This window comes from Apodemus sylvaticus, chromosome 13 (genome assembly GCF_947179515.1).
Source record: "Apodemus sylvaticus chromosome 13, mApoSyl1.1, whole genome shotgun sequence".
In the NCBI taxonomy this organism is placed as follows: Eukaryota; Metazoa; Chordata; class Mammalia; order Rodentia; family Muridae; genus Apodemus; species Apodemus sylvaticus.
Window position 1 is genome coordinate 4,836,525 of NC_067484.1, and position 144,179 is coordinate 4,980,703.

The 144,179-nt window shown below is 38.4% G+C and overlaps 1 long non-coding RNA gene and 3 pseudogenes across 2 annotated transcripts; 2 read left to right on the forward strand and 2 right to left on the reverse strand.

The window, feature by feature from the left end:
* Positions 1–15,784: 15,784 nt before the first annotated feature.
* Positions 15,785–17,178, reverse strand: LOC127664141 (vomeronasal type-1 receptor 4-like; annotated as a pseudogene).
* Positions 17,179–26,550: 9,372 nt separating this feature from the next.
* LOC127664142 (UDP-GalNAc:beta-1,3-N-acetylgalactosaminyltransferase 2-like) lies at positions 26,551–31,721 on the forward strand (annotated as a pseudogene).
* A 1,232-nt stretch (positions 31,722–32,953) lies between these two features.
* LOC127664143 (ubiquitin-conjugating enzyme E2 G1-like) lies at positions 32,954–72,405 on the forward strand (annotated as a pseudogene).
* Positions 72,406–78,251: 5,846 nt separating this feature from the next.
* On the reverse strand, positions 78,252–93,152 carry LOC127663601 (uncharacterized). 2 transcript variants are annotated; one of them, XR_007972997.1, is made up of 5 exons: positions 93,074–93,152; positions 91,453–91,567; positions 79,694–79,817; positions 79,341–79,470; positions 78,252–78,732 (listed from the first exon to the last, which is right to left on the reverse strand). It is a non-coding gene; the product is annotated as an uncharacterized LOC127663601 (long non-coding RNA). The 2 variants fall into 2 exon arrangements; XR_007972998.1 differs by lacking the exon at positions 79,341–79,470.
* Positions 93,153–144,179: the final 51,027 nt, after the last annotated feature.

Consider the following 144,179-nt stretch of genomic DNA (forward strand, 5'->3'; position numbering starts at 1 on the left):
CTATGAAATTTCTACTAGGTTGTCAATAACCTGAGTTGAAATCTGTTAGCTTTCAACTCTGAAGTTTTCAAACTTTATACATGATTTTGTTTCTAGGTGCTTTCATTTTAATGACAGGATCAGACACTGCCAGGCAGGCCACAGTGGGATTGTGTACGAACCCAAGATCTACACCCCATGTGCCTAGACACCAACCAAAATGCTTGGCATTAGAGTGTGAGTGTGCAGGAGATGTGATGCTGTGCTGTCAGCAGGCTGAGGCTAAATCATACCTTTGTTGCAAACACCATATTTGATTTTGTTTCTAGGTGCTTTAATTTTCAAAAGGAACCACACTTTTCCAGGCTGTAGTAGGATCCTTTGCAAAAGCCTAGAGTCCAGAAAGAGTGGAGCAAACATTGGACAGAACTCCTGGTGCCTATGTGCCAGTATATGAGAAATGAGATCCAGACCCAATTTCATTTTGTTTTCAGGTCCTCCCTGCTCACCATTGTTTCTAAGGGGTATGTTGAATCTCTACACTCTCAGTACAGTTGTCGTCCACATTGATTCAGCTCAGGGGTTTTTTAAAGTTCTCAAGGTTACTCCCTGTTTTCTGGTTATCTTATGGCCCAGCACACATGAGAACCAGGTATCTTAAGAAAGCCTGAATACTTATTTAAAAAAACACCATTTATAGCTGTGACCTAGGCTCAAAAAACAAAACAAGAAAACAAAACAAAAGACTGAAAATTCTCAAAGTAAAATCCTCTGACTCTGGATGCAGTTGTCTAGTGTTAAACATAATAGGAAACTGATTAGACAGGCAAAGGAAAATGGATAATGTGCCAACAAATCTATTTGGGGTGCCTGGTTGAGAGATCAGTGTATACTGATCTGTATCCACACCACAGTTCATTTTTTCCCTAGGTCCGTATAAAGAAGAACACAAATTTCCAGCATTTCAACACTTTTATTAAAATAACAAACATGAAATAGCTGGCTGCAAAGACATAGTTGCCTTGTGAGGGCCTTTGCTGTAATACAGGAGCTGACAGACGATCCCCTGATTGCAAGTCTTAGCAGGCATCAGGGTTCCTGGGCCCCAAACAGAATTCTGAGTTAATTTTTTTCACTTCTTCTTCTTCTGGTCGAAAGCCCTTTGAAGCCATGCCCAGTAGCCTAGATTCCTGGAAATGTCAGAAGCAGGATCCTGGTCAGTGCAGACTCCACCATCACAGGTCTCAAGTTCCAGGCATTTCTCCCTGAGCAAACTTGTCGAGGGTTGGTCTGGCTCTGCTATACCTTTGTTTTTCTTGTTGTCCACATCTCTTGAGAACACGGGTGGCTCCCTTTGACTCTCACTCTTGAAGACCTCTGTGCCCTTCATGGCACAATTCAATCTGCTGCTCTATATCAGGTTGTCCAAACTCTCAAATACATAGTAAAAGGGGTATAGATCCCAATCAACAGTCCAGCCATCATCAAAGCTGTGGTTTGTCTCTCCACAGAAAGAAAGATGCTGAGATGTGGAAGACCCTGTACTCATGGCTGGCAAGTCATGACCACTTAGCAGTCCATGCACTTTGTAATCTGCTGTATTTTTGACAAAACTGAGACAGTACTCCCTCAGATCCTTCAGATTATCCATGGAATGCTGAGGGTAAGTCCTTGACCTTCTCATATAAAGAAGTCTCCAGTTAGTTAATTATACCCTCCCAAGCATTGCACTCTGGTAAATTGGGTGTTAAATCCACAATACTAACATTTATTTGCATTGCCTAAGGAGGCAAGATTCTGCCCAGTCTGGTGGTGCAAGAATTTCATCTCAGCATCTATAGGAATGAAGCAGATTGGGGTTAGAAGCAGAGGCAGGTGGATCTATAATCTCAAGGCCAGCCTGGTAGTCAGACCTATTTCAAGATAGCTCGGGCTATACAGGATACCTAGGCTCAAAGAACAAAACATGCAAACACAAAAGGAGTGAAGCTTCTCAACATAAGATGCTATTACTCTCGATGCTGTAATGGTATTTAATTTAAAAATGAGCCAATACATTCCTCACCTACAATAACTGCAGGTGAAACAGCCAGTCTGCTCAGTGAGGTCCTTGGCAGAGGCAGCAATCTAACTTTTTGGTAGGGTCAAGCCTGGCTATCAAGAATCTGGTCCCTGCCTCAGACTCTCTAGAGCAGTCTGGGCCAATTTGAGCATTTCTCTTTCCTCACAAGACACTTACCATGTCTCCACAAGGTCTCCTTCAGAGATGCTCTCACTATTGCCTTTGAGGCAATCTCTTCCAACTAGTTTTCTTAGCACCTCTGCTGAGTTCTCTCTCTGCAATATGCAGGGGATCCATATTTCACACATGTCACACTACCCGTGGGACACCAGCTTTGCTGTTCCACAATCAAGGTGCCTCAAATTACCCAGAAGAACAGACTCGCAACACTTAATTAATTTGCCAATTAGATTTAAATATATTTTTAAAAACTTCAAGATGTCAATAAGGTAATAACAAAGACATCTCTTATAGTAAAAGTTCTATCCCAATAGTCTAACATTTAGATATATTTACCTCTGATTCCATTTTAGTATGCTATGTCTCCCACTCATGGCTCCTGCATGCATCTCCCTGTGTCTCTCTCCCTAGCTCCTCCTCCTCACTCCCTTCTAATCACTAGCTTCTCACCACCTCAATGTAAATGGATAGGAAATATCTTTCAAGATCACACAATTGTCTAGAGTTAAACATTATAGGCAACTGATTAGACCGGCAATGGGGAAAGTTCTCGTAGGCCAGGGAGTCTATTTGGGGGTACCTGTTTTTGAGAGCAAAAGATCACATAAAACGATCTTTCACTCACTCTCTCTTTTCTGATAGGGGGATATATTAAATTGACTTACAGGATGCAGTCTGTCTTATTCCATAAGAGCTGGATAGGATGCTAAGTCCAAGCCAGAAGATCTCACTACCCGAAGCTGGATGTCTCAGCTGGTCTTCAGTAGAAGATGGAATCACAGACAAGCAAGCTCTAATTCCAGCTAAGTAATATGACTTAGTAACTAGGAGAGAGCAAGCATGCATTGTGAAAACTTGCTTCCTCTGTGTTCTTATATAGGCCTCAAGATGAAGGTGTGGCAGAAATTAAAGGTGTGTGTTCCATAATCAATCTCTGGATTAAAGGTGAGTGTCTTCCCCTGGGTGTGGTGCATCATGCCTTTAATCCAAGCACAATGGGAATGTATCATGAAGCTGAATCTCTGTGAGTTGCCTGGTCTACAAAGTGTATTACTATACAGCCAGTGGTATTGCAGACAAACTCTGGCTCATAGAAACAATACCAATAACAATAACACAGTTATGTGGCTTTCTTGATCAATATCCAGATTAAAGACCTGTGTCTTTCAAGCTCAAAGAGATATGCACTGAATTGGAGTGTTCCTACTTCAAAGAACCTGATTGCCTTGTACAAATTAAACAGCAAATCCCTTGAAGTTGGGTCCTTAAATTTTGGATTTTGCATAATTCGTGATGTATTCAAGTAAAAGCGATTTTCAGAACAGCCATGGTTACACAGAGCAATACACTCTGTGGTCTCTATTCTTCTAGCCAGGAAATGAGTCTGGCCCAAAGGTTAAATGTTTCTTGGCTGTGAGCTGCAAGCCACTAACTACTTCAACTTGAGATTCGCAGCCTAGTTAAATTCCATTAGGCTGCCAACAACTACAAGCTGAAATTCCATAATGATTTCAAACCTCACAGGTGATTTTGTATCTAGGTGCTATCGTTTTGCCAATGAGATTAGATCCTGCCAGGAAGGCTGCAGTGGGATTCTGTGCAAACCCAAGATCTGGACCCCATGCACCAACACACTGACCAAAATGCTTGGTATCCGAGTGTGAGTGTACAGGAGATGTGATGCTGTGCTGTCAGCAGGCTGAGGCTAAATCAGACCTTGATTGCAAACAACATATTTGATTATGTTTCTACGTGCTTTACTCTTCAAATGGAACAAGACTTAGCTAGGGAGGCTGTAGTGAGATCCTTTGTAAACCCATTTCCAGAAGTTGTGGAGGAAATCCTGAATGAAACCCCTGGTGTCGATGTGCCAGTATAAAAGAAATGTGATCCAGACACAATTTCATTTTTTTTTCAGGTCCTCTCTGTTTGCTATCATTTCTAAGTATCTCTGGGGTGTGTTGAATCTCTACACTCTCAGAACAGCTGCCATCCATGTTGACACAGCAGAGGGTTTCTCAAAGTTCTCAAGGTTTCTTCCTGTGTGGTGGTTATCTTATGGCCCAGGACACATGAGAACCAGATTTCCTAAGACTGCCTGAAAACTTCTTTAAAAAAAAAAAAACACACCATTTAGTCCTCTGACCTAGGCCCAAAAGACAAAAGAAGCAGCAATAAAACAGAGTGAAGCTTCTTAAACTAAGATCCTATCACTCTGGATGCAATTGTCAAGACTTAACCATTATAGGTAATTGATGAGACAGGCAAAGGATAAAGTGCTCATGGGTCAGCAACTCTCCTTGGGGATCCTAGGAGTAAAAGATCTTTTAAAGAGTATAAGATCACATAGAATGATCTCTCAATCACTCTATCATTCCTGAAAGGGGATATATTAGAATGACTTACAGGATGCAGTCTGCCTTATTCCACAACAGCCATATAGGAAGCAAAGTCCAAGAATACAGAAGTTCTCAGTTCCTGTGGCTGGAAGTCTCTGCTGCTCTTCAGTAGAAGATGGAATAACAGACAAGCAAGCTCTAAGCCAGTGAAGTAATAAGATTTACTATCTAGGAGAGAGCAAATGGACAATGTGAAAGCTTTCTTACTCTGTGTTCTAATATAGGCCCCAGGATGAAGGTGTGGCCCAAATTAAAGGTGTGTGTTCCAGAATCAATCTCTGGATTAAAGCTGAGTGTCTTCTGCTGGGTGTGGTGACACATGCCTTTAATCCAAGCACTATCAGAGTGAATCATGCAGGTGGAAATCTATGAGTAGCCTGGTTCCATAGACATATTGGGTTCCAAGACAGCCATTAGTCTTACAGAGAAACCCTATTTCATGATAACAACATCACAAAGTCCTGTGGCTTTCTTCCACCATATCCAGATTAAAGGCCTGTGTCTTTCAAGCTCAAAAAATTCTGCATTAAAGTCCAGTCTTCCAACTTCAAAGACACTGAATACTTTCTACGAACTAAACAAAAATCCCCTGAAGGTGTGTCCTTAAGTTTTGGATTTTTGGTTAATTGGAGATTTAATCAAGTTGACAACAAAGAATAGCGACCACAGAGAGGGTTTCATGGAAAAATATAATATGAGCAGGGCCTTGCAGACCCAAGAATGACACCATGAGATTTGAAACAAGGAACAGCTGTAGTCCTATTTATCAGTCCATTTATCAGTGATAAATACCAGGCAATCTTGGAGCTCATTTCTCTCGCTGGATATCAGGTGAGTGGTCAGATTCTCCAATTTATTTTCTTACTTCTTGATAACAATTGTTTGGGGGAGGATATTTGTGTCATACCCCAGCCTCTGCAGCTAGAGGAGCACAAGTAAACTCGCAAAGTGGGAAGGCATAGAGAATACACAGACCAGGCTGAGGACCAAAGAGAAAGAGAGCACACCTGGAATCCAGTGAGACAGAAAAGACTTTGGCACAGGCTTGAAATGCCTGCTCTGTGGATCTCAGCTCTCCCATCATTCTGTAGAGATTTGGATATCTAAACAGACAGGCATTTTGGCTGCCTCCCAACGCATGTTTATGATGACCTCAAAGATGGCCTCCCCATGGTTTTTAGTAACTGCACAGGGTGCTACTTGGCTTCAGAGCCCCCAGATGGAAAGCTACAGAATCCAGAAAACATGGCAGAGTCCCCAAGCACCCATATGCAGTGTTCATAATCAGATGCGCTATCGTGGATTCTAGGCCCATGACTGTGGATTAAATAGTTGCATATGGCAAAACATTATCAAAAGACTGAACAATTCATCCAACAGAAAGACTAAAGCAATCTAGAGCTGGAAAAATATCTGGTTTCTGATTCTGAGAGTTGTGTGGCTGCATTAGAGATGTGTCTGACACCCAATCTGCTGATTCAGTAAGGTCAGGGGATCATTCTCAGGGCTAAGTTTGTCAGAGGAGGTCTGAGAATGTAAGGTCTCATAAGAATATTTTGCTCTGAGTTACTATAATCTCATATCTCCTGTTCCTATAAAAGCAAACTGGATGTAAAATGTTGAACTGATAGAAACTGGGAAATATTTCCTCCCTGACTCTTTATGGACTCCTCTTGAGCCCAGGTTACACCCCCGTCCATGGTCAGTAAGTGGAAAATATAAAAACTCACAATATAATAGCTTTGAAATAGCCAGTTTGTGTCTTTGGGGTGGACAAACTAATGTACTAGAATCCTCACCTTTCAGGAATTATAGTCAGAAAAGTTCATTAAATTCACTGTGTCAGCATTTCCTGTTACAAACTACTGGGAAGCCAGGCTCAAGTGTGCCTGCTTCAGGATTTTTCACATCACTGTTCCATGAGTCACTGTGCCTTTCCCATAACCACATCTTCCTTGCTGGTTTACAGTGAGATGGAAAGTGATCTTCCTTTGGCCTCTCTCTCATTTCTCTAAGCTCCCCATTCTCACTCTCAAGTACACTCCTCCTCCATCTTGGACACATAAATATGGGTGAACTCTCTAGGGACTAATTGAAAGCCCTGAGAGCAGTGGGTGTTGTGGCATCACTGGAGACATCACAGGGGATGCCTAGAGCTCTCCAGGATACACTAGACTGTTCAGACAAGGGATTGTTTATGTCATGGGGAACAGGATTTTTCTTCCTGTTAATGCTCTCCCTTTACTGAACAGAAGCTGAGGCGCCCATCCCGGGAGACTCTCCTGGGACACAAATGTTGATCACCTCCATTTCAAAAGTCACAGGTCTCAGCCACTGAGATTTGTCAATGTCAGAACAATGGGAAAGTGCTGTTCTTTATTTCCAAATGTGTTAGCTGTGGAGACCTGGGTCAGGATGGAGAGAAGAGCCAGCCCATCACGTTGGCAGCAGAAGACTTGAGATGTACACTTTCTTCCTAGGCTTTGGCTGCATGAACTTGTTAGAAGGCAGTTCCAGGGTCACCTTCAGCATGTGGAGATTCAGGACAGGAGGGACGTTCTCAGGATTATCTTGCTTGGAGATGATGGCTGTGGACAGGGATCAGGAAAACAAGATGACTCAGATCTGACACTGACTGAGAGATGAAAACAAAGGGTATAGTATAATCTCTGTGTTACATCCTCTGTCAGTCAGGCTGTGAGATACAGATGTCCCTAGACACTCCCCACCAGATGTGCGTCCACATCTGTCAATGAACGTCAAATTCTACATGTCCCAAACAGCCCCGGTCTGTCTCTTAGCCTTAGAAATATGTACAAAAATGTTTAAAATTGAATATTTTCATGGAAAATAATATATAAAATGGTACACATATTAAACATTTCTAAACTAACTGAAGCGTTAAGTAGAAATATTTTCTCATAAAATTGTAGATTTTCATTGAAAATATTTCTGAATAAAATTGAAGAAATATATTGAAAAAAAATCCAACAAAGAAGGAGAACTACAGGCCAATATCCCTTATGATGCAAAATACTCAATAAAATTTATGCCAATCAAATCCAAGATGATCATTCACTATGAGCAAGTAGGCTTCATCCCAGGGATGCAGAAATGGTTCAATATACCGGAAATCCATCTATTCAATCCACTATTTAAAAACTCAAAAAAAAATCCACATGGTTATTACATTAGATACTGAAAAAGCATTTGACAAAAGTCAGCAACCTTTCATTCTAAAAGTCTTGGAAAAAGCAGGAAATCAATGCTCATACCTAAACATAATAAAAGCAATATACAACAAACCGGTAGCCAACATCAAACTAAATGTAGAGAAACTTGAAGCAATCCCACTAAAATCAGGGACTAGACAAGGCTGCCCCCTCTCTCCATATCTTTTCAATATAGTTCTTGAGGTACTAGCTAGAGCAATTAGACAACATAAGGAGATCAAAGGGATACAAATTGGCAAGGAAGAAGTCAAACTATCACTATTTGCAGATGGTATGATAGTATACTTAACTAACCCAAAAAAACTCCACCAGAGAAATCCTACAGCTGATAAACAACTGAAGCAAAGTGGCAGGTTATACAGTCAACTCAAGCAAATCAGTAGCCTTCCTATACCCAAAGTATAAGCAGGCTGAGAAAGACATTAGGGAAATGACACCCTTCATAATAGCCGAAAGAACAATATAAATATCTTGGTGTGACTCTAAGCAAAGAAGTGAAAGAACGTGTAACAAGAACGTCAGGTCTCTGAAGAAGGATATTGAAGAAGACCTCAGAAAATGGAAAAACCTTCCATGCCTGTGGATGGGCAGGATTAATATAGTTAAAATAGCCATCTTGCCAAAAGCAATATACAGATTCAACACAATCCCCATCAAAATCCCAAATCAGTTCTTCAAAGAAATATAAAGAGTAATTCTAAAATTCATCCGGAATAATAAAAAAACCAGGATAGCTAAAATTATTCTCAACAGTAAAGTACTTCTGGGTTAATCAGTATCCTGGACCTTGATCAATACTACAGAGCAATAGTGTTAAAAAAAAATGCATGGTATTGGTACAGTGACAGGCAGGTAGATCAATGGAATAGGATTGAAGACCCAGAAATGAACCCACACACCTATGGTCACTTGATCTTTGACAAAGGATCTGAAAACATCCAGTGGAGAAAAGATCGCCTTTTCAACAAATGGTGCTGGTTTAATTGGAGGTCAGCATGCAGAAGAATGTGAATTGATCTATCCTTATCTCCTTGTACTAAGCTCACCTCCAAGTGGATCAAAAACCTCCACATAAAACCAGACACTCTGAAACTAATAGAAAAGAAACTGGGGAAGACCCTTGAAACAGGCACAGGGGAAAAGTTCCTGAACAGAACACCAATAGCTTATGCTCTAAGATCATAAATTGACAAATGGGGCCTCATAAAATTACAAAGTTTCTGTAAGGAAAAGAACACCATCAAAAGGAAAAAACAGCAACCAACAAAATTACAAAGTTTCTGTAAGGCAAAGGACACTGTCAAAAGGACAAATCAGCAACCAACAAATTGGGAAAGGATATTCACCCACCCTACATCTGATAGAGGGCTAATATCCAATATATTCAAAGAACTCAAGAAGTTAGACCCCAGGGAACCAAATAACCCTATTTAAAAATGGGGTACAGATCTAAACAAAGAATTTTCACCTGAAGACATTCAGATGGCCGAGGGGCACCTTAAGAAGTGCTCAACATCATTAGTCATTAGGGAAATGCAGATCAAAACAACCCTGAGATTTCACCTTACACCAGTCAGAATGGCTAAGGTCAAAAATTCAAGAGACAGCAGGTGTTGGTGAGGATGCAAAGAAAGAGGAACACTCCTCCACTGCTGGTGGGGCTGTAAGATGGCACAACCACTGCGGAAATCAGTCTGGAGGTTCCTCAGAAAACTGGACATGACACTTCCAGAGGACCCTGATATACCTCTCCTGGGCATATACCCAAAGGATTCCCCGGCATGCAATAAAGACACATGCTCCATTATGTTCATAGTAGCCTTATTTATAATAGCGAGAAGCTGGAAAGAACCCAGATTCCCCTCAAAGGAGGAATGGATACAGAAAATGTGGTATATTTACACAAAGGAATACTACTCAGCAATTAGAAACAATGAATTCACAAAATTTTTAGGCAAATGGTTTGATCTGGAAAATATCATCCTTAGTGAGGTAACCCAGTCACAAAAGAATACACATGGAATGCAATCTCTGATAAGTGGATATTAATTAGTTCAGAAGCCCTGAATACCTAAGGCACAAATCACATAACAAATGACTCCCATGAAGAAGTATGGAGAAGGTCCTGATCCTGAAAAGGATTGATCTAGCATTGGAGGGGAATATAAGGACAGAGAAGAAAAGGAGCGAGGTAATAGGAGAATGGATGGAGAGAAGACGGTTTATGGGACTTATGGGGAGGGGGGATCCGGGAAAGGGGAAATCATTTGGAATGTAAACAAAGAATATAGAAAATAAAAATATTAATAAAATGGCCATCTTGCCAAAAGCAATCTACAGATTCAATGCAATCCCCATCAAAATACCAACTCAGTTCTTCATAGAGCTAGAAAGAGCAATTCTCAAATTCATCTGGAATAACAAAAAACCCAGGATAGCTAAAACTATTCTTAACAGTAAAAGAACTTCTGGGGCAATCAAAATCCCAGACCTCAAACATTACTACAGAGCAATAGTGATAAAAACTGCATGGTATTGCTACAATGTCAGGCAAGTGGATCAATGGAATAAGATTGAAGACCCAGATATGAACCCACACACCTATGTTCACTTGACCTTCTACAATTGAGCTGAAAGCATCCAGTGGAAAAAAGATAGCCTTTTCAACAAATGGTGCTGGTTCAACTGGAGGTCAGCATGCAGAAGAATGCAAATTGATCCATTCTTGTCTCCTTGTATTAAGCTCAACTCCAAGTGGATCAAGGACCTCCACATAAAACCTGACACACTGAAACTAATAGAAAAGAAACTGGGGAAGACTCCTGAGGACATGGGCACAGGGAAAAGTTCCTGAACAGAACACCAATAGCTTATGTTCTAAGATCAAGAATTGACAAATGGGACCTCAGAAAACTACAAAGTTTCTATAAGGCAAAGGACACTGTCAAAAGGACAAAATGTCAACCAACAGATTGGGAAAGGATCTTCACCAACCCTAAATCTGACAGAGGGCTAATATCTAATATATACAAGAACTCAAGAAGGTAGAACCCAGAGAACCAAATAATCCTATTAAAAAGTGGGGTACAGAGCTGAATAAAGAATTTTCACATGAAGAACTTTGGATGGCTGAGAAGCACCTTAAGAAATGTTCAACATCATGGGAAGGGGTGGGTGGGAGGACAGGGGGAGAGAAGGGGGCTTATGGGACTCTTTGGGAGTGGGGAAATCATTTGAAATGTAAATAAAAAATATATCGAATGAAAAAAAAGATTCAAAAAAAAAAGAAATGTTCAACATCTTTAGTCATTAAGGAAATGCAAATCAAAAATTGATCCATTCTTATCTCCTTGTACTAAGCTGAAGTCCAAGTGGATCAAGGACCTCCACATACAACCAGACACACTGAAACTCATAGAAAAGAAACTGAGGGAGAACCTTGAACACATAGGCACAGGGGAAAATTCCCTGAACAAAACATCTTATGCCTTAAGATCAAGAATTGTAAAATGGGACCTCAGAAAATTACAAAGTTTCTGTAAGACAAAGGACACTGTCAATAGGACAAAACAGCAACCAACAAATTTGGAAAAGATTTTTACCAACCCTACATCCCACAGAGGGCCAATATCCAATATATACAAAGGACTCAAGAAGTTAGACTCCAGAGACCCAAATAGCCATTTTAAAAAAGTGGTGTACAGAACTAAACAAAGAATTTTCACCTGAGCAATATCAATTGGCTGAGAAGCATGTAAAGAAATGTTCAACATCCTTAGTCATCAGGGAAATGCAAATCAAAACATCCCTGAGATTTTACCTCACTCCTGTCAGAATGACTAAGATAAAAAAACTCAGGAGACAGCAGGTGCTAGAGAGGATGTGGAGAAAGAGAAACACTCCTCCACTGTTGGTGGGATTGCAAGCTGATACAACCACTCTGGAAATCAGTTTTGCAGTTCCTCAGAAAACTGGGCATAATATTATCAGACGACCCTGCTATACCTCTCCTGGGCATATACCCAGAGGATTCCCCAGCAAGTAATAAGGACACATGCTCCACTATGTTCACTGCAGCCCTATTTATAAAAGCCAGAAGATGGAAAGAACCCAGATGTCCCTCAACTGAGGAATGGATACAGAAAATGTGGTACACACACACACACACACACACACACACACACACAATGAAGTACTATTTGGCCATTAAAAAACAATTCATAAAATTCTTAGTCAAATGGATGGAAGTGGAAAATATCATCCTGAGTGAGGTAACCCAATCAGAAAAGAACACTCATGGTATGCACTCACTGATAAGTGGGTATTAGCCCAGAAGCTTGGAATACCCAAGGCACGTTTCACATATTAAATGATGCCCCAAAAGGAGGAAGAACAAAGTATGGCTAATAGGGTTCTTTGTAGCAAGGGGAAAAATACCCACAGAAGGAGATACAGAGACAAAATGTGGAGCAGAGTCTGAGGTAAAGACCACCGAGAGACTATCCCACCCACGGATCCATCCTATATACTGTTACAAAACCCAGACACTATTGTGGATGCCCACAAGTGCTGGCTTACAGGAGCTGGATATAGCTACCACCTGGGAGGCCCTCCAATGCATGACAAATACAGAGCGGAACACTCCCTGCCAGCCACTGAACTGAGCACAAGGTCTGCAATGGGGGAGCTAGAGAAAGGACTCAAGGAGCTGAAGGCATTTGCAGCACCATAGGAGGAACAATGATATGCATCACTCAGTACTTCCTGAGCTCCCAGGGACAAAACCATCAACCAAAGAGTACACACAGAGTTACCCATGGCTCCTGACACATCAGCAGCAGAGGATGGTCTTGTTAGACACCAATGGCAGGAGAGGCTTTTGGTTATGGAAAGACTTTATGCCATCATGTATAAGAATACCAAGACAGGGAAGCAGGGGAGGGTTAATTGGGAAAGAGGAGATGGCTTATGGGATTTTCAGGGGAGGGGGGAACCAGGAAAGGGGACAACATTTGAAATGTAAATAAAGAATATATCTAATTAAAAAAAAAGAACAAATTATGGTTATTGGAGTACTTTAAAATGATCCTGAATTTTTTTAATGTCACACATGGATGCAATGCACTTAGATTGTATTCACCCATTTGGCAGTCTTCCTACCTTCTATGGATCTATCTCTACATTCATAACTTCTCCAAACTTCATACATTGTGTTTTCTATTGCCCATCACAAGTTCTGGTATATGTATATTCAAAGATGTGTAAGGTTATTTGGTGCTTGGCTCATCTCCTAGGCTCAAACATTTATGAAACACTTCCTCTCTATTCCCAGAAGCCATGAGCTGTCAATGGCTCCTCAGTTAAGGCTGGAGTGTCATGAACCCCTCCCTCATAATAGAAAGTTGACTGGTCTACTGTTGTGTGTGTGTTCTATGTAAAGAACCACAAATGTTGTGAGTTTATGAGTGCAGCAGTCCTGACATATCCAGTAGATATAGTTTTTGTCTGATCCTCTCTCACATCTTGCTCCCTGAAAATTTCCACTGTATTTTCCATGATGTTACTGAGCCTTTCGGGAGAGGCATGATGTAGATTTCCCATGTATGACTGGACATTACAGAGTGACTCATTCTCTGCAAATTGGTCAGTGTGATAACCACCTTGACAGCACACTGAAATTTCTCTTATGAGTTCTGAGTGTTGCGCTAATTGAGCTATAGTTATAAAAATTTGGAGTAGTGTGAAACTATGTCCATTTATGAAAATAGCGCAATTTATGATGCTTGGGGGGGTCCCCAACCATGAATTCCTGGCTGAATTTGTAACACTAGGTGTTGTGTAGAGCAATGATTCTCAATCTTTTGGCCACAAACATTTGTGAAGCTATATTTCATATCTTAGTAACCTGCACTCATAAATTTATTTTTGTTGCCACAATTCTAATTTTTCTATGGAGCAGTGACTCAGGTCCTAAGAGCATTGGAAATAAGTGTTTTCCAACAGTTACAAGTCACTAGTTGAAAACTGTTACTATAAAACAAGCACTATATCCAAACAGAAAGTGACTGCTTGTGCCATAATACTTGTGCTACCAATGTGACAACGAGAGTATTTTATTTACTAGGACAGCCAATATTGTAGGTCACAGTATTCATAGCTGACTAATACTATTAAGGAATTCCTTCTTCCAAAATCTTGAATGCATCTCATGTGGTATGGAATAAACCCAGCAAGGTTGAAACATCTGGCCAATATGAATTTGATTTGTCATATCTCATGTTCAAAGCATGTGTTGTCTTCAGCAAGAGGATCTTACCATAAATTTCTGGTTGGTAACTAAGAGCACAGGCAATAGTCTGTATTATTTGGGGTGTCTCCAAAAACTCAAGGGAGACATCTTACACACTGCTTATTAGGTGGCAAGTTCTGGCTTCTAAGATGAACATAATATTCCGTGTAGCATAACCCAAAAGAAACACTCATGCATTCACAGGCCTATCGTATGGCATTTTCATGGACTTTTAGTGTCAGTTATCCTTCCCAACATCCCCACCCCTGGTCCATCCTTAGCCATTTCCCTGATGATATAATGAAATTCAGTTTTCTGGAATGGTTAAAATGTATCATGATCATAAATGTTTGGGGGTTTCCATAAACAGAAATATATATGAGTATGTATGTATGTATGTATGTATGTATGTATGTATGTATGCGTGTGTCTTTGTATATACATATGTATCCTTGTTGTTTCTTTATGGGAATTCTTCCACAAATTGTGGTATATATGAATTTATCTTCCTATGATTAATTATGCATTTTAAAGTTGGCATTATTGTGCCATTTTGACCTAAAAATATAGACTTTTATTAAAAGATTGATTTTATGGTTAAAAATCATATGTAGGAATGTCAAATTGACAATATGTACTTGGGATTGTTAGCCTTTATTGTCCTTATGACTATGAAGATATTCCAGTGAGGTTCAATTGACGGCAGAAGAGCCAATTTGAATCATGCCACTTCTGGTGTAGAGGATTAATAAATAACCTTACACCCATAAATGAGAAGTAACAGACAATGCCTTGGAGCTAGAGAGCTGGATCGCCTTTAAAAGCATGTGATGATCTTGCAAAAGAACTGAGTATAGTTCCCAGCAAATTCACTGTGGTTCACCACTTACTGTAGCTACATTTCCAAAGGATCCAACACACACTTCTTGCCTCTGTGTGAAGTAGGCGTGCATGTTGAGTATATACATATATCATGCACACTGACATACACAACGTTTTAAACATTTAAAGTTTTAAAATTTTATTAAAATGTTTTGGAAATGGAGAGAATTCTTGGTACTTAAGAGCACTGACTGCCCAAGTGTTATTTCCACATCAATGGTGGTGCAAATCTATTGCTTACTAATATCTTAAGTGGTACAATGCCTGGATATTAACTCTTCAGTTATTTTTCACATGTTGTAAACAAACATACATGCAAGAAAAATAACCATTTATAAAAAAATAAAAATGATATTGTACACAAGAAGACACACACACACGCACAACACACACAGAGACACACACCGCACATATCAAAACAAAACAAAGCAAGCATATATCTTTTCCTGAGCCATAAGATAATATCTAGTCTCCCCACAGTATTTAATTTTTCATGTTCACCTTACTTTGACAATTAACACATACCATTTTGTATAAAATAATAATCCTGTATATATATGTTCAAAAATTGCTCAACATTTGATAGTAAAACTTTGTGGAATGACCATGATAAAATAACTAATCTACATGATATAGACATCAGATATAGAAAGATTTATATTTTCAAAATGCTGTGCTAACATTGCACCACATACAAAATCTTATGCCAGTGTACAAAAAAAAAACAGACAATGAAGTCTCATGCTTTTCTTTGAGAAAGCTAATTATTATGAAAGCAGGGTAGAAAGAGGCTGGAACTAGCCTTTATATTGCTGATGAGAACAAAAGGGCAAAATATAGGAAAGTTTATTTCTAGAAGTGTAAATACATTTACGCCCTGTAGCATCGGATATTTAGAGTAGGTTGTAATGGCAGCCACAACGGAGGAGAATGAATAAGAAAGGACAAAAGTGAACACCAGGATGAGGGTAGTTTTCATGTTTTCAAGAGAGATTTTTAAAAAATCTTGAGCATTGTAAACATGAATGACTTGTTTCTTAGGCCTGTAGAGCATACTCACCATGGAGACACTTGAACAGATCAGGAAACCCAGACACAGTCCATCACAGAAGCACAAGAAGAGCACATACAGTGCAGTTTCAAAATTACCTGAAGCAAACCATAAAGAGTAACCATAACTCATCCTGTGAGTCGTATTTTTGTTGTAACTTGGACCTGACACTTTTGTAGGAGTCAAGATATTTAGAAATAAATGCACATTCCAGCTAAGTGAGCAGGAGGGACTGAGGTACTTGGAGCTCTGTGTTTAAGCATCATTCTTCTGGAGTTGCTGGGGCTGATCGTGATTGCTTAGAGCAACTCAATAGACACATTGTATAAAGGGACATCCCCCTGGTTATTTGGTAAATATGCATTATCAATTTACATCCAAAAAATCAGGAAATCTTTTAGTTCATAATCTAACAGTGTCTGTGGAGTGTCTTGAGATGATAAACAGGCAATTAACAAGAGTCAAGTGATCTATGATCAGGTCCTTGGGCATTAAATGTTTTCCAGTGAATTTCAAAATGACAAAATAGTATTGAGGAATTGCTAAGCGTTCTCACCATAATCTGGGAGAAGAGGAAAATTCCCAGTGCAATCTTTTCTTTTTTTTTAAATTCCCATTTATTTTTTATTTTATTTTTTTAGTTACATTTTGTTTTTATTAATTAATTTTTTACACTCCATATTTTATTCCCCCCACCCCATCCACCTGTACCTCCTCCCCATGCCCCTGACTCCACATGGATGTCTCCACCCCTCACCCCACTGGCCTCTAAACTCCCTGGGGCCCCCAGTCTCTTGAGGGTTAGGTGCATCACCTCTGAATGAATACAGACCCAGCAGTCCTCTACTGTATGTGTGTTGGGGACCTCATATCAGCACCAGCTGTATGTTGCCTGTTTGGTGGTCCAGTGTTTGAGAGATCTCAGGGGTCGTGATTAAACGAGACTGCTGGTCCTCCTAAAGGATTGCCCTTCTCCTCAGCTTGCTTCTTTCAGCCTTTCCTAATCCAACAATGAGGGGCAGCTGCTTCTGTCCATTGGTTGAGTGAACATATCTGCATCTGGATCTTTCATCTGCTTGTGGAGTCTTCTGGAGTGCTGTCATGCTTGGTTCCTATTTGTGAGTGCTCCATAGCCTCAGTAATTGTGTCTTGGGACCACCCCTTGAGGTTCCCTCTCCCTACTGTCAGTCATTTCATCTAAGGTCCCTCCTTTTGAGTCCTAAGAGTTTCTCACCTCCCTGGTCATTGGTACATTCTGGAGGGTCTCCCCAACCTCCTATCTCCCGAGATTGCCTGTTTCCACTCTTTCTGCTGTCCCTCAGGGCTTCAGTCCTTTTCCCTCACCCAATACCAGATCATGTTCCCCTCTCCCTCCACTCACTCCCCCCCACCCCCGTCTACTTTCCTTCCAGATCCTTTCCAGATCCCTCCCTCCATCCCCATTTGTGATTGGCTTATTCTCCCTCCCAAGTAGGACTGAGGCGTCCTCACCTGGGCACTTCAGCTTGAAGTGAGTACTTTATGAGTAATGTGGACTATATCTCAGGAACTCTCTACTTTTTAACGTCCACTTATTAGTGATCACATACCATGCTTGTCATTTTGGGTCTGAGTTACCTCACTCAGCATGATATTTTCTAGTTTCATCTATTTGCCTGCAAAATTCAAGATGTCCTCATTCTTAATAGCTGAGTGATATTCCATTGTGTAAATGAACCACATTTTCTGTATCTATTCTTCTGTCGTGGGACATCTGGGTTGTTTCCAGCTTCTGGCTATCACAAATAATGCCACTATGAACATAGTGGAGCATGTGCCCCTGTGGCATGGTGGGGCATCTTTTTGGTATATTCCCAAGAGTGGTATTGCTGAGTAGATCTATTTCCAATTTTCTGAGGGACCTCCACATTGATTTCCAGAGTGGTTGTACCAGTTTGCAATCTCACCAGCAGTGGCTCCTCTTTCTCTACATCCTCTCCAACATGCATTGTCACCTGTGGTTTTGATCTTAGCCATTCTGATTGGTGTAAGGTGGAATCTTAGAGTCATTCTGATTTGCATTTCTCTGATAACTAAGGACTTTGTACATTTCTTTAGGTGCTTCTAGCCATTTGAGATTCTTCAGTTGTGAAATCTTGGTTTAGCTCAATTCCCAATTTTTGATTGGGTTGTTAGGTGTTTTGGTGATTAGTTTCTTGAGTTCTTTATATATTTTGAAAATTAGCCCTCTATTGGATGTGGGGTTAGTGAAGATTTTTCCCAATCTGTAGGTCACAGATTTGTCTTATTTTCAAATGCAATTTTCATTCTAATAAAGAAGAAAATAAATTTATTATTGATATGAGATCCTAGAAATACATTAAAGATTGCATTATTGTATGATGTTAGCTAAAATAATACATTTATTACCTCATTGTATTTATATAGCTTTCCCATTGAATAATATTTAAAGCTTTACTCCTTATCAAAGTAAATATTCTCTATTTTTAAATGGAAAGTTTGGGATATATTTACTGAAGAAAAATGTTTTCACTGCCCAAGTTGTTGAATGACTTTTAACATAGCAATCAAGAGGTAGAGGCAGACAAACATATAAATTTGAGGCTAGCCTACTCTATAGCGTTATTTCCAGGACAGCAAATGAATTATAAAGCAAAACCCTGTCTCTAATAACGTGCCTCCCAAATGATTAACATTTTCATTTCTTTTGACCAAACACAATGATTTGGCATCTATTTTCAAAGAAAGAATTTTTTAAGACATGCTATTATTTCATAAATTTAGAAGAAACAGAATTCAAATTTCACCAAAATAAAACCCAACAGAAAATATTTGAAAGTTGGACTTAGAAAGATGTATTAAATCCTCAGAATTTATAAAACATATTTCATTTTAATATTTATTTTGTTTAAATTATGTGTGTGTGCTGGGGTTGGTTGTATGTGAGTGTGAGAGCTAGTAGGGCCCAGAATATTGCAGTCTACTGTATCTGGATTTGAAGATGGTTGTGAGTCATTGATTGAAAGTAAGAATTGAACTCAAATCCAAGGTAATAGCAATATGCACTCATAAACACTGGTTTATCCCTCTACCCAACAAAAATATTTGAAACTGTATTTGAAGAAAACTAAGTGATGTAACCCAATCACAAAAGAATACACATGGAATGCAGTCACTGAGAGATGGATATTAATTTGCCCAGAAGCTCTGAATACTCAAGACACAATTAACATATCAAATGATTCCCAAGAAGAAGGAAGTAGAAGACCCTGATCCTGGAAAGACTTGATCCAGCATTGTAGGGGAGTACCAGGACAGAGAAATGGGAGGGGGTGATTGGGGAATGGGAGGAGGGAAGAGGGCTTATGGGACTTATTGGGAGGGGGGAACCAGAAAAGGGGAAATTATTTGGAATGTAAACAAAGAATATAGAAAATTTAAAAAATAATAAGAAGAAAACTAAAACAAAAGATAAGAAAGATGAATTCTACACTTGGAAAATTTTCCTATAAATTTATATTTATATTTTGGAAAATTTACATTTTCCAAAATGTATGCAAAATCAGGCTCAACATCACAAATTAAGGTAACACTATGAGTGGATGTAAATCAAAGTTGTGATGAGAGATCATCACATACTGTATAAACAGATATTAATCAAAGCAAATTCAAATGAATAAAACAGGGGTTAAAGCCCAGGAGTCCTTATTTTGCGACATGCCTAGCAACTATTCAAGTTAGTATTGATTTTCTTTAAAAATAGTGGGTAAATTATAACCCAGTTCCAATTATAATGATACAAACATAAGCAGATATGAAAGAATCCAATGAAAGCCAAGAAAGGACGAGTTTTTCGTAAAATAGATACATTAGGAGTCTGAGTTTCCCTGTCATTTGCTCTGTTGAACTTCAGCAGTTCTCAGGACAATTTGAGAACACACGATCATATTTACTTGAATGTTTAGTTGGATTTGGTGGTCAGAACTTCTGATCCTGAATAACTTTTTGTAAAATGGATAATCACTTGCAGAAAACAGTATTATGTTTATATTCCCTCACATTGCACAAAAATTAATAATTTTTTTAAGAATTACATTTTTCAAAAGATGAAATACTAAAACTCTCAGAGGAAAATATTAGCAAAACAAGATACAGGTTGAGGCAACTGCACTCAGGAGAATAGGGAATGCACCAAGAATTAACTAGTAGAACTTTGTAAAATTAAAAGCTTTCTGCATTTTATGGGACAGTAAGTGTGGAATGAAAATATAACCTGCAGAGTAGGAGGAAAACATTGACTTTTGCACTTTAATCACGAGCTTAATACTTAGAATTGATAGGGGAAAATAAAGATTAAACAGTAATCAGTCAATTAATGAAATTCCAGTCATCAAAATATTTAATGAAATGGGCAGAGATTCCACTATAAAGAAACCCAGAAGTACAGTAAAAGCATTTGAGAAGTGTTCAACATAAATACCTTTCCAGGAAATGCAAATTATAAACACTTTGACAATACATAGCACACCTTAGAATGATTATCACCAAGAGAATAGATGAGAACAAATGCTGACAATGGTGTGGGGGAAAAGTAATCCTCATTCTATACTGGTGGGATGACAAAGTGCTACATTCCTTATAGAAATAAAACAAAGATTTCTCAAGAAATTAAATATAGAATTACCATATAATGCAGCCATATAATTTCTGGGCATGCACCCAAAGGACTCTATGTCCTACCACTGAGATGCTTGCACATCCATGTAAGCTGCTGCCTTATACACAATAACAAATAAGTGATGCCCCTCCTAGGTGTTCATCAGCAGATAATGGATGTATGGTATCTTTACTTTCAGGAACTAGATCACTTGCAAACAATTCAGCAAGGTAACAGACTCAGGAAAAACCAAGGTCACATGTTGTTTGTTAAATAGGGACATGGTCATATGAATGTACGTGGAGACAAAAAAGTTATGGGCTAAAGGGAGACCAAAAGATAGAGACAAAAGACATGTTGAGGAATCAAAGGGAGAGTAATAAACAGAGCATATGTGTCAATGAAGTGAATAGTATTATACAGGATACACAGAGGTGCAAAAAGGTGTTGAAGGGACTGCTGAAGAAATTTGCAAGAGGAGAGTCAAAAATAAATTTGTGTGAAAATGTCAGAATGAAACCTAATACTATGTATGCTAGTTAGAAAAACCCACACCAATAAAGGATTATAGTTTTATAGTAAATATTGCCATGGAATAATGACTGTTCTAACAGTTGGTGCAATATTACCAATTTACACTCTATACTTATATTGCCATGGTCATTCTTGTGTTGTATGGTTTCTTCTATGGAATAAATGTATATTCCTCCTTGATGTGTAGAATATATTTTAATAATTTCATTCCTATAAGAAATGAATCTTCTAAGACATTTCTTTTTTGTAATCTAAGACATTTCTTATGCTTTATTAATTTTTTGCTATTATAAATACCTTTCTGGAGATGTTCTTATAGTGTATTGTCCTATGTATATAAAATACGTTTTCATGTGGAAGAGAAAGTGCTGTTTCATCCACCAATTCCACTTCTTAGCATAATTAAAAAGTAATTGAAAAGCCAGGCAATGGTGGTGCACGCCTGTAATCCCAGCACTTTGGGAGGCAGAGGCAGGCGGACTTGAGTTTGAGGCCAGCCTGGTCTACAGAGTGAGTTCCAGGACAGCCAGGGCTACACAGAGAAACACTGTCTCAAAAAAAAAAAAAAAAACAAATTTTAAAAAAAGTAATTAAAATTAGGGTCTTGAATTGATACTTCCTTAGACACTTCCATAGCAGAACTTTCCAAAACAGCTGAAAGATTAAATCATTCCAAATGTCTAGCAACAAACAATTCCACGCAGACAGCATGATGCATACATACAGAGGTATAGCATTTATCCTTTGCAAAGAAGGTTGATGCATGCTAAATGAAGAAAGTATATAAGACAGTGAGGTGGTATCAGTAAAAAGAGAGACTCAGTAGTAGCTTACAGGAGGAACAGTGTTCACATGAGACAGTTCCCACTTCCTGAGCCATGTGTGTGTCCCTTTTGCCCACCTAATCTAGGCCTTGAACTGTTTTCCCTCCGTATATTGTTCCTTCCTTCCTTTCTTCCTTCCTTCCTTAATGTTTCCTTTCTTATTCCTTTTATCCCTCCCCTCTGTATTTCCTTTTCAGCAAAGATATTGAAATAAATTCTTCATACAGACTTTAATACAATTAAAAGAAGTATTCAGGAAGAAAATGAGATACAGCGAGCAGAAGCATGGATTCTCCGAGGACTGCTTTCTGTTATCTTTAGTTTTTACTGGTTCTGTGCTCTGGTTATTCACCTCAGCTCTGGGTGACCCCATGATGAAGACAGTCACCACCAGAAATTCGTCTCTGCTGAAACTTTGGTGAGACACTCTCCCTCACTTAAAGGGAGATCTAGTATTACCAAAAGATTGATGATTTTTAACTCAACAGTAAGTCTATGATGACAGCATCTCCACAAGGGTCTAAAGTAACTTATAGTAATCTTCCTGTCAGAAACAATACAAAACTTAGCAAAACAAGAAGTTAAAATTAAACGAGCTATCCAAGGAATCAATTAGGAATCAGGGCTGAACTTTTATGTCAGTACTTGGAGCAGAGAAGTTATGTCAGATAGACATGCAGAAGGAACTTCAGTGCTAGTAAAGTATAAGCAAGTTGCATGGCCTTGCCCCTGGAGCGCCATTCCTATCAGCCAAGCATTCCAGACTGTTTCAGCACATCAAACTCCTTTGTTCCCAAAGACACTCAGGACAAATGGCTAACTAAAATGCCTATTGATAAACCAAAGCAGATTCTGGCTGCCAGACTCTCATAGCATTGCAAGTCACTCTTACAGAGTTCTCATCCTAGTTCCCTACCCTAAACCTCTGTAGTCCATAGGCCTCATTCATTTTCCCTTGCTTCTCTTTCCTATAAAGCCAGATACGTTCACCATGTGCTCATGCTCTATTCTTCTCTTCCTCTCCTTCTCTTGGTCATTCTCTTGGCACTTTGTCTTCTTGCTTCTGTTAGTTGTCCTCTCTCCTCCTTCTTCTCTGCTTCTCTCACTCTACCTCCTCTCTCTTCTCATGGCGCATTCAGTCCACTGGCCATGCACTACCTTCTAGACCTGCTCAAGATGCTTCCTGATGTATCTGAATGTTTTACACCACATATGTACAATAATTCTTTCTCCTTGATTATCCCTTGGAATGGTTAGGTTCACATTTTCAATACAAAATGTCCAAGCACTAAGAGGTATGAGAGAAGGACGAGACATAGATCTACGTTCACCACATCTCTCAGGTCAAGATTTCAAAATGATTTGTCCAGGTGTGTGTCCTGGCAAGTGTGGGGTATTTAAATCAGATAATGCTTTTTTTTATTTGATACATGTTTTATTTACATTTCAAAAGATTTCCCCTTTTCTAAACCCCCATTCCCAAAAGTCCCATCAGCCCACTTCACTCCCCCTGTTCTCCCACCCACCCCTTCTCATTTCCCTGTTCTGGTTTTGCCCTATACTGCTTCACTGAGGCTTTCCAGAACAAGGGGCCACTCCTCCGTTCTTCTTGTACCTCATTTGATGTGTGGATTATGTTTTGGGTATTCCAGTTTTCTAGGCTAATATCCACTTATTAGTGAGTGCATACCATGATTCATCTTTTGAGTCTGGGTTACCTCACTTAGTATGATGTTCTCCAGCTCCATCCATTTGCCTAAGAGTTTCATGAATTCATTGTTTCTAATGGCTGAATAGTACTCCATTGTGTATATATACCACATTTTTTGCATCCACTCTTCTGTTGAGGGATACCTAGGTACTTTCCAGCTTCTGGCAATTATAAATAGGGCTGCTATGAACATAGTGAAACATGTATTCTTATTACATGCTGGGGAATCTTCTGGGTATATGCCCAGGAGTGGTATAGCAGGATCTTCTGGAAATGAGGTGCCCAGTTTTCAGAGGAACCACCAGACTGATTTCCAGAGTGGTGGTACCACTTTGCAACCCCACCAGCAGTGGAGGAGTTTTCCTTTTCAGAGAATGTTTTTCATCCTGTGCTATATTCTCAGGGAGAAGAAGATGAATGTGCCTAAAAACTTACTGTGCTAATCACTGAAGGAAACACTACATTAAGAACACTTTACATAGAATCTCATGAAGAATTAAAAAAGAATAAAGCCTGCACTCAGGAGCTCAGCAGCACCACAGCCAGCTGGGCACCTACCCTACCAGGAGTCATCTTCCCTGTAGGGAGGCAGTTAGGAGTTCCACATTTAGAGGTGAGGCACCTCCATTTTTGATCTTGTGACTATGTAGGGGGCAGACAGGTATGCAGGGATCAACAGAATAGAAGACCTCTTAGGACACAGCCCACCAGGGTCCCACCTATTCCCAGGAGCTGGACAGCACCACCACAGCTAGAAGATATATCTATTCTGCACTGATTCCCACAATTAGAGGTGAGGCCAACATCTTCTCTCCTATGACTGAGTGGGTTGTTGAAGCCAGGAATGCAGAGAACACCTGAGGGTAAGATCACTTGGGCCTTGGTCTGCCAGTGCCCAACCTGCACCCACAAGGCAGACAGCCCCACAGCAATCTGCACCAGGGGAAACCTGGTCACCCAGGATTGCTGAGATAGGCTTGCAGGCACACAGGAGGGATAAGCACCAGCCAGAAACAGCAGGACCAAGTAACACCAGAGATAACCAGATGTCAAAAGGCAAATGTAGGAATGTTACTAACAGAAATCAAGGCAACATGGCATGATCCGAACCCAACTCTGCAACAACCGCAAGTCTTGGATACCCCAAAACACCAGAAAAGCAAGATTTAGATTTAAAATCACAGCTCATGAGGCTGATGGAGGGCTTCAAGAAGGATATAAATAACTCCCTTAAAGAAATACAGGAGAACACAAGAAGCCCTTGAAAAACTAATGGAAAACACAACAAAACAAGTGAAGGAATTAAACAAAGTCATCCAAGATCTAAAGATGGAGGTTGAAACAATACAGAAATCACAAAGGGAAATCTAAAGATATTTTTGACTGAGAAGTATTGTCTTGTAGGCAATGTTATGACATTTAATTTATCTTGTCTAGTTCTTGTCATTTCATTTTCTCATCCGGGGAAACAGGATTCCCGAAGCATTTGCTCTTGGAACAGTGGGACTGAGCTGAGAGGAGAGTGGAAGGCCTAGCTGCCTTAGAATTTTGTTCCACTGGAATGGTGAGCTGTTTCGTCTCTACTGCAAAAACTAGCAAATTGTGTAAAAGGAATAATAGAAGTGATATAATGGAGCCTTTAAAGAGCAAAGCCTTTAACATATAGCTTTAAAATCAAACCAAACTCCAATGGGTCTCTCTGTATGTATCTGTGTGTAAAACATATAAATAAAATTGAAAATTGAATATATAAATAAAGTACACTTAGGTAACATTTTATCCATTCATTTCTGCCAAATACACAACTATATGCTCATTTTTGAAAGAAAAATAACACAATAATTTTATTTTGTTCATTTAAAAAAATAAACTAAAATAGAAGAAAGCAATTTACACATTTCTCTCTTACTGACGTAAAATTTTTTATATGTACTGTAAAATTTCCTTTACGTATGATATTTATTATTTAATTAATTATACTTTCATTATAATTATGTAAGTGTCTACCTCTGTATATAGGATTGGAGGCCGAGGGCCGGTTTATTGAACATAAGGGAGGAAGCAGGTAACAGAATAGCCTGCACCATCTTAAATGTGTGCTACAAAGGGGAGCTCTGGCTACACCAGGGATCAGGAGCAATTGTCCATATGCAGTGAGTTGCTGCCATATAGAAGCCAGCAACTTCTGTATGGAAGGAAGGAGACCTGGTGCAAGAAGAGAGGGAACTGTCTTCCCTGGCAGCATTTGGCTCTTATGCTACACAAAAGCATCCCTTTACGTTCTTACTTCAAAACCAATAAACACAGCTAACCTGTCCCAATCTATCTATTTCTTCAGTCTGTTAGTCCCAGTGTCTTGATATGAAAGGAAAGACTCTTATCTGCTGTGTCCTGTGAACACCATTGTGTTTTCTGTGGCACATGGCTTAGATCATCCTATGACTGGGGTCAGACTCTGAGTACCCAATTTATAAATTCATTATTTCATGGCCTCTTTCCAAATACATGTAACAACTCTGCCTGTCACACCATCTACTTGGTGGATTGAGAATTATTTTCAAGTCACCTTGAGTTAACATTAGATTAGAGTTAAAACAGAGACAAATTACACAAATAAATTCATGGAAACAACTAGGAATGGATAGGAAGAACTTTTTCCATAAGTTGCTGGAGTGCACAGTGCATTTCCAGAGGAAGCATAGATGATACACAGTTTGATGCTAAGCAAATGCCTTAGCTAACATTGGCGATGGCTCGGACATTCAAGGCTTTGTTACCAATTGTGATTTAGTGAGTAAATGCAAACAACAAACCCATTAACAAGATCAACAAATATATATATATATATATATATATATATATATATATATATATATATATATATATATATACACACACACACACACACACACACACATATATATATGAAATTCATGCATAGCTTGCAAAGAAAACAAAACACTGCAAACTGTTTCCAAAGGAAAACCAAATAAAACAAAACCCAATAATTGCTCATGTTTTCCAAGAATCTTTCGTAACAATCTGAAAAAGAGCAAAACACTAGGTGATAATCTAGAATTGGTAAGCTTCTGATAGCAACAAAAACTGCACATCGTATAAATACACGAGTTCTAGTTTTAAGGTTTCAGAAGGGTCATTACACAGACATAACTAAAGACATTCTACGTGGGCACCTCCTCCCTGCCTATTTACTAGAAGTTCACTAACTAGTAGAAGTGAACTGACAGTGAATCCATTCACCAGCTTGAACACATTCTCTCTATCTCTACAGAAAATATTTTTCCTTCTCTAACATTCTTTACCTGATTCAACAAATTAACTTTATTACCTTCTCACCCTCATTGTAGATTCAGTTATTGGAAAGCATTTGACATTTTGTTCTTTCTCTGTGGATAATATTGCTTTGCATAGCTTCTATCACCAGCTATTATCTCTTCTGACTTACTTGCTAGCATTTGGATTACATTTAAAAAATCTGAGATGCGTCAGAGAAATGAATCAGTGTGTGACAGCCCTTGCTTCCTGGTGTGAATATCTGAAGTGCATTTGAGGGACCCCAGAAGCTAAAGGCAGTAGGTAAGAGGAAACCTCTCTGGAACACTGTGAGCTTCTGGCTTCCTCAATCCCTACGTTAGGCTGTCAGTGCTCCCTCCTTCTGCACCTGTCACTTCACGCGCTGTGTGAGCTGGTTTTATTTCTAAGATACATAATTCTCTGTCCATCCCATTGATTAATAACCATATAGTCAAACACCCTTGAGCAAAGATACCCTTAACGTCATAGCTTAATTTAATGGTAGAGGACAGCTTTGATTATTTATTAGTGAGTTCTGAACAGAATTCAGATATGGGGAAATCCAACACCTACATTTTGTCTCCACCAATGTACACTGTTTCTGCTATTACAAACATGACTGGACATTATAGAAGCAGTCTACTTATACTTGCTGTCAGTCCTGAAACTCTTAATTTAAAATAAAAAGGAGTGCACGTATGGTATAACAGAACCCAAGAAGAGAACTTCTTTGTAGAGGAGAAATCTCAAATGAAAAGGAGGGTGTGGTAGTTAATACCTTTAATCCTAGCACTAAAGAAACACAGGGACAATAATTACGCTTAGTTCCAAGTTATGCAGGGTGACACATTGAAACTATGTCTCAAGTGACAAAATATTTATCAGAAAAATTCCAACCAAGTAAACAAATATTTAAACATAATACCTGAAACTTGAAAAGGCAATTTGAGCAATGGTATCTCTGCATGCATGTAAGTGCTGTCTGAAAAACCCTACCACCTTTTCAACGATGTTAGTGACTGAGAGCTACAAAAATCTAGATCCTGTAATAGGATCCAATGCAATCATATGTGTATTGTCTTTCCAGATTTGAAAATTTGCACTGAAGCACAAGTATTCATCAAGGTATTTCCTAAGGGGAATGTCAATGTTGTGTGTGCATGTGAGAGCCATATTCCAAGATCAGAAAACTCACTCTACCTTTGTGCCACCTCAGTTTTCTAGATTTAGTATTTCATTGACTTGCCATAGACAATTGGGAAAGTTATGTAACCACTCACATTCTAGCTTCTGCCTTCCATGTAATGGGATCACATGACAGTGTTTTGATCCATATTTATGAATATTGGCTGGGGTTTATAACTCAGTCTTTCTGACTGTAGTGTGACCTCCTTCCTGACTGAGGCATCTCTCAGACACAAGGCATCTCTTCTAAACTGTTAAAGTCTTATCTAAAGGTCAACTCCACATTCTGTCTGCTACCATGTAAATAAATAAATTAAAGTATATTCATCAAACAATTGATGGGTTTTTTTCTTCATTTTTGCTTCATTAGAGCACTAGGTCTTCTTCCAGGTAAGAACTTGGATGATGGGAATAAAATCTTGTTAATAACCAAAACTACAACATGTTGTTAGGACTTCTTTCCAAATACAAATGACTTTCTTCCCAAGTTAGCCATCTTTCACCCCAGTTACTCACCAAGACAGGAGGCTCCAAGCACTAAGTAGTCAGACAATGATCCCCAGGTTTCTGCCACTTGATTCAGATTTCTGTCAAGAAAGCATGTCCTTGTAGTGTGCTGTGATGAGAAACTGCTCCAAGACAAGCTGAAATGTCATCTGGTTCTGGGTCTCCTGTTAAGGTTCCAAACACTAAGTAAACATCTAGAGTCATTGCAGGTCCTAATTTGTCCCAGAGTCGCTGTCATTTGTGGGAAAGATGAACTGAGCACTTAGAGGAGACTTGTCCCAATGCACAGCAGAACCATTTGTTAGAATAAACTGTGTTCCCATTTAAGATCATTTGCTTGTGACTTAGGCTTAAAGGGTTCTATGAATTTTGAAGCCACCATGGTGAGAATGCTCAGGTAAACTTTGGCAATTCAGTTTCTGTCTTGTGATTGAGAATCACTTTCAATGACTGGTGATGTATAAAATGTATAAATAAAAAAGAGAAGAGACATAATTAAAGACAAGTTTCAGCTAAGAGCTCTGTCCCAGTTGGTTTTACCCTCGCCTCACAGTTGACTAACCACTGTTAGAAAATCAAACGAGGAAACAAAACTGGTGAAAGAATCCTTTCTCACTGATTGAATCACAGATGGAATCCCAACTCAGACCTAGCTCTCCATTTCTAATACAATGCTTGATGCTTCCCCCGGAAGGAGAACACATCCTAAGCAAGTCCCCGTGGAGAAGGGGAGAGGACCACACTGGAGGGAATATTAATGCTGCCTGTGTCTCTCATGACTTCTGACCCCGTGTTCTCACATAGGGCTCATCTGAAAGCTTTTCAAATTTCCTGATTTCCAGAGAGTTTTGGATCCAAGATGCTGCATGAACAGGGTCAAACCCTTTGTAGTATAATGATACAGAAAGCAAGAGGTAGCCAAGCAGTGTCCGAAGAACAACAAAGAAAAGACAGAGAGTAAACCAAGCTCATCTCTGTAGGCAAAGAATTGCTTATATTTCATTTTGCAAAAGTAGGATGTTTGATAGACATGATATAAGGATGTGGTCTTGGGAGGAATTAAAATAGTGTAGCCAAAATTTAGTAGTTTTTGTTTTCCCTTCTTTATTTTTTATTTTCATCTATATTCTTTGCTATATACTTGTTTTTCATATGGGTATCTTATAGCCTAGTCTGGTTGGATGCTCTGTAAGAATGGAGGATGAACTTGTGTGCTAATTCTGTGGATTCCACCTCCCAAGTGATGGAGTTCTAGAGCTGCCCTACAACTTCAAGTATTCTTTTTCTGTGTGTGTTTGTTTTGTTTTCTGTTATTTCTGATACAGTGCCACTTTATTAAGCCCTTACCATTCTGAGGAAACCTGTATTTTCATGCTCTCAAATTCTCAGAGATTCATCTGCCTCTGTATTCTAAATGCTGATATTAAAGGTGTGTGCTACCATGACTGACGTTTACAAGCACTATCATTTCAGTTTGAATTATGTTCTGTGAAGATTATATGCTGTGTTCTTAATCAGAAATACTGTGCTCTTATGTCAAGAATTGATTTGACCGCAACACAAAACATGAATTCCTAAATGTCATCACCCCAAAGAAAGATAGAAGCTCGGGGTTAAAAAAATCTACATTCAAGAGATCTCTTTGTCTTAGTCTCCTGGGATTAAAGGTGTGTACTACCTGGCCTGGGCTTAAGCTTTTCATAGCCACTATGCCTCAAGAACTCCTTGCCAAGATACAGGTCAGAAACTTGTGTCTCCAAGCCTCAAGATCTGGATCACAATTTTGAATAAGAAATTGAGGTGCTCAGCTGTCCGCAAGATGCCTCCTCATCTAAACTCTCTGAAGACTGTGCTGTCATAGTGAGCTTCAAAATTCTCTATCCAATCATGATTACCAGTCTTAACATGTTCTATGATGCTAGTGATGTTGGTTTTCAAAGGAACAACACAGTCAAGTTGTATCAGACAAAGCGGGAGGATGCCCTTTTCATCACCCGATTTAGTTCTCCAAGATGCAGCATACAAGTGAACAAGCTATGGTATAAGCGTGTGGAAAAATTCATCTTACCAGAGAGCTTTGAAGGTACAATCACATGGCAAAGCCAAGCTCTCCAAGGCCTGATGTCTAGAAAACTGCACAGAGTGACCATGAATGATGGAGGGGGTGTTATCAGAGTCCTCACAGCTGGAGAAGGGGCACTGCCTCATGAATTCATGGAAAGTGTGGGAGGAGTTGCAGTGGCATTATCTACACGGTTCAGGAAAACTATTACAAAGTCTTTATTCTTGACCCCAGAAACTTGCAGATCATATACAGGATCTGCAAGTGGAAGATGCCTTACTGCAGGAGGAAAGCAGTGTCCATGCTGATGTCATCTTCATGGATGTAGTGGATACTTTCTAGAATGTTCCTGCAAAATTATTGAACTTCTGTAGATGGACTGTGGAATCCACCAGCTTCAGTTTGCTATCAAGACAGATGATGACTGTTACATAGACTTAGAAGGTGTGTTTAATAGAATTTCTCAGAAGACTCTAGATGAGCCTAATTTGTGGTGGGGAAATCTCAGGTTGAATTGGACAGTGGACAGAATCAAAAAATGGCAAGAGCTGGAATACCCCAGCCCCACTTGCCCTGCCTTTGCATGTGGGACAGGGTATGTGATCTCCAAGAATATCTTTGACTGGCTGGCAGGCAACTCTGGAAGGTAAAAGACCTATCACCACGGACATTTAGATGGCAACCATAGGACCTGAAAGACACCAGGACAGCCTGTGGCTGTGTGAGAAAACCTGTGAGACAGGAATACTATCTTCTCCTCAGTACTCACCTCACCTGAAGAGCTGAGCAAACTCTGGGAACTGAAAGAACTGTGTGGGGATCCTTGTCAGTGTGAAGCAAAAGTACAATAAACCCCAAAGACCAGGGTCTGTTGTAAGTCTAAGGAAAGCCCTGGCTGGAATTGAGATGTAAGCAGTAGGGTATTACTAATGCTTGCACAGATCTTAATGAATCAACTGTTAACTGTAGCCTAAGTTTTTATTTATAAATTGAAAGATCATTTATACCAAATTCTTTTTATAAAAATATTGCTAGTTTCTGGTCACTTATGCCAATTAGTAACTCATCATTTCCATGTTTGTTTAAATGGCCAAATTCAGAAAATAACTCCCTTTGAATCTCAAGCAGGATTAAATCTCAAGCAGGATTACAAAGTAGCTCCACATCACTTAATTAGGCCAGAAAGAAACTACAAAGGTGCAGTGAGGCACAGTGGCACCACACACCAAAGCATGGGTTCTAGAAATAGCAGTTTGTGGGTCTCTGATACAGACAACCTGGCCTTGAAAAGGAAATGTTGTGAACTGGAGTTTGATATATTACTATTAAAGATGTTTATTTACATACATAGCATGTTTTCTTTTTCTGTTTAATGTAAATCCTGAATGTCTCAGCTTAGTACTGAGACACTTACTCTCACTAAACTGTTTTTGTGAGTATGAGTAAAAATAAGCACCCCAGGGTTCACGTCACAGGGACGTGTAGGGAAGGCACTCTGCCTTGCCTGATGTTTACCTACGCTTGCACAGGAGGTGGTGATATGTGCAAGACAGGCTCAGTGTAGGCATAACATAGGGGAAAATATATTACAGGTTTGAAGATGTGTTTCCTTAGCTTAAAGGATATTTTTCAGAATGACCAACCAAATCACTGTAGTAAACTTTTTAAATGTAGCCCACAGCAGATGTTAACTCTACTCAGATTTAGACTACTGTTTCTATTTCATATTTACATCTTGAATGCAGGAAGCTGTGAAAACAGAAAAGGCAGAAAAATCAATTGTAATCAAAACATTTCTTATATATTAATAGACAAGTAAATTGTCTTTTCCCAAAAAAACATAACATCATTTGTGAGGGCAAAGGTTTTGTTTCTGGTGTATACATTCCAGTTGTTAAATTCTTATGGTTGGACTGTTACCCTCGCACTAGTAGGCAATCTTCTTTCTCCACAGGGAAAAAAAAAACTGTAATGGCTGTAGGGACTTTTCTAGCTCAATTTCTCTGTCTGGCATCTAAAATTAAAATCAAGTGGGGAGAAGTAGGACAGATCTGATGGTGTATATTATCCGTGCCACCCTCCGATGGCAGGTGAGTTGTGAAGTCAAAGGCTGCCTCCATTTAGAGACTGTTATGTGTGGCTCACAGTATTGTGGGGAACTACGCTTAGCTTTGTATTTTTATTTAGCAACTTACCCTGGAGCATTCGTAGAACAACAGAAGTTCTGACACAGGAATTTTGAGAAGAATGATCACAGTCCCTTTAGCTTTTGAGTGGTCATGGGGGCCTATCACAGAAAAAAAAACTTTTAAATTATGACTCCCTATAGAAACAGCTCAGGTGAGGCTTCCATTGACTGAAGACTTGAGTCATTCTCCTGGGCGATTCTTTTAACAAAGTGGGAACTGGAGCCTGTGATTGACTCAAGTGGTCTTGACAGTGAGGCGTCATACCATGTTAGTAGCGTTTACTATTTCTTCCTCAATCTGAATAACCAGAAACAGTTATCTCACAGAAGAGGACAAAATGTATACCTTTGTGATAACTTCTTAAGTGGTTGCAGAAGATCCCTGGAGTTTGTGTCTGTCTGTGTGTGTGTGTGTGTGTGTGTGTGTGTGTGTGTGTGTCTGTGTCTGTGTGAGTGTGTTGGGGGGGGGTGAGGCACACCTCTCAGCCTTATTTTACCTCTAGAGGATGCATAGACTTAAGTGGTTGGTGAGGTCCCTCCCAGCATGAGTATCCAGTCACTATAAGGATATGCACACATATGACTACTATGTGTGGGAAAGTAGCTCTGAAGAACGAATGTTCTGGTCTAGTAAGAACACAATAGGAACTTCTTTTCAAAGACAGGTTGTGGTATACAGTGAATATTTTGATTAAGAATATTAGTTTCGCTGGGCAGTGGTGGCGCACGCCTTTAATCCTAGCACTTGGGAGGCAGAGGCAGGCGGATTTCTGAGTTCAAAGCCAGCCTGGTCTACAGCGTGAGTTCCAGGACAGCCAGGGCTACACAGAAAAACCCTGTCTCGAAAAAACCAAAAAAAAAAAAAAAAAACCAAAAAAAAAAAACAAAAAAAAAGAATATTAGTTTCTCTGAAGCTTTAGCTGAAAGTACTCCAATAGCATGGTGTTCCACAAGTATCACAATGTACTCAATTATTTTTCTATAAAATTGTTTTTATAAATGCTGTGTTTTATGCAACTTGTGAGAATCAATCTCTATTTTAGAATAAAAAATTTCGACATTCATTGTATTCCATAAGTTTGGGTATTTTGTGCCTTCATTTTCACTGAATTCTAGAAAGTCTTTAATTTCTTCTTTATTTCTTTCCTGATCAAGAGATCCTTGAGTATAGATTCATTTAGTTGCCTGGCTTGTGTAGGCTTTTTGCTGTTTCTGTTGTTTAAAGTCCAGCTTTAAACCATGGAGGTCTGGTAAAATACGAAGTATTATTTCAATTTACTTGTATCTGTTGAGGCTTGCTTTGTGACCAACTATATGCTCAGTTTTGGTGAAGGATCCATGATGTACTGAGAAGAAGGTGTATTCTTCTGTGTTTGGGTGAATATTTTATAGGTGTCTATTAGGTCTATTTGGTTCATTATGTTGGTTAGTTACTTATTTCTCTGTTTAGTTTTTATCTGGATGACCTGTCAGTTGGTGACAGTGGGGTGTTGAAATCTCCCACTGTTAATGTGTGGAGTTCAATGTGCAATTTAAGCTTTAGCAATGTTTCTTTTACAAATGTGGGTACCATTGGCTTTGGGGTATATATGCTCAGAATTGAGAAATCATCCTGCTAGACTGTCCTTCGATGAGTATGAGGTTTCAGGTGTAATTCTGCTAGGTCTACCTTTGTATGTTACCTGATCTTTCCCCAGCCATATTTAATGTTCTTTCTCTGTTTTGTAGATTTTATTGTTTTGATTTTTATGTGGCAAGTGGACATTCTTTCCCAGTGCAATATATTGGTGTTCTTAAAATTTCTTATATCTTTATAGGCATCTCTTTATTTTGATCATTAAATTTTCTCTATATTTTTGTTGAAAAATATTTCCTGGGTCTTTGCCCTAAGAATTTTCTTCTTCTAATCTATTATTCATATGTTTGCTGTTTTATTAGTCTCACAGATTTCCTAGGTGTTTTGTGTCAGGAATTTTTAACACTTAACATTTTCTTTTACTGATAAATCAGTTTATTGTGTCTTTTCGTCTACATTTGAAATTCCGTCTTCCAACTCTTGTATTTTGTTGGTGATGCTTGTGTCTCTAGTTCCTGTTCAATTACCTAGATTTTCCATCTCCAGTATTCCTTCAATTTATATTTTATTTATCACTTCTATTTCCATATCCAGGTCTTGAGCAGTTTAATTCATCTTTTACCTGGTTGATTGTACTCTCTTGGATTTCCTTAAGGGAGTATTCATTTACTGTTTAAGGGCCACTATCATCTTCATATGATTAGATTTAAGGTAATTTATTTTGCCTCAGCTGTGTTAGAATGCTCATGACTTGCTGTAGTAGGATAGCTGGGCTCTGGTGGTGCCATATGGCCCTGGTTGTTTTTGATTATGTTCTTGAGCTACTGCCCTGTTCTCTTTGTTTGGGGTTATTATGATTTCTGAGTATTGCTTTGTTAGTTGTATGGATTTTGGATGTTTTCTCCCTTGTTTTCTGTTTCCCTCTCTGGTGTTCTGGCCTGAATGGCCTGTGCTTTTGGTGACCAGCAAATCTTCAGATCAAGTAGAGTGCCTTTGTTGGGAGTTTTATGCCTGCATTATCTCTGGTGTTTGGGTGTCACTGTGGCCTCTGTGGTTCAAAGTGTCTGTGAGGCCTCTGGGTTTCTAGAACAGCATGTCCTCCCATAAAGCAGAAGTCTTCTCCCAAAGTTGTAGACTGGCATATGGAGATTATGGGAAAGGGTAGAACTGTGGGTGGTTTGGAGGGCTGTGATCCCTAGGACACCCCTGGCCCATAGAAAAACAGCTGGAATGGGGTGTAGATTAGCTATTTGGTTATTTTTAAAATGTAGAATTTTTTTTTTAATTTTATGTGGATATCATTTTATGCATACAGTGCATTTTAATCATGTTAACCCTTTTGCTTGTCCTTCTAAATCTTCTAGATCTATGTTCACATTTGCAAAATTTCCTAGTTTTATATATTCTCTTTTTATAACCTGGCAAGGCAATTTTTAATTTCCATATAATCACAGGTGTGTAAGGTTTTTCCTGGTGCCTGGTTCACTTACTAGGAACCACATTCTTCTGGAAAGCTGCTTTCTCATGCCCAGATTCCATTGGAAACACTTAAACTTTATGAGAATAAATAATGCATCGTAGAAAATTAGCTTGTATTTCCTAAACAACACGTTGTAACTTGAAAAGATTTGGTCTGGCGCATACGTCTGAACATGTAGCCTCAAAAGAGAACCCATAGGAGAATTTTCTTTCATCAAAATTTCTCAGAAAACCACGTTTTAAGGAAATCCCGCATCGAGCGAAATTATCTTGTTTTTCCTAAACAACACGTTGCAACTCGAAAAGCTTTGGTGTTGCGTGTATGTCTAAGCGTGTAGTCTCAAAAGAGAACGCACCGGAGAGTTTTCTGTTGAAAGAATATGTAAGAATACCACGTTATAAGGAAATACAGTGTTGCAGAATAAAGACAAATATGTACGTATTGGAAACACTTAAACTTTACGAGAAGAAATAACGCATCGTACAAAATTAGCTTGTATTTCCTAAACAACACGTTGTAACTCGAAAAGATTTGGTGTGGCGTGTACGTCTAAATGTGTTGCCTCAAAAGAGAACCCACAGGAGAATTTTCTTTCGTCAAATTTTCTCAGAATACCACGTTTTATGGAAATCCCGCATCGTGCGAAATTATCTTGTTTTTCCTAAACAACACGTTGCAACTTGAAAAGCTTTGGTGTTGCGTGTATGTCTAAGCGTTTAGCCTCAAAAGAGAATGCACAGGAGAGTTTTCTCTCGAAAAAATATGTAAGAATACCACGTTATAAGGAAATACAGTGTTGCAGAGTAAAAACATGTACGTACTTATTGGAAACACTTAAGCTTTACGAGAAGAAATAACGCATCGTAAAAAATTATCTTGTATTTCCTAAACAACATATTGTAACTCGAAAAGATTTGGTGTTGCATGTATGTCTAAACGTGTAGCCTCAAAGGAGAACCCACAGGAGAATTTTCTTTCGTCAAAATTTCTGAGAAAACCACGTTTTAAGGAAATCCTGCATCGTACGAAATTGTCTTGTTTTTCCTAAACAACAGGTTGTAACTGGAAAAGCTTTGGTGTTGCGTGTTTGTCTAAGCATATAGCCTCAAAAGAGAATGCACAGGAGAGTTTTCTTTCGAAAGAATATGTAAGAATAACACGTTATAAGGAAATACAGTGTTGCAGAGTAAAGACAAATACGTAAGTATTGGAAACATTTAAGCTTTACGAGAAGAAATAACCCATCCTACAAAATTAGCTTGTATTTCCTAAGCAACACGTTGTAACTCGAAAAGATTTGGTGTTGCGTGTATGTCTAAACGTGTAGCCTCAAAAGAGAACCCACAGGAGAATTTTCTTTCGAAAAAATTTGTCAGAATACTATGTTTTAAGGAAATCCCGCATCGTGCGAAATTATCTCATTTTTCCTAAACAACACATTGTTACTCGAAAAGCTTTGGTGTTGCATGTATGTCTATGCGTGAAGCCTCAAAAGAGAACGCAAAGGAGCTGTTTCTCTGGAAAGAATATGTAAGAATACCACGTTATAAGGAAATACAATGTTGCAGAGTAAAGACAAATATGTACGTATTGGAAACACTTAAGCTTTATGAAAAGAAATAACGCATCCTACACAATTATCTTGTTTTTCCTAAACAACACGTTGTAACTCGAAAAGCTTTGGTGTTGCGTGTATGTCTAAGCGTGTAGCCTCAAAAGAGAACGCACAGGAGAGTTTTCTCTGGAAAGAATATGTAAGAATACCACGTTATAAGGAAATACAGTGTTGCAGAGTAAAGACAAATACGTACATATTGGAAACACTTAAGCTTTACGAAAAGAAATAACGCATCGTACAAAATTATCTTGTATTTCCTAAACAACACGTTGTAACTCGAAAAGATTTGGTGTTGCGTGTATGTCTAAGCGTGTAGCCTCAAAAGAGAATGCACAGGAGAGTTTTCTCTCCAAAGAATATGTAAGAATACCAAGTTATAAAGAAATACAGTTTTGCAGAGTAAAGACAAGTACGTACCTATTGGAAACACTTAAGCTTTAGGAGAAGAAATAACGCATCGTATAAAATTAGCTTGTATTTCCTAAACAACACATTGTAACTCGAAAAGATTTGGTGTTGCGTATATATCTAAATGTGTAGCCTCTAAAGAGAACCCACAGGAGAATTTTCTTTTGAAAAAATTTGTCAGAATACCTCGTTTTATGGAAATCCCGCATCGTGCGAAATTATCTTGTTTTTCCTAAACAACACGTTGTAATTCGAAAAGCTTTGGTGTTGCGTGTATGTCTAAGCATGTAGCCTCAAAAGAGAATGCACAGGAGAGTTTTATCTCAAAAGAATATGTAAGATAACACGTTATAGGGAAATACGGTGTTGCCGAGTAAAGACAAATAAGTACGTATTTTAAACACTTAAGCTTTACGAAAATAAATAACGCATCGTACAAAATTATCTTGTATTTCCTAAACAACACGTTGTAACTCGAAAAGATTTGGTGTTGCATGTATGTCTAAATGTGTAGCCTCAAAAGAGAACCCACAGGAGAATTTTCTTTCGAAAAAATTTTCAGAATACCACGTTTTAAGGAAATCCCGCATCGTGTGAAATTATCTTGTTTTTCCTAAACAACACATTGCAACTCGAAAAGCTTTGGTGTTGCGTGTATGTCTAAGCATGTAGCCTCAATAGAAAATGCACAGGAGAGTTTTCTCTCGAAATTATATGTAAGAATATCACGTTATTAGGAAATACAGTGTTGCAGAGTAAAGACAAATACGTACATATTGGAAACACTTAAGCTTTACGAGAAGAAATAATGCATCTCACAAAATTATCTTGTATTTCCTAAACAACATGTTGTAACTCGAAAAGATTTGGTGTTGCGTGTTTGTCTAAACGTTTAGCCTCAAAAGAGAACCCACAGGAGAATTTTCTTTCGAAAAAATTTTCAGAATACCACGTTTTAAGGAAATCCCGCATCGTGTGAAATTATCTTGTTTTTCCTAAACAACACATTGCAACTCGAAAAGCTTTGATGTTGCGTGTATGTCTAAGCATGTAGCCTCAATAGAAAATGCTCAGGAGAGTTTTCTCTCGAAATTATATGTAAGAATATCACGTTATTAGGAAATACAGTGTTGCAGAGTAAAGACAAATACGTACAAATTAGAAACACTTAAGCTTTACGAGAAGAAATAACGCATCGCACAAAATTATCTTGTATTTCCTAAACAACATGTTGTAACTCAAAAAGATTTGGTGTTGCGTGTTTGTCTAAACTTTTAGCCTCAAAAGAGAACCCACAGGAGAATTTTCTTTCAAAAAAATTTGTCAGAATACCACGTTTTAAGGAAATCCCACATCGTGCGAAATTATCTTGTTTTTCCTAAACAACACATTGTAACTCGGAAAGCTTTGGTGTTGCGTGTATGTCTAAGCGTGTAGCCTCAAAAGAGAACGCACAGGAGAGTTTTCTCTTGAAAGAATATGTAAGAATACCATGTTATAGGGAAATACGGTGTTGCAGAGTGAAGACAAATACGTACGTATTGGAAACACTTAAACTTTAAGAGAAGAAATAACGCATCGTACAAAATTATCTTGTATTTCCTAAACAACACATTGTAACTCGAAAGATTCGATGTTGCGTGTATGTCTAAACGTGTAGTCTCAAAAGAGAACCCACAGGAGAATTTTCTTTCGAGGAAATTTGTCAAAATACCACGTTTTAAGGAAATCCCGCATCGTGCGAAATTATCTCGTTTTTCCTAAACAACACGTTGTAACGCAAAAAGCTTTGGTTTTGCGTGTATGTCTAAGCGTGTAGCCTCAAAAGAGAACGCACAGGAGAGTTTTCTCTCGAAAGAATATGTAAGAATACCACGTTATAAGGAAATACAATGTTGCAGAGTAAAGACAAATACGTACGTATTGGAAACACTTAAACTTATAGGCACACATCTTATTTTTCTGTTTTATAATACCCCTATAGGTTTTATCCTACTTCATGGATAAAAAAATGAAGCTTGGAAAAAAAATGAGATGACTAAATTTGGCAAGACTAAGGACAATTGAAATGCAGACTTAGTCTTGACATATAATACCATATAATGTATATGGTCTTCTGTTCTCAGGAATTCCTTCTGCATCAGATTTCAGCAGAGAAGTATGCTGATGATGTTGTATTTAATCACAAGCTACAACATACAAAGCGCATCAGGATATGTCTAGATAAACTCATCAGGATATGGTTAGAATATAAGAGTCATTTGAGTTTGTAGGGAGAGAGAAAGAATGAGAATTTAGATGACTTTAACAACAGAACAGCTTTATTTAACCTGAGAATGATCTATCAGAGTCTGACACACCATGGTCAGATGTAGATGGTAGAATGTACCTGTTAATTCTAAGGAAGAAAATCCTTTTGGCAGAATATTAGAAAGTCTTTATAAATATGGAATGACTGTTTTTTGCCTGTCTGCTCCATGGTCCCCCCCCTTTTTTTAACCAGTTAGGAAGTCAGCTCACTGTAGCCTATGACTCAAATGTAAAGAAAAATATTCTAATTGTAAGCAGTTTTAATGTTGATTAGAAATCTATAAAGATTATTAGATTGGATCTTTAAAAAAAACTATAGTAGAAATGTAATAAAATTTTTGCAGTTGTTTGTTGATATATCACTTTATTAGTTACTTTTCTATTACTGTGAAAAAACACCATGACCAAGGCAATTTATAAAAGAAAGTGTTTAATTGGGCTTACAGTTCCAGAGGATTAGAATTTATAATGGTTGAATAAAGGCATGGTGGCAGGAACACCTGAAAATTTGACTCTTAAACAGCAAGCAAGAGACACAGTGCTAATCTCAATGCTCACTGCTGCTGACACATCTCCTCCATTAAGGCCATACCTCCTAATCCTTCCCAAACAGTTCTACAAACTGGGAACCAGGTATATGAACATGAGCTTATGAGGGCTGTTCTCATTCAAACCACCACTGGTATTTTTCCAATATTTATTTATTAATGAAGGTTGAGGAAATGATTGTTTGTGTAGTTACAGTAATTACAAAACACACCTCTTTTCTGTTTCTCAACACTATTACAGTAGATGTGTAGCAATTCCTGTGATAGAGTGGTAACATTATTTTGGTAAATCATAATTTACTTAAGGGAATCTACAGAATATTTAGATAAAAGGTTTTATCTGTTACCTTAATGGTTTAAAGAATTTGACATGTAGGTGCACTTCTGTAATTTCAATTCTAAGTTGAGGCAGGATTATAAATTCAATGCTAGCCTGGACTACATAGTGAGACTTTGCCTCAGAAAACCAGAAACTTGCAAAGATGGAAAGATAAAAAAAAAAAAAGATTCAAAGAGGATCTGCTGTAAAGATGGGACTCTAAGTTTGGGGTCATGATTTTTGCCTTTAACCCTAGTGCTGGGGCACTAGGGAGGCAGAGCAAGCTATCTAGGGACAGACAGTGAGACTTTGTCTAAAAAAACAAAATGTTTATTTTTATTATTACTATCATCATTGTTATTTGTTTGTTTGTTTATTATTGAGACAGGGTTTTTCTGCATAGCCCTGGCTGTCCTAGAACTTGTTATATAGACTAAGCTGGCCTGGATCTCAGAAATTCGCTCACTTACCTCTGCCTCCTAAGTGCTGAGATTAAAGGCATGTGCCACCACTGCCTGGCAGATATTTCTTAATATCTGTTATCTAGTCAGATTTCATATATTCAGTTAACTCATAAACATCTCTCACCTCTTTAATGTTTAGATTCTATAGAAAATTGCTTACAATCCCAGGTCTTGTCCTTATAATTTCTCACATGTAGCTTCTGCTAGTTATATTCATAACAGGGATTCTCTTAATGTGTTTCTCTGTGTGTTTTATATTTGACTCTTTTTGTTGTTGTTGTTGTTGTTTTGTTTTTTTTTTTTTTTGGTTTTTTTGAGACATGTTTCTTCCTGGTTGTCCTGGAACTCACTACTGTAGACAAGGCTGGCCTTGAACTCAGAAATCCGCCTGCCTCTGCCTCCCAAGTGCCAGGATTACAGGTGTGCACCACCACGCCCCATTTTATATTTGACTCTTACTATGAGCTTTGAACAGGTTCAGTTTTACTACATGAGATTACCTCAAAAATAATGACTTTTATCTTTTAAAGATTTATTTGACTTATTCATTTTACATAGAAATTTTAAAAAATGTAGAAAAAGTAATAAAGTGACATTTCTGAAACTTTTCAGCTTAATGTATTTTTATTTTTTAAGCCAGAGGACAATCTTGCTTTAAAAGAAAAACAAAACAAAACAAGACCCAAAAACCCAGAGAAGGCAAACTTTAAATTTCTGCAGCTTCTTAAAGTAGGAAGATAAAAAGGAGGAAGAAGAAGCTATGTTTTTGAGTTAGGAAAAGTTAAATTTGTTTGAGTAATTCAGAAAATTGGGCATGTTCAACTTAACCATACCCAGGGGCTCCATAAACAATCGCATAACTGGAGTTTTTTAGAGAGAGATGTTATTTGATAACATAATTAATATTTCAGTATTTGATAATAGAGTGCAAGGTTCTTCTACTTTCTTTGGTTTTCAAAATAATGTATTGCTTGCACAGAGTGGGCAAAGAATTGGATGTTGAGATGGCTCTGTGGAAAAGATATTGTTACCAAGCCTGCTGACCTGAGATTGATTCTTTACATGGTTGAAGAAGTATATCCCTCCCTCCCATCCTTTTTTCTCTGTAGCTTTGGCTGTCCTGGAACACATTCTATAGACCAGGCTAGCCTTGATCTCACAGATATCTGTCTGCCTCTGCCTCCTGAGTGTTGGCATTAAACCAGCTGTGGGATAAGACCCAAATCAAAATGACAAAATGGTTTACTAGCACCTAATTATAACAGCCATGGCTGGTTGGTTTTGTGTGTGTATGTTAGTTACTCATGTATTGAAATACATTTGTCTATCCTTCACGGTTATTATTCATACTAATACTCAACTCATAACATTTTTAGCCAGTGGGGCTTCTGTTAAGTTGGCTGTTGAGTTCTTTAAACAAGGCCACAGTACCAACTGATAGCTTTTGTTTTATTGAGTATTGAGAAGAGCCTAACACATTTATTTTTTCCTTATGCCTTAGACTTAGAATCTGTCATTTCTTCACAAAGCTCTGCTTCACTGTTATCTGTAAATTTGTATTCGAAGACCATATTGTGGATACTAGGAATGTTCATCATACTGAGATGACTGTTTCTCTGAACCTTTTCTGGTATATAAGCCTAGTTTTTAATAAACACTTTATGAATTTGTATTGATCCTAATAATTCATGTTTGTTCACTTTTCATATGCTCTCATCTTTTTAGAGACAGGCCTGACAGGATCTTCTTTTCCCACCCTCCAAAAGCTGAAATCAGAGAGTATACACTATTATGCTTACTCTTAGTTTTTGTGGATTCATGCCTCTCCCCCTGCCCCAAATTAGTTGATTGTTTCTCAGAGTGAGGTCTGATTCTATAGCCTGGGCTGCAAGGGACGATCCTATTTAAAACAACAGCAGCAATAACCACAACCATTATAGTGTCATATGTCTGTAGTCTTAGCAAAGAGGCTAAAGGGTAAGGCCAGCCAGCCTACATACAAATTTCAGGCCGACTAAGACAAAATCGTGTCTTACAAAAAAAAAAAAACCTGAAAAATCAACCAAATAAAACTACTTGATTGCGTGAATTTCATTTGCTCGTGGCTATGGCTACTGTAATTTTTCTATCTACAGAAACCTTAGAGAAACAATTTCCACTTGCACTTTTCCACCTTAAACTTGTTAGTGTTGTTCTAGTTATCTTTACTGCTTATGCTGAAGACGGTTTTGGCTCTCTTTTTTTGAACCCAATGGCCTTAATTGAGATAGCGTTTCCATGCTATAGAAGAGTGAACTTATCATTGTTGGCTATGTACTCTGTTAAACATATTAGCTTCTTTGTTTTCCTGCTTTCCTCTCTGGCAAAAACCCTGATATATTCTGAGGATGTCTCTCAGTGGTAGAAGACTTGCCTAGCGTATGCAAGGTCCAAAGTACAGTCTATAACTCTGCAAAGACAGCCCCTCTCCCAACATATACAACATATATGTGCTGTAGAAATTTAACATTAAGTAAGTTTCCCCCTTTCAAACAAGTATCTCATCTTGTGTTTCCTATTTTAATACATTTGTGTCATTTTAAGAACTAAGATGAGATATACTATGGTCAAATGTAATAAACAACATATATACAAATAATAGTAGATAAACATATCTATGTTCATAGTATTATACAACCATTAATCTTTTCTAGTTTCAAAACCATTTCACCACTTCATCAAGTATCTTCAGTATTTGTGTTATTTATAAGTATGTACCAACATGCCTAGCATGGTTTTTAAAGAATGACTGCTTTCTTTTTAACTATGTATACATTTGTGTCTGTATATGGGTTTGTGCATTTGAGGCCAGAAGATGGCATCATCTCCCCTAGAGCTGGAGTTACACCTAATATGGGTATTGGGAATCAAACTCAAGCTCTCTGCAACTGCTATATCATCTTTTTTTTTTCTTTTTCTTTTTTTCTTTTCCTCTCTTTTCCTTTCTTTCTTTCTTTTTCTTTTTTTTTTAAGATTTATTTATTTATTTTATGTATATGAGTACAATGTAATTGTCTTCAGATACCAGAAGAGGGCATCGGATCCTATAATAGGTGGTTGTGAGCCACCATGTGGTTGCTGGGAATTGAACTCAGGACATCTGGAAGAGCAGTCAGTGCTCTTAAATAATGAACCATCTCTCTAGCTCCCTGGTATATCATCTTTTAAGCTCTGAGCCATCTATCCAACTTCTTTTTTTTTTTTTTTTTTTGGTTTTTTGGTTTTTTGGTTTTTTGAGACAGGGTTTCTCTGTGTAGTTCTGGCTGTCCTGGAACTCACTCTGTAGACCAGGCTGGCCTCGAACTCAGAAATCCACCTGCCTCTGCCTCCCAAGTGCTGGGATCACAGGCGTGTGCCACCACACCCGGCTATCTATCCAACTTCTAAAACTGGTTTTTGAACATTTAAATCTCCCAAGCTCACCCTACTTTTTGAAAATGTATTAAGAACAAACACATTCCAATTCTTCCAAGGGTTATCATTGCTCCATGTATGAAGTTGAAACTTAATATGGCTAACAAAAGCCTTTACTTTCCAGTTTTTGCCATTTTGTCTTGTTTCATTTGTGCCTCTTTGTTCAGTATAGGCCCAGTTCTTCATTGTAGATATCCTATAAGTCTTTCTCTTTCCCTTTCTCCCTCCAAGGCAGGGTCTCATTATTAGTCACGGTCATTTTGCAACTTAACCCACCTCTACTTTCCATGTTCTGGAATAAAATGTGTGTGTCCCTCTGTGCTGCACACCCTTCCCCCTTTTTAAACTTTTGAGACTAGACATCACAATATAGACTTGGCTGGCCTTAGAGTTGTGGTGCTCTTCATGCCTTTTTTTTTTTTTTTTTTTTTTTTTTTTTTTAGCTATTAAAGATTGTTATGTGCCCTTCTTTTGTACTTCTTTAACCCCTATTCCTTGTACTACTTTTAGGGTACCTATTTCACATTGTCCTTACTTATATATTTTTCTGGAGCAATGAACCCATGATAGTCAAATGCTAGGTAATACAATACAGGCTGCAACTATAATGAATAGGATTTTTAACAGAAGTCAAGATTATTTGATAAATTATTTTTAAAAAGGTTTCAAAGATAGGAGGGTAGTTCTTGAGCTAGACCTCAAAGGAGCCATTCCCATCAACACTAAAGTGTGTATGCGTATTCTTTTTCAGTAGCTAGCAACATAGTAGTGATTCAGTGAAAGGTATATGATTATAAACATAATAAGTTTAAAATGCAAATCATATCTTAATGCTATTTTAAAATGCAGATTTTATCTGTTTGCTTTGCTTATTAGATTTATAAAATCTGTGTTCAAAATCCAAGAAAAGAAGTTCTTTGTGTTAAAATACAATTTAATTCTTTATTTTTATCATTTTGTTGTTGTTGTCTGCATGTTGTGAGGTACATTAATTACTTTATTGTTAGTTGGACAAAATAATTGATCAAAACAGCTTTAGGAAGAATTGTTTATGGTTCATTAATTATTTAGTTCATCATGCTTGGGAAGGTATGATAGCTGCAATGTGACAGCAGTAAAATGATGGGAGTGGGTATGAGTCTTGTATTCTGTTTCACAATCCTTTTAGAATAGTTCCAACCACATTCCAAATTAAACTGTTTTAGAAGCACCTTCAGACATGCACAAGAGGTGTGTCTCCCAAGTAATTTCAAATTCCAGTAGATTGACAAATAGCCCTATATGAAGTTGTAATTGTTGAACTAAAACCACCTTTGATTGCTCAAAGTTATGGAGTTAGTGCTTCCATAGTAACCAGCACACTGTTTGGCATTTTATAGTACTCTGTGTTGTATTATATTTGCTTTCATGATTTGTTGGCTTATCTTGATGATGGGCAAGTACTGTATGAGAATCATGTACTCATTTAGATTTCTGGCAAGTCCTTTCTGAACTGCTCTTAAACATGTTTTGTCCTTACTCACTGCCCAGTTTGAACCAGTCAGTCCTCAGCTCTCTTGACAAAATAATAACTTTTCTGGTGATTGTTGTGTATACTTACTATCATGATTCTTATCCTGCCTTCAAAGATGATAGTATATTAAAGTTATCAAATTATATAGTATACCTATTATATATAGTATACCTCTAATGTCAGTTACACTTACTTAAGGCTATTTGAAAAACTCATGCGATCTGCCCATTACAAAGACATCCTTATTTTATTAAGTCCATCTCTGTAAACTCTTAAGGTTATACTCTTCCTAACCTGTTGTTTGATGATCCTTTGTTGGCCTTTGTTTTTCTACCTTACTAGTTCCTTGTCTCTATTCTTAATTTTCTGCCCTCATCATCTATTCTTCATGGCAGAACACTGTTTAGAAGAGAAGAATCTTATGATACCATCACTATTTCTGTAGGCACCAGCTATTCTTAGAAAGCTATTCCTGTTGCATAGTTGAATGTACCTCAAGGCAATCAGACAGATGTTAATGTAAGTAAGAGTTGAAAAAACTCGGCAATTCTGATGTAAAAGTGCTTTTGGTTGTTTTTTAAGGATTTGTCTTAAAGGCTATAGAAAACTTGCCATTTCTGATTTGATTTGACTTTTGATTTTCTTTCAACTAAAATCTCTTGTGAGAATCAGCCTTATTTGCATTTTGATTGCCTCTCATAAAACCTACCCAGAATGCTAAGAGCTTTGGTTGAATCCCAAGGTAGATGTAGGAAGACAGAACAATTCCATCTGGATAGGTTAATATACCCATGGCTTCCTTGTTGTATGGAAATGTTATAGTTATGAAGCAGCATTTTAATAGTTTTTATAGTTTATAGCATATTTATGGTCATTCTTTAATTTACCTGTTGGAGAAAAACTGTTTTAAAGTTTTTATTGAAATTTTCTTTTTCCACAGAACTCAACAAAAATCCAATGGAAGGCTTTTCAGCAGGTTTAATAGACGACAATGATCTCTATCGTTGGGAAGTCCTTATTATTGGTCCTCCAGACACACTTTAGTAAGTATACTGGAACTGACATCTTCACTCCTTCAACTAAAATTAAAACTTAATTTTGAAAATTGAAAAAATTCTAAAGTAGCAAGCAAAATGGTTATAGCGAGTATCATTTCAATGATCATGTGCAGAGCCCTTGTGTTATGCTTGAAGCTCTAATGTCTAAAACATGTTTTTAAAAAGATAGCTTCAGAAATTTAAGCTATCTTGCTGCTGGAATAAATATGTTATGAAAAGCTTTTTCTAGTGAGGTTATATGTAACCCCCCCCCCCCACCACACACACACACACACACAGGGTTTTTCTGTGTAGCCCTGGCTGTCCTGCAACTTTCTCTGTAGACCAGACTGACCTCAGAATCAGAGATCTGCATGGTTCTGCCCCCTGAATCCTGGGATTTAAGATGTGTGCTGTGTGCTACTATTGCCTGACTGTAAATAATTTACACACACACACACATACACACATCTTCTATAATTTAGGATATTAATTATTGTAAGCTTGGAGGAGAAGAGAAAATTTCATCTCTAATTATATATTTATGTGTGCTTCTGTGAGATTATGTTCATGTGAATGAAGGTGCACTAGGAGGCCATAGCTGTTGGATCCCCTGGAGCTGGAGTAACACCTGATTATAAACTGTTTGATATGAGTATTAAGATCAAATTCAAGTCCTTTAGAGGTTCTTAACCTCTGAGCCATTGCTCCAGCCAAAAAAGAAAAAAGTCCTATGCAATTTAGAGAAATTTCTCAGTAGTTAAGAGTACTGAGGTCCTAGGTTCAATTCTCTATGGAAATGACTTTCCTTCTCATGTTTACCATGCCTTGACCCCAAAGGAAACACCATAATTAAGGATGACAGTTTTACTATATTTTTTACACCACTTTTTAAAAATAATTTATTTTCTTTTATGTTCATTAGTATTTTGACTTCATGTAGGTCTGTGTGAGGGTGTTTGATCTCCTGGAACTGGAATTATAGACAAGTGTGAGCTGCCATGTGGGCTCTGGGAATTGAACCCAGGTCCCCTGGGAGAGCAGCCAGTGCTCTTAACTGCTTAGCTACCTCTCCAGCCCCAGTTTTACTGTTCTTAATGCCTTATTTATTAAAGAATAAGACTGCAATTTTTTTCTTTTTAAAAACAGCTCCTTTTTATGTAATTAAATCAATTAATATCTATGTGTGTGGTGTTTTGCATGCATATATATGCACTGTGTTTGTCTGGTATCTGAGGAAGTGGATGGCATGGGAACCGCTAGAACTGTAGTTATAGATGGCTGTGACCTGTCCACCAATAGGTGCTGGGAATTGAACCTAGGGCCTCTGGAAGAACAGCCAGTACTCTTAGCTGATGAGACATCTCTCTGGCCCTGAGATTTTTACATAGAATGTATTCTGTATATCTGTGTTTTAAGACTTAAGGGAACTTTCAAGGTCTATTTTAATAATTTTATAACCTGGTCTTCACAGAGTATAGTTTATAAGACTATATTTTGTTAGTGTTAGGACATAAAATAACTTATTAACTGACTACCAGTTGTTGAAAATGAGGCCAATAAGCTAGATAGTGATAACAGATCTTTACATCTGCAGTTCTTTGGGACTGCACTTCCTTCTTGTAAGTCCTTCCCCCTAGCCCTCAAGTAGCTGTTTGAATATATATATATATATATATATATATATATATATATATATATATATATATTCAAAAAGTGAATATATATAAAAAGAAGGGCTGGTGAAGATGACTCAATAAATGTTTGCTATAGAAATGTGATGACAATTCCCAGAACCCATGTAAAAAAGTTTAATGTAGTAGCCTGTGTTTGTGATCCCAACACTCCTGTTGCAAGATGAGAGATAGAAATAGGAGAATTAACCCAGTTATCTTGGAGTAGACATTTGGCAGAAATGAGAGAAGCTCCCTCAAAAATAAGGTGGAAAAAGAGGGGAAAAGTTAAAGCAATGTGGGAGTTCATGTTTTACACAGTGGGCAAAGGGTGGTTCATGCTTTGTTATAGGTTTTAGCAGTCATTGTTGCTCATATGTTTCTGTTGTTTTGTTTTTGTTTTTGTTTTTGTTTTTGGATTTGGTTTTTTGAAACAGGGTTTCTCTGTGTAGCCCTAGCTGTCCTGGAACTCACTCTGTAGACCAGGCTGGCCTTGAACTCAGAAATCCGCCTGCCTCTGCCTCCCAAGTGCTGGAATTAAAGGCTTGCACCACCACCGCCCGGCTTCATATGTTTCTTTGAAAACAACATATGTTTCTTTGAAAATTGATATATTTGCATCCATCAGTTTTGCCAGTTGATTTAGGTGAATCTGGTCATGGCATGGCATTAGGATTCTTTCATAGCTGCCAGTAGCCACCGGAAACCAGTTTAGAGATAACTCCCTCACAATCACATTGCTATTTGAGGTAAATTTTATAAATTTGGCAAATCATACTATGTAAGTAACTGGTCTATGATCCTATCACAGTTCTGGTCTGTTCTTCATGTTTATTCTTCTGTGTTTAAAATAGTGTTTGGTTTTTTTTCCCTCCAGGCACAGTACCTCTAGGGGATACAGAGGAACATTCTGATGATAGGATTCCTTTACCCTTAGTGTAGCTATAAAATAATGAGAATTATTCTCCTAAACCAAGTTCTTATGGAACATTGTTTAGGAATCCAGGCTTAAAGCTTCAACTCTTAAGGGCTCACTGAATTTTTTATCCTTACATGCATTTGTGTCAAGTATTATTAGTTGATCAACAAACACATCACACACACTTCTGGGTTTTTAAAAGGTAGCTACTCGAGCATTTGGTGCAAACTTTTAATCCCAGCACCAGGCAGCAGGGCTACATAGTGATACCCTGTCTCATATAAAGTCCATATGGTAAGACCATTTTAGTTAACAGCTCATTCTTTTTATTAACACCCCATTTTACTGCCCCCCCCCCCCCGCGCGTGTGTGAGGCCAGGTTGGCTTCAAACTCAGAAATTTGCTGGCTTTTGTCTCTTGAGTTCAGGAATTAGAGGAAGGTATAACTACTGCCCAGCTTATTTTTATTATCTATAATTATGTGCTCATGTTGTAGAAATTTTAAATCCCAGTCCCGAGTTTCTACCCTCCTTTGATCATTCAGTTCCTGGATAAAAGACACACTCAAACTTTGTATTTGTAATAAGCCTTAATCAGCATTAAGAGCTGGGGAGATATCTATCCTCTATACTATTATTTCTGTTTCCCAGCCAATAGTCCTATTATATAATTTGCCATGTTTCTTCTCAGTTGCACTTAACTCTAACTGGCCATACAACATGGCCATTATTTCAAGATTAATCTAACTGGTGGCAGCTTCTCCTCCATTCACTTCCTTCTTTCCCTTTCTCAAGGTTTTCCTCTGACCTCCAGCCCTGGAATCCTAATCCCTGCCTATGTCTGTAGGCTGTGAGCATCTTTATTTACCAATCGGAAATAATTTGGGGTCAAGGTCACATAGCATCAATTGATTCTACTTTAGGACTCTCTGGTCTTTGGAGCAATGCTAATACTGGTCTTGAGGAACCAGTATTAGCACTAGAATACAAGCAATATCAAGCCAACCCAGTACATATACAGGTCTCTGTGTAGGTATGTGTATGTGAGTGGAGTTGCTTCTCAGAGGTTGAACTTGTAAGATCTCATTGGAACTGTGCTTGTAGTGGTTGTGAGACACCTGACTCCTCAAACAGATCAATGCTGTTAACTGCTGAACCATTTGCCATCTATTCAACTCTGGTTGGGGGTTATAAAATGTATTTCTCACTGTATGTTTCTAAAAGCATTGGCTGTTGGTTTGTAATGTGAATAGCAGACATGTTTGTGGCAACTTTGAATGTACTAATGAGACACTGGCCACTTTATCCAGTGCTTTTCTGAAATCTGTAACTTTTGTTTAGGGAAGAAGAGAACATGTGCCTGGGACAGGTCCTGAGAAAATAGCTAGAAAGGTGTCAGGACAAAGGACAGGGAAAGACTTTATAAATGGAAGTTTTTAAAAATGTTACTTGTTGGGGGAGATAGGTACTAGGACAATTTTATTAGAGTTTGAAAGAAAAACCCGAGATCTGGCAAACTAAATCTTAATAGCTTCTTAGTGGAGGACAACGGAGGAGAGAAGGAGAAGACCCTGCCATTTAAACTGTCCACATAAGAGGTTAGTTTACATGGCTGTGGTGGAGGGTGGGAGGGAGCTTAGAAAAAGAGTAAGGAAACACAAAATGTTGGGGAAAGGGCCAAGTGGTAAGGCAGTGGCTCTCAACCTGTGAGGCACAACCCCTTGTGGTGGTTGAATGACCCTTTCATAGAGGTCATATCAGATACCATCCTGCATATCATATTTACATTTATGATTCATAATGAAAGCAAAATTACAGTCATGAAGTAGCAGCAAAAAATTATTTTATTGTTGGAGGTCACCACAACATGAGGATTGCAACATTAGGAAGGTTAAGAACTACTGTGTTAGGGAAGTGTGCTTACAAAAGAAAGATAAAGGGCTGGAGAGATGGCTCAGCAGTTAAGAGCACTGACTGCTCTTCCAGAGGTCCTGAGTTCAATTCCCAGCAACTACATGGTGGTTCACAACCGTTGTTAATGGGATTTAATGCTCTTTTCTGGTGTGTCTGAAGATAGCTGCAATGTACTCATATATAAAATAAATAAACCTTAAAGGAAGGGGTGGATGGGGGAGCAGGGGGAGGGAAGAGGGCTTATGGGACTTTCGGGGAGTGGGGAGCCAGAAAAGGGGAAATCATTTGAAATGGAAATAAAAAATATATCGAATAAAAAAAAAAGATAAAGAAGACAAGGAAAAGCAGACAGACTTAAATGACATTTACAAGGCTGTTAATTCTAAGTACTTTATAGTATGTTCTTAAAAAGCACTTATTGACTTAAGTGCAAGGAAGTGATCTTGTAGTTATTTCAGTAATGTGAAGAGGATAGACTGATTGAAAATAAGTTGGCATGGATTTGAGTGGTATTTAAATCTCAGTGATAGTGGTCTGAGGTGTTAACTCAGAGAAAGTGTTATGCCAAAATTCTGTAAAAATATGGTATGCTGTTTTGTGATAGTATAACTAACCTTCACTTAATTACTAAAGGACACTCCACACTATTTACAGTCTGTGTAATCAGTGCCTAGTACATTTAAGTGTTACTTTAAGACTGATAGTTGCCAGGGCTGTTACCGAGAGAAACATCTTGAAAAACAAAACAAAAAGATTGATAGTTACTGAGTATTTATGTAGTGTGATGGCTTATATGCTTGTTCCAAGCAGTGGCACTATTAGGAGGTGTGGCCTTGTTGGAATAGGTGTGTCATTGTGGGTGTGAGCTTAAGACCTTCACCCTGGCTGCCTGGAAGTCAGTCCTACTAGCTGCCTTCAGATGAAGATATATAACTCTCAGCTTCTCCTGTACCAGTATCTGGATTCCTGCTTTAATGACAATGGACTAACCTCTAAACTATAAGCCAACCCCAATTAAATATTGCCTTTTATAAGAATTGCCTTGGTCGTGATGTCTGTTCACAGTAGTAAAACCCTAAGACATGTAGTTATTTTACCCATCTTCACCTAGCATAATGTTTTTAAAATCTGTATCCAATATTGAATTTTTCTAGTGCTGCCAAGAATAGATTTTCTTAGCCAGGTTTGGTGGTGCATGGCTTTAATCCCAGCATTTGGGAGGCAGAGACAAGCTGATCTTTGAATGTGAGGCCAGCCTAGTTTATAGAGAGAATTCTAGGACAGTCAGTGCTACAGAGAGAAACCCTATCTTGACCCAAACCACTTCCTCCAAGTAACTTTTCTTATGTGTATAACGTTTGGAAAGAAAGGACCAAGCTCTTTAGGCAAGTGCTGGACCACTGACAGACTCTGAACACCAAAATAGAGTTTTTTGTTTTTGTTTTTGTTTTGAAAAGGGGGTCTTGATATGTAGTTTGGGTTACTTTAAATTCAGTAGGCCTTCTGCCTCATACTTTCCAGTGCTAGATTATAGGCATGTGCCATACCCAGTTAAGACTTTTGTGATTTAATTTACAAAAATAACAAAAGGAGGTTTTGTGCCAGAAATATGACCTTGGTTTTCAAATGTTCAGCAGTTGGTTATATAATTCCTTAACATCATATTAATTGTTCCAATACTTTCTACCAATACTTTCTACATGGAGAAATATTTTTACTTCACTGCTACTTCAATGTCTTTTTTCTTCCCCATAGTCAAATCTTTTTATGTGTGAACAATAATAAATACAGTCTGTCTGTCTACTTTGTGATTTTTACCTATGAGTTTTTTAGTTCCTCTGTCCTAACTTGACACTGAAAGTTTGTATACTCACAGATTGGCTGCCACTAAGCCAGGTGGGGTTTTTTTAAATTTTTTAATTTATTAATTATTTTATTTATTTATTTATTTGTGCAAGGTGGTTTTTTGGGGGAGTGGGTAAAGTGAGGTAGGAGAGGAACAGGAAGATGATCCTTAGGTAAAGTAGAGGATAAGTGAATCCATTTAAAAAAACATTTGAGAACTAGCATAATTATTAGAAAAACATCTGCCTTAAAAATTTTTAGGGCAACACTATTAAGTAAATTTGACAATTACTTATTTAATTACACAATTTAGAGGGGTAGTAGCTATTTTTTAGCATAAGAATTCCAGTCAGATATTGTGAAGCTTTTGAATGAATTAAATCAACCAAAATGAAGTGACCTGGGAGAAATGAGGTGCAGATATTTTGTAGAGACTTTTCTAATAAACTTTTACATATATTCTTGGCTCTTTTATGGATTTCTAGCTTTCTCAAATTCTGTCTGTCTACTTATTTTCTACTCTAATTATAAAATGTTTATTTTTAAGACTAATTACTTTCTTTTTAATCCGTGATATCTGTGCTACATTTTATGTTCATCCCTACATGGGAAAAAGACAGCTTTTAAGAAAACTAAAAAGATTGTGTTCATGTGTCTGAATGAGTAATATAAACATCACATGGGTGCAGGTGCCCCTGGAGGCCTGAAGAAGGCACTGGATCCCTGAAATTGGAGGACCAGGCAGCTGTGAGCTGCCACATGCAGATGCTGAGAACTTAGCCTTTGCAAGAGTAGTAAGTGCTCTGTGTCATTCCTCCAGCCTTACATCATTCCTTTTTCATGGTTATGCTTTTATACTAGCTTTATTTTATTTTTTTTTTCACTTCTAGCTAATTTCTGATGTCTTATTATTTGGAGGCCGGGTCTCATGTATCCAAGACTAGCCTTCAGTACCTTGCTATATATTAGAGGACCTCTGTTCCTAGTTGTCTTTCTGCTAGTCTCCTCCCATTGCCTCAGAAACTAGTTTTATTCCTTTTTTAGAGACCTTTATTTGTATTATGTACCACCCTCTTTTAATCCCACACCCTTAAAATCAAGAGAAAAGATCTTTCTCAGGCTGATATGGTCTTTATTATTTGACTAGGCTGGCCTTGAACTTATGAGAATCACCTTGAGTTGCCAAGCATGCACAACCACACAGACTCTCCATATATAAATGTTAATTTTTTTTACCAAATTATTCCCTTCATTGTGCACTTTACCATTTTTCCATTTAATCTTTTATGAACTTTTTCTTACTGTTTTCATCAAGTGTGATTTTCTATTCAGACTGTGAGCCCTCAGCTTACCTCCTTGCTATTTGGAAATATTTGATATTAATAGCACACCCTAGCTCCCCACGTCCCCTTTAATGTTTACCCTGTGCATGCAGTGCCTATGGAGTCCAGAAGAGGGCAGCTGATAGCCTTGGAATTAGAGTTCCAGATGCTTGTCTCTGTGTGTGTTGGGAATTAAAGCCTGGTTTTCTGGAATATCAGCTAGTTCCCTCAACTGCTAAATAATCTCAAACATTTTTTAAGCAGAAAAAAGTAATAAAAACCAATATTTATAATTAAAATTTCAATCTGTACTGAAATGTGCAAAGCACAAAGTTAAAAGGATCCCATGTCTTATATCCTACAGTTAATAATTGTTACATGTAACGTGTTGTTCTTATTGTTATTATTGCTGTTATCATCATCATCATCATCATCATTTGATTTTGTTTTTGAGACAGGGTTTCACTATGTATCTTTGGCTGTCCTGGAACTCACTCTGGAAACCAGGCTGGCTTCCTACTCCTTTTTTCTTTTGAGATAGGATCTCTGCCATTTTTTCTTTCCTATATTCTTTTTAAAGATTAATTTATGTTTATGAATGCACTGTAGCTATTTTCACATATATTAGAGGACATCAGATCCCATTACAGATGGTTGTGAACCACCATGTGGAATTGAACTCAGGACCTCTGGAAGAGCAATCAATGAGTGCTCGAACTGCTGAACCATCTCTCCAGCCCCTCACTTTTTTTTAGTATACATATATAGCAATGTCTCTATTCATAATCCCGCACTACAATCCTCCAAGCTCATAACCACAGTGACTAGAGACTTCCCCCAAACTTGAAGGATGGAGAACAGCATTCTGTTGAGTGTTAACATTACACATGGGCTTAAACAGACCAGCAAATAGTCAGCAGGATTGGAACCTGTGATGGATAAAGGATTTCTAGTCTATTGCCTTAACCACTTGGCTGTGACCACAGCTGTGTTTCTATTTTTATGTCAGTGTACAAACATCTGTCCCCATCTTTTAAAAATTACTTGTTAGTGTGAGTGTGCATAATGTGTATGTGAGTATGTGCTCCACAGCATAGATAAAGAGGCCAGGTGACAAATTTGTAGAGTTTGTTCTTTCCATCCATCTTTAAGTAGGTTTTGGTGATAGAGCTCAGGTGTCGGGCTTGTGTATCAAATGCCTTTATTTCCTGAACCATCTTATCAGTCTAATACACACCTTTTAGAGATTGGGTCTTGCTGCATAGCCCAGGATGACCTTGAGCTAGATATCAGGTGCTAGAATTCCATGCGAATATCACCATTTAGTCATTTTTGCTTCCTAAGGCTGACTTGATTTCTTTTAGCTGTATGGACAGTTAATTGTGAGTTCCCATTTGGGTGCTGGGAATCAAACCTATATCCTCTGCAAGAATAAGTACTCTTAACAATTGAATAATTTCTGTAGTCTCCAGTTAGCATTCACATAATTTATCTGCTCAGGGATTGATATTCACAGTAGACTGGGTCTTCCCATGTCAGTCATCAGTCATGACAATCTTTCACAGACATTATCATAGGCAAATATGACCCAGAAAATTCTTTAATGGAAGTGTTCTCCTTTCAGGTGGTTCTAGGGTCAAGTAGATAATAAAAACTAACCAAGACACAAGCCATTTTCAGAGTGTTACTGGGTAGTACATTAGATAGTACAGACAGAGTATCAATATTGCAGCATTTCCATTCTGGAAAGTTAGTAGTATAAAACCTCTCTGGGAGACGTTTTTATTTATTACTGTCCTTCTAATGAAGTTTTAATATATGATGAAATGAACAAACGAGATAAATAGAAGTATGGCAATCTGATACCAGAAAGGGAAATCACAAAATATATGCCTAAACTTTAAGATGAGAAAGAGGTCTGGGTATGACCAGAGCATAGAAGAAAGATTATTTGAAACCAATATAGAAAATTCAGCAAATTGAATCATGTAGACAAGATTAAACTTCCTGAATTTCATTTGAAGACATATACTGAAAAGACTTTTACCATATCACCAATAATCTGATCTGGACATCTGTGTTTCCAAGTGTTCCTTTTAGTTTTACTAATTACCTGAGAGTTTAGCAAAGCAGAACTTATAGTAGTTTATTAAATTGTGTATTTGTATTTAGGAAACTAGTATTTTTGTCTACCTTTTTTGTTGGCTTATCATCTGTACCCTTTTATTTGTCTTACTGAGTACTTATAAAGAATAACTTAAATTCATGAACCTGGTTTTTCTTTTATTTTTTCAGTGAAGGTGGTGTTTTTAAGGCTTATCTCATTTTCCCAAAAGATTATCCCCTCTGGCTTCCTAAAATGAAATTCATTAGAGAGATTTGGCACCCAAATGGTAAGTTTTCTAATTTTATTTTCACATTTGCAAGTTTAATGATCTGTCACTAAAGATTTCACAACTATCTCAGTAAAAGTGCTTAGTGATTTTATGGTTTTTTTGTGCATATGGTCTTGTAATTGACTCTAAATACAAAGGTCCTTAGGTTCGTTCCTTCCTTCCTTCCTTCCTTCCTTCTTTCCTTCCCTCCCTTCCTTACTTCCTACCCTTCCTTTCTTCCTTTCCTTCCTTCCCTTTTCTTTCTTTTTTCTTAGTTTTCTGCTTTGTTTGGAGATGAGGAGTAGGAGGCTTGAGTTCCAGATCAGCATGGACCTGACTATGTAGCTAAAGTTTGCCTTGAACTTTTGGTAATCTTTGTGTCTTAAGTTGCCAATTGGTCGGCTTACAGGCAAGAGCCGCTACCACATTCTGGGAGTGTTTACCTAGCATGCACAAAATCTTAGATTTGATCTTCAACATTGCATAAAATGTATGTGGTGATGATGCAAACATGTACTCTTCTAGCTACATAACAAAGAAAATTGTAAAGGTGTATCCCAAAATCTTATAGATTGCAGAATTATTTATGTTAGCTAAAAAGTTATGGCTAAAAGTTAGCCATAATACTAGTGCCTATCAGTTGAGGAAAGTAAAAGCAAAATATTGCATATACATATAATGAAACGTGATTTGATTTATAAAAGTGTTTGGTATGATTTGGTAACAAAAAAGTGAAACCAGATGCCTTTGGTATCTGTCAGTGTCTGCCTTCACATGCATGGCCATATACAGGCATATGTTCATACATGGAAAATAAATAATTTTTTCAAATTAACAAACAGATGGAAGCAATCATTTAATAATTCCACTTATGAAATTTCAAGAATATGCAACTCTGAAGAGTATATTCATGGTTGTTTAGGACTGCTGGACAGCTTGAAGGGGAGAAGGGTCAATATAGATTATAAAAGAATTTGTGGGGGTGGTAATGACGACAAAAGTTCCTAAAAATGTGTGTGCTTTGGTTGTATAACTGAGAAGTGTACTATATAGAAACAATTGGATTGTATGCTTCAACTAGATGAATAATGTGTTGGATGTTAAAGTTATTATTGGGATAGCTGGTAACATTGTTCAGTGAGTTAAAGTTCTTGCCATGGAAGCCTAGTAATCTGAGTTTCATCCCTGGAATCCATATAGAGGTAGAGATCGCATTCCACTAAGTTATGCTCTGGCCTCTGCACATGGTCTGTGGCGTATGTGTTCATAGATACACACAATAATAATAATAAAATAATTTCCAAAAACACTACATGGCAAATAGTAATTTGTGTAGCTTAGATGTATTTCAGTTTAGACCTCTCTCTCTCTTCTGTTGTTGGTTTTTACTTGTTTGTCATTTTGGTTTAGTTTTTGTTTGTTTGTTTGTTTGGTTGGTTGGTTGGTTCTTAAATTTTTGAGACAGGTTGTCACTGTAACATTGGCTGGCCTGAAATTATGTATGTAGATCAGGCTGGCATTAAACTCAGAAATTATCCTGCTTTTGCCTGTCATGTGCTGGAATTAAAGATTTGTACTGTCATGCCTAGCTTTCATACAGGGTTTTCAAGTGGATTTAGTATTAGAAATAAATCCATTTGTAAAGAGCAATGAGATGAAAGGGAAAAAATAACAGACAAAACATTGTATGGGGAATTAAGAGCATTTTGGCAAAATAAATGTAAATATTAAGTGTATAGCTAGCTATAGAGTTAATAATTAACATCTCACAGAGAACATAGTTGTCATCCAACATACTTTTGGAAACGTTGCTTAAATCAGAGATCACTAGAATTTAAACAGTGTCAGTATAGAAGAACTTTTGTCTTGAATAAGACAGCCATAAAGGCATCAGTGTTTATTCCTGATGGCTATATAAATGACATATTTATTTTAAAAGTGTGATTCGGCATGATTCTAATTTTGGTCATTCAACTTGGAATGCATTCTACCAACATTTAATGATGAATCTTGAAGACATGATAATTGAAATATGACAAATTTAAAAGAACAAAACTGATTGTGTGGTTCTGCTTCAGTGAAATATTTAATTAAAATAGAACGGGGCATTTTTAGATACTGAAGATTTAGGGAAAGTAAAGAATTTGTATAGGCAACTTGATTTGAGGAAGATGTATAGTGGTTGTAATTGTGTATCATTGTGATTTTTAATTCTTAACTGAGAAATGGCAAAAATTGTAATTTTATTCGCTATGTATAGTAAAATAAAAATAAATTTCATGTCAACAGATATTAATCTGTTAATTAATGAGATAGATGTTCTGATTTTTGAAGTGGCGTGTGAAATTAAAATATTTTAAGATTCTATAGTTTTAAATCTAAAATGATTCAAATTTAAATGACTAGTACTTGTTTTTGTTTCTTGAGACAGGGTTTCTCTGTGTAGTCCTGGCTGTTCTGGAACTCACTCTGTAAACTAGACTGGCCTCTAACTCTTAGAGATTTTCGTGCCTCTGCCTTCTGAGTACTGGGACAAAAAACATTCACCATTACTGTTCTACCAATTGATTGCTTTTTAAAAGTCATTTTCTTTTAAAATTGTTATTATTATTATTGTGGTGTTTGCTTATGTATGTATGTATGTATGTATGTATGTATGTATGTATGTATGTATCCACCCATCCTATCTATCTATCTATCTATCTATCTATCTATCTATCTATCTATCTATCTTATCTATCTATCTATCTATCTATCTTATCTATCTATCTATCTATCTTATCTGTCTATCTATCTATCATCTATCTTATCTATCTATCTATCATCTATCTATCTTATCTATCTATTACCTATCTATCATCTATCTATCCTATCTATCTATCTATCTGTCTATCTATCTTATCTATCCTATCTATCTATCATCTATCTATCTATCTATCTTATCATCTATTTATCTATCTTATCTCTCTATCTATCTTATCTATCTGTCTTATCTATATATCTTATCTATCTATCTTATCTATTCTATCTATCTTATCTATCTGATCTATCTATCTATCTTATATATCCTATCTATCTATCTATCTATCTATCTATCTATCAGGTCTTATCATCTACCCTTGGCTGGCATGGAACTCAGAAATCTGTCTGCTTCTGCCTCCTATATTATGTGATTAAAGGCATGGGCCACCACACTATATTATTATTAATTTGTTCTGTGTGTATGGGTGCTTTGCCTGCATGTAGGTGGGTCCTTGTATATGTGTACCTGGTGCCTCAAGATCACAAAAGTGGCTTTTGTATACCCTAGGACTACAATTATATAAGGTTGTGCTGCCACATAGTTGCTGGGAATCAAACTCAAGTCCTCTGGAAGAACAGCGAATACTCTTAACAATGGAGTAATCTTAACAGACCCATTAATGATTTGGGGGTTGGGGGTCGATACAAGGTCTCATGCATTCCAGGCTAGCCTTGATCTTGTAGCTAAGGATATCCTTGAACTACTAATCTTTCTATTTATGTTTACCTCATGAGTGTTGAACTTATAAATATGTGCTGTCATGACTGGTTTATAGGATGCTGGATGTGACCAAGGCTGTGCATTCTGGGCAATTCCTCTTTTCTCTGAGCTACATATACCCTTCAGTTCCTATCTTCCAAATCTTGATCTTAAGTAGATTCCTTCTGATGGAATTATATACAATTATTCAATCTCATTTTTTCAAAGAAAGTTCCTTATTTTGTAAAACGTGGGGGAAAACAAAAACAACATTTTGGGCTGAATGTTACAATGTTTAATACTGTTCCTTTTTTATTTGTTAATTCCATTTTGTTGGATTTCACAAGCCATGGGAGTGGGTTAAGAAGAGAAACCTCAGTTAAAGCAAAGTTTTTGTATAAATCAGCAAAAACATGAGTTTTTGATTACATGTGAAGAGTAATTTTGCCTTACAGTAGGGCTTCCAAAAGTACTTGTTGGATTGATTAATTTTATATCCCTTGACATACAAACACCCACTCTCCCTCCTTTCCTCCCTCCCTCCTTCTGTTTCTGTCTCTCCCTATTCCCTCAGTCTCCCTGTGTTCTTTAACCATGAGTTGGGATAGGAAGATTGCTAACAGGGACAGTTATAACTCTTTCAAAACAACAGCCAACCAAACAAGCATACATATGTTATTACTGATTGAAATCTTTTTATACTCAGAAAATTTATTTATTCCTACATGTTTTGTAAACTTCTTCAAGTAATAATAGTATTTTTGACAGAAGACATTTACTGTGAAAAGTTACTTTTATTAATTGCTGATATAATTATTTGAATATGTTTATAGATTAACACTGTAGGATTTTTTGAGAATATTTACTTTTGGATAAAATAGTGCAAAGTGAGATATAGTTGTGTCTTTATCCCCTACAAAATTGAGGATATTTCTGTATTTCTACCCCACTGACTGTTACTATGTGGAACTTGCACTTAAAATGAGTTTGTGAAGTAGATTATGAGTATCACTTATTTATTTTAAAGCTTTTGTTATTGTGTATATTTATGTTTATGAGTGTTCTGTCTGCATATATGTATGTGTACCATGTACCCATGGATGTAGGACAAAGGTGTTGGCTCCCCTGGAAGCAGAATTACAGATGATTGTGAATTGCCTTGTGGGTGCTGGGAATTAAACTTAGGTCCTCTGCAAGAGCCCCAGTGTTATTAACCACTGCAACATCTCCCTATTTTATTATTTTTAGTATGTGGATGTTCTGCTTATATATATATATATAAGTCTGTATACCACATGCATGCCTGGTATCCACAAAGTCCAGAATAGGGTGTGAGACTCTCTGGGACTGTAGGGTGTGAACTCTCATGTGAGTTCTCAGAATCAAACTCTGGTCTTCTGTGAGAGCAGCCAGTGTTTCTAAAGATATATTTATTTATTTTATATATGTGAGTACACTATAGCAGACTTAGGACACACCAGAAGAGGGCATCATATCTTATTACATTTGGTTGTGAGTCACCATGTGGTTTCTGGGAATTGAACTCAAGACCTCTGTAAGAGCAGTCAGTGCTCTTAGCCACTGAGCCATTTCTCCAGCTCATGGCCAATGCTTCTAATCACTGAGATATCTCTTCAATGTGTGTCTTTCTTTGAGTCTGTTAATTTTTATTATTATTATTACATCACCCTCCCCCTTTAAAATTTTTATTTGCTGAACCTTGAGGACCATCTTAACTAGAATTTGAGAGAAAGACAACTGTAAATGCTGAGAATAAAGAATTGGAGAAGTAGAAAAGAGACGGCATGTCCTTTGAATCAGGGACAGCAGTGGAGGTCTGCAATTACTTGTAATTTTAAAGAGTGTAAAATATAGTTAATCTGTAACATTCTTAAAAGTTAGTAGATTACATTTAGGAAATCTCCATGTAAATAATGTTTTATATACATAAGTATCACATTTGTAATAGATTATGTGTAACCAAATTTAAACAATTCTTATTCTATAATTTTACAGTTGATAAAAATGGTGATGTTTTGCATTTCTATTCTTCATGAGCCTGGGGAGGATAAATATGGTTATGAGAAGCCAGAGGAACGCTGGTTACCTATCCATACTGTGGAAACCATCATGATTAGTGTCATTTCTATGCTGGCAGATCCTAATGGAGACTCACCTGCGAATGTAGATGCTGCGGTAAGGTATTTGCCTGATAACTGCTCCTTCTATCCTTTACCCTTTTTATTCTCTCTTAATAAAACTCAACGTGAAACTTACTACGTATATGCATCTCTTTGTGTCCACATTTTCATAAAAATAAAAATTTATTATGTATAATGGATTATTTTGTATAATCTATGTATAATGGATTATTTTGAAATATGTAGGATAAATACGGTTATGAGAAGACAGATATTGCACAATATCTAGATACTGTGCCATAGCAAATTTGATCTAGTTGGCATACATTAATTCCCTCACTAATTTTTTAGTAAGAACAATTAAAATCTATTCCTTTTCATTAGTATTCAAAATAATGGATTTCATTATGATATATGTTCATAAAATTATCTTGTAGTTGTCTTGGTTTGAGGCCTTTTTTGGTTTTTTTTTTTTTTTTTTTTTTTTTTGGTTTTTGGTTTTTTCAAGACAGGGTTTCTCTGTGTAGCCCTGGCTGTCCTGGAACTCCCTCTGTAGACCAGGCTGGCCTTGAACTCAGAAATCTGACTGCCTCTGCCTCTGCCTCCCAGAGTGTTGGGATTACAGTCATGCACCACCACCGCCTGGCTGAGGCCTTTTTTTTTACTTCGAAAAAATAAAAATTAAAAATTACTATTGTCTCTGCATTCTTTGAATGGTTGTTATAGGAAAGAGAAATAACGGCTAAGTATTTTTGTGAGCATTTCCTGTTATCTACTTGTTTATTAAAAGTTGGTTTTGTTTCCGGGCGGTGGTGGTGCACGCCTGTTATCCCAGCACTCTAGTAGACAGAGGCAGGTGGATTTCTGAGTTTGAGGCCAGCCTGGTCTACAGAGTGAGTTCCAGGACAGCCAGGGCTACACAGAGAAACCCTGTCTCAAAAAACAAAAAACAAAACAAACAAACAAAATCCAACATGCCTTCATGATCAAAATTCTATCGTCAATAGTACTAGAAAAAGCATAAGTCAAACCAAAAAAAAAAAAAAAAAAAAGGCCAGGCGGTGGGCACACGCCTTTAATTCCAGCACTCTGGGAGGCAGAGACAGTCAGATTTCTGAGTTTGAGGCCAGCCTGGTCTACAGAGTGAATTCCAGGACAGCCAGGGCTATACAGAGAAACCCAGTCTTGGGGGTGGGGGTGGGGAACCAAAACCCAAAAACCAAACAAACAACAACAACAAAAAGCATATGTCTGTAAATTAAAAAGCAGAACCTTTTCTGCTTTGTTTTGTCTGGCCTCAAAATAGTGTTTCTCTTTGTGTAGCCCCTGCGGGCCTGGCCTGGAACTTGCTCTGTCAACTTGGCTAGCCTCAAACTCACAGTCAGAGAGTTTTTCACTTAAGCCACCAGAAAGAAGTCACAGCCACATGTTTTTCTCCTGCTTTTTGTCTATTTCTTTTAAGTGCCAGATGAACGAAACCTTTTAAAAGTTTTTTTTTTAATCAAAATGCATAACAATAGCTGGGCTAAAGAGTGCATTCCAGGATAGCCAGGGCTAGCTACACAAAGAAACCCTGTCTCGAAAAATCCAAAAAAAAGTAAGCAAGAAGGCAAACAAGCAAGCAAGCAAGCAAACAAACAAACAATAAAACAAACAAGGAAGGAAAGAAAGAAAGAAAGAAAGAAAGAAAGAAAGAAAGAAAGAAAGAAAGAAAGAAAGAAAGAAAGAAACAATAAGAAACTAAACTGATTACAAATGTTCCTTCTCTGCATATCCAACCACTCCCAGATATTAACATTTTACAAATGTGTTCATTTTCTTTTTGATTTGATTTTTTTGAGACAGGGTTTCTCTGTGTAGTCCTGGCTGTCCTGGAACACACTCTGTAGACCAGGCTGGCCTCGGACTCAAAAATCCACCTGCCTCTGCCTCCCAGAGTGCTGGGATTACAGGCGTGTACCACCACCGCCCGGCTCTACAAATGTGTTCTTGATATTGAATTAACAAAACTTCCTTTAAGAATAGAGGATTTTGCTGGGCAGTGGTGGTACATACCTGTAGTCCTAGCACTCTGAGAAGCAGAGACATGCGTATTTCTGAGTTTGAGGCCAGCCTGGTCTACACAGTGAGTTCCAGGACAGCCAGGGCTATACAGAAAAACTCTGTCTCGAAAATTAAAAAAAAAACATTAGAGGAATTTGATCCTCTGTACTAGGGAGGGTAAAACTACAGAATATGGTAGGCATTTTGCCTATGGTATCTGTTCATATGTAGTCACAGGTGATTGTGAGCCCCTATAAAGGTGCTAGATACAAATCCTTTAAAAAAAAAAAAAAACAATCATTCAGTACTCTAAATTGTGGAGCCAGTGGGACATTTCTCTAGCCCATGAAGGGATTTGTGTGTGTGTGTGTGTGTTTGTGGGTGTGTTTGTGTGTATCTGTGTGTGTTGTTTTCTTTAAGTGTATAGAATGATAGTAGACTGTAGAGTTGGTTAGGTTCAACTCTATTTCCTTTTATTTTGGTTGTTTGAGACAGGGTTTCTCTGTGTAACCCTGGCTGTCCTGGAACTCACTCTGTAGACCAGGCTGGCCTCAAACTCAGAAATCCGCCTGCCTCTGCCTCCCAGAGTGCTGGGATTACAGGTGTGTACCACCACTGCCCTGCTCCCTGATGACTTTGAACTTAGAGATTTCCCTGTCAAAATCTTCTGGGATTCATAGCCACTGTGTCTCAAGATTTCTAAGCCAAGATCCAGGTCAGAGTTCATTCCAGATATAGTCAAGTTGACCACCAGGGATAGCCACTACATAGAATATAGTTGGTCTTGCCAGTTGCTTCTTGCCAGTTACTTCAGTCCACTTCACAGATAAACTAAAGTGAGGTGGGGTTTAATTTCTGGAAAACTTGATTTGTTTACTTCTAGTTTGTGGTTATTTCTGAGATACTAACTCCTTATATTGAGATTAGAATATTTGGAAGATTTGTAGACTGCAGTCCTCATTCTTTTAGTATGATGCTTGTTAAAAACATGGCTACTCTTCAGCCACTCCTCTGGAGTTGACAGATTGGTCTCAGAGTGGAAAGAATCCCATTTGGGGAGAAGTAGCAGATCTTTGTAAATTTTGTTCTCTTCTGATACTTGACTAATTTCCATTACTTGGGAGGTGTCTTTGATTGGGACAACTTTGTATAGAAAACTCAGTTTTAGTTTCTTGTGGGCTTTGCTTGGTGTTGTTTTTCCTTCAATATAGACACCAAGCTCACAGCCTCTTGAAAGACAGGCAAGTACTGCACTCCTGATCCATATCTATAGTCTAAGCATCTATCTGAGTATCAGACCTGTCTACCCTCCTTACTACACCATCAATAAGGATTTTCTCACTGGCTTTTCACAACAGAAACCTTGGTGAGCATAGGTGCTCTTAAATGAGCAATCAAATGAAATACTATTTTTAATTTTTTATGTATGTATGTATGTATGTATTTATTTATTTATTTATTCATTCAGAAAGGATACTGTTTCTGTAGTCTAGCCTGGTCCTGAGCTCATTATGCAAATGAAGCTGTCCTTGAACTCCTGATTCTCCTCATTCTACCTCCCAGACACTGAAATTATAGGTGTAATACCCCATACCTGGCTTTACATTTGAAGATACATTTTATTATTTGTAGAGAAATGGCATGAGGAAATTGCTCCCAGCTTGCTAGTTTCCAGGCAACCTAGGGTCTTTGTCATTCTCAGTCTACCAAGACAGAGGAGACACACTTCCTCATGCAGAGAACCTGATGTTCTCCCAAGCAAGCTGCAAACCTGAGGAAGCGACCTTCCTGCTCCCTTTCCCATGAGTGTGGGAAGCCATTAGAGACCCTCACTCTGGCTGACAGGGCAAAGGCCCTGAGTTAAGCAAACAAGAGCCTCTTCCGCGGGCATTGGTTTAGCCATTGTCTAGAAGATAACTGCAGAATGGTCCTGCCTGCATCATCACCTGCCGACTCCGGTAATTGCGGTGGAAGGAAGTCCTGAGATAACTGCGGCAGGCTCCAGCCTGTGCAAACACCTGTTGTCTCCACCGGAGGACCCTTATCTCCTCCTGTTGAAACTGCTAAATTGCCCTTCCTTCCTTTGTCCCTGCCTTGGGGTACGCCCCTCCTGAAAGCCTTATAACTTGGGTACCCCAGAACAATAAACGAGGCTTTGACACAACTCAGATTGGCTTGTCATTCTTGGTGTTTGGCCTCCCTCCTTCTCTCCCCCCTTTTTGACCCGCAGGTAGTACCCCTTCGGAAACCTGGAATAACTGACCCGCTGAACGGGTTACACATGAGAAAGTAACTTAGCTTATAGTTTAATAGACATCATGAAGGGCAGCTATGCAGCAAGCAGCAGGCATGGCAGCTGGAGTAGAACGCAGAGAGCTCACATATTCAGGCACAAAGTGTGAAGCAGAGAAAGCAGACTGAATATGGCAACAGTCTTTAACCTCTCAAAGCTGACTTCTGGGGACTCACTTCCTCCAGCAAGGCCGCATCTGTTAATCCCTTCCAAGGAGCACCACCAGCTAAGTGTCCAAATATCTGAGTCTGTGGGGACATTCTTATTCAGTTACATTAATGACTGTGACATACACATTAGCAGAATTCTCAAGTCATTTGCTTTTAAAAGTAGGTGTATAGATTCAGAGTTTCTTGGAAACAGTAATTTTCTAATAGGAATTTCTCTGACTCTGAAGTGATAAAGTCTTCAGGATTGGTAAATAAGCTACTTAAGGAGAATTTAAGAGAAACATATGGCAGTTCTGGGCTTGTAATAAATACACCATGGAACACCCTCACGCCTGCCTGGAGCAAATTTGAAAGCAAAACTCTTCTGTTCGCAGAATTAGTAATTTATTCTCAGGGCCTTTTCCATATGCCCCTAAAACATTTAAATTTTCTTTTTTACTCCTATGAATTAGCTGACAACTTCTGTGTTTCTTTAGCCATATTTCATGTATATAATATGTCGTTAATACAAATTTCAGAAAGAGAAACCAAATCAAAGGTCATTTCAAAAACTAAAGAGTCATGTGTGTGGATAAAATATGTTTTAAGTGTTAAAGATTCTTATAAATCTTACAAAAGCTAATTTGACTTTGATAGGGTATTTAATGCTTTATATAATAATCTTTGATATAAACATTCATAATTACCAAAAGCACTGTAAATATTGTATTAATTTATGAAATGTAATGCAGTGATAGTCTAAGTTGTGGCTAGAAAAATTTGACTTTGTGCCTCTTTTGATCTAATAATGAGCTTACTAGTTAGTCCCTAAGCCTGAAGCTAGAGACGTGTCAGCGTTTGGTAATCCTGGTGTTGTATGGTACAGTTTAGTTCTGCCAGTGTTTTCTGTCCTCTGGCCCCCTCTTCCCTGATCTGCCCTCATGGCTCTGCTCTTGTCTGCCTCTACCCAGTCTGCAGGTCCTCACCCCTCTGCCGTCTCCCAGTAAACCTCCTTACACCTGACCTCTTGCATGTAGTAATTTCTCAAGAGCACATCTTGGCATGGGTGTGCAGTTATACCCCGTTGCTGTATTATATTTCAGCCTCATGTATTACATTTGTTTTCATGATAATCAGTCCCTTGTGGTGTGTTCTTTTAATGAACTTCTTACGGGGTGCAGTTTGTATGGCAGATGTGTTATACTGTGTGTGTTTTCTTGAGTGGCTAGTATGACCTAGTTTAAGAGCCATTTTCTGTCAGATGATGAAGGATGTTAGCATTCTGTCCACACTCCACCCCATCATTACCTGTCAAAGCCAGGTAGGCCTGACCCACTATAAAAGAGGCTGGTTGCCCCCTCTTTGCTCTCTGGCCCTCTTGGTCTCTTGCTCCTCCCTTGCTCTTTTCCTGATTCCATTTTTCCCTTCGCTCATTGCCTTCTCCCCTCTCTCCCCACGTGCCATGGCTGGCCTCTACATCTCTACTCTACTTCTCTACTCTCTCTTTCTCTGCCTCTATCACCCTCTTAAGTCCCATCCCCATGCCCTTAATAAACTCTATACTATACCATCATGTGGCTGGTCCTCAGGGGGAAGGGATGCCTTGGCATGAGCCCGCTGAGGCACCCCATTCTCCCATACCTCAACACACCACCATAGAACATATCCCCCCCCCCCTATGTCTTCCTACAAACACTCCAAAGGGGATATTTTAGTAGATTGTTTAATTACTGGTACCAAGTAAGTGACTGTTAATTTGATTTATTGATGTTTTATGCAAAGTGAATGTTAAGTGTTGCTATTCAGGAGGGCATGGATTCATTCTCTATAGACCTCACTCACCTAGTTGAAAGGTTGAAATGTGTTTAAATATGAGGCTTAAACTATAGGGAGGAAGTTCTCTGGACAGATTGTACTGATAAAGCATCCTCAAAATAATGCATTTGACAAAATTTACTTGATATTAATCTTTTGTCTTGCATTAATTGGACATTTGAATTTTCAAATTTCCCATTTCCCTTGATAAATATCAACGAAGAGTACATTATGATATCAAATTGACTTAATATGTCCTGTTATTCTCTCTTGCTCTCCTTCTCCCAATCACCCTGACATGCCAAATGCTTCATGAAGAGATAGGAGCAAGTATGAAGGCACTTCATGCTGGAGACTGGCCAGCAAGAGCCTCTAGAGCAGGGGTTCTCAAGCAGGGGTCATGACCCCTTTGTGCAGAGGTTCTCAATCTTCCTAACTTTGTGTCCCTTTAATACAGTTACTCATGTTGCAGTGACCATAAACCATACAATGTATTTTGTTGCTACTTCATAAGTATAATTTTGCTACTGTTATGGATCGTAATGTAAAACCTGTGTTTTCCAGTGATCTTAGGGAACTCCTGTGAAGGGATCATTGGACCCACAAAAGGGTCATAGCCACTGCCTTTGGGGTGTCCCCAGAGTCAAACTGGTCACCTATCTTTATCTTTCCCTGGCAAATCTTAAACGTCCATCAGGAAGAGATTCATTTAAAATACCATTCTCTAGGTGAACAGAACCCAGACACCTCCAACAGCCTGATCGGTGAATGTTTGTGATTTCCTACAACCAGAACTATTCCCCTTTTCTTGATTCCTTTTCTTCCAATGAATATTTTTTCTGAGTGTTTCAAGTCTGAGAAAACAAGACATTGTTTTACATATTTGAAAGAAACATGAAAAAACAAAACCACACTCTATGTTGACAGAAGCCATAGAGCTGCATGAAATAATTCTAAGACATTTCTTCTCTCTTGTTTCATATTAAATGTTTCAAACTTCTGTGCATATTTGCATTTATTGTAGGTTTAACATACTTTACAAATGTTTATCTTCTTAAATCATTTGCTTTTCCCAAGTAAGGCCATCTCTTCTTCTAATGAATTGATAGAGTAGTGTATATTAAGCCCTCTGGGTGTCTTAATTTCTGGTAACATCTTTCCTTGCCATTTTCTGAAACCTGTCTGTAGTGAGCCACCCTTTGTTCTTCTCTGTTACAAGATGGCACTGGCCACATGCTGCTCCCTGGTAGTAAATCATTGGAACACATGCGCAGAGTGCTGCATTCCTTATCTCACATACATGCTAATGAAGAACTCACTGAGTTCACCTATGAGAATACGGCTGATTATCTCCCTGGGCAAATGAGGCTAGCTAGGGTACTTAAGGTCAGGCTGGCAGAGAGCCCGAGGCTGCCAATAGAAGAAATAAGCTCAATTAAAGGTTTCCCGAATAAAACCATTTTAAGGAAGAAACCCCTTGTGTCGCGTAATCTTTGCTGGCAAAGGTGGATGTGACACCTGTCTGCTATCATTCTGCTCTGTCCTTCGTGGTTTTCTTCAACCCAGTCAATACCACAGAAATAATGAAGTTTCATTAGTTCTGGTCTCCAGTCCTCCCTCAGAGTACCAAGTACCAAAGTACCAAACTGGCAATGAAGTTCTGTTATTTTAATCTTTCCTTGGTGACAAAAAACAAATTCCTGAATCAACCTCAATGCTAAGGAAGAGAACCTCACCTTCCAGAGTGGAACGTTTGAAGTTAGGGTCTCACTCTAGTTATTTATTTCACTGTCACAGAGAAGAGTAGAACTTCTTGTAATACAGACAGCTCATGTGCATGCACAGCATGGTCCCAGTGAGTAGTTTGAAATAAAATTGTTTGATTGTTGTGCCTGATGCTTGGTGTCCATCAGACAGAAAGTTATTTTTTGTTTTGTTTTGTTTTGTTTTGTTTTGTTTTGTTTTGTTTTTGTCTGTCCTCCCACCTTTTAAAAATGCTTTGCACCAATGCTGAACTGTTTTTGCAGAACAGATTTGGTCTTCTTGAAAGTTTCTGTCTCTATTGCTGATTGATTTAGTTGTTTCCCTGTGCAATAGGCATCTATGGCTTTATTCATCAATTATTATCCCCAAATCTTTATTATCAACTGCTTCTCCTCTTTCTTAGAAGCAACTGAATTCATATAATCGTATCTGTAGCTGTTTGGCCCACTCAATAGAATTGTGTTCTACTGCTTGTGGTCTTAAGCCCATCTAAGATATACTATTAAAAATAATGTATTGTCTTTCCCCTTGAGATGTGATTCATGAGAAGGAAAATCCTGTAACCAAGTAAAATTGAAAAATTAGTTAAGCTTAATTTAGGTAAATGTGGTAAAAATCTACAGGATACTTTTAAGAAATCATTTTCTTTCATTTATATATATAATTAAGATAGTAATGAGTTAAGGGTAATTTCCTCTGCTTTTAAAGGCAATGTGTGTCATTTGTTGGAAGAGATCCCTGTGCATCCTTGTCTGCTGTGCCACACAGAGACTTGACAGCCCACAGCACCCCAGGCTTGTCCATGCTCTGCACGGCCCACCCCAGCCAATGACCTCCTCAAGCTTAAGTGAAGAAAGTAGTGCATAACAAGTATAACAAGTGTGCCTTCAAGAACAATGAGGAGACTTCTTACATAATAACAGTATAGAAAAGTAATGATAAAGACCTCTATAGGATTTACAGTTGAGTGAAAGGAGCTAATATGCTTTCTATGTAAATAACATCATAAGCCAAATACAATGACATGAAAATTGGATCTTAGACATGTACCTAAGCCTCATATACCAAAGAGCTATGGTTCCCATGATTAAAAGATAGAATCATGTGACTTTAAGAATAGTATATGACTTTAATGGAAAGTCTTGCATCACTAGCTGAGTGGCTCTTCTGGCTTTTCTGTCTTTGGTGCTCTTATTTAAATATTTCAGAATTGTGTATAAGTTTGCATTTTTAAGTATAAATTGTATTTACAAATTTTTTATTTTTAATATTTTTTATTTTTACAGTACTTATTTATTTTTTACAGTAATTATTATTACAGTTCACTGTAGCTGTCTTCAGACACACCAGAAGAGGGCATCGGATCACATTACAGATGGTTGTGAGCCACCATATGGTTGCTGGGAATTGAACTCAGGACCTCTGGAAGTACAGTCAGTGCTCTTAACTGCTCCAGCCTCATATTTACAAATTTTTATCTTCTTGAACTCATGGGCTTTTTCACAAGACCATGAGCTCCTTACTTATCCATGAGGTTGTGTCTTCTGAGGCCTCTGGGCACCTAAATTTCATATTACAAGCTGAAAATGTCCCTTATCATTTGCTGAATCTTGCTGACCATTGTCCTGTTTCCTTGCTGGTAAATAGCAGGTTGTGAGGTGCATTGAGACACTGATGTAGGTAGCCCTCTTTCAAAGCACTGACCTGCCTGTCTTTAACATGTGTCTCTTTCTGGAGAACACAGATTCATTTAATGACATTAATATTCATACAATAGCATTTTACTTATTTTATTGTACTGTGGAAAACCAGTAATGGTCACTATCTCATGTGGACATTAGATCATGTTATAATCTAACTTGGTGCAGATAGTCTACATATATGCAAGACACTGTTATGAGGTGTAATCTAAAGTACAATTTAGACTTTGTTGTGTCTGCCAGTTGGTGTCCCTTAAAAAAGATGGTCTTGTGTGTTTCTCTTCCCTTTTTCACCTTTTAAAAGTGATTTGTTCCTACCCTGAGCTTTTTATTAGGCTATTTTCTTTCCAATTCTGTCTCCATGGTCATCTAACTTACAGCTTTCTTTCTTTTTTTTTTCCCCTGAGACAGGGTTTCTCTGTATAGTCCTGGCTGTCCTGGAACTCACTCTTGTAGACGAGGCTGGCCTCGAACTCAGAAATTCGCCTGCCTCTGCCTCCCAGAGTGCTGGGATTACAGGCGTGTGCCACCACCGCCCGGCTAACTTACAGCTTTCTATGTGGTCATTTTCAGTGGCCATTTTCCTCAACCATTTCCCAAGATTACTGCTGTTTCTTTTAGAAGAAGCAGAATCATTTTTATAGTTTATGATTTGCTAATATCATTTAGCATTATGCCATATAATTATAAGCTGCCCTATATAATGTGAAGTAAAATTAAGCATTTTTCCTGTTTGATCATGTTTAGTAATTAAGGTTCTCAGTAACTTAGGTTTGCCTACTAGCTATTTACTGACAAACAAAACAAAAAAGGGCTTAAATGTAGTGTTTGGGCTAAAAATTTTTAGGTAGGGTAAGGTAATTTCTTTTGCATGAGGCATCCTTTCTGATGGATTTTTTATTGTTATTTTTATTCATATGAGTACACTGCAACTGTCATCAGACACACCAGAAGAGAGTGTCATTATGGATGGCACCTTTACAGGTAAGCCACCATGTACTTGCTGGGAATTGAACTCAGGACCTCTAGAAGAGCAATCAGTGCTCTTAACCACTGAGCCATCTCTTCACCTCCATCCTTTGTGATATTAAAAGTCACATAAGTCTCTCTTTTTTTAAATTTAACAAATATATGGTGGTTGTAATCAGCACTGTAACCAATACTAAGTTAAGGATGTTGGTTCACAATCTTCTACTCTAGGCAAAAGTAAAATCTTTTCATTTCTTATCTACAGCTAATAATGGTGTGAGTAGCAGAGTATACATGAAGATATGTATTATTTTAATTGGCAAATATTAAGTAGTTGTTCCTTTTTCTTCATCTGTATGCTGAAATATGTAAAGACAGAGTCATTTTGCAAACAAGCATTCCAAACATGAAACATTCCACATTCTCATCTTCAAAAATATCTAAAGAACAAAACTAAAGAAAAAGTATGACAGAAGTTCCTATACCCGGAGTAGCCTGCTGTCAAGACAGTGAAGGAAGTAGACCATGGACACAGTGGACCCAGAACATGCTGTCTTAAGGAAATCATTAAAGATTTCAAAGTGAGAATTTGTATAGTTCTTAGAAAACATAAAAACAATGTTAGTCCCAAGGAAGAATGACTACCTCATATCTCTAAGGGAAAAGAAAGATTGAATGTAACTCCATTTTACAAAACAGTATATTTTCTTTGAGAGAAAAGATGTGCTAGCCCATGTCTGCAGTGCTATAGAGTGGCCAGATAAGGAGATCTTATCAGGACAGCTTTGTTCGTGTCCTGGGCCTCATACACAACCTCAGTCCAAACTGCATCCTTCTCTACTGACCATTAAAGATGTAAGTGAAAATAAACTACACTATGAATATAACAAACCAGAAATTAATAAGCCTTGTAAACAAATGAAAATTCTTTTAAAATAAACAATAATTATAATAATAAAATGGGATCATGGTAAAAGACTAGCTACAGTTGAAATGAAAGGAACTGTTTGTTCTGCAAATGAGTACAACATAAAACACAACATAATTAACTATACATTTGATATTAGACGTGTGCCAATGTGTGGCAAATCATAAACACAGTGGCTCCCATATACAAAGAAATAAATACTGTGACTATAAAACACCTTGTGATCATACTTGCCAGCATTGGGATCCATGGGTCTTCTGCCTCTGATGTTTAAAATGAAATATCTCACAATTGTGTAGGTTTGCATTTTAAAGTATGTCTTCAAAAATGTTCATATTCTTGAATCTATGTACCTTTTCCTGGTAAGCCCACCTCCCACTACTCTATTTATTTTGATCTGTCTTTCAAGTCCTGTAAATCCTCAGATTTCATATGAGAAACTGAAGAAAAAGTCCTGACATGTGTCTGGCTATTATTTCACTCTGCCAGGAGTGGGGGACTAATTTTAGGAAAGATTCCTGCTATTTATATGTTTTTCCTGTTATCATTATGCATTTATAATAATCAATAAGTAATAGCACACCCCTTTGGAGCAGATCTCTGCAGATCCACGAAGTCTTATAATGATGCTATGTAGACAAATAGATGACTTTAGTTTTAATGATGATCCTATAAGAGTTCCTAAAATTATATCTGTGATTATTAAGCTCTTTAATAGTGGAACTTCTATTAGGTCCTTTTCTGATAGTTACAACTAAAATGAGAACTCTGCCAGTCTCCCAAGTGTCACCAGTTAATTGCTCTTAGATGGCAATCAGACTTTCTCCTACTCAGCACATTCCAAGAGGTTGTAAAACAGTTAACCTGCCTGCTGGTGGTGGTGTACACATGCCTGAAATCCCAGCACTTGGGAGGCAGAAGCAGGCAGATTTCTGAGTTCGAGGCCAGCCTGGTCTACAAAGTGAGTCCAGGACAGCCAGGTCTACACAGAGAAACCCGGTCTCGAAAAAACAAACAAAACAAAACAAAACAAAAAACAGTTAACCAAAGGTCATGAAAAGGGAAGTTGGATATATAATAGGTGTTAGAAGATAGAATATTGACTGGGTTTATCTATACAAAACTTCACTTATAATGTAGAGAAGACAAATAATAGATGTCTAGCTAGATAATTACTCCTAATGGATATGCATGTAAATATTCTCTGTTATAAACTTCTATTTCAATTTATGACGGTATTTTGTGTGAACTTGTGATGAACTTTGTAACATGTGATCATGTATTCTGAAAGATGTTTAAGGGCTGAGGACAAGAGAAGTCAGGGCAGAAGAGTTTAGGAGAGGAACAGAGCTGAGGGAAGAACTGAACTAAGGAGAAGTTTTTAGTCAGAAGAGAACAAGATTAGGTGAATGCAGAGTGGAATAACTTAGAAACTATAGGTAACGTAAATAACTAAGAAAAGAATGTGTAGGATGCAGAGGGAAAGAGGAAAAAAGAAGATGTTGCAGAAAGCAGAAGGAACAGGCAGTCTTCTTACCGTGGGACAGGACAGGTCCCATTAAGAGAAACAAAGCCTTTTTCTTACAAATATGCATTTAATTCATTTAGCATTGAAAAGGTGGAAACTTTTTCTTTCTTGATGTAATAAATACTGGAGTCCATTTTTCATACAGAATGAGTTAGTTCTTTCTGCACTGGTGCTGGTCTTTTGCTCCATATGCATATGTAAGTATGGATGTGTGTGTAAGTATGTAATTGTGAGAATGTATGCATGTATAAGTATGAATTGTGAGAATGCATGCAAGCTGGGCCCAGAAAACTTCATGAAAATATGTATGGAGCTGTATGTATGAATTTCTGTGAGATTATGCATATTCACTTATGTAAAAGTTTTTCTTTCTGCAAGTGTTATTCTCTTCTCCTGGCTCAATAGAAGTTTATTGCTCCTCACTTCACCCTAGACTGACAAGCAAAAGGCATCTGGACAATGGGGAAAAGGCTCTAGCCACTAATCCTTTAATCTCCTGCTCTTTTTGGGTGAAGTGCTAAGTGCCTGAGACTGCAGTCTCTGGCTTCAGAGGAACACAAAAGGCACGTCTACATTAGCATAGTAACTTAGACTTAGATAAGTAAACCTTTTATTATACAGAAACCCTAAATTTTTGATGCTCTTCACCACTCCACTACCTCAAGAAAAACCAAGAAGAAAAAAACACCTCTGCTGGGACTGACTCCAGGCTCTCTCTCTCTCTCTCTCTCTCTCTCTCTCTCTCTCTCTCTCTCTCTCTCTCTCTCTCTCTCTCTCTCCTTACATTCCAGATGCTTGATTGTTTGATCCCCTGTCTTGAGAGCATGAGAAACCAAAATGACACTGGGTGGTGAGCAGGTGAGCAGAGAACCAGAGCCCTCCCCACTAGAGTAGCACACTGTCTCACAAACTCTAAGCTATTTGTTTATCTGACACTTCTAGACTCTTGAAATCATTTCAGGATCTCTCCTCCTCTTATTACTGCTCCCCTGCACATTGATCCCTCCTGCCAGGAACAAAGGGTCTACAAGGGCAGAAAGAATGTATGTACTCCCATCACCAACAACATCCCAACTGTTCCTTTCACACCACTAGACTGTCTACCTGTTTGCTTTATTCCAAGGGGCCAGAGAGACCTCAATTGAGAATCTCCACGAGGTTCCCAATTTTCTCTCTGACTGCATCTGATGCCTGACTGACCCTTGGGAAGACCAAAGGAAGAAGGCTGGCTTGCGGATGATGGCATGACCCTTTGAAGGCAGAGAAGACAAGGTCAGTACCTCTAACCACTCTGATTATCATCATCACTTCTCTCTAGCTCCCTCTGTCCCCTTCCTCTCCCTCTCTCTCTCCAAGCCAGGCCGCCCAGTATTGCCTTACTTTGTTTCTTTACTTGTTTCCTTAATTCAAGGTTAATTATATCTATTTATTTTTGTCTTCATTTCATTAGTTGAGGGTGCTTAGCCCTTGAGACCAGTACCTAGGTCAGGTCTGCCTCCAGGTCATAGAGCTCTTAGAGCTCTGCCTGTCTCCATCTACTATGTCATGTGATTAAAGACACACAGCACCACACTTTTTTCATTGTACATGTAGTTTAATTTCAAATTTTATTCATGAGAGAGAGAGAGAGAGAGAGAGAGAGAGAATAAGAATTGTAGGTTACAGTTCAATTCTTCAGTAACTGTGTGACCACAGGCCATGTTTAACTTTCTGTAAGATAAAGCAGAATGGTACTGATTATATAACACTGCAGACTTCCGCTGAGCAAGCTGATTTTCACAACTCCTCTCTGTCTTTTAAAAATTTGACTCGATGACAACACCAGGGCTCCAAAGACGTTTGTTTCTTTCATTTTCTTCTTCTTGATGTTCTCTTTTTGTTAGAAGTCAGAGTCAAGGTAAAACAGGAAAAAATGACCCAAAGTGATTAATGTGTCACCCTCTGAGTTCTTTGTCCTTTCTTTTTTGTCTTTGCTGTTCTCTGTGCTTGCTATTCTCTAGATGATAGGGATGTAAATCCAATTTACATGTGGTGACTTGTAAGGAGGCTCTACTGATCTAGAGAGTACCCTTGAAATAAAATGAGAATCAAAACAAGAACCTGTAATAAAATATACACACAAAATACAATTTCTATTATTAACCCCCCCCAAAAAAACCAGCAACACTTTACTGATTAGACAAGTTCCTTTTCTGCACATCAATTATCTCCCCAATAGCTAGTTAGTGTGCAAGTCAGTCCTAGTTTGACTATCGAGGTTAAGAAAAGTGAACCATCATCAATACTAGTTAGTCTTACATATATTAAAGGACAATGAGTTGTAAAACATTCACACTAAAATTATGACTGATTTCATGCGGAAAGCTGTCCACTGGAAAGACATAGCTCAGAATTTAAGAGCACTGGCTGCTCTTCCATTCCCAGGCCAACTGACACCCTTCTCATAGCCTCTGTGGCCACCAAGCTTTCTCAAATAGTTTTCAGACCAACAGACATGCAACCCCCTCACACATACAGGGAGATGTAGTTAGGTGTGTGTGGCAGGTATGGGTCTTGAGGAAGAATTTAACTAGCTTGAAAAAATATATAACTGGAAAGTTCATTCTTTAATTTACTTAATTTTATTGAGTGTACAGTGCAAGAAGGAAAATGGGCTGTACCATATTTAGGGTACTACCGGTAGATCAAGAGGAAGGACCATCTTCTCTGAGATTGATCCATCCCTTGGGAAGAAGGATAGTCAGCCCAGATGTGCTGGTATGTATTCCTGGTTCTTTATCAAAAAGACTTTGACTCTGACCTTGCTTCTGATTCCCCAGTGCAGGTTAGGAATCCAGCACAGATAGAAAGTGAAACCACACCAAGGAAGCCAGCATGCAGGAAAAAACAAACCAGAAAACATGTTATGTTGGACACAATAAAGCAAGCTCACATTCACAAATCTGTGAGCCTAAGACTCATCCCTGGCTGGAAGTAGAGAACTGAGTATAGCACACACACAGAGTTGGTCATCTCTGAGTCCATACTCACCCAGCCCCGATGTTCACTTCACTAGGCCACAGGCTCTAACACCTCACTTTATTACAGATAATCATGGTGGCTCAAGCCTTTAATCTCAGCAATCAGATCTCCACTTTCTGGGTCAGCATGATCTCTGGAGTGAAAAGAAACAGATGGAGAAAAAACTCAATATTTCTTTGTTAGAACAGTTATTGTAAGTTTTAAGGAATATAATAGCTTGACATTCAAAGTCTCTGGTTCACTATCACCTTTCCCACAGGTCTAAGCCAATGCTTCCTAATGAGTTCTTCCTTCTCCATAACTGGCCCCCATTCCTGGGTGTTGTGTAGTAAATGTGTGTGTGTGTGTGTGTGTGTGTGTGTGTGTGTGTGTTGTGTGTGTGTGTGTGTGTGTGTGTGTGTGTGTGTGTGTATGCTTGCACATGCACACAGGACTACCATCACTGGAGGATTAAATATAAACAAACAAGGCAGGAAAGCTGGAGGAACTATAGAAATAGCCGAATATTTTCTTTTTTCTTTTCAAGGAAGTAAAAAGAAAAAAAGAGCTGCCACTGCAGCAACATCTGCCACCATCATCTTCACCACCAGCAACAGCAAAAGATACTTGTCAATCTCCTTTTATTATAATAATTAAAATTTAAAATTGTGTGTGCTTGTAGGTGATCTATAGCACAACCCTCACAGGAGGATTAAATAAAATTAACCAAGAGATCCAAGGCTACATAATAAAAATGCTAAAACATAGATGATAGACAGACAGATAGACATATAAACAGAGACAGACAGAGATAGACAGATAAAGAAGAGAGGAGAAAGAGAGAGCATAAGAAGACTAACAACGACTCATAATGGCCCCTTGAAAACAAGGAAGGCTGGAGGGAGTGGTCAACCTCCTTATGTTTATGAAGGCAAAATCAAAAGAAAAAGTGAAATGAAACAAAACAAACCTAGCCGAATATTTTATTTTTTTTCAGATATTAAAAATCTTTTTAAAAAGTACACAATCATCCAAAAGGAAGAGAGAGAGAGAGAGACAGAGACAGAGATACATAGTGAGAGAGAGAGATGAAAAGATCTATTTTTTTTACCACTTTTTATTGTAATAAGAAAGTAATGACTTTAAAAATTAAAGCTGGCCCATCTTACTTTAACATTCATTAATACAATTTATTCTATTGAGTAAGACAGGGATACCTGGTCAACACCCTCATAATTTAATAAGGATTAAAAACAAACAAGAAAACAGCCAGTAAACTGCTTGAACTCATTATGGTTTTTATTATTAAAAAAGAAGGAACAAAATAAAGGTTAATGGCTGTATTTTCTAATTGCTAATAAATAACCATTAAATATAAAAAAATCGGTCCACTTTTCTAAAAAAAAAATTGGTCCATCTTATTATTCACTATTGTATCATGAGTACTGTACTAAAAACAAATTTTGGTTTTAATAAAAAGGACAACTTGTCAACTAGGAATCAAGGTGACATGGAGAACAGAATACCAACTTCACCATTGCCCTAATGCTAGAGACCAAGAATGACATAGACAACAACCAAGCAACTAGTTGACAATCCTCTTAGGAAAAGAAAAGTTAAGAAAAATGGCTAACTTAAACCTCATTTAAATTAAAATAAAAAAAGTCCAGATTTGACATCTGGTAGACCTGGGGTGGAGGAAATTATGATCCAGATGGGCAGAAATCTGGTCAACATAGCAACATACAAGACAGAAGGAGGCAGAGGTGGGGGTGGGGAGACCGAGTGCCTCTCATTGCCTTTCCCCTACCCAACATGTACCATATTGTCATCACGCTTTGAGGGAATATAGAGAGTGGAGAAAGTGCCTGCTGCCAGAGATCCGCACATCCCATCTAGATTGACACCAAGCCTAGGAAGCTAAGGTTCCCAAAATTCTCCAGTGCCCCAGGATAAAACACAGAGGTGGGTTGGGGCACAAGAAACACAAGGACCAGGTCCTTCCATGAGCAGACTAGCACCTCTGCCCACAAGACACTGTGTTATTCCCAGCTTGAAGGAACTAGCTATCCATCCCTCCAGTAGAAAGAGAAACCTCAAGCGAGGTGTGAGGGCTGGACACCAGAGAGACATAGATTTTTCCCCTCACCTTCTCCCTTGCCTGAACCTCTGAAAGGATGCTCTTGGCTTTGGTAGGATAGGAGTGATAAACGACACACAGCTCCACCTACAACTCCCCTACCACCACTAAACTCAAACATGCTTGTACAAGACCAGTGGATAGCAGAAGTGGCAGCCACAGAAAACAGTCCACATGGTTCCTCTGAAGGAGGAGCAGGGGAAGCAGTATTGGTAGCTAGAAAAGACCAGAAAGGGAGACCCCATTGCCACTGCTTACCTGGTGATGTGGTATGATGATACTACACCACTGGGTTGGGATCAGAAAGGGCTACATTCTACCTGTCATCAACCATGAGCATCTGTAAGAGCTCTCAGAAACAAAGCCTTGTACCGAGGGCTAAATTTCAATAGATCACAAGGGAGCTGCTCTGCTATGTATAAAATCCTGACCCAGAAGCAGGACAGCTATGAATAGCTTAGTGCCAGGTTCCACATGAATATGCATTAGCGCGACAGGCAGGAGGGTGGCCCCCCCATACTGGCTGCACCAGGTTTCTCAGGAACAATGTCTCTCTGCATCAGACCCCAATCCAGATGCAGGGCGGGGACCCTGTCTGACATGTGGGAGTGCACAGAGACTGCTGGCAGGAACAGATGGTACAGCAGCTTGGCTCTCTGTGGCCAACAGAGGCTTCTTTAGCACTGCCATATCTTTCTGCCTGGGTGGGAATCTGACTTAGAGGCATTCAGTCATAATCCCCTAGATGGTAGCTTTGCCCTATTAGCTCCTCAGCTATGCACACACACCAAATGTCTGAACTCGAGGTTCCTATAATACTGTGGTAACTTTTCTAACACATCCTGCTCAAAACCAGAAGCATCATGAGGCCCTGCTTTCACTATATATGTATTAAAATAAAGATCAAGTAATTTTTAATATATGGACAGATGAAATCTTGTTCATACATTTTCCATGTCACTAATTAGATGATGAGGCATTTGACTACATTAAGAGTGTCATACTCACTCTGGCCATTTACCTGCACTTCAATGAATTTCTTTACCCTGACGTTTAGAGCACTGGGCAGTAATCACAGTGTCAGTATCTGTCACAGGCCTGTGTGATTTAATTAATCAGATTCCTCTGGTTGCACCAGTTCTAAGTCACTGGCCAAGCAAGGTGCCTTGGAGAAAAATATGGCAGGAAAAGGGGGAGAGATCCAATGGGGAAGACTGTCTCAGACCCTGACCCAACCCTTCCTCATGACTGTGATGGCAAAGGGAAAGAGAAAGGATGGGTTTGGAGGATCCTCTCCTGCCTGCCCCTAGGTTCCCCTTTGTGCCACGCAGCCCTTCACAATAATGGAAATATCCCTGATGTTCATGCCAGGTTCTGTGGGATCAGTCACTTTGCCACACTGGACACCTCACAATGTTCATCTCCACCACTCTGGGTTCAGGGATCTGAACGTGATTCCCTTTTGCTTGGCCAAGGGCAACAGAGGCCATTGCCCGTTCCTTCAGAACAGCTCTCACACATCTTTCAGGACCCATGTGACCCATGTTTAACTGCTGTTCACATGGAGACTATCTTCAATTCGGCTTTCAAATTTCTCATATGAATATTTGCACCAGCATTGGCTCCACCCATGTCTGCACCCTATACTTCAAGGCTACCACATCCAGTGGCTCATCAGAGCATTGCCTCCAACGGGAGGGCAGCAAAGCTCAGAACTTGGCAGACCCTGTCCCATTTCTGCTATGGGTAACTGCCAGGTATGCCTCTGACTCTTCAGGGCTAGTTGATTCGGCAGGTGAGTTGTTACACACTCCTTAGCAGATTCTGACTTCCATGGCCACCGCCCTGCTACCTATATCAACCAACATCTTTTCTGGGGTCTGATGAGCATTGGCATCGGGCGCCTTAACCCGACGTTCGGTTCATCCCACAGTGCCAGTTCTGCTTACAAAAAGTGGCCCACTAGGCACTCGCATTCCACTCCCAGATCTTAGCTTCTGAAGTAGCTGGGCTTCTTACTTAAAAGTTTGAGAATAGGCTAAGATAGTTTCAGCCCCAAGTCCTCTAATCATTTGCTTTACAGGATAAAATGGTGGGCTTTTATTTTATTTTTTATTTTATTTATTTATTTTTTTTACCATTCAGAGAGTGATAGGTATAGTGAGGGAATCTTCATAGGGAACCAGCTACTAGATGGTTCAATTAGTTTTTAACCCCTACACTCCCGGTGGGACAATTGATTTTCGTGTCAAGACTGCTAAAGACCTCCACCAGAGTTTCCTCTGGCTTTGCCCTTCTAGGCATACTTAGCCATCTTTCAGGTCCTAATGCAAGTGCTTGTGCTCCACCTCCCTAGCGTAGCAGGAGAAATGGGCTACTGCTGTCCCTCTGTGGACTGGCGACAACTCAGGCTCCCACCTGGCCTCCCCACCTCCAACCTCTGCACTCTGAACAAGGCTTTTTACCTTCACTGCTTCATGGTAGTTTACACACCGATTAGTAGGCAGTCCAACACAAGCCCCATCCCTGGATAAGCTTGTTCACCTTTGCCACCTGGTCAGTGCCTGCCTCCAGAGTGCCTGCCGACCACCAGAGGTGGCAGAGACACAGATGGAGGAGTCTAGAGGGAGAGCAGGAAAGTACAGCCAGGACAACTTTTGGACTACCTGGTCTCATGCTGGTATTTAGCCTTAGATGGAGTTTGCCAGTGCTTTTCACTGCATTTTCAAGCAATCTGATGTCTGGAAGATCTGGTCCCAGCATGTCAGTGGGCACTACTGCATTCATACAATCTACGAGCTGTGTCTTGATCAGAAAGATTCGCCCCCCCCCCTTAAATGGCAACAGGGATTGGGTCTTCTGTATGGAACATTTCCCGAGCCCTGTGGTGGGGATTTGGTGCTGGGCTCTTCCCTGTTTACTCATCTTTACTGAGGGAATGCTGGTTAGTTTCTTTTCTTCTACTGATTAATATGCTTAAATTCAGCATGTTGTCACATCTGATCAGAAGCTCTGAGTATCAAAGACACAATTCACATATCAAATGACTCCCAAGAAGATGGAAGGATAGTTCCCTGGTCCTGGAAAGGCTTGATCTAGCATTGTATGGGAATACCAAGACAGAAGTAGGAGGGGGTATATCAGAGAACAGGCAGAGGGAAGAGGGCTTATAGGACTTTTGGGGAGGGGGGAACTGGGAAAGGAAAAATCATTACGAATGTAAACAAAGAATATAGAAAATAAAAAAACCCAATATGAATCATATGACCCCCCAAAAGAAAGAAAGAAAGAAAGAAAGAAAGAAAGAAAGAAAGAAAGAAAGAAAGAAAGAAAGAAAGAAAGAAAGAAAGAAAAAAAGAAAGAAAAAAAGAAAGAAAGTAAGAAAGACACTAATAAGCCTCTGGGTAGAAACTGTTCCAAAATAGTTGTATTGGTCTCCAAATATGAATTCCTATAACAGGTCTTAGTGACCAGAATGTGTGTTAACAGAATCAATGCATTTATTGTTCCATTACATTGCAAAGTGAACTCTCTAATGGTAGATGAGAGAGGGTTTATACCAGGGACAGAGTAGTCATGGCACCAAGGGAGGAAAGTAAGATCTTTTGTCTGAGAAGATGCAGGGGAGCTGTAAAAAGAAACCTTTTGATGAGATTCTATATCCTTTGTTGACTTTCTGACATTCTCCTGCTTTGCCTATCCCTTATACCCCAGAATCTATTTCTATAACTTCCCTCTGCTGCTAAAGCCTTTCTCTGGAGGAATGTCACCTATTACAAAGATTTAAATGACACCCAAATGGTGACAACTCTCAAACTTCCATCTCTAGTTCAGTCTTTTCAGAGCTTCCTACTGTACAGCACCCTTACCCACCGGCCTCTACCTTTATATGTCCTATCCGCTGATTAAGCTCAGAAACCTAAGTCACACTCTTTAGTTCAACAATTTCTATCTTGAAGAAGCACATCAATACCTTTCCCTATGAGTTGTCAAAGCCAGAAACCTAGTCACTATCTGTGACTGCCCTGTCATGTCTGCCATTGTCACATTCAACAATAGCTTCCTGTTCTAAAGATAACTTAAAGGGCTCTGTCTCTTTTGAAAATGATCTTCTTGTTTATTTCTTTGAAAGTGTTTCTTCCCAATTCTCTTTACACTTTAGAGGATTTCCAGAAACCTATAAGTGTCTCCCTCATTGTTTGGTTCCTTTAAAGCCCAGTGAAGGAAGAGAGTCCAAAACTTTCATAATATCAGTGGCCTGTGTCATGCCTACTCTGTAACATTAATCTTTTAAAACCTTATTTTTACTGATGGTTTTTAAATGCTTTAAAACCCACCACTCAGTAGAGGTAATAGAAAAGAAAGGGTAAGGAAGAAGTGGACTTGTTTAGAATAGTTTTGATTTTTTTTTTTTTATCAACTCACATCTGTCTTGGCTGGAAATTAGCAGTTTAGTTCACAGGTTTTCATTCAGCAGCAGCTTGATCCACTTGCAAACACTTCATGGATACACACCAGCAGTCTACTTCAGTAGCAACATCAGTGACATGACCTTGCAGAGACAGTCAGACCTCAGCCTTGGCTTGTGTCAGCAGGGTTGATCAGCAGGAACAAACGTTGTCAGCTATGTATGCCTCTCTCAGGGAAATATAGATCAGCAAGGAGGCAAGACCCACAAGGGTTGCACAGCTAGCTCTTTAAGCAAACCTAGTTCAGCATCCATCTATCACTCCACTGAGTCCTATTTGTACACTCCAAATACTATGTTTCCTCCAAGTGTCTTGCCACACCATATGTCATGTCTTAGCGCATAAGCATGAGTCCAGGGAGTCCTGACAAATGCAGCTCAACCATGCAATATAAGGCAAATCAATACATATGTGTTATTAGTAAATAATCTTTTATCATGGGTCTTTTTCTGTTTTTGGTTTAGTAGAACATCTTTTCTCTTGTGTCTGCTTTATTGAAGTGTTCCTTCATGACTCTGCCTTAGTCTTTCAACTGTACCAATTCAGGAAAACACCTCTTCATGTATTTGCTAGATGGGCTGCTTTTATCCATGCATCCAGGACTCACCAGCCCTCTAGCATCTGCATGATGCCCCAGTATGTCTCCACTGGCTATACATTTATATTAGTTGTGAGAGATCCCAACTCAATATTTTTAGACCCCCTGGCAACTAGCCTAGCACATAGCAACTTGTTTTTCTACTCTCCGCCTGAGAAACCGTTAACCTAAAAATAACACTACCTGTTGCAGGAACTAGCTCACCACATTCTTGAGACATCTGGCACCTTGCTCAATGTTTAACTATACAATGCCCCAAGAATGTTTGCTCAAGATAACCTGCAACCTTCCACTGAGTCATGAATTACTGCCTGACCTCCCCATTCCTTGTGACTTGAATCATTGCCTAACCTCCCCTTTCTTTATGTTTTTTCCTTTAAAAACTCCCGACTACAGCTGCTCAGGATCGAACTCCTCTGCCCTTGCCAGGGTTATGAACTCAGCCCCAGTGCACTGGTTCCCTGAATAAACCTCATGTGCTTGCATCAACAATAGTCTCTTATGAATTTCTGGGGTGTTGCTTTATCCCGAGACTTGAGTGAGGTCTCAATTTGGGAGTAAATTGACTCCCCAGTTTGGGGTTCTTTCAGTTGTTGAATTTTTGGGGGGGACACCAGTACAAATTGTTCAGTAACATAGCCCCATCACCCAATGGGCATCTCGTCATCTTTGACCTACCTCCAGATTCCCCTCTGGAATGTCTCTTGGGAAATTTCAAATATTTAAAGCTGTCACCCGACTTGAGGGCACTGAAGCTTGTACACCGTGCAATAAGATCTGGATTCAGGATCTCCAAGCAGTGCAGGAAACCAGCTATATGCCCAGCAGCCAGCTAGGAAGAGGCAGCCTGCACTAGGGAGTCTGGCCCTGCAGAGCAGAGGATCCAGTCCGGAGGCCTCTGGCAAGAGCCTTCTGGTCTCCACCTCTGGATTGGGAACAGCCCCAGCCACAGCATGCCATCTCCAAGCAGCACAGGAAGCTAGCTATACACCCAGCAGCCAGCTAGGAAGAGGCAGCCTGCATAGGTGAGTCCAGCCCTGCAGAGCAGAGGATCTGCCTGCACAGCCTGGATCCAGAGCTGATTGGGGCCACAGAGTTACATACCCAAATACAACTATAAGAGAGTGGGTCTCAGCTGTCATCTTTGCTTCTGTGACTGTGCAACAGATTGAGAGGCAGCTTCCCCCAGAGTAGAGAATCACTTGGGACACACTACACCAGGACTCCACCTGCACCCAGGAACTCTGCAGCACCACAGTAATTTGTGCCAGGAAAAAGCAGCTTACCCAAGGTTGCTGAGATAGGCCTACAGGCACACACACAGGAGGGGCAAGCTCCTGCCAGTGACAGCAGGCCCACCTAAGGCCAGAGATAACCTGATTGCAAAAGGCAAATGTGGGAACGTTGCTAACAGAAATCAAGGCAATATGGCACCATCCGAACCCAATTCTCCCACAACAGCAAGTCCTGGATACCCCAACACACCAGGAAAGCAAGATTTGGATTTAAAATCACAGGTCATGATGCTGATGGAGGGCATCATGGAGGGCTTCAAGAAGGATATAAATAGCTCCCTTAAAGAAATACAAGAGAACACATGTAAACAGCGAGAAGCCCTTGAAGAACTAAGAGAAAACACAACAAAACAGGTGAAGGAATTAAACAAAGCCATCCAGGATCTAAAGAAGGAGGTAGAAGCAATAACAAAATCACAAAGGGAGACAACTCGGGACATAGAAAACCTGGGAAAGAAGTCAGGAGTAATGGATCCAAGCATCAACAACAGAATACAAGAGATAGAAGAGAGAATCTCAGATGCAGAAGATACCATAGAAAGCACTGATACAATACTCAGAGAAAATGAAAAATGCAAAAAGCTCCTGACCCAAAATATCCAGGAAATCCGGGACAAAATGAGAAGACCAAGCAGACTAGGTGCACAGAAGGCTGTAGCACCACAGCACAGCTCCTAGGTGCAGGTGGGGCCCTGGGGGGGCCATGTCCCAAACAATCTTATACTCAGGTGGTCTCTGCATACATGTCTGTACATGTCTGCTCAGTCCAGAGCCTAACTTCTAAACTGACTCTTAGTACATTTAATTTTGATGCTATGTCTAATATTGACCCAGAGAATGAAATATCATGAAAAGTAAAAGAAAGGCATTGGAAGACAATTTCTAGACAGGGTTGGCTGCAAACTTAATAAAAGAGTATCTAGTTGTTTTATGAATAGCAAATATTTTCACAAGCACCAAATGGGTCAAAGTGCTTAAGATACAAAAACGTACATCATAATGTTAAAACAAGAATATATTATCAAGTTATTATAGCCACTTTTTCTAAAGAGAGGAAAATCTCATTTCATCAATTTTCAATAGCAAGTGGAACTTAAACATTTCCTCTAATATTTGGCTTCTGGTCATCTGCTCAGATTTAGAAATGAAGGAGATTTAAGTATAAAAGGTTGTTAAATATTATAAAATCCAGTGGCTAAAAAGATGCAAAGAATAGACAGTGATGGAAAGCAAGACAAAAGATCACCGGCTCCTTGCTACTTTCAAAGAACAAGTGCCTACCAAGGCCAAAATCTAGATGCAGACTGTTTAAACAATCAGCCAACTTAGACTTGACCCACCAGACTGAGCACCAAAGGAACTTAGAGACACTATTAAATATATACATCTGAGGGTTTTTCTCATTTTGACAGATGTTCAGGAAGTATTTACTTAGGGTTCAACATGCCACTAGTACTGTGTACTTCCCTCAGCTACACATTTCTTGCTTTCTAGAACTCAACTTTTTATCTTTTTATAATACCATGTATAGGGGCTGGAGAGATGGCTCAGTGGTTAAGAGCACCGACTGCTCTTTCAGAGGTCCTGAGTTCAAATACCAGCAACCACGTGGTAGCTCACTACCATCTGTAATGTTATCAAATGTCCTTTTCTGGTGTGTCTGAAGACAGCTACAGTTTACTTGTATACATAAAATAAATAAATCTTTAAAAAAAAATAATACCATATAAAAATCCAGAAAGAAAAAGCAACCTTGTACAACGGTATGCTTAAGAAACTAAACATAAACAATGAAGCAAGGCCTAAACAAGTTCAGAAAGTTACCCCATGATCTACTGACAAAAATTACTAAATCTCAAATCATTCTGAAAACAGATAACAGCTAATAAAAGCCTTAGAAAACTTGAAAAACTGATATATATATATATATATATACATATATATATATATACATATATATATATATATATATATATATATAAATGTGTACCTACAATTATGCTTCCCAATACACTGTGTAAGCAGATGATTACAATCAAGAAAGACTAATTCCAGAAAAGAAATCCAGATGCCCACACTCTGTTTTGCCTCATCAGGGTCTTTTATAAAATAATCCCAGTGTTTTATATCTGACAAAACAGGGAACCAAAGTAACTTGGATAAAACCAAACTCTAGATCCTTTCTACTGTGCTATATATCTGTCTTCTGGTAAATGCTTCTCTAAAAGAATGATTTTTTTTTAAAGATCTGTGGTTTTAACAATTTATTCCACAAGGAAACCAATGAGAAAGAATTCCCAATTTCTTTCAAATTGTAATGCAAGGTAATAAAAACACATAAAGGTCTTATGAATGTAAAGAGACTAGTTTTCTAAGACAGCTATGAAAATATTTCTTCTAAAAAACAAGTTCACTCAAACGAGGCATTTGGATTCTGGTTCCAAAAGAGGTTGTGTCTTTTCTTGAATCAGGGTTTCCCTACTCTGTAGCCTTCCCTTGAAAATACTGTTCTCATGGTGCTATCTCACAAAGGCTGGGATTAGGTACCACTGTGTCTACTTTTGAATTCTTAAAAATACTGAAGAACACAGACTTCAGTGTCTTCACTGTGACATAAGCCAAATGGCTAATAACTTATCTAGTTAATATGAAAACAATTCACACCATGCTTTTCATTCCCAATCTAAATTTATACACAGTAGATTGGGTTTCAGGAAAACATCATCATCCAATTCCAGAAAACCTAACTATGCACTGGGCATCTGCTCAGATTTAGATTTTGTTGTGATTCAAGTTGTCACTTATAGAAGTTTGGACCTAGGTCTTCTTCCCAGCCCCATGCTCCCAGATATAAAACTCAGACTCAAAATATGTATACTTACAAATATCTTGGCCTTATATCTAGTCTTCTCTGATTAGGCAACCAATGTATTATAACCCACTTACTCAAATCTACTTTCTGACACATGACTATTTACCTGGGCTCAGGTACCATGATTCAGTCTTGTCACATTTTCCCAGGCAAATATCTCATCCCTGGCTCTATCCCAGAATTCTTTCTGCCTCCTGAATGTCTCATCTTGTATTCTACACTTTCCTATAGGCCATAGTTTTCTTTTAGTACAATACACAAGATAATTCTCTCTACAGTCACTAGCATCCTTAAAACCTTCAACTTCAAATTGTTAATTATTCTAATTCTACTTGTACTTCTAAAGTACCAACACCACAAGCAACATCCAGAGGCCACCCAGAGGTTACTATGGCTTTTAAACACTCATGTGTACCTGCTTCTCCTTTCAGGATTTTATTTTGCTAATACTGCCACTCCAGCTGGATGTTAGCACCAGGATGAAAAGTGACCTTCCTGTGTCATGGTTGCTGACAGAGCCACTGTTTTTCCTGTGAGAAAAAAAATTGAATTGTTTCTCTAAGTACAAAAGGATGTTAAGGTCATAAAATGGAATTTTTTTCATGGAATTTTAATTATATAACATTTGTTCTTTAATCACTTATGCATTAAATCTTAAAAAGCATCACCATATAACATCACCTAATTTTTTTTTTAAGACAGGGTCTTCTGAAATTCTCTATGTAGACCACGCTGGCCAGGAACTCACTGATGTTCACCTGATAGGATTAAAAACATGCCACCACGCATGGCTCCAGCAATGTTTCTGATAAACCAACTCAATCTAAAATCAGCAGAGTCAGTTTTCCATGGCTTTTCATTTCTTACAATGAAAAGCAGACAACTCAGATCCCAGGCTCAAATTGTAGGAGTAGACAACAAAACAAAAACTATAAACAGACTTTTACAATTCTGATATAAATATGTTTATCCTCTCATTTTATTTTTATTTAATTTTATAGCAATAGAAACAAACTGGAGATTCATGCACAGCAATGAAAATCTAAAGTTTAACATATAACCAAATGTGAATTTCAGACCCCCAGATTTTGCTTTGGTTAAGAACATTACTTTAATGTATCATTTCCTTTTATGTATAAAATTACAAGACAACAATAATGTTGTAAAATTGATATGCAAGTAAAACACCACAGGCTTAGAGGGCAGGAGACTCAGAACAAAGAAACACATAACACAGAAAGCCTTCCTGCCTTTCCACATAAACTAGAAAAAAGCACAATTTACTAGAAGGTAAGTTGTCCAAAGGCTAAAACCAATTCTTTCAAATTCAAAATAATACCTTTCAGAGCTAAGTCACAACTACCTAGGACAAAAATAAAGCCTTGTTGGGAATATAGAATTTTGTAGGATTTTCACATAAGAGAAAAACTGACTTTAAAAAGAAAACACTAGTGTAGTTATCTTGTCAAGAAAGAACTAAAGAAAAATCCTAAATAAATGTTTCAATACTAGTAGGTAGTACACACATAAACCTAAAATTTCATTTAAAAAAAAAAAAAGCAGACTGCCCTGATGACTCACCTCTAGAGTATAAAATTATCACAACCCAAAGGTTAGTATATTTATCTACATTCAGGGAGGAGAGTTACTTCAACAGAAGAACAGAAAGTCTGAAGACACAGGATAACAGAAATTTCCCCTTAACAAACAATAAAAAGATATGAAAAATATCCAGAAAATATCCTCATCTATTTGAGATAATACAGTCCTCAATTTAAGATACTCTTCTCTGTATATTTCAGTTTACACCAAGCAGTAGTTTTCTAATTTTCCTTCACTTGTGAATATAGGCTCCAGCCAATTTGAACAAAGGAATAGATTTGACTAAGAAAAATCAAAATACTTTCCAAAGAATACATTGTTAACAATTCAGACACACACACACACACACAAACACACACACACGCATGCACACGCACGTACACGCACACACATTGATATGTATCAATTTTCTTAAAACAAACAAGAATACAGACCTTTGAGATCTGTTATATTTCTTATAGCCCCTGAGACAAAGAAGCAATCAATATCAACATGCCTTATAGAGCTCTGATGTCTGGGCCAGTTCAATTTGACTAAAAGGAAAAAAGAACATTCAAACCCAAACTAATACTTCTCATTTAAAACAGATTTAGTTAATTTTAGAAATCACATTCAAGAAGAATGGTATTTTAACATAATATAGAATATATTATGGACTGTATACCACCTTAATAGATGAATTTCAGTTTCTCTAGTTATCTGATAGAATTTTAAATCACTTCTAACAACACCATGGTATTATTTCTTATTCTATTTTCTAATTGTCTTCTTTTAAATTTTAATTTTACAAGATAAATTTGATTATTTGTAACAATTTTGGTATGTGTAGTTTCACATACTTAGCTTTAATAAGCTCCATTCTGCACAACTCTACAAACTTTATTTAATGAAACAACAATAACAATGGCTACTGCCTCCCAGTGTTCTTGATAAGTATTAAAACAAAGAGGTTTACAAGGGGATAGATTAATTCTCACAGCACTATGGAAAACATTACGACCACCCCCACCTTTTATAGACTAGTAATTTAAGTCCCACAGCTGATGAATGCCCAAATTGCAATTTAACTCCAGTCAGCTTGATTTCCAAGTTCTTAGGCTATCATACTACTCTTCTAATTAGACATATTTCAGAAAGTCCACAAAAAAAAAAAAAAACCAAAAATCTACATACAAAGGGAATTTTTCTTTCACCATTAGGTGTTACTAGTTCTGCAGCATGTTTATTGCATTTATGGAGCTGAAAGTTAATATTATCTCGTAAGGGCAATTACTGACTTAGAATAACCAGAGATTGTTTATAAGGATTATTATAATCCAACTATTAGGATAATATTACTTTATAATAATTTTATTACCAATACTCCTCATGGTGTTCCAAAATATAATAGTACAGCTCCTAAATCTAAGAATCTAAAATCTAAGAACTTTCTAAGCTTGTAAGAACTTCTGATTTCAGAGAATATGCTTGTGTATCAGCTTTAAACAACAAAACAAAACAAAATAAAAAATTTACTCCCGAACAACTGAGACACTTCATGTACTAACTGTGAGGTGATTGTCTAGTCTCACTAGATGCAAGGCACTGAACCTTTCTCCCTGCTGCTTTTAAGCAGATGTATGCTGGGCATCACTGATTCCTGCCGTTCCTCTTGCAGAGAGGAAATAGGCAAGAAAGGCAAACACCCATGCATGCTCCTGTCGCAGAAAGTGGCAGAGCAAGGACTCAGATACAGGCTACAGTAAATCAAACTCTTGCCATTCTCTATGTAAATTTCACTAATCACGATCTTTCTTTTGTAAAACAAGGTATAAAACTCAGGGCCTTGAACATGTAAGGCAAACAACAATCACAATTCTACTGTTCAAAGTACTATGAAACAGAAGGTAAACAACATAAAAAATATTAAACATTTAAGGGGTACAGAAGGTATAAATAAAATGCCTATCACATGCTTTCTTACAACATATAAATTTAAAATTTTACTCCTATTCATTGACCGAACTCATAATAGTATTCTAAAGCTTTCAAGATCAAGTGACCTTTGGTTTAAAAAGACCAAGAAACAAATAACAGATGGCATTATTATGAAATATTCCAAAATACTGACTAAAAGCCTATTTGGATATGCAAACAAATAACATAAGAGCAAAAAAAAAAAAAATTCACATAGAAAGACCATGCAACTTTCTAAATCCCCGTTAGCATCTCCCTCTTTATACCTCCCTTTCCACAGTTATAAAGACTACTATCATATAATCTTGAACCTTTCTTTTTTCCCACACACAAAAAAGACCAAAACCTTTGTCAAAAATAACTGAACTAGAATCAAGTTTAAGTAACAACTATCACAAAACAGCTTCCTGTTGGATTTGGATGACAAGTGTTAGCCACACACACAAATGAGACAATCTACATAGATGTTAAAACAATCTCCCTAAGTTTACCACCGTAGTTAAAACAGTTCTATTTCAATGTTAATTTTTAAGAGTGCATTATTGAAACAGCCTTCTAGAAAATCTCAACTACCCTTACCAATCAGCATCATTCTCACAGGAGATTAGGCACGGAATATAAAATGTCACATTTATACAGCTCATAAATTCAGCTGTTTATAAAGTCCCCATGAAGAAGGAAAGCTTGGAATCCCAGTGCATACAGCACTGAAATGACCTGACATTTTGAGGAAGCCACAGTTAAGTTTAATGGGAAACACAGTAGCAAAGTTTTCAGTTATAGTTACTGTAACTTATATAACCTAACATTCCTAGAGGATTTTTATATTAAAAAGTTTGGAATAATTAGAATACCAGTAAGAACATCAGAATGAAAGCATCAAATAGAACTGTTTTGAAGAAAAAAATTTTAGTACCTACCTGTGTCAGGTACAAGGGAAGACCAGCCTATTTTCATTTTGTCCCCAATCAGAGGAAGATTGCCTGTTAAGATAAAGGATTGAGCAGGAAGTGAAGATCCACTTAAATATATTTAAAGTGTAAATTATACTAGGTATCACCAAACACCCAGAAGTCAACAAAATGATGTATTTTTAAAAAATCAAGCCAGGTGCAGGACTTAAACCCCAGCACTCAGAGACTGAGGGCAGGCAGATCTCTGTGAGTTCAAGGGCAGCCTGGTCTACAAAGTGAGTTACAGGACAGTCAGGGCTATACAGAAAACCCTGACTCAAAACCAAAACAAAATTCGGACAGTTAGCTTTAGGGTTAAACCATTATGACTCTAGATACCAATAGTAGCATATCCGACAAACAAATATGTATGTATTACTGGCAAGAAAATACAGTGTTAACAATACATGTCTATGCTGCTACAGCAGACTAGACAAAGGCATATTTGGAAAACAGCTGTGTAAGAAATATAGTAAAACACACATTTAAATAACTAACATTATTTGGATTTGTATTAAAGAGTCAGACCCCACAAGCAGACAATCATGTACTGAGGTGATGCCACGTGAACCTTCTCTCTATTTTCATTGGTCAATCAAAGGTTAGAGTCTATGATTGGGTAGTGGAGGGGAAAGGTGGGACTGGAGGCTCAAAAGGGGTGGGGGGCAGGTAGAGGAAGAAAAAGAGAGAAGGAAGAGGAGAGGAGGAAGCTACTATGGACCACGTGGCTGGGAGAAAGCACAAATCTTAGTGGTTGGGAAGTAAGTATTTTCCCAATGAAGACATATGACTTATAATTAAAATATTTGGATTAATTCTACCGATCCATGAGCATGGGAGGTTTTCCCAGTTTTTTTTAAGGTCTTCTTCCATTTCCTTCTTCAGAGTCTTGAAGTTCTTGTCATACAGATCTTTCACATGTTTGGTAAGAGTCACCCCAAGATACTTTATACTATTTGTGACTATTGTGAAGGGAGTCATTTAGTTAAAATGGCCATTTTGCCAAAAGTAATCTACACATTCAATGCAATACCCATCAAAATCCCAACTCAATTCTTCACAGAGTTAGAAAGAGCAATTATCAAATTCATCTGGAATAACAAAAAACCCAGGATAGCTAAAACTATTCTCAGCAACAAAAGAAATTCTGGGGGAATCAGTATCCCTGACCTCAAGCAATACTACAGAGCAATAGTGTTAAAAACTGCATGGTATTGTTACAGTGACAGGCAAGAGGATCAATGGAACAGGATTGAAGATCCACAAATGAACCCACACACCTATGGCCACTTGATCCTCGACAAAGAGGCTGAAAACATCCAATGGAAAAAAGATAGCCTTTTCAACAAATGGTGCTGGTTCAACTGGAGGTCAGCTTGCAGAAGAATGCTAATTGATCCATTCTTGTCTCCTTGTACTAAGCTCAAATCCAAATGGATCAAGGACCTCCACATAAAGCCAGACACTCTGAAGTTAATGGAAAAGAAACTGGGGAAGACCCTTGAGGACATCGGTACAGAGAGAAAGTTTCTGAACAGAACACCAATAGCGTATGCTCTAAGAGCAAGAATTGACAAATAGGACCTCATAAAATTACAAAGTTTCTGTAAGGCAAAGGACACCATCAAGAGGACAAGTCGGCAACCAACAAATTGGGAAAAGATCTTCACCAATCCTACATCAGATAGAGGGCTAATATCCAATATATATAAAGAACTCAAGAAGTTAGACTCCAGAAAACCAAACAACCCTATTAAAAAATGGGGTACAGAGTTAAACAAAGAATTCTCACCTGAAGAACATCGGATGGCGGAGAAGCATCTTAAAAAATGCTCAACTTCATTGGTCATTAGGGAAATGCAAATCAAAACAACCCTGAGATTTCACCTTACACCAGTCAGAATGGCTAAGATTAAAAATTCCGGAGATAGCAGGTGTTGGAGAGGGTGCAGAGAAAGAGGAACACTCCTCCACTGCTGGTGGGGCTGCAAATTGGTACAACCACTCTGGAAATCAGTCTGGCGGTTCCTCCGAAAACTGGGCACCTCACTTCCAGAAGATCCTGCTATACCACTCCTGGACATATACCCAGAGGATTTCCAACCATGTAATAAGGATACATGCTCTACTATGTTCATAGCAGCCTTATTTATAATTGCCAGATGCTGGAAAGAACCCAGGTATCCCTCAACAGAAGAGTGGATGCAAAAAATGTGGTATATCTACACAATGGAGTACTATTCAGCCATTAGAAACAATGAATTCATGAAATTCTTAGGCAAATGGATGGACCTAGAGAACATCATACTAAGTGAGGTAACCCAGACTCAAAAGATGAATCATGGTATGCACTCGCTAATAAGTGGATATTAACCTAGAAACTTGGATTACCCAAAACATAATCTACACATCAAATGAGGTACAAGAAGAAAGGAAGAGTGGCCCCTTGTTATGGAAAGACTCAATGAAGCAGTATTCAGCAAAACCAGAACGGGGAAGTGGGAAGGGGTGGGTGGGAGGACAGGGGGAGAGAAGGGGGCTTATGGGACTTTTTGGGAGTGGGGGGGCTAGGAAAGGGGAAATCATTTGAAATGTAAATAAAAAATATACCGAATAAAAAAATTAAAAAAAACACAATAAAAAAATTTGGATTATGTGTCATTTATATGGGCTATTAGGGTTGGAAATTTTAGCAACAAATTCGTGCACCTTATATCCAGCTTAGAACTGAACTAAATTGAGATGAAAATCCAACCCCCTATAACCTAAACAACCAGAGGTAACAACGCAGCCCTGAGCTGGGCCACAAGGTGGTGCCAATGTCACAGCATAGTTGGGGTTCCCTGAGCCTGAGAGAAAATTCAACAACCCAAAATCAATGCTGCCTGAAAAGCAACATTCACAGCTGAAGATAAGCAACTGAACAACAACAGCTATCTTTCCAAAGCTTTCTTCACAGACACAGCAGGCTGATCTAGGCGTTTCAGCTGCAAGCCAACCTTCCGCTGCAGCTTTTGAACTTCCAATATCCCCCTACCACACTTCTAAACAGGGCACAGGACAGACAAACCAGCTCTCCCAAATGCTTACACTGCAGGCTGCCTAATATCAACACACATGCTGAAGGCTATAGGCCAGACAAAAGATCCAGAGGGCTCAAAAACACAAAAGCCAAGGATCTTTGTGCAGTCAGCCCCTCCCTACTAGTAAAAGACCAATAATAAATACTAGTAAAGACTAATAAAAAGGCCAATAATAAATACTAACAAAAAAACTAATAATAAAAGGACCACAATTTTCTAAATCCAACACCAGAGGGAAACAAACATACCAAATAATAAGACCAAATAATAAGAAATAAATAGTAATTACTGCAATTGTTCTCATTCATTTCCTCCCATGTGAATAAGGTGCTACAGAGAATTAAGGAGTTTCTTAACTAGTGATTATAAAAAGCAATGATTTTTTCAAACAATTTTTTGTTTCTCAGAGTATATATGACTGAAGTCTAGAAATTAAATTTGCTAAGGTACATTGAAGAAAATTTTGCATTTTTTAGAGACTAACTCTAAAACCTGTACCAGGATAGACTCTGAAGTAACACTTTACCAGCAAAACTTGTAATTATAAACAATATGATCTACCCTCATTAAGCAAAGCAAACATTTTGATTGATTAGTACTTAGTTTTAACTCAACAAACCTGTCTCTAATAGTTAGTTTCAGTCATCACAGAGACAACAGTACAATACTATACTAATGAAAATGTAGCTCTAGCTTTTTTCTCTATAATAAGGAACTACACTAAGGACTAAAGAGTGCTAATAAGCACATATATTAAGAGTCACAGCCCAGAGAAACAATGAAATCATCTAAACCAGTAATACAACCAGGCAATTGAGCAGTGATGTATGAACAGAGATCTTAAATGATAAACGTGTATCAGACAGCTGCACAGGTCAAAAAAAGTAATACTGACATACATATTGAGAACAATTTGCTGTGGGGACAAACATACTCAAAAGTGACCCTAAGAAGACTCAAAATTAAGAAAAAAATTGGGGAGTAGTACCCAATAAACAAAGACAAGTGCTACAATGATCAACAAGGAAAAAAATTTAGATTGGGTAAATGAAAGCTCAGAAAGAGGTTATTTGGAATCAAAGGGGAAAAATTAAATAAATATCTGGGAGGTGGAGAGAAACTGATGGAACACTCTCACTGAGCAAAAAAGTGGGTAAGTATCTTAGTGTTTTATGGTTGTAAATAGTCACCATGACCAAGGAAACTTTTATAAGGAAAACATTGCATTGGGCTGACTTACAGTTTCAGAGGTTTAGTTCATTATTATCATGGTGGGAAGCATGGCAGCATCCAGGCAGACATGAAGCTAGAGAAGTTGCTGAGAGTTCTAGATCTTGATCTGTAAGCAGCAGCAGGAGACTGTGTCCACACTGGGTGTACCCTGAACATAAATTAAGATCTCAAAGCCCACTTTCATAGTGACACACTTCATCCAACATGGCCACACATACTCCAATAACACCACACCTCCTAATAGTGCCACTCCCTGTGGGACAAGCATTCAAACCCATGAGCCTATGAGGCCCATTCTTATACAAACCATCACAGTGGGTAAGTCTTCTGCCTGGAGCCAGCCCTGGCAGAGGGGTTTCTTTCTTCTTGGTTCTTCTTGAGGCAGCAGAAGGGGGAAGAGCATGCTGAACCCCTTTAATATAGTTCCTTGTGTTGTAGTAACCCCCAATTACAAAATTATTTTCATTGCTACCTCATAACGGTAATTTTGCCGTTATAAACCATAATGCAAACATCTGTTTTCAGATGGTCTAAGGCAACCCCCCCTATATATGGGTCATGGCCCACAGCTGGGAACTGCTGAGCTGGGAATTAGGTGTTTACATGCAGCATTACCAGTCTTGCTGGACCCAGCAATTTCTGACTGTGCTCCCAGTCCTCCTTTTAGGAATAGTAATGTATATCTGTGCCACTGCAAGCTGAAATTAATACACATATAGAATTCACAGGGTCGTATTGAGACTGTGGAAGATTATGGGAGCTTCTGAAATAGGATTAAATACACTTTGCATTATAATAATGGCCTCTTGGCCTTTGGAGCCTGGGAGTGGAATGTAGTGGTTTGAATGAGAATGTCTCCCATAGGCTCAAATATCAGAACCCTTGTGGTGACTTTACAGCTATACCTTACCAGGGCCAGGCTCTGAGACTTGCATGTAGACTAGCCTCAATTCCAGTTCACACTCTCTGTTCATGTTTGGAGCTTAGCATGTGATCTCTCAGCTCCCTTCCATGATGGTCTCATCCCTGTGGAGGCACAAGCCAAAATAATGCCTTCCATAAATTCCCTTGGTTATAGTATTTTATTCCAGCAGCAGAAAAGTAAATAATACAGGCTATAAATAATCAAAGATTAAAACAATTTTTACTTAATCTTAAAAAATTCATTATAAAATTGGGCCCCAAAAAAGTAAAACGTATGCACAGTCTGTGTTGCACTAACTATTGCAGCCAGTGTCCCTCCTCCTGCGTGGCAGAACTGCTGCTCCAGCTTCTGGACTCAGCCACAACCAAGAAAAGGCAAGACAGTAAACAACAGTTACAGCTCCTGCCACACAATTTACTTAAAACCCCCGACAGATTTACAAGTGCAATCTCAATTTTTAACCCTAAAATAATTAGGCTTCACTGTTTTGATTATTTTGTCTTTGATGTAAAACTATGGGTGACAACAATGGTACGTGCTGTCCAAACTGCAAACAACTTGTTTTTCACAGATTATTAAAATAGTATACATTCACTGTGTTTTTTCAAAAATTAGAGACATAAAAAGAAAATGTTTTACTATATACAGATGATACTATGTACTAGATACTTGTGCAATGTTCCTAATTCTCAGTATTACCAGCAATGCTGAGATAAACTAAAATACGTTAAATTGTTCTATGCAAAATATCTACTTCCTCAGGACAAAATTCTTGACAGTAAAATGAACTTTAAAGGATAGAGTTTATGAACACTGAAAATACAGAGTTGGTGTATAAAGTCACACCATGCCTGATACCATATCATAAACTAAAAAGAAAATAATTATCTAGACATGTAACTGTCTTTACTCATTAAAACATCCATTTTCCCAGTCATCATTACTTCCTCTAACAGCACTGCCTCTTGGTGGATAGAAAAAATTAAGTCAATTTTATATCATAATGTACTCTCCATTGATATTTATCAACGGAAACAGGAAATTTGAAATTTCAAATGTCCAATTAATGCAAGACAAAAGATTAATGCCAAGTAAATTTTGTCAAATGCATTATTTTCAGGATGCTTTATCAGTACAATCTGTCCAGAGAACATCCTCCATTCAGTTTAAGCCTCATATTTAAACACATTTCAACCTTTCAAATGGGTGAGTAAGGTCTATAGAGAATGAATCCATGCCCTCCTGAATAACAACACTTAACATTCACTTTGCATAAAACATCAATAAATCAAATTAACAGTCCCTTACTTGTAACCACTAATTAGTTAAACAATCTCCTAAAATATTCCCTTTGGAGTGTTTGTAGAAAGATACAGAGAGGATTGGAGATGTTCTATGGTGGTGTAGTGAGGTATGGGAGAATGGGGTGCCTCAGTGGGCCCATGCCAAGGCATCCCTTCCCTCTGAGGACCAACCACATGATGGTATAGTATACAAGAGAGTTTATTAATGGCATGGGGAGGGGAATTAAGAGGGTGGTAGACGCAGAGAAAGAGAGAGTAGAGAAGTAGAGTAGAAATGTAGAGGCCAGCCATGGCACGTGGAGAGAAAGAGGGGGAAAGGAATGAGAGAAGGGAAAAGGGGAATCAGGAAAAGAGCAATGGAGGAGAAAGAGACCAAGAGGGCAAGAGAGCAAAGAGGGGACAACCAGGCTCTTTTATAGTGGGTCAGGCCTACCTGGCTATTGCCAGGTAACTATGGGGTGGAGTTTAGACAGAATGCTAACATCCTTCATCATCTGACAGAAAATGGCTCTTAAACTAGGTCATACTAGCCACTCAAGAAAACACACACAGTATAACACGTCTGCCATACAAACTGCACCCCATAAGAAGTCAGTATAAGAACACACCACAAGGGACTGATTATCAGGATAAAATATGTAATACATGAGGCTGAAATATAATACAACAATGGGGTATTACTGCACACCTATGCCAAGATGTGCTCTTGAGAAATTACTACATGCAAGAGGTCAGGTGTAAGAAGGTTTACTGGGAGACGGCAGAGGGGTGAGGACCTGCAGACTGGGTAGAGGCAGACAAGAGCAGAGCCATGAGGGCAGATAAGGGAAGAGTGGGCCAGAGGACAGAAAACACTGGCAGAACTAAACTGTACCATACAACACCAGGATTACCAAATGCTGACACGTCTCTAGCTTCAGGCTTAGGGACTAACTAGTAAGCTCATTATAAGATCAAAAGAGGCACAAAGTCAAATTTTTCTAGCCACAACTTAGGCTATCACTGCATTATATTTCATAAATTAATACAATATTTACAGTGCTTTTGGTAATTATGCATGTTTATATCAAAGATTATTAAATGAAGTATTAAATACCCTATCAAAGTCAAATTAGCTTTTGTAAGATTTATAAGAATCTTTAACACTTAAAACATATTTTATCCACACACATGACTCTTTAGTTTTTGAAATGACCTTTGATTTGGTTTCTCTTTCTGAAATTTGTATTAATGACATATTATATACATGAAATATGGCTAAAGACACACAGAAGTTGTCAGCTAAGTCATAGGAGTAAAAAAGAAAATTTAAATGTTTTAGGGGCATATGGAAAAGGCCCTGAGAATAAATTACTAATTCTGTGAACAGAAGAGTTTTGCTCTCAAATTTGCTCCAGGCAGGTGTGAGAGTGTTCAATGGTGTATTCATTTTCAAGCCCAGAACTGCCATACATTTCTCTTAAATTCTCCTTAAGTAGCTTATTTTCCAGTCCTGAAGACTTTATCACTTAAGACTCAGAGAAATTCCTATTAGAAAATTACTGTTTCCAAGAAACTCTGAATCTATACACCTACTTTTAAAAGCAAATGACTTGAGAATTCTGCTAATATATATGTCACAGTCATTAATGTAACTGAATAAGAATGTCCCCACAGACTCAGATATTTGGACACTGAGTCAGCTGGTGGTGCTCCTTGGAAGGGATTAACAGATGTGGCCTGGCTGAAGGAAGTGAGTCCCCAGAGGTCAGCTTTGAGAGGTTAAAGACTGTTGCCATATTCAGTCTGCTTTCTCTGCTTCACACTTTGTGCCTGCAGATGTGAGCTCTCTGCGTTCTACTCCAGCTGCCATGCCTGCTGCTTGCTGCATTGCTGCCCTTCATGATGTCTATTAAACTATAAGCAAAGTTACTTTCTCATGGGAAAGGGAGCAGGAAGGTCGCTTCCTCAGGTTTGCAGCTTGCTTGGGAGAACATCAGGTTCTCTGCATGAGGAAGTGTGTCTCCTCTGTCTTGGTAGGCTGAGAATGACAAAGACCCTAGGTTGCCTGGAAACTAGCAAGCTGGGAGCAATCTCCTCATGCCATTTCTCTACAAATAGTAAAATACATCTTCAAATTTAAAGCCAGGTATGTGGTATTACACCTATAATTTCAGTGTCTGGGAGGTAGAATCAGGAGAATCAGGAGTTCAAGGACAGCTTCATTTGCATAATGAGCTCAGGACCAGGCTAGACTACAGAAACAGTATCAGTTCTGAATAAATAAATAAATAAATAAATAAATAAATAAATAAATAAATAAATAAAAATAGTAATTCATTTGATTGCTCATTTAAGAGCACCTATGCTCACCAAGGTTTCTGCTGTGAAAAGCCAGTGAGAAAATCCTTATTGATGGTGTAATAAGGAGGGTAGACAGGTCTGATACTGAGACAGATGCAAAGACTATAGATATGGATCAGGAGTGCAGTACTTGTCGGTCTTTCAAGAGGCTGTGAGCTTGGTGTCAATATTGAAGGAAAAACAACACCAAGCAAAGCCCACAAGAAACTAAAACTGTGTTTTCTATACAAAATTGTCCCAATCAAAGACACCTCTCAAGTAACGGAAATTAGTCAAGTATCAGCAGAGAACAAAATTGGAGGAGTGACCCCTGGTTCTGGAAAGACTCAGTTCAAGAGTATAGGGGAATTCCAGAACAGGGAACTGGGAAGGGGTGGATGGAAGAATAGGGGGATGGAAGGGGGCTTATGGGACTTGCGGGGAGTGGGAACCCAGAAAAGGGAAAATCATTTGCAATGTAAATAAAAAAAATAAATAAAAAATTAAAAAAAAAAAGAAGAGAACAAAATTTACAGAGATCTGCTACTTCTCCCCAAATGGGATTCTTTCCACTCTGAGACCAATCTGTCAACTCCAGAGGAGTGGCTGAAGAGTAGCCATGTTTTTAACAAACACCATACTAAAAGAATGAGGACTGGCATCTACAAATCTTCCAAATATTTTAATCTCTATATAAGGGGTTAGTATCTCAGAAATAACAACAAACTAGAAGTAAACAAATCAAGTTTTCCAGAAATTAAACCCCACCTCACTTTAGTTTATCTGTGAAGTGGACTGAAGTAACTGGCAAGAAGCAACTGGCAAGAGAAACTATATTCCATGTAGTGGCTATTCCTGGTTGTCAACTTGACTATAACTGGAATGAACTCTGACCTGGATCTTGGCTTAGAGATCTTGAGACACAGTGGCTGTGAATCCCAGAAGATTTTGACAGGGAAATCTCTAAGTTCAAAGTCATCAGGGAGTATGGCGGGGTGGTACACACCTGTAATCCCAGCACTCTGGGAGGCAGAGGCAGGTAAATTTCTGAGTTTGAGGCCAGCCTGGTCTACAGAGTGAGTTCCAGGACAGCCAGGGCTACACAGATAAACCCTGTCTCAAACAACCCAAAAAAAAAAAAAAAAAAAAAAAAAGAAAGAAAGAAAGAAAGAAAGAAAGAAAGAAAAGAAAAGAAAGGAAACAGAGTTGAACCTAACCAACTCTACAGTCTACTATCATTCTATACACTTAAAGAAAACAACACACACACATACACACAAACACACCCACAAACACACACAATAAAAATCCCTTCATGGGCTAGAGAAATGTCCCACTGGCTCCACAATTTAGAGTACTGAATGATTGTTTAAAAAAAAAAAAAAGATTTGCATCTAGTACCTTTATAGGCGCTCACAATCAACTATGACTACATATGAACAGATACCATAGGCAAAATGCCTACCATATTCTTTATTTTTACCCTCCCTAGTACAGAGGATCAAATTCCTCTAATCTTTTTTTTTTTTTTTTTTTTTTTTTTTAATTTTCGAGACAGAGTTTCTCTGTATAGCCCTGGCTGTCCTGGAACTCACTCTGTAGACCAGGCTGGCCTCAAACTCAGAAATATGCCTTCCTCTGCCTCTCAGAGTGCTGGGATTACAGGTGTGTGCCACCACTGCCCAGCAAAATAATCTATTCTTAAAGGAACTTTTGTTAATTCAATATCAAGAACACATTTGTAGAGCTGGGCGGTGGTGGCTCACGACCTTGCTCCCTAGGTCAGTCAGGATACCAGCCTACAGCTTCACAATGGCTCTGCCCCGCTCCTCCTCGCCTCCCCCACATACCTCTAGCGCGCCCCGCCCCCATCCTGCCTGTGACCTGCCTGCTGGGTGAGAGCTGACACTTTCAGTAGACACAGTGCATGGGAGCTGCTAGCACAGAGAGCAAAGAGACCCAGTCAAGGTCCTTCTCCCGAGTTGGGGGTGACATAGCCTCGGTGGTAAATGGCTGGCTGGCAAAGGAGGCCTCTGTGATATCAGACCTGAGACTCCATTGTTATTACAATAGTCGTTACTGTTGGAATATTCAAACTCCTCTCCCAACCAACTCCTTTCCCAAAGTTCAACACTTTCTTCCCTCCACCCTAGAAACTCGAAAGTGTTTGCAATCACTTAAACAATCAGTACTGTTTTCAAAACTGACTTTGCAAAATTGAGGTGTTTCCCCCAGAAAAAGCAGGAGATAGTCAAATAAAATTGCTCTCATTCTCCCTCCTTCATAAATTCAACTTCAATATTCTATCCCTATCCCTAAAAAGCAGCATGATTCTCTGGACCCAAAACTGAAAATATAGAAACAGCTTTATTTCAGGAGTAACAAACAGAGCTCCTAGTTGCCTTACCAGCAGGTCATGTCCTGAAATGTAACTGTGAAGAAAAAAAAAAAAAAAGAAAATGAAGATTTGAGGGAATGATATTTTAAAAATTGTCTCTACACAGCTGTTATTTCCACTAAGAAAAATGAAAATCTCTATTTTTAAGGCTGAGAAAAGCAGGTTCCACCACAGTTCACAAAAATTCATTCTAACCAATAGTTAGTCACAGCATACATTCTGTCCACCACTCACGTTACCACATCTTTTGTGCCAATGGACAAACAGGTCGATTCCCAGTGTTCAAAACACATTTAGTGTGGTGAGAGATGCAACAGCTGCAGGATAAGTTCAGAGCTACCATCTGAGGGAAAGCTTTGGGGGGCATAGCTAGAACATGTCAATAAAGTCATAATATGAACTGAATAATTACTTCTCTTAGGGAGGAAAACTCCAGAGCAGCATGTGCATGGGCAGAGGATGGAGGTCAGTGAACATTCTAGGAACTGTGAAGCATGAAGCAGAGAGTGGCATAGGCTGCAGAGTATCCAGACAGAGGAAGCTAGGGAGGCAAATGGAGGACTGAGAATGAAGGTCCTGCAGGGTTTGGAGACCTGGTGAGCCTATAATCCAGTGGAGAAATCAATGAAAGAGTTAAACAGTAAAAGTAACTTTAGTAATTCACCCTGGCTGCAGCCATGAGAGAGAACAAGTAAAATGGAGGACAAAGTCATTTTAAAGGAGAAATTCAAAGATATGAAAGTTCAGGACAGAGATGATTCATCTCTATACATATTAAAGTCATCAGATATCAGGGCTTGGGGGATGACTTAGTGGGTCAAGAATTTACTACACAACTGTGAGGAACTGAGTTCAGATCTGTAGCACCCATATAAATGCAGGGCAGGGGTAGGTTCTTGCCTGTACTCCCAACTCTCATGAAGTAGAGAGAGGATTTCCAGAGGAGCTGAACAGTCAAATTGCTAAATAAGTGAACTCCAGGACTGGAGACAATGACTCAAGAAATCATTTTGAATCAAGTCAGTAGTATGAATATCATCTAACGTGCTAAATTCTAATACAGTGATTACTCTACAAACTGGGGTTCACAAACTCATTCTGTTCCTAGCAATTATGGCTCAATAATTTTTTAAATATTATCCATCAGCCAAAATAAATATCTAACTTTGTTATTACGAATAAATGAGGCCACATAACTTAAGTATTTGTAACTTAACAGGTTGGTAATTCGTCAGGCAAAAAAGTAATATACTGAAGTCAAAAACAAAACTACAAAGTTTATTTACTAATGGGACATCTGTAGCCACTGGGGAATGTACCACTTCTCAAACTTGGGACTATGGGACAATATCACTATTGTTTCCCACTCTACATTGGCAGGAAACGGTCAGGCACACTGCTCTACACTTAATATTCTATCATAGTGAAAGGGACAGGTTCCTCACTACAAATAGAATACATAGCAGAATTGCCTGGTTGAGTGGTAACAGACAGATTTTTTTCCTTACTAAAATATAAAAATAAATTTTCCTCTATATTGGCCATTAACTTGACAATGCTTTTATCAACCTTAAGTTCTCACCAACAACTTGACATCTAATGTTTCAGCCTCTATTGATAAACTTGGTCTCAGTCAACTATTTTATTGAGTTGCAAACGATGCTTTTCTAAATACATATTCCTTCTGTGGTTGTTGGCTGCCATTCCTGTTTAATGAGCTATCATGGTGGAGCACACCTTTAATGTCAGCACTCTAAAGGCAGATTGTTGTAGAAGTTTTTAATCCCGACCCAGGTTTCTAACCCACCTTCCAACCTTTAACTCTCTGATAAAAGATACACACAGCCTTTATTTTTGCAATAAGCCTTCAATGGCGCAAAAGCTAGCATTAGAATCCTCTTTGGTGTTAGAATCTACTTTTCTATTGATAACCCCAAATTATTACTTACTATTTTCTCTGTTTCTTCTGGGCTGCTCGTAGCTCTAATTTGCCAGCCCGCAGAGCCATGTGATTATGGCTCACCTAACCTGTGGCAGCTTCTCCTTCTCCCTCATGCACCTCCTTCTTCTTCTCCTGGTTCTCCTTGGACCCCAAGCCTGAGAAACCTAGCACCCATCTATGTCTCTTCTACCTAACTATTGGCTGTTTCTGTCTTTATTTATCAATCAGAAATAACTTGGGGGTACAGTCACAGGTCTATATGCAGACTCCAGGGCTTGGGGACCCGCACTTAGCATTACAATAGACAGAAAGACCAAACCTCCTTTGCTCTCAAATATGTATTGAATCAAATTACAACAATTATGGAAATTATAGTCACATGATCTTTAATAATGAAATAGCCAGGTGGTGGTGGCGCCCACCTGTAATCCCAGCACTCTGGGAGGCAGTTGCAGGCAGATTTCTGAGTTTGAGGCTGTTCTACAGAGTGAGCTCCAGGACAGCCAGGGCTATGCAGAGAAACCCTGTCTCAAAAAAAAAAACCAAATCCAAAAAACCAAAAAAATAATAATAATAATAATGAAATAACTTTTGATGCCATGTTCTGTGGATCGCTGATGCTTTTGAAGCTATCTACATATAGCATGACTGAATTGCTAATCATTAATTGTTTTTAATTATTTACTATTTGAATAACCTTGAAAACATGTTAATATAATTAACTAAATGAGAATCTAATATGAACATGAGTTTGACTGTCTATCCTAAACAGTTTGTAATAACAGCAATTAAAAGGACTGGGTTTAAACCTTGTATTCTTAAGTGACTTGCATCAGCACAACAGTCCAGCAGCTGTAGGACCACAGAACCACAGTAGACAACCTGGTCCATGGGTATCACCTTGGCCTCAGGGGTTCATGCAAACCACTCCCATCAATATGGCCCCCAGAGTCAGCACAGCCACTGCTGTCAGCATGGTTTTAGGCTGCAGTCATGGACATCCACATGTCCTTTGGTGTTATAAGGGGCCACAGCCATCTACTCAGACCTGATCAAGATACCATCATGGACTCAAGTAGCAGCACCCCCCACAGAATCCACTTGGCCTGAGACCACAGCACAGACTATGGACATCGTCACAGCCCCCAGCTATGGAAGAAGCAGACCTGGCTGTCAGCAGCATCAGGACCAAGACATCACCCTTAGAGCAGGGCTTGCCTCCCAGATCAGTGTGGCCTCCAGTGGGAGCTGGGCCCTCCTACATCAACATGGCTTTAGGTGTGGCAGCACAGGCCATCCACATCAGCCTGAGCCTCACTGCCATCACATCTCCAGTGTAGCCCCTCTCCACAATATACAAACCTCTCCACCTTTCTGTCTCTTCCATCTCTCTATCGCATACTTGTTTATGGTAGTGGCACCCTCTTGCCTGAAACTCAAAGAGACAGGTTGCCCTGTGTGTTTACACATTTTTTCCAATTTCTTTCTTGGGAGTTGGAGAGAGAACCTGGGATCTTCCTGGACTTTGTTGTCCAATCTGTGTAATGGCTATGAACGTGGGCCCTCACCATGCCAAGTACCTTATCACTGAATGACCTAAGCCTGGCAGTATTGTTTGTAACCTCTGAGAAAATTACATGCTGTCTGGTTGGTTTTGTGGGGGTTTGTCTCATTTATTTATTTATTTATTTATTTATTTATTTATTTATTTTTAATTTTATTTATTTAATTTTTTTTGGTTTTTTCAAGACAAGGTTTCTCTGTGTAGCCCTGGCTGTCCTGGAACTCACTCTGTAGACCAGGTTGGCCTCGAACTTAGAAATCTGCCTGCCTCTGCCTCCCAAGTGCTGGGATTATGGGTGTGCACCACCACTGTCTGGCTTCTTTTTTCTTAACAAAGCCACATCCACAGAGTGACAGTGTCTTCATGGAGACACCCACTTTTAGACATAGGCTAAGATGACTGGAAGCTCAGAATTTTGCTGTCCCCATTGTTGGAAGTAGCCAGGCCCATTACTGTATTTGATCAAACGTATTTTCTAACCAAGGTGATGGCACTCGCATATCATCACAGCACTTGGGAGACTGAGGCAGGAGATTCTCCTGCAACTAGGAATGTGAGGCCAGATTGGGCAACACAGTCAGGTGCTATTTCCATATCCATATGCAGCCACAAACCAAGCATTCAGACATATCCAGTCCTGGGAGACATCAACATGGCACACCAGAAACAAAGGGAGGCCGTGGGTGCTCTGAAGAGGCAGCTGTAGCTGAAGAGGCAGGGCAAAAAAATGAAGAAACAGGTGCTCATTAGCCGAGAGGGGTTGTTCCCAGGGTTGACCAAAGAAGCTGAGGCCTAGGAGGCTTGAGACTGTTCCTAAATAGGAAACCAACTCCTCTGAGTAGCTCAAGATGTCTTCTGGAAAATGTGCAAATATGCCACACCAACTCCAGTGTTGTCTGTGTGACAGGACAGTACATCATTAAGGCAGACGAGAGATAAATGCCCCTTGGGGCTAGGCTCCCTGGAGGTCTCAGGCAGAGTGCCCACCTCTGGCCTTGAAAAGGGCCTCGATGTTCTCCACAGATACTGTGCTTCCTGTGTTATGGGTTCTGCACTGTGTCTTTCTTCTTCCTATTCTTAATTCTTTATATAGCACGATCCCAGCCTACAAGCTGGTTAATTGATAAAGGAGGATTTGATGTTTCGGTAGAAGGAAAAGTGATGTGACGGTTATGCCTACTGCTCCCAGTCTAGAACTCAACGAACTCATGTTGAACCTTAGTGAAAGAAGGTCTTGGATTGTTTCTCATCAGGGCCCCCTTTATTACTAGCCTTAGCAAAAGTAGTGACCAAAGAATATGAGATATTAGGGAATGTTATGGATAGTTTGTAGCAGGAAGAACACAGTAGGAGAAAATATAGGACTACTGATAAGCCATTGCCTTATACAGGTGCTTATGGTAAAGAAGGTAACAGATGGGTAATAACATTGAAGGGCAGAAGGTCCTATAGTATTCTTTAAATTTTAGAGATAGATTAGCTTGAGCCAGACCACCTTGGGGTTTGATTTCCAGGGCAGTACAGAGGGCTCTTGTAATAAATATGTGCTCATTCTTAAAGCATTTTGACTTTTGGTGGCAGAAGAAGGCTTATAGCATACAAATTGGCCTGAAAGCCCAGGTTCTCCTATTGATTATTAAGACAACTTTAAGTAACCAAAAATTAGACTCGAACACCACATGTCTAAAGTTCATGACCTAAGTCTGCTTTTGACCATGGTTCACAGAGCAATAGTTCCTGTGGGCACCATGCCATGCCTACTTACTGTTCTAATTAAGATGGAAGTGTACCTTGTTTAGTAACTGTTTGAGTGTTTCTGGAGGTGTGCCAACATCGACCTATTCCTCAATATACTAAAAATATGCCTGACTGAAAAAGTAAAGTTGCAGCAGATTCAAACCGCTCTCTTGTGTGTCTGTCTGTCATTACCTTGCCACACCTGTGCCTTCCTGAGTACCAAAGCCCTGGTTTTCCCATGGTCATGACTTCCCCGGCTGGGTCAGTCCATGGCACAAATACAAGTGGCTGGTCCCATAAGCTCATACTGCTGTGAGTATCATAGAGTCTGGGCCAGGAGCAGAACTCAGATCAGCTGTTTGTTATCTCTTTGAAGTCAGGTGGTTTCCTAATTCGAAATTCCTGTCTGTTGCTTTACTTCCTAGTCATCATGTAGGACTGCTTAATCTCTTTCGCTTTGTAACCAAGAAAATTTTATACAACTTCTGAAATACAGGAATGCAAAACAGGCAATTCAAACATTCCTTTGTAAGTTGGAAGCAAATTTATCTTAAAGCCATTTATTTCTTTTGACAGGAAGACTTAATTCTTGGCTCAGGTTTTTATATGGAAGGACAAGGGCCACCTTCACCACTTTCACAACTGATTAACATTCAGATTTCATAAGTTCCCCCCCCCCTTCTTGCTCCAGCCCCGCTCACTAAGGCCAAAAGATTTATTTATTTCTTATATGTAAGTATACTGTATCTGTCTTTAGACACACCAGAAAAGGGCATCAGATCATATTACAGATGGTTGTGAGCCACCATGTGGTTACTGGGATTTGAAATCTGGACCTCTGGAAGAACAAATCAGTGCTCTTAACCACTGAACAATCTCTCCAGCCCAATTTCATAATTTTTAATACAGAAAAGTATGGTACAAAATGGAGGAACTACATGTAAGGCCAACTCTGAAGTTGCTGGATTCTGTCTTACTCTCCAGCTGTACTGGATGGGTTTGTGTGTCAACTTGATTGACACAGGCTGGACTTATCACAGAGAAAGGAGTTTCAGTTGGGGAAGTGCCTCCGTGAATTCTAGCTATGGGGCATTTTCTCAATTAGTGATCAAGGGGTAGGGCCCCTTGTGGGTGGTACCACCTCTGGGCTGGTATTCTTGGGTTCTATAAAAGAGCAGGCTGAGCAAGCCAGGGGAAGCAAGCCAGTAAGTAACATCCCTTCATGGCTTCCGCATCAACTCCTGCTTCCTCACCTGCTCGAGTTCCCGTCCTGACTTCCTTGGATGATAAACAGCAATGCGGAAGTATAAGTTCAATAAACCCTTTCCTCCCCAATTTGCTTATTGGTTATGATGTTTGTGCAGGAATAGAAACCCTGGCTAAGACACCAGCCAAGATTCATTGATTGATTTCTTCTTTGCATGAAATGCAAACCAGTAACTTAAACAAATTTAAAATGTTAAACATAACCAAAACATTCACTAATTTGATATGTGGCGAGGAATGATGGTAGGAAAATATGAATTCTCAGTTTTCTGTTACATTGCTCTAGAGTCAGGAAACCATGCGTGTTCTGTGGAAACAACAGCTTGAGTCTGAGCAGAGGAGTTCCTAACAGTGTTTGCTGGTGCTGCACAGAGTGATGGCATGCACGGTACAAAAAGAATTCAGATCCACAGCTTCTGGGAAGCTGAGAGCTGCCACACGGTTATGAGTGCTTCTGCAGACACCTGAGATCCATCATAAATGTGACCTTGAATTAACTTCCTTTAATTAATATACAAGAGAACACATGTAAACAGCGAGAAGCCCTTGAAGAACTAAGGGAAAACACAACAAAACAGGTGAAGGAATTAAACAAAGCCATCCAGGATCTAAAGTAGGAGGTAGAAACAATAATAAAATGACAAAGGGAGACAACTCGGGACATAGAAAACCTAGGAAAGAAGTCAGGGGACATGGATCCAAGCATCAACAACAGAATACAAGAGATGGAAGAGAGATTCTCAGATGCAGAAGATACATAGAAATATATATCTATGTATATAACAGACAAATATATGTATAATAACATATAGAAGATATATGATATAATAGTCAAGAAAATGAAAAATGCAAAAAGCTCCTGACCCAAAATATTCAGGAAATCCAGGGCAAAATGAGAAGACCAAACCTAAGGATTATAGACATAGAAGAGAGTGAAGATCTCCAACTGAAAGGGCCAGTAAATATCTTCAACAAAATTATAGAAGAAAACTTCCCTAACCTAAAGAAAGAGATGCCCATGAACATACAAGAAGCCTACAGAACTCCAAATAGATTCAACCAGAAAGGAAATTCATCCTGTCATATAATTAAAACACCAAATGTACTAAACAAAGAATATTAAAAGCAGTAAGGGGAAAAGGTCAAGTAACATATAAAGGTAGAGCTATCAGAATTACACCAGACTTCTCATCAGAGACTATGAAAGCCAGAAGAGCCTGTGCATATGTCATGCAGACCCTAAGGTAACTCAAATGCCAGCCCAAACTGCTATATCCAGCAAATCCCTCAGTTACCATGAATGGAGAAACCATGATTTTTCATGACAAAAACAAATTTACACAGTATCTTTCCACAAATCCAGCCCTCCAAGATATACAAAGAACTCAAGAAGTTAGACTCCAGAAAGCCAAATAAACCCCTTAAAAATGGGGTACAGAGCGAAACAAAGAATTTTCACCTGAGGAATATTGAATGGCTGAGAAGCATGTAAAGAAATGTTCAACATCCTCACTCACCAGGGAAATGCAAATCAAAACAACCCTGAGATTTCACCTCACATCAGTCAGAATGGCTAAGATCAAAAACTCAGGAGACAGCAGGTGCTGGTGAGGATCTGGAGAAAGCATAAAACCCTGACTAAGACATATACTCAGAGGATTCCCCAGCATATAATAAGGATACATGCTCCACTATGCTCATAGCAGCCCGATTTATAATAGCCAGAAGCTGGAAAGAACCCAGATGTCCCTCAATAGAGGAATGGATACAGAAAATGTGGTATATTTACACTATGAAATACTACTCAGCTATTAAAAACAATGAATTCATGAAATTCTTAGGCAAGTGGGTGGAACTGGAGAATGTCATCCTGAGTGAGGTGACCCAATCCCAAAAGAACACACATGGTATGCATTCACTGATAAGTAGATATTAGTCCAGAAGCTCAGAATACCCAAGACACAATTCACATATCAAATGATGCCCAAGAAGAAGGGGGGAGAGGGCCCTGGTCCTGGAAAGGCTCAGGGCAGCAATGTAGGGGAATACCAGAATAGGGAAGAGGGAAGGGGTTGATTGGGGAAAAGGGAGAGGGAAGAGGACTTATGGTACTTTTGGGGAGGGGGGATCCAAGAAAAGAGAAATCATTTGATATGTAAGTAAAGAATATATCAAATTTTTAAAAAAGGTATTTAAAAAGAAAATAAAAAGGAAATATCCAGGCAAGACCTTTTTATATCACCTCTAAAGCATTTTTTTCACTCAATCTCTCTTCTGTGGGAGCTTAATATCTCTGTATATTTAAACAATTACCATTATACTCCCTTCTGTCCCTAAAAACAATTAAATCAAATTTCCTTATCTCTATCCTTTGTCTGCTTTTGGAGGCCAGCAGCCTTTTACTGTCTGCCTCTGCCTTCCTCCAAACAGCCTATCTTTGCAAAGCAAGGAATACCAGCACCTATGAGCAGCTCTTTCTAATCCTTCCAAACTGTAGGAAGAATTGAAGAATTCTTCTTGTGGCTCCAGCAAAGTCTATATTCCCTTCTAGCTTTAAGAGCAATTAAACCAAATTTTAGAACCCTATCCTTTGATTGCCTGTTTGTAAGAAGCGGGCAGTTTTAGCTTTACTATCTGTTTCTCTGCCTCAGAGCAACCATCCCATCTCATGTCACAGCAGGGGACCCAGGTGAGCTGAGCCTGTCCCTGTGTTTCTTTGTCTCAGTTTCCTGTAAGCTGGAGCCACCACTTCACTCCTCTTGCTGAGACTCACTTCACTCCTCTTGCTGAGAAAACAATTTTCCCACTTCTGAGACTTTTATCACTCCGTGTATGTGATCAATCCAAGAATTCCTAAATTAATAGTGGATTCTTGTCTTTTTATTTATTTTTTAAATTTTCATACAACATATTTTGATCAGGTTTTCCCCTTCCCAAATTCCTCCCAAAATGGAGTCTTGATGAGACTGACCTATACTTGAGAAGGTGAGGAGTCCTTTAGTGGGCAACTCTAGGCTTGAGACCTAGCCTAAATAACAGCAACTCAGTTCAATGCACAGGAAACATCAGAAAAAGACAGGCTTGTACTACAGTACCAACTAATATTGAAGTCTGAAACCTGAGGATGGGATCAGAAGTCTGAGACCATGTGACATACTCAAGTCGGGTGTCCATGGGTGATGGAGCCACAGACCCAGACCCCTGTGCAGGTGAACAGAACACAGGCTCCTGTGTGAGCTTCTCCACTCTTTCTGTACCTGCTCCATCCAAGGATGCTGCCTGTGCGGTGGACATTCCAGTCCTTCCTGAGCCATGTTCCAGTTGCTTCTGGAAATCCCCTCACAGATTCATGGGGAATAGTTCAAGTGTGTTTCAAACTAATTAAAGTAACGAACAGGTTTAACCATCACAAGGTGTATCATCCCAGAACAAGCTTCTAAGATAACACATTTGGTTAGCTGGGGTTTAATCAGATGACAGAATTTCTTTCTATTTAGGAAACAAGAGAGTGGGGTTAAAAATTAGAAAAAATGGGGGAGATGTTTCGTGCACACTGTATGTAGTTATTTCTCTGAACAATTCAGTTTCCATCCAGCTCTAAACCACTGCACTCAGCCAGCTTTATTATCAGATACAAACAGCCTCTTTATAAAACTGTAACATATATACCAAGTTTGGTCACACTATCAACAAACCCTTCAATCACAGCAGTGACAGATTTAGAAGAAGCTTATCATGCCAAACAGCAGTTCCCACAGAGACAACACAGATGTAGGGACTTGTTTCATGTCACATGCTCTCATGGGTTCACACTGCCAGGCTCCCCTGGAAAAAATCCCAAAACTCTACAGCTTTACCCTGTGGACCTTGGCAGAGGAATAATTTGGCATCCACATGTACATAGGTGTGACAAGTAGTTATTTGAGAAGTTCTGAAGAGTCACACCTAATAAATTGGTATGTCTTATCTGATTACTACAGAATAATAAAAAAATATAAAATTACACATGTGCTAACTATTGGATTGCATCAGGGAAGAGTTTACACAGAACAGACATTATAAAACTTGGTCTTTGTTGGTTGAAAAAAATCGAAAGTCTGAAAATTGAATATTTAACCTCTTACTTACCTCAAATGGAAGCAAATGCAAACCTGACCACAGGATAAAAGATGTCTGTGATGTCATCACCTGCACATCAATCAGCTTTTAAAAAACTGGAGCACAACCTGCAGTCCAGAATATACACCCCAAGAGAATGCACCAGCCTCCCTAATGATATCTCTAAAGATATTTTCCAAAATACACAAATATGGGCTTCAACTTACTGGCAGGTGGGAAAGAGAAAAGTGAATTCATGAGGTGGGGGGCCCAGTGTGTAGTGCCTCCTAACTTGCTGTGTGACACATATCTGATCTTTCTAATGTTTCATTTAAAAACTAAACAAAAAAAAAAAACTGTGTACTTGAAGTTCACAAAGGCAGGCTCCCTGGAGAGTGGCCACTACTCACTCCATATGTAGCAGTACTGGAATGAGGCAGGCGTCCCTTCTGTTCTGTGGTTAACATTCTATACACCAAAACAGTGCATTCTTATTCTCAGGTCTGTATAATGATGTTCTATTTCAGTCTTGCACATGTTTGCTTGGGGTAGAGTCTCCAATAACTAAGCCGGGGCTTGGATTTATTATACAGCTGAGTATGTCCTTGAACTTCTGATCCTCCTGATTCTAATGCCCAATGATATGAACCAGCACTCCAAAGTTTTGCAAACTTAGAGTTGAAACTTGTCAGGTCAACACTCTATTATGGAACTATATATCCCGAGTCTCACAGGTGATAGGAAAATGGGGATACCTAAAATGATGGATCTGATTCTTTAGTCTTGGAGTTGTTGGCAGTCATCATCATCATGTGATAAACTGAAGTACAACATCAGGAGAAAGGAGTTCTACCCAGCAACAACAGACTAAAAGTGTCCCTCAACACATATGGCAAAAAAATCCAAGTAGCTGCCTAGGCTTGGAACTAGACAAGGTTGTCAAATGTAGAATCTTTGTAACAAAACCTGTCCTACACATTCGGGGTTCAATGTACGTAATGAGAGACATTAACTAAAACTTTTATCAGTCTTACATCTCCCAAGGAGTTCTACATGACTAACAAAGCAAGTGGCTGTCATAAGCCAGCAGCACCTGCAAGCTTTCTCCTCCCCAGAGCAGCTATGTGGCCCTGACATTACTGGAAGATGGTGACATGAACGGCAAGAAATACACCAGGCCTTGCATTGGGAAAAGTGTGTGCTCAATGCAATGATAACTGTCCTTTATTCATTTAAGAAAGATAAGCCAAATAGTCCTGAGAGGAATGAAATATACCTGTAAAACACAGAGTTGGAGAGTTGTTTATAAAATGGTGGCCACATAAGTGTCATTTATTTTTAAATCACATTTTCTGTTGGAAAAATCAAGATGGGAAAATATTACTTCCACTCTTATTCACTTCATCCCCAAGTGAAGAAAGCACGAAATTGTCCAGTGGTTATACATGGACTGTAATCTCAACAACTGGGGAGGGCTCAGAGGAAGGAGAATCAAGAGTTCAAGGTCATCTTGGGTTACTTAGCCTGTTGTCCAGGATACAAAAGAGCCTGTATGTTCCATGTCTCATCACCAGCTGCAAGAAGTCATGGCCTTTGTCCACTCAACTTTCTGTGAATGGGAATCTCAGGCAGATTTACTACTAAATTGGTCACAAACACATTTAAATAATAAAAACATTTTCAGAACATAATAAGATTGAGGTAATCCTTTCTGATGCTCTTGATGCCTAGAGCTGCCGACTGTGGCATCCTGCAACCTTCCAGAGCCAATTTACATTGTATACTTGAGATTTACATTTGTTTACACAAATAAAATATAAACAAACAAAAAACAACTGTTAAAATCAATAGCTCACCTCAGTTGTGAACAACCTTAAGAATTAATATTATGAAAATAAACCTAAAATTTTTCAAGGTCCCATTAGCAGACGAGGTAGAGGATTAAAAATGCAAACAAAAGAAAAACAAAAATGACGTGTGCTTTAGGGAAATTCAACTTAATTGTAAGCAATAGTTAGAAATTGAAATAGTATATAAACGCCACAATGAAAACTCACATTTTTATGATGATTTAATACAGAGGTGAAAATCAGATAAAAGAATGACAGGCTTTTCAGTGTCAAAAAATAATAGATTGTTATTCAAGATTTGTTGAAATACATCTTAAATACGGACGATGAACTCTCTAGAATCCTCCCTGTCAAACATGCTTCTAAGTTCAGGAAAGTGTTCTTGAAGGCTGAGAGATGCAATTAGTGTACAGCACTTACATGGCCTGTGTAAGACCCTGGCTTCTACCTGCACTGCCAGAGAGCTAAACAACCATCTATATTCTTGACCTACCCTGTCCTTTTTGTATTCCTATGAACCTCACTAATTCAAAGACACCTTCCAAATTGTATTAAAACCTTATATTTGAGAGTCTCCAGGGTAGAACTGAAGTTCTTGATTGACACCCTCGAGGATTTTCTGCAGCAGGCCAGACTTTGCTCTAGAGAAGGGAGTGTGCAATGGCTAGGGCCCAGCCTTAGAAGTCAGGGTATTGAAACGCCATGATGATGAGCGGTCAGCTTGAGCTGGACCTGTGCTGCTTCTTAGGCAGAGTGTATCCACATCAATACCTCACGAGGCTGATCCTTCTGTAGAAACACTCTTGAGCCAATAGCTAAATGTTCCTTGGAAAGAAGAGCCCAAAGAGGTCAGAAGCCTCTAATTCTTATGTTACAGGGGTTTGGGGGTGTGAGTAGGTTGGCTAGGACACTGCAGACTTTGTTGTGTGGGAATAACAATTAATTTTATGTCTTGTAAAAAAAAAAAAAAAACAATGTGGAGAAAAGGAAAGCAACAGACTAGGGAATGCAAATGGAACTCCACAGTTCCACACTGGGCAGAAGAAACAAAGCCACAGCTTCAGAGAAAGCAGCAGCTTCACACTGGGAGAGTGCAGAGATACTCAGCCTGCTCTGCAGAACACAGTCTAGCTCAGTCTTCCTGGGAGTGGCCTGTCTCCCTACCTTCCCTGATTTTCTCCCCTATCCCTTCTAAGGTCTCAATTACCACCAAACACCCACAGAATAGTTTCTTCGAGCAGCTTTTTAGCACTCTGTAACAGTTGCAAAATTCAGAGCAGAGGGCTGGGGGTGATGGTGGTGGAATGAGGGAAAGGGTACTTGACCACAGGAAACAATCCTTGAGAAGTAGCCTCTTAGAGGCCACTGCTTTCCTGATCTTTACCTAAATTCCAGGACCTTTCCTGGAATTTCACTTCATTTAGACACTAATAATGCAACAATTCAGTACTGAATTGTTAGGTAGGTCAGTCCTCCTACTGCATCCCTCACCTCAGGAATGATAGATCCTCCACTCCAGATTGCTCCACAACTTCACTGACTTGGCAATCCTCTTCTCAGGACCACTGGTTTGCTTCCTTGCAGAGCACAGCAAAAACTGCATCCTGTCTTCCACTCTGAGGGAGTTCCTCAAAGCAGGCTACATATCCCTGCCAGCTGCTTCTCCCATGGGAAAAAAAAATGAACCTTTTGGTTATAAGGAGAGAGAGAGAGAAAGAGAGAGAAAGAGAGACAGAGACAGAGACAGAGGAGAGACAAAGACAGAGGAGAGACAGAGACAGGCAGCAAGAGAAAGAGAGAAAATGTGAATTCACATACTGAGACTAAAAGTCCTGGTCAAGAAATGTTTGGTAAGATTCTACCATACACTTTTCCCTCTTAAACAAACATCTTTCCATAACACTCCAGATGCTAAATTTGTCCTTTGTCTCAAGTGTTTCCTCTCATCCTGTCTTCCACTCATGCTCTCTATAGCTTAATTTCTTAACAACTTGCCCAGCAAAGGCTTAAAGTGTTGTTGAAGTATGACTGCTCCTAAAACTAAAAATGCTACAATGTTGAATTTCAAGTGTTGTTGTTCTTCAGTCAGACAGTGTTGTTCAATTCCCTAAGAGTTTTTACTGTTGGAACAAAACACCATGACCAAAAAAGCAAGTTGAGGAGGAAAGGGTTTATTTTGTTTATACTTCCTTATTGCTGTTCATCATTTAAGGAAGTCAGGATAAAAATTCAAACAGGGTAGGAACCTGGAGGCAGGAGATGATGGAAGTCATGGAGGGGTGCTGCTTACTGGCTTTCTCCCCATGGTTGGCATGGTCTGCTTTCTTACAGAACCCAGGACCATCAGCCCAGGGATGGCACCACCCACAATGGGTTGGGCCTACCCTCATCAACAACTCAGTAAGAAAAGGGCTTAGAGCTGGATATTATGGATGCATTTTCTCAATCGAGTTTTCCTTCTTTCAGGTAACTCTAGCCTGTGTCAAGTTGACACAAGTCTAAGAAGATACCTCCTTTAAAGTTGAAAATCTGAAAGGGAAATTTTTACTTTGGGGAGATTTCCCAGCTTGTGGCTTCTATTAGGGGTCTACTGTTCTAGAACTACAAGCTGGCCATCTTCATGTAGAGTAACCTCTCAGCTGCTGGTGAAGATGTGCTTCCTACTCCATGTACTCAACACCCAGCATGACAGTAGATGAATCTACAAGATAAATATCTGAAATCTTAATTAATTTCCTAGAAGATTCTGCTACTAATTAACTTTGGAAATAGCTGCATAATGAATGGTGAACTTCTTTCTAATCTATGCAAAATTGTAAACTGAATTTTCACACTATAGTTGACACCTGCACTTTGGATTTCAGGAAAGACTCACAGCTATGTAACCACGGGAGGTATCAGAACCCAATTAATCACTCAAATTGATCCTGGCATCGACAGTGCATTCCTCAATTTTTGTGTAATTTTGCGGACCCAGATTAACATAGTCCAAGCAGCATTAGACCAATCCCCATTTCCTGCTTTTTTTCCAGTTAAAAAGTCTCTTTTCTCTCACATATAAATCAAGTATAATTATAATAATTATGTAAATTATAAGGTATGATATATACTCATAGACTAGATGTTATCTAGTCTATCAATATTGCACATTTAGATATAGTATTCTATCATCTATCTTAATTAAGAATTTATATTTTAGCCGGGCAGTGGTGGCGCTCACCTGTAATCCCAGCACTCTGGGAGGCAGAGGCAGGCAGATTTCTGAGTTCAAGGCCAGCCTGGTTTACAGAGTGAGTTCCAGGACAGCCAGGGCTACACAGAGAAACCCTGTCTCGGAAAACAAAAACAAAAACAAAAACAAAAACAAAAACAAAAAAACCCCCCAACAAATCAAAAAAAACCCAAATAAGAATTTATATTTTATATTTGAATTATATTTTGACTTTAACTTGTAAAGCACCTAAAAACCGTCTATTTAAATCTAGATGATTTTAATTTTAAATAACTTAAGTTTGATTATGAGATTATAACTAGTCTTCAACCCCATCAGGAATCTGAGAACAGATTAAATATTACCTGAATATATAGGAAGTCCAAAAACATATATGATTAACCTGGACTGATTTGCTTGTGTATTATCAAGAAGTAGTATTTAAGACTTTTGCAGCCTTGGTTCCAAATGCATAGACCATCATTTGTGCTCAATTATGCCCATTCACTGAAATAAACTTTATGCATAACACAAACAGACTTGGAGAAACTGATTGCTCTTTTGATGTGGATATCTGCAGCAGAGTTACAATTGCCAACATATGGTTATAAGAAGAAGGAAAGGTTGGTTGATGGTTTACCACTTTTTTCTCACCAACCTTCACTCTTTCCTGAAGAGTCTGAAGGATTTTCTTTCAGTTTTGAGTCACTGTTTCTAAGACTACCATTAACCAGGATCATTTGGGCTTGATAATCTTTCTAACACCTCAGCTTCACGGCTTCTTAATTTTTACCAAAGCCCTTCTCTTCTGGACCATATTGGCACTTGCTATTTCACCATTCCCTGGATTCTGTACACTATCTTTAGCACTGGCCTAGCAAAGAGAAGCAGATCTTCCATAGTCCTCCCCAAGCTTAATCTTCTTGCTCTCATCATTAGGGGACTCTTGCTTTTCAGGGCCATTCATACTTCTCAGATGTTGGTCCTTTCATAGCCAAAACTTCTCAATTAATAGCTAAAGCTTTAGACAAAGATGGGAAACTTCATTGTGCATATAAACATCTGAGTCTGGGCAGGTAGAAAAACAAAAAACAAAACAAACACTGGACATTGAAAGAACCTCTACCAAAAACTTTCATTAGAGTACAGAAAAGGATACATAGATGTCCTTCCTTTGCTTTGCTTTGGGTCCATTACACCCCACATAGGTAGGTATTATCTTCCCTATGACATTATGGTTGAAAGACCTTTCTCATTGTTTCCCAAGTTCTGATACCAACAGTTGGCAGAACTCTCTAATCATTCCTTTCTCAAGGAGTAAAGGTCATCCAGCCATCCAAAGAAACTATTTATTGGACATTTCAAGTGACCTGGCCAACTTTTGAGTCCACTATCACTTTTCCCTTGTTCAAGTAGAGTGATCCTGTCTGGGTCAAATGCATAGCTGAAGGAGCAATGAAGAAAACTTGTAAAAAAAAAAAAAAGCCCTGCACAATGAGTCTCTCCATTCCTATGGCTGTGAAGGTAGCTGGCATTACACCATGGGTCTACCACACCCAAGTCAAGGAATTAAAAGCCACAGATGCTGCCAAATGGACTGTCTCTGGATTATGACCCATTAAAATTAAGGTTTTTATAGAGACCTCAAATTTACCTGCCTCTCTACCTTCTTTTGAGACTTGTGTTTGGTATGAATAAAGGTTTCAATCCCCACTGTCCTCAGTCTTGGATATGGCAACTGAGGAAAACAGATAGGGAAGGTATTAGCTAATGTGAATACAGACCAGCAACCCATATTCATCTTGACCTTTGCTCACTGATGTGTACTCTAAATGTCTGGTTGTATTGAAGAAAGGAAAGATATGGGAGTTCATCTTTGTGATAGGAATACAAAATTTACAATTCTATGAATGCCCTATGTCTGAGCTACCCTAGTTGCCAGAAATAAGAAGTTTCTATTGTTAAGTTGGGATTGTAGAACAATGGTTTCCTAAAAAACACATAGGTATATAGCAAGAGAGTCTCCTCCCAAAAAATACAAATAAGAAAATATAATCCAATGGCTGTCTTCCCTGACTGATGACTTCTTGTGGCACTTCATACTGCACTTCACTGCCTCTCACGTCAATGTTAGCTAATGGTGTAAGGTGATATCTGGTCAGCATTAGTGTTTTGCTAAGCTGCTTCATTCAGGCCTACTCAATTTTTTAAAGGGAACTTTGGTTAAACAAATGATAATTTAAGGGACATAAGTATGAATTAGGAAAATGTAGAAAAAGTAACTTACCATTTCTGGACATTTTAATGTTTTAAGGTCAGTCTCATAATTATGTGCTTATAGAAAAATACATCTATATACATGTATTATCCAGCAATTTAGCAAAATACACTTACTATTGTACTTTTAAAAGGAAACATAAATTATGTGAAACCTGGTTTTAATGAAACCAAAGCCTAGAGTAGCATTTTGGTATACATAAGAATAAAGGGAATTGACACATCACAGATCAAATGAATGGAAGTTTATTGAAAATTTAAGCAACCAAATTTATACCAAAGACCCATATTGTATACAACATACATTTTTTAAAAAAGGCAATATAGATGCCTTAAGAGGACTAACTTAGAATGATGCTGTTTTATACTAAACTTCATTAAGTATTCTGAATGCATAGAACAAGGAACAAAGACTTTCCTAATGTTGAACACATAGCTTTTAAGGCCAAGTAACATTTGGCTCCCTGAGGTGAAGTTTTAATGGTCATAATCATGTTTTCAATGCCACAAAATAAACTGAGTGGTTAATTACCAGGTCTTCTTCCTAACAGTATGTTGCTCTCTTCACAAAGTATTACATAAAGACATTATCTAAAGCATGAATGTTCCTTCTGGGGTGATTGTTAAAGCCGAGCTTATTTTGCTTCCCTAGTTGTAAGTGCTACAGACTTGAAAGCAGCTCCCTATACTTTTATGTCACTGCCTAGTCATCAGAAATCTTAATGACAGCTTAAAAGATACCTTTTGTATAGTGAAGTGAGTGTTGACTGAAGCAAAGTGACACTGGTTGGCCCTCTATCTTTTGAAGCTGTATAAATGTATGCCATCACTTTTATACATCCTGATACATACCTGAACACATCTCTCTGATTTCTATATTCTAGTATATGCTAGGCTGGAGTAGGATTCGCTGTGATTGTGAACAACTTTCAAGCCGCCTGAACACCTTCTTATCACATCACCAATTAATGGTAATGAATGTTCTGAAAAGCAAAGTGTTGCAGAACATCCCTTAAGGGTCATACTTCAGCTTCCAAGTCTGGTCTGCTGCCCTGATCTTGCAGTAGCAGTTTGATGACAATCATATTTTGTTAGCTGCCTAGACCTGATATTTGAGTTATGTTGGATTTAAGCAGGTCTCACAAGACTGCAAGGCCTCATCTCACTAGCCGCTTGCCTATGTACCTCTTGTTTTACATCCTATTTCTTTATCATAGGATTTCTCTGTAGGACTGGCACCATTCATCCTGCTGGTCTCGCCCTTGTTTTCTTCAGTCCCACTCTCTAGGATATGGGATTGAATCAGGATTCCCACTTACTCACTGGGTACTATGCTACCTCACCCTGAGCCTTTTCTGTGTGTTTGTTGCTGGGGATTGGAACTAGAAAATGCATACTAAGGAAATGCTCTGTCATACATGGGGAGCCCAGTCCCCATGTAACATGAGTGTAAAGGCTAAGCACAGCTGCCTAGATGTCCAGGTTCTTCCTAGAAGCAAACAAAGAATGAATATCCAGTGCCACAAGCAATATAGGACATGGTAAATGAGTTTTCTAGAGTTGGTCCACCTCTTTGAATGGCCTATTATGGGGGAGCTCTGAAAGCCATGGATATCAGAGACTTCTTCCAAGAATTGCTTCTCAAATAATATGCCTTTCCTGACAGTCTTACATATCCTAACGATTCCTGAGCAGCAGTCTACCCTATTGGACAAATTTCCTGCAGATCAACATGAAGAGGAACTTTCATTGAAATAGCACTATTTAGATGAATTACTGATTTTATAGAATTCCTGATTTTGTTCAAATATTCTTAGAAAGAATGTTTAAGGAGATGGTTTTAGTTTTTTTTCTCAGAAACATATAACAAAGTTAGAATCAAGAATAGAATGTGTCTCCTCCACACAGAATAGTAAGTAAAAGTTGAGTAATAAGAAATAGAATCAGCTTTCATAAATTGCACTAAGAAGAGAAATAGGATTGGAACAAATTAATGATCGTGGAAAATCAATAATTCCAGGTCAGGTGTGCATTAGAATAAAATAAGGTCATATGGGGGCTGGAGAGGTGGCTCAGTGATTAGAGTGATTAAGACTGCTCTTCTAGGAGTAGTGAGTTCAATTCCCAGCAGCCACATGGTGGTGGCTCACAATCATCTATAATGAAGACACTGACAGTGTACTCACATATATAAAATAAAATCTTAAAAAATAAGGCTATATGAAACTGTTCTTTGAACTTATGAGCTTAGAGAATGAAATCTTGCTTTGAACTACCAACAACCTTCTGTAACTCCCTTTTGTGTAACATTATATCTGTGAGGAAAATTTATAAAAATAACTTTTGTCTAACAAGTTTTAAAAAGGCTGATTCTAAAAATAAAGGATGGCTGTTGGGACTCTGCTCCATCCATCAAATGTGTATATATGCATATATGTCTGTCTGTACAGAATGTATGAATACCTATCTATATATCTATATATTTACATATGTGTCTATGTGGTCTACTTCCCTGTCCCATTCTTTCATTTAGTCTGTGCTTTGACTGTAGAATTGAGGACCCTGATATTTACAGTTAATATGCATGTGTAAGCAGGGCCAATCCTGTTACTGATTTTTGGTGTTTTCTTCTTAGTGTACTTTATTCTTCAATAATGAAGACTTTCCACATTATGACTCTCTCTTCAGGGAGAAGAGAATGCTGAATCTTCTCTTCAGGGAGAAATAATGATTACTATATTACCCTTAGGTTTTAGTTTCTGGAATATAATTTGTTTAAGCTGTTTATGCCATGGAAAATGTTGCACTCTCCTTAAATCATCACAGTTTTGCTGGATATATTATTTTAGGTTTGCTGTTATAGTCTTTAAGAACTGTATGTATTGCTACAGCCTCTGGGGGATTTCAGTTTTCACTGTTAGTTTTCTCTTACAGCTTTCAATATACATTCTTTGTTATATATATTTAAGTGTTTTAATAATGCTCAAAGGATTTTCCTTCCTTGTCTTGTTTATTTGTTGTTCTTGGGGGAGTTTTATGCATAGATGAGCCTTTCCTTAGTGTGCGGACATTCTATCTATGAGCATGCTGAAGATATCCATGCCATTGACTTGGTGTCTATTACATATATGTTAATAATTAAAAGTTTGTGTATTTGATGGTGTTCCACATGTCTTATGACTTCCTTTCATGTGTGTGTGTGTGTGTGTGTGTGTGTGTGTGAGAGAGAGAGAGAGAGAGAGAGAGAGAGAGAGATGTTTGCATGTTCTTTTGTGTTTCTGCCTTAATTTCTCTTAATGCTGGACTGCAAATTTAAGCTGAAATAAACCTTTTAATTCTTAAGAAGGTTTTGGTAATGGTCTTTCATTCAAACAGAAGAAACCTAGTAAGAAAAACATGAAGCTACCGAGACTGTTCTATGATTTGAATTTGTACAAGTTTAAAACCCAAATGGACACGTATTATACAAAATGTTAACATCTCTAAGTGTCATCAGGTCAGCTATTAAAACTGAAAACTTATTCTAACTTTTACAGATTATTCATCAAAGATAATTGACAGGAACTTTAATGAACAATTAGAATCACATAACTTAAGATGACTGTGAGATTCATAGATAAAAATTTCAAAAAATATGCTTATGAAAGTCTGAATCCTATCCTCTGGGATATGATGTTCATCCCTGTCCTATGGAGAACTGATCAATTATGTCAGGAGAAAACTGCAGTTAATTTAGTGAATATGGAAACAAAATGAGGTTTCTTAAACAGCCACTTAAGTATTATATTATTTTTCTTGAATAATGTAAAGTGCATTTTATTTATCAGCCTTCAAAACCTGGAATTTGCTGTAGATTATGTTGATTTTTCTTAAGAATAACTCACTCTGTTCATTTTTAAAATATTGTATTGAAGAGATTTACTATTGTAATGTTGTTTTGTATATAAGGGGACATACCATGCTTAGATGCACTAGTGAGACTCCTTTATCCTTTTACATTAACCATATGTATTTATAGTAAATATTTCTTGATTTGAGCTTCTGTAAGTTTAATTATGCCTATGTCTACAAGATCCTATTTCTATTTGTTCATGTAAATCCCCCAAGGTCCAGAATTCTTCAGAGTTTTGAGAATTTCATTTTGTTTTTGCTCCAATAACTTTTTTTCTTTACTTTACATCAAAATACACAGCCCCTACTCTCTTCCCAGTCCTACCCTTGCAAGTATCTCCCCCAACTTCCCCCTCTCTTTCTCAGAAAAAGGAGAGTACCCCTTGGATAGACCCTACTTAGAGACATCTAGTCCCAGCAGGAGGCACAGTCTCCTGCACTGAGGCCCAACTAGGCAATTCAGGTAGGGGGAAGGGCATTCAATGACAGGGAACAAAGACAGAGATAGCCCCTGTTCCACTTGTTAGTAGCCATACCAAGAAGCACATTTTCCACAAATATGTATAGTCCCTAGGTCAAGCTCCTGTATGCTCCCTGGTTGGTGACCAAGGCTCAGTAAGCCCTCAGGGGCCCAAGTTACTTGACTCTTTTTAGGGTTGGCCTGTTGCTATGTATTGTAATGCTAAGTGCAAACTACAAGACTTAGTTGCTCCAGAGCAAGAGTCCTCAAGTGGACCAAAGGGATACAATGTGACCTTGACCCCAAGTTACTTCTTTTCTTTCTTTCTTTCTTTTTCTTTCTTTCTTTTCTTTTCTTTCTTTCTTTCTTTCTTTCTTTCTTTCTTTCCTTTTCTTTCTTTCTTTCTTTCTTTCTTTCCTTTTCTTTCTTTCTTTCTTTCTTTCTTTCTTTCTTTCTTTCTTTTTTGTTTTTTTTGGATTTTTTTTTTTGAGACAGAGTTTCTCTGTATATAGCCCTGGCTGTTCTGGAACTCACTCTGTACCCAGGCTAGCCTTGAACTCAGAAATCCGCCTGCCTCTGCCTCCCAGAGTGCTGGAATTACAGTGCATGCACCACTGCTGCCCAGCTCCCAAGTTATTTCTAACTGGTGAATATAACCTATAGCTTGGCAGAATTGACATAGGCTTGGTGTTCTGGGGTTGTGGGTCAGAGGAGGCCTAAATGGGAGGGAGAAGAAGGTGGAGAGAGGAGAAAAGAACCATTAGTTAGGAGTCAAGAAAGCATGGCTCTGAGGTATGGCCAATTGTAGTTAAGAGCAGCCCAGATAAAAGATTGTAAGTAATAACTTGGGGTTATTGACAGGAAAGTAGATTCTAACAGTATGGATGTTAGATACCTGCCCAACTCTAGCGCTAATTTAGGCTTATTGTAAATAATAAAAGTTGTGTGTTTTTCATCCAGGTACTAAATGATCAAAGCAGGAAACAAGCCCCAAATGGGATTAAATATTTTCTACAACATACTCTGTAGGTCTTCTTGTGGTGTCCTTGACCCCTCCAGTTTGCTTGAGGATTTTATTTCAATAATGAAGGAGTGTACAACACACCAACATTAAATAAGCTTTTGAATCGCTGCAATTGTTGTCCAATTTGGAATAACTAAATTATTCCCAAAATCTGTTCAATTCTCCTAAATTGTTCAATTCTTTTCAGCTATCATTCCAAAGCATTCAGCAAGTCTCTAAAGCTGAAGACAATTATGTTATTGTTAGTGATGTTATGTTGTTTTTGTTAACACACATACCCAGAGCCTAATAATAAGTCTTTGCTTGTTTGATTGTTTGTTTTAGTTTGGCTTTCAAGACAGGAAATCTCTTTATAGCCTTGGCTATCCTGCTAATCTATCTGTGGATCATGCGGCTCTTGAACTCACAGAGAGTCTGCCTGCCTCTGCCTCCCAAGGACTGTGATTAAAGGCATGCTCCCCTACCACCTGGCCCATAAATGTCTTTTTTATTATTATTATCATGTCTGGTTGATCATATATTGCCTCTTACAGGGAGCTCCTAAATTTACTTTAGATTGGAACTGGGCACAGTAATCTTTAACCAATGGGACATTAGTAAACACTGACCTCTCCAGCTTCTGAAAACTCTTCTTCTACCATGTGAAGAAGGCTAGACTAGCTAGCCATAAATGTAGAAGAAATCACTACCCAGTTCAAATGACAGACATGATAGCAAACCCCAGTTGACCAGATAAAATGCTGATCTGATCATACCACAAAGAATTATTGTGAGTCATGAATAAAACAGGACTCTTCAGGCATGAAATTATGGGATATTTATTATTACAATAAAGAATATGTGCAATATAAATAAGCAAATACAATTAATTTATACACTACACTGAATAGAATTCTGATCAATTAAGAGTAAAATTGTCAAATCAATTAAGACAAGTTCTAACAAATACTGCCAGCATTTTGAAAAGGAGTTGTGGAAAGAATACTCAAACAAAAGAAGAATGAAGAAATTTGTGGCTATAGGGATTTTAGTCTCCAATAAATGAAAAAAATAATTATGGACAGCTAGCTAACTGGGCAGATCCAGAAGAGACCTCAGTCAGCCTACTGCAATTGTCCCTCCTGCAGAACAGTACGGCATTTAATGGCCTTGTGCCAACAGGTTGCTCCATATTCACTGCTGATGTTACAAATATCCTCTCAGACACTAGACTCACCTCAGTTCTTGTTAAAGTTGATTCTAAAGATTTCCTCAAACAATTAGACAAATATCAAGTGAAAACATATCCAGAATCTGAAGATGAAAGGCATAAAGATATGTTACTTCACATTCTGAAACACATCTCCATTCTAGACAGTGAATTATGAACTGCCCGTTCACTATAAATCCTGGGCTTGTATGATGCTAACTGCTGACTGCTAAGAAAACTTTACAATAATAATTGTATTATTTCAGAAATTCATTTTGTAATATTTATTTAAGCCAGTTAGTAAGGCTAATTTTTGATATACATTTAAACCAGTTTGTAAGGATAATTTTTTAGTATTTTATCTGCATCGAGATGAAGTGTGACAGAACCTCTTGAAAGTAACAGCACAGATAATAGATGAATAGTGGCACAGAGCTTTGTTCATTGGAGCTTGATATTTTAATCAAGTAATTGTTTTCTCTAAGATCCTGGTACTTTCATTTCTAAGAACTGTGCCATCTTGTGTACTCCCATGGGCTAGTAGGAAGTGAATAGACAGGTAAGACATGAGCTTGAGTACAGTGAACACCTCACACAGGATTCAAATGCGAATATTGATCATGCACAAACATGGAATCCTGGAAAATTACTTAGTTTTGGTTAAACAGGTGCTAAATGGAAAAAAATGGTATTCTGTGATCCTTCTAAAAGGAGATTAGCATCTACCTAGATTTATGTATGGCCTCTTACACTGCTTTTAAATTTAACAATGTAGGAAACCTTCTCTCCCTTGTGAGTCAAGCCTTGTAACTAGGCACAGAAGGACACAGAAGTGGTCCATTATTCCCCTTGGTATGTGTACTTTCACTAGCACAGCCAAAGTGAGCATATGGGGTAGCATTCACATCAAAATTGATGAAGTTATTGAAAGTACCCAAAATCCCCTTACTGTTACTACACATCACCAAACTTTTGCCCAAAAAATGTATTGATGTTTTCTCCAAGTATTTTCAAGTAGTTCTCAATGAGATATTGTACGAGAGAAATACAAAACAAAGGGCAAATATGTCATGATGTCATTTGACAGAGTTGTAAATCTGTCACAGATTTCACACAGATTTCTGTGTAAATTTGACACAGAATTTTAGAGCTTAGAAAAATGTAAAATTCAGATTCTAGAGGAAAAACTTCATTGCTAGAAAATGTATGAGCGGGCTGGAGTGACGGCTCAGTAGTTAAGAGTGCTGATTGCTCTTCCAGAGGTCCTGAGTTCAATGTTCAATTCCCACCAATCACATGGTAGCTAACGACCATCTGGAATGGGATCCAGTGCCCTCTTCTGGTGTGCCTGAAGACAGCTACAGTGTAGTCATATAAATAAAATCAATCTTATATATATATATATATATATATATATATATGTGTGTGTGTGTGTGTGTGTGTGTGTGTGTGTGTATGTATATATATATATGTGTGTATATGTATGTATTTGTATATATATATATATATATATATATATATATATATATATATATATACAGTTCAAGGGCTGACTGAGTGTCCGCCTCTGTATTTGTCATGCACTAGCAGAGCCTCCAGGTGACAGCTATATCCAGATCCAGTCAGCAAGTACTGGTGGACATCAATAATAGTGTCTGGGCTTTGTATGCTCCACACTTCAACACTGTATCTCCTCCTGTGTGTATTTTGTTCCCCCTTCTAAGAAGGACTAGAGTATCCATACTTTGTTCTTACTTCTTCTTGGGCATCATTTGTTATGTGATTTGTGTCTTGGTATTCCAAGCTTCTGGACTAATATCCACTTATCAGTGGATACCATGTGTGTTCTTTTGTGATTGGGTTACTTTGCTTAATATTTTCCAATTGTACCAAATTTCCTAAGAATTTCATGAATTCATTGTTTATTTTTATTTGATATATTTTTTTATTTACATTTCAAATGATTTCCTCTTTTCAGGACCCCCACTCCCCAAAAGTCACATAAGCCCCCTTCCCTCCCCCTGTTCTCCCATCCACCCCTTCCCACTTCCCTGTTCTTGTTTTGCCCTATATTGTTACACTGAGTCTTTCCAGAACCAGGGGCCACTCCTCCATTCTTCTTGTACCTCATTTGATGTGTGGATTATGTTTTGGATATTCCAATCTTCTAGGCTAATATCCACTTATTAGTGAGTGCATACCATGATTGATCTTTTGAGACTAGGTTACCTCACTTAGTATGATGTTCTCCAACTCCATCCATTTGTCTAAGAATTTCATGGAATTCATTGTTTTTAATAGCTGAGTAATATTCCATTGGGTAAATATACCACATTTTCTGTATCCATTCCTCCATTGAGGGACATCTGGGTTCTTTCCAGCTTAAGGCTAATATAAATAGAGATGCTATGAAAATAGTGGAGCATGTGTCCTTATAACATGCTGGGGAATCCTCTGGGTATATACCCAGGAGTGGTATAATGCAGTCCTCTAGTAGTATCATGCCCAGTTTTCTGAGGAACCACTAGACTGATTTTCAGAGTGGCTGTACCAGCTTTCAACCACATCAGCAGTGGAGAAGTGCTTTCTCCACATCCTTGCCAGCACCTGCTGTCTCCTGAGCTTTTGATCTTAGCCATTCTGACTGGTGTGAGGTGAAATTTCAGGGTTGTTTCAATTCCCATTTTCCTGATGATTAAGGATATTTCTTTAGGTGCATCTGAGCCATTCAATATTCCTCAGGGGAATGGTCTTTGTTTAAACTCTGCACCCCATTTTTAATAGGGTTATTTGGCTCGCTGGATTCTAACTTCTTGAGTTCTCTGTATATATTGGATATTAGCCCTCTGTCAGATGTAGGGTTGGTAAAGATCTTTTCCCAACTTGTTGTTTGCCATTATGTCCTTTTGCCAATGTCCTTTGCCTTCAGAACTTTGTAATTTTATGAGGTCCCATTTGTCAATTCTTGATCTTAGAGCATAAGCTAATTGTGTTCTGTTAAGTTTCCCCTGTGCCCATGTGCTCGAGGTTCTTCCCCCACTTTCATTTCTATTAGTCTCAGTGTGTCTGGTTTTATGTGGAGGTCCTTGATCCACTTGGAGTTGAGCTTAGGACAAGGAGATAAGAATGGATTAATTTGCATTCTTCTGCATGCTACCTTCCAGTTGAACCAACACCATTTATTGAAAAGGCTATCTTTTTTCCACTGGATGGTGGATCCTGATAAAATTGAAGAAATATACAGAAAAGTGTTATATTGAATATTTTCAGAGAACATAATAAATAGGCTGACATAAAAATCATTTCTAAAATAATTGAAAGAGGAATTATAAATGTTTATCAGAAGTTTGAAGATACCCATGAAGTTATTTCTGAGAAATTTAAGAAACATACAGAAAATTATGTTAAAATTAAAGATTTCAAGGAAAAATGTACAAATAAAATGGTAGACATAAAAAAGTTCTAAAATAATTTAAAAAGGAGGTAGAAACATTTTCTGATAAAATTGAAGCATTACATGGAAAATATTTCTGATAAAATTAAATAAATATATAGAAAAACATGTTGAAATTGAATATTATCATAGAGAACTATACAGATACAATATTAGCCATAAAAATTATTAAATTAATTTAAAAAGGAATTATAAACATTTTCTGATGAAATTGGTGGTTTACATGGAAAACATGTCTGATAGAATTGAGGAAATACCTATAAAAACATGTTAAAATTTAAAGATTTTCATGGAAAATAATATGGATAAAATGATAGTCATAAAAATATTACAAAATTAATTGAAAGAGTAATTATAATCATTTTCTGATAAAATTGAAGTTTTACATAGAAAATATTTTTGAAAAATGGAATATACAGAAAAAGGGTTATTTCCAATTTTCTGATGTACCTCCAAACTGATTTCCAGAGTGGTTTTACCAGCTTGCAATTCCACCAGCAATGAAGAAGTGTCCCTCTTTTTCTACATCCTCAATAGCTTCTGCTGTCACCTAAGCTTTTTATCTTAGCCATTCTGACTGCTGTGAGATGGAATCTGAATGTTGTTTTGATTTGCATTTCCTGGAAGACTAAGAATGTTCAACATTTCTTTAGGTGCTTTTCAGCCATTAGGTATCCCTCAGTTCAGAATTCTTTGTTTAGCTCTGTACCCCATTTTTTAACAGTGTTATTTGGTTCTCTGAAGTCTAACTTCTTGTGTTCTTTGTATATGTTGGGTATTAGTCCTCTATCAGATACAGGATTGGTAAAGATCTTTTCCCAATATGTTGGTTGCGGTTTTATCCTATTGCAAGTGTCCTTTGCCTTACAGAAGCTTTTCAATTTTATGAGGTCCCATTTGTCAATTCTTGATCTTAGGGCATAAGCTATTGGAGTTCTGCCCAGGAACTTGTCCCCTGTGTCCATGTGCTCAAGATTCTTCCCCGCATTCTTTTCTATTAGTTTCAATGTATCTGGTTTTATGTGAAGGTCCTTTATCTACTTGTACTTGAGCTTTGTACAAGGGGATAAGAATGGATCAGTTTGTATTCTTCTACATGATAACTGCCAGATGAACCAGCATCATTTATTGAAAATGCTGTCATTTTTTTTCCATCAGATGGTTTTAGCTCCTTTGTCAAAGATCAAGTGACCATAGCTGTGTGGGTTCATTTCTGGCTCTTCAAGCCTATTCCCTTGATCTATTTGCCTATCAGTGTACCAATACCATGCAATTTTTATCAAAATTGCTCTGTAGTACAACTTGAGATCAGAGATGGTGATTCTGCCAGAAGTTCTTTAATTGTTAATAGTTTTTGCTATCCTGTTTTTGTTGTTGTTGTTGTTGTTGTTGTTCCAGAGGCATTTGCAAATTGCTCTTTCTAGCTCTGTAAAGAATTGAGTTGGAATTTTGATGGGGATTGAATTGAATCTGTAGATTGTTTTTAACAAGATGGACTATATTTACTATATTAATCCTGCCAATCCATGAGCATGGGAGATCTTTCCATATTCTGAGATATTCCTCATATTCTCTCTTCAGAGACTTGAATTTCTTGACATACAGATCTTTCACTTGTTTAGTTAGTCACAACATGGTGTTTTATATTATTTATGACTGTTGTGAAGGGAATTGTTTCTCTAATTTTTATCTCGGCCTGTTTATCTTTTGATTTGTTTGAGTTAATTTTATATCGATCCTCCTTGCTGAAGTTGTTTATCGGGTTTAGGAGTTCTCTGGTGGAATTTTTGGGGTCACTTAAATATACTATCATATCATCTGCAAATAGTAATGTTTTGACTTCTTCCTTTCCAATTTGTATCCCTTTGACTTCTTTTTGTTGTCTAATTGCTCTGGCTAGGACTTTAAGTATTATATTGAATAGGTATGGAGAGTGTGGACAGCCTTGTTTAGTCCCTGATTTCAGTGGGATTGCTTCAAGTTTCTCTCCACTATACATGAAAACTTCCCTAACCTAAAGAAAGAGATAACCATGGACATACAAGAAACCTAAAGAACTCAAAATAGATTGGTCCAGAAAAGAAATTCCTCCCATCAAATATTAATCAAAACACCAAATGCACAAAACATAGAAGGAATACTAAAAGCAGTAAGGGAAAAAAGGTCAAGTAATACATAAAGGAAGATCTATAAGAATTACACCAGACTTCTCACCAGAGATGATGAAAGCTAGAAGATTCTGGGAAAATGTCATACAAATGCCAGCCCAGGATACTATACCAGGAAAATTCTCAATTTCCATAGATGGAGAAACCAAGATATTACATAACAAACCAAATTGGCACAATATCTTTCCACAAATCCAGTCCTTCAAAGGATAATAAATGGAAAACCCCACCACAAAGAGGGAAACTACACCCTAGTAAAACCAAGAAAGTAAACTTCTATTAACAAATCAATCAAAAAACAGTCACATACACATAACTCAACCTTTAACAACAATATTGCCAGGAAGCAACAATCACTTTTCCTTAATATCTCTTCAAATCAATGAACTCAATTCCCTAATAATAAGACATAGGCTAACAGACTGGATATGTAAACAGGATCCAACATTTTGCTGCATACAAGAAATTCACCTCAGTGACAAAGACAGACACCTTCTTAAAGTAAAAGTTTAGAAAATGGTGTTCCAAACAAATGGTCCCAAGAAACAAGTTGGAGTACCAATTCTAATATCGAATAAAATCGACTTTCAACCTAAAGTTATCAAAAAAGATAAGGAAGAACACTTCATACTCATGAAAGAAAAAATGTACCAAGAAGAACTCTCAATCCTGAATATCTATGCACCAAATGCAAGGGCACTCACATTCATAAAAGAAACTTTACAGAAGCTCAAAGCACACGTTGCATCCCCTACAATGATAGTGGGAGATATCAACACTCCACTCTCATCGATGGACAGATTATGGAAACAGAAACTAAACAGAGAAACATTGAAATTAATAGAAGCTTTGAACCAAATGCATTTAACAGATATCTATAGAATATTTTATCCTAAAATAAAGAATATACCTTCTTCTCAGAACCTCATAGTACCTCCTCCAAAGAAGTATATAATCAGTCACAAAACAGGCCTCAACAGATACAAGAAGATTGAAATAATCCCTTGCATCCTAACAGATCATCTCAGATTAAGGCTGATAACATCAAATACAATAGAAAGCCTATATATACCTGGAAGCTGAACAACACTCTACTCAATGATAACTTGTTCAAGGGAGAAATAGAGAAAGAAATTAAAGACTTTTTTAGAATTTAATGAAAATGAAGCCACAACATACCTAAACCTTTGGGATACAATGGAAGCAGGCCTAAGAGGAAAACTCATAGCTCTGAGTGTGTGACAAAAGAAACTGGAGAGAGCATACACTAGCAGCTTGACAGCACATCTGAAATCTCTAAAACAAAAAGAAGCAAATATACCCAAGAGGAGTAGGTGGCAGGAAATAATCAAACTCAAAGATGAAATCAACCAAGTAGAAACAAAAAGAACTATACAGAGAATCAACCAAACCAGGAGCTGATTCTTCAAGAAAACCAACAAGATAGATAAACCGTTAGCCAGACTAACCATGGGGCACAGAATCAGTATCTAAATTAACAAAATCAGAAAGGAAAAGGGAAATATAACCACAGAAACTGAGGAAATAAAAACAATCATCAGATGATACTACAAATGGCTTTATTCAACAAAACTGGAAAATCTGGATGAAATGGACAATTTACAAGACAGATACCTGGTACCAAAGTTAAATCCAAATCAGATAAACAATCTATACTTTCCCACAACCCCTAATGAAATATAAGCAGTCATCAATACTCTCCCAACTAAGATAAGCCCGGTACCAGATGTGTTTAGTGCCAAGTTCTATTACACCTTCAAAGAAGACCTAATACCAATACTCTCCAAACTATTCCACAAAATAGAAACAGAAGGAACCCAACCCAACTCATTTTATGATGCCACAATTACTCTGATACAAAAGATACACAAAGACTCTACAAAGATGGAGAACTTCAGGCAAATTTCCCTTATGAATATCGATGAAAAAAATACTCAATAAAATTCTTGGAAATCGAACCTAAGAACACAGCAAAATGATCATCATTCATGATCAAGTACGTTTCATCCCAGGGATCCACCATTCAATATGAGAAAATCCATCAATGCAATTCACTACATAAACAAACTCCAAGAAAAAAACCACACGATCATCTCTTTAGATGCTGAAAAGCTTTTGAAAAAAATCCACCAACCCTTCATGATAAAAGTCTTGTGTGTGTGTGTGTGTGTGTTTCTCTGTCTCTGTCTCTCTCTCTCTGAGTGTGTATGTGTTTGTGTGTGTGTGTGTGTGTGTGTGTGTGTATTAAGTCCAAGACTAGAATCACTGTTTCTCACTACAATGACAAAACCATTTTAATTTACATTTTCAAGTGTATGCTCCCAAAAGCCATAGCAATTGCTCTCCAAACAGAAATCTCTTAAGGGAACAAAATAATGAGTTTAAGATTTTTATTGACATAGTTTGGAAAATATAACCCACTCAATTTTGAGATCTCTTTTGTGAACATTTAAGTTGTTTAAAATTTTAACTTTAAAGTTGTGTTGTGTTTTTTTTCTCTTTTAAGAGCTAAGAATCCTTAGGGAGGAGCTTGTGACTGATTAAGAGAAGGTAAAAAAAAATTGGTTAATTTTTTTCCCTTAAGATGTAAACTAAAATATAGCTTCTGCTTCTAATAATTGATATACTCTTCATTCTGAGCCAGTTTTAATAAAAATGTTCAGAACTTTACTCAAAGAGTCAAGGGATAAAAGCAGTTTTCTCTCTCGTTTTAAGTAGTTTTCAAAAGCTAATCACTGCACCATGTTTTAAGGTGAAATTTAATTTCTGTATCAGTGTCTGACAGTACATGTAACTGAGAATTCTGACTAGCTTGTCCATTACAGTGATAGCTAGATATAGATGTGCTGATGATAAAGTGCTAGTTGGCAAACATGAACAACTAAGTTCAAATCTCCAGCACCATTGTAAAAACAGCTGTAGCAATGCCCAAGACTATAACACTAGTTTCAGAGTGGGCAGTAGTACAGACTGGTATCTGAAATTTATTGGCTAATCAGCCCAGCTAGATAAATGGGCTTCCCTTAGAGACCTTGTCTCCTAAAGAAAGATGGCCCAAGTCAACCTCTGTCCTCCACATGAACAAATACACAGAAATCTACACACACATATTAACAGATATATCACATGTCACAAACACACACATATATGTTTATATATGTATACATGTTTGAAAAATGTATATAGTTGGGTATATTTAAGTAAAAGAAAACCAAGAATTTAATCAGTAAATAGTTTATGAATTTGAAATGTTGTAGCCCTTGATTTGCTGATGCTAGCTTTCTGCTGTTAAATGTACTGTTTCTTCGAAGCTTCACCAAAGATTCTTCAGTGTGTAGGTACAGATAGTTGGCTTCTATGCCTTCCTGCAGAAATGCCCTTTCTCCCTCCCAACACTGCTCCTGACTGTGACAATGTGTAAGGAGTAAGCAGCCAGCTGGATTCTGCACTGTGCCCTCCTGCAGCAAGCACAGGGCTCCCTCCACCCTGGCTGCTCTGAGAGGACCCGATCTGGCATCAGAATAGCATTACCCATAATAGCCCCCTACCAATAAGACACTCTGAGGAGCCACAGATGCTCTCTCCAGGAAGGGAGTACCAGCCTCCTTTGCCTCTGCATTGCCAAGGCTGACACTTTCCCTGATAAACAGCAGTTCCCAGGTGCAGCTAGTGACTGGCCTTGGGACCTCAGATAAAGTAATAAAGATTAGGGTCCCACATTTGAGTCATAGAAGAGAGGTGACCAGAGGTCGTAAACTGTCATAAAACTGGCCCCTGATAGCATTGTAGAGATGCAGAGATAACCCCTAACTAAAGTCAGGAGAATCCCCATCTCAGCTGCACAATTCCACCCTGCCAAATGGTATCATGTTAGAATTATGACATGTCTCAAACACCTCCCCCACTTGCCCTAAGCATTCAAAGAATCTCTAACTATGCTGTATATAAGTGCCAAGCATCCTGGACTTGGGGCTGCACTCCAACCTGCACTGTGGGAAGATGGGAAGATTTGCTACCTGAGCATGCCTTGTTTGAAGTAAAACTTTCATGCAAATCACAGCAGATTCTGCTCTTCATGAGTTCTCCTTGGTTTCCCACCAGACTTGGATATAGCAGAAACAGCAGAAAACATAGATAGCTAGATAGCTAGATAGCTAGATACATACATACATACATACATAATACATAATACATACATACATACATACATACATACATACATACATACATACATAGATTCTTGGACTACGGAAATAAGATTATTTTAACCACTGTCATTAATGCAATTTTAACAACATTAACAACATAATGTTCATTCCAATGTCCAATTATTGCATTTCAAAGACATACAACTCTATCATGGCAAAGCATCTTAATGAATGAGACTCAGATAAAAACCCTGACATTCCTTTTCCCTTCACACAAAAATAGGAAGGAACAAGCAGAGGAAGCAGACATAGCAGGAAAAAAAGTAAAGCCAAACACATAGGACTATAGCCCACAAGGCAAGAGGTAATCCCCTGAGGTCTAAGGGCTACTTAGACCTTAAGGGATACTTCTGTGAAACAGAGTCACGCTACTACAAATCAGCCTTCCATCTGCATGCTGGACTGCCTTAGGAGGCCCTATGTGGCCACTCTTGAGCTGTATTGGAAAAAAATAAGCAAATCACATTCTAGAAACTTTAGGACATGTTGTGTTTCCCATTTAAATCCTACTTACTATTGGCAGGAAGGAGAATTTTATACAGAAGAGGGATTAAAAAAAAAGTAACTCTGTCATTAGAAATGGGCACACTGAGCAAATGGCTTCTGGACTCCTCTTAAAATGCTCCAAGAATAAAATTCTATTTGTATTTAACAAGCATACGGTTTTGCATAGCATAAACCGTAACATTATAACAAAACTAACACTATAATAAGTCAGATTTCCTGTGTCAGCTAAATTAAGAGTTTTATTGAAAAGTCAACAGAGACAAAATCATCAGCACCTATGCAAAATTTCATTCATAAGTGCAGGCACTTCCTTATTTTATGTAGTTTTAATTCTCTTGCTAACAAAAGCAGAAACTTGGACATTTAAAAATTCTTTTAGTTTAATGAGTCTTACAATTTTTCAAATAACATAAAACTGTAGACTTTTTTCCCTCTAGTTACTTGAAATCCCAAAAGGAGAGAGGGAGAAAGCTGCAGTACTCTTACAGCTGCTGAAGGGAGAAAGCAGACTATCCAGGCTCTATACCCGGCCCCTCAGGCTCAGCACCTGCAGAAGCTGGGAAAATCCCCAAGTTCCAGAGGGGCCTTTTCCATCTAAGATAGGGGTGAGACTACTCACATGCATCTGGAGAGTCTGGCAAATGTCTCAGTCACCTCCCAGATCCTTTATGCTTCCTAGGGAGCTAAAGATCAATGGAAACAAGTAAACACCAGTGTGCCCTTCCCCCACCCCACATCCAATGCTTTACCTGTTCTGGCGATGTGACAGGAAATGTTTGCCTTGGGATAGAAGTCTCAGGTGATGAGAAGTGACCCTGATAACCACCCATACACTTTTAAAAAGCTTTAAAAAATAATATCTGAACCGAATTAAAGAAGTCATCTAGTCAAGAACTTTCTTTAAGAAACCAGCAAATGTTTGGAAATCATTTGAATTATAAACATGTTATGAAATCCTTGCTGCATCTAGGTGCTTAGAGATGTGTGGCTTTAAGCCAGTCTCTTACAGTCTTTCTGCAGACTGCTAGAAAAACCCATTTCCCTGAAAACACACAATCCATTGACTCAAGGTTATCTGTTCACTGCATAGATGAAGAGGAACATGTTTAAGACACTGCTGTATCTAAAAAAACACATTTACTGATATGGAAAGAAATTAGTTAACAGTGACCCACAGAAAACAGTGAGGGTATGGCATGGATTACAGATACAAAGGGTTTCCTGATATCTTCTCATTATTTCTGCAAAGCTGCTTATGAAAACCTAAGATGACTTTTCAATGCTCTTAGGAAATCAGCAATGTATTAATGAGTGCCTCTCCACCTCTTCACCCCACCCCACCCCACCCCACTTTCGTGGGCTATATCTCCAGTCTTGTCTATGCTCACAATAGCTTTTATACTCAGGATAGCTTATTCACCCTCTGTCTTCTGAAATTTAAGACCGTATTATATCAACTCACTTATGGAGTGGTAACACAACAAGCTCAGGGTGTTCCACTCTGCTAGAGTTATCTGTCTGTCCCTCAGCAGGAGAAAGCACAGAGAGGACAACAGTGGGATGCTATACCTAAGACAATCTAAAGTACAGACATGAAAACAGGAGCACTCTAAGTCTACAAACCCTTATTACTAACTCTAAAACCTAAAATAGAAGGAAGGAAGGAAGGAAGGAAGGAAGGAAGGAAGGAAGGAAGGAAGGAAGGAAATAAGGAAGGAAGGAGGGAAGGAAGGAAGGAAGAAAGGATCAAAGGATGGAAAGGGAAGGAATGAAAAGGAAAGAAAATGAAAGGAAAGGAAAGGAGAGGAAAGGAGAGGAGAGGAGGGGAGAGGAGAGGAGAGGAGAGGAGAGGAGAGGAGAGAAGAGGAGAGGGAAGGGAAGGGAAAGGAAGGGAAGAGAAGGGAAAAGGAAAAGAAAAAAAGTAAAAGAAAAAGATAATGAACTTTGCACAAAGCCATTCATAAGTTTCCCCCACAAGAGATACTAGAATAAAACATTAAGTGGAAGAATTCTTTTTTTAATTTATTGATATATTTATTTACATTTCAAATGATTTCCCCTTTTCTGGACCCCCACTCCCCGAAAGTCCCATCAGTCCCCTTCCCTCCCCCTGTTTTCCCACCCAACACTTCCCACTTCCCTGTTCTGATTTTGCTCTATACTGCTTCACTGAGTCTTTTCAGAACAAGGGGCCACTCCTCCATTCTTCTTGTACCTCATTTAATGTCTGGATTATGTTTTGGGTATTCCAGTTTTCTAGGTTAATATCCACTTATTAGTGAGTGCATACCATGATTCACCTTTTGAGTCTGGGTTACCTCACTTAGTATGATGTTCTCTAGCTCCATCCACTTGCCTAAGAATTTCATGAATTCATTGTTTCTAATGGCTGAATAGTACTCCATTGTGTAGATATACCACATTTTTTGCATCCACTCTTCTGTTGAGGGATACCTGGGTTCTTTCCAGCATCTGGCAATTATAAATAGGGCTGCTATG